This window comes from Lynx canadensis, chromosome D1 (genome assembly GCF_007474595.2).
Source record: "Lynx canadensis isolate LIC74 chromosome D1, mLynCan4.pri.v2, whole genome shotgun sequence".
NCBI classification, from domain to species: domain Eukaryota; kingdom Metazoa; phylum Chordata; class Mammalia; order Carnivora; family Felidae; genus Lynx; species Lynx canadensis.
This window is the reverse complement of record NC_044312.2, coordinates 8,276,499-8,399,903: the sequence shown is the minus strand read 5'-3', so window position 1 is coordinate 8,399,903 and position 123,405 is coordinate 8,276,499. Positions and strand designations below refer to the sequence as shown.

Here is a 123,405-nt window from a genome sequence, read left to right as displayed (position 1 = left end):
TGTTGCATGGGTCTTGCCGCCTTCCTCTTTCCCCTCCCGCATGACCACTGCCACCTGGTGAGCTCAGTGTCACCAGGCAACCTCTGGCTGGGGAGGGGGGCAGGGCAGAGCTGAGAATCTGGACCTTGATGGATGTCTGGGAACCGGGGAGAGATGGGGCAAGGGTGGGGGTGGGGAGGGTGTCCGTGAGGTCAAGGGCCCGATGAGGCAGGGAGGTTTTTTAAGACCCTGGAGCTGGTGGAGCCTGGCTAAGCTGCCCTGGGGCCGCTGGTGGCCTCCAGTCGCACTCTGGCCCCCTCCCACGGCTGTCCACCTCCACTTGTGCAATATCGGCCGTGAATTGAGCTGAGACTAGAACGTGCATGTGCTCTGGTCCTCCCCTGACAGATTCAGAATTCATGGCATTTGAACGTTCACTGCATTCGCCACTTGCAGCGTGCTTTGTCGAGTCTTGTTAGTTGGGTAACAGAGCTAGCAAACCCATAGATCTCTGGACTGTACAGAATCGCTTTTCATGTAGTGAAAACTGTCCTTCCCTGAACCTTTTCATTTGCACGTTTGAAACCATTATTCAAGTGGAATGATAAGTCCGTCTTTGGAAAGTGAATTGGGGAGAGAGTTCTGAAGGCTGGGGACGGAAAAGCCTGTGCCCCGGGACTCCAGTGTTGCAGCATTCGGTGCTGGCGGGTCCCGAGCAGTTAAAGGGTGGCTGGGACACGCTGACGCTCGCCAGGGCAGGCTTCTGGAAAAGAGCGGGGAGGGCAGGGCGTTCGGCGAATGGGAAATGCACTTAATCCTTGTATTTCCTGTGAAGCTTTGAGTGTTGGGTCCCTCCCTGAGCTCTCCAGGGGAACGGAAGGGAATGTGTTGGACCACCTAATTAAACTTGTCTGGCTCTAATCTCGTGCTGAATTTGTGCAAATACAAGGCCTGGGAACTGCAAATGGCAGCTGCTTCGCGTGCAAGGTGTTGTTTGCAGTGGACAGGGTGAGAGTCCTAGAGCTAAGTGGGGGCTTCGCGCAGCACACCCGAGAAGGGCTCTGTGCGTGACTGGAAACATTAGCAGTGAAGGTACTGCCTCTTACTAAGACCACAAGGGGTGCTGCGGAGGGAGTCGGGAGTCCAGCCTCCAATCTTGGTGGCACAGAACCAGCCAGTCTTGCTTATCAGAGAGGCTGGGGGTCCGTGGGTTTCCCAAGGCCCTGAGTAGGGAGCTCTGCTCCGGCGGCTTGGGTCTTGAGCCGAGCACAGCTTCGGGCAATCAGCACGGGCTTCAGGACAGGCGGATCTCTGGGTGTTCTCTCCCTCCAAAAGGAGTGACGTCCTAGTTATGCCTAGTTGCGCCTACAAGCAGAGTGGTGAATGTGTGTGGGTCTACTGGAGTACAAAAGCCAGAGTTCTAATTTCTGTTTTTGCTAGTCTTTCCCTGCCCCTGGTGAAGTCAGAGCACGGGGTTCATTCCTAAACGTTCAGACAGGAACCCACACTAAGGACAAGCACGGGCGCCTTTCTGAGCACTGTCTTGCAGCATAGTAAACGGAAACAAGCATTTTGGAAGCAGCAGAAGGACTTGCCTTTGAGCAAGTGCTTGAACCTTTCTGATGCCTCATTCTCTCGTTTCTAAAAAGGGATAATGCCCGTTGCACAGGATTGCGGTTTAAGTACAGTCCCGAACCCTCAGATGTGAATGGTCTGCCGGTCAGCGCTCTGCGGATTTGAGAGGAGCAGTTATAAACAGGAAGGAAGTGCTCAAAGAGAAAAAAGCAATCACCCGATTTCATCTGGCATCTTTCCACAAATGCGCATGGTCTACCTGAGCACATGCTGCTGTGTCCAGACCGGCTCTGGAGTTTCCCGTTGCCGGGAAGTGACATCCCCTTTGACTCAGGCCCCGGGGCCAGGGTGTGGCTTGGTTTGCTGAGTGGCACCTCCAGGAGTGAAAGCGGAACTGGGGGTTGGGGGGCAGTAATGCCATCCTTGAACCTACTGAGCTGCGAGCTTCTGGAAGGTGTACCTGGTTTTTATCATTTTTGTTACTCCATTTACGTCTCTATTCTGATATATAGGAAACTCTTGAGCCACGAAGGGCCTGAACGTGGGGTTGCATGGATATGGGGTGCCAAGACCTCTTGAAACAGGTTGAAAGGTCATTCCTGAAATAGACCCCGCCAGTCAAAACATCACACCACGGGCGCTTATTGGAATCAAAACTCTGGAATATTTTTAGCTCTGTGAATCAGAAGGCTCTGGGGGGAACATCTGGAGAGGACTGTGTCTTTATTTATTTATTGTTAAAAATTTTTTTTGTTTTTAAATGTTTGTTTATTCTAGAGAGAGAGAGGGGCAGAGCACGAGCGTGGGAGGGGCAGAAAGAGAGGGCGACACAGAATCTGAAGCAGGCTCCAGGCTCTGAGCTGTCAGCACAGAGCCCGATGCGGGGCTCGAACTCACTAGCTGTGAGACCATGACCTGAGCTGAAGTCAGACGCTTAACCCACAGAGCCACCCAGGTGCCCAGGACTGTGTATTTAAATACCTGACATTTACATAACAATGACAGGGTGGGCTGAGGCCTGGCTGTGCCTTGCAGAGGGTCTAACTCAGTCCTCACAACCCTCTTTTATGGGGGGTTAAGAGGTGGGGACTCCTCCATTCAGTAACATGCGTCCCTGCCCGTAGGGCGTGTGTGGGACTTGGCCGCCAGGGGCTGTCTTCTTAATGGCCAGAATGACAGTTGCACAGAGGAATGGATTTTTAAAAAGGTTACTTTAAAAACCCGAAAGCCTTTAAAATGTCAAAAGATTTTTTAAAAAGCTTTGAAAAATCTTTAAAAACACCGAAGGAACGTCACTGACTCGAAGCCAGCATCAGATGCTGATAAATACACGTTTAACTAATGAGAGACCCAGGGAGACTCATTTGTTCTGCGTAAACACGATTCTAGTTGCCGTTTCCAACTGCCCTTGACTTGACTTGATTCGGCAAGGTGTGTGAATCCTCTGGGGACCAAGGGACGAGGTGGGGGAGGAATAAACTAGCACTGGCCCACGGGGTAGGCTACTCGGATACCCCCGAGATCCTGCCTGACCTCTCCTACTACCGACAGAACGTGTTGTGTTCTCCACCGACTGTAGCTGAGTGAAGTCTGCTGACAGAGATGAAATGAAGGACCTAAATCCACACCCCAGGTAGAGAGCTTAAGGGGAGGGGTAAGGGGTAAAGAAAATACCGGACAAATGGCAATTAAACACACACACACACACACACACGCGCGCACGCACACACACACACGCAAACATTGGACAAGAGGAAACAAAAAACAACCCATCTGATGTGGAAAGAAAAGTTTCTTCGACTCTGACAGAGAACGTGAATACGCTAAAGTCATGAAGATCATGACACCAGTTTGGGTTTGTGACCACATGATGAAATAAGAGTATTTTCAACTCCCAGCAGGTCACAAGGGAAGGGAACCTACTGCGAGCAGGCCCGGGTAGGGTACTAAGGCTGGTCCTTGCAAGGAGAGAGGCAGCAGACATCTATACAGCGAAGAGGTCTTCGGGTCACAAGAGGTGAGGCCCAAAGCCAGAGACAGTTGAGGCTGGGAATAGCCTACACAGGCAATTGCTAAAATGGTAGGGAAGGGCCACTGGGTCTCTGTGGCCTTGAATTGCAATTTTCACAGGCATTAATTTGGCTCCACTGCATCGATAAGGGGCTGGTGGGTGTCCTGTGGAACACCCCCGTTACCGCCGCCGAATGTCGGCAGGCCAAGGGACAAGAGAAAGATGCTCTGATTTCTTTAGCATCTGTGCCTCTGCAGGAGGTCCGTTTCCTTGTGAAACAAAAACAAACCACCATAAAAAAATGAACTTTTTAATTTTTTTTTTTTTTCTCAGTGGCAGAATCACATAGCTGTTTTGATAGGGATTTCCAGTAGGTCTAAAATACTGCTTTTTGGAGTTGTAAAAATTCCAATACAGAAACACACAGAGCAGACATAGGATAAATAGAATCACATCACTTTGTCCAATGGTGGTTCTAAACATTCTTGACTTTATTTTCCTAGAAGAAAAGTCTGAAGGGCTGAATTGGAAATTCTATCGGCACGCGTCTAGGGTTCAGGAAGAACACCACCTCACAGGAGATGAGATCAGTCTCTGGTCACGTACAGCACTACGTTTACATCTCTGAGGAGGTTCGCATGTCTGTGGGTATTTTGTGTTGGCTAGGAAACATAAGTTAAAAAAAAAAAAAAAACGAAGAAAATCTAAAACCTAAACCGTTTAAAAAAACAAGCCACTGCTTTTCAAGGTCTTTTTCCCTAAAGACATAAGCTGCTTTACGAGAGGGGTCAAAAGCTTTAATGGACAGCAACAATTGGTTTATTCTTTTGAAATACCTAGACAGACGACTGGCAGATTGGATATGTGGTTGAAAAGTGGAACTTTAAAATTTTCTAAAACTAAATGAAGACGTGCACCAAATTCTCCAAAAATTTTTAACTGCCAAATGGTCAAAACCTTAAATTGTTTTTAAATCTTAGAGGCTACGGACCTTAGGGAAAAAGCTACTCCTAGCACATAACCGTGTTATTGTAAGGGAAGCAAAAAGCAGGGGAGCGGATGACCTTAAAGGGCCGGGGGAAGTGACCGTTTTAAACAGTGGATGCGGTCAAGAGCTAGAGGTGTGTTGCAATTTTAAAATAAAGTAACTAAACTGGAAGGTGGTGTTCCACCCCATTTACTGTTGCCGGCGAAACGGTGTGAAAATGTGACCACCACCGATGACAGTGCTGTGAGCGAACGTGCCCGACCGTGTGTGGTGCCGATGGACTTAAAATCACACGTGACCGTGTTCAGAATATTCACCAGGGACAGTCCTAAGGTGTCTCAAGAAGCTACACTAAAGATCTGGACAGAGAGAGCAGGGATACACTTGGATTCTTGTAAAGAGAGCCACAATACAGCAAATGCACTCACATTATCGCTACAGTTACACTGGTCACAATTTAAATCTTACAGAATAAAGCTATATAGTATGTGAAATTACAGTATGTTTATCTTCTTTAAAACCACTTTTAAAGAAGGGCACATCTGTCGTCTTTTTTTTTTTTTTTTAGAAGTCAAAAAACCAGCAGAAAAACAACGGATAAATGCAGTCTTTAAAATATTTTGTGGCTAATTACATGCTGACTTTCAAAATACAACAGAATTTTTGGTCCGTGAGGCCCTTAAAACACAAAATGTAGGTAAGGTGTTCCCATTTATCAATAGAAATACAAAGTTCGTGAAAAAAATTCGATACTTAGTAAAATATCTGTTGACCAAATGCTTTCTTTGTGTGCGGTTCAACGTTAAGAAATGTCGCTAATATAGAATGGGTGTGACTGGATAAGAAAGATGCTTTAATAGGACAGGCTCAAAATGTTCTTTTGAAAGCCATCAACAGCATCAACTGAGATGCGGTTCTCACTTCTACGTTAACAGGGATCAGAACTTACTGCTTCATAGGCCCGTTTTTCTCCCTCTGGGACAGAGATGAACAGACTGGCCTAAGTCAGGTTCCGTTGCTACACAGCCACGCGGCTCGTTGACGTTCCTGTCTGTGGCTGCTTTCATGCTCTAAGTGCAGAGGTGAGTAGTTTATACAGAGTGTAAGATTCTCGAACTCTGACTTAGTTACTGTCTGATCCTTTACAGAAAACGCCTGTCAACCTCTGCCCGAGGGAGTTGCCCAGACCAATCAAAAATAATGCAGTTTCTCTACTTTTCTTAACTCTGCTTTCTCTTATTCTCATGCACGTGTGCAGTTCATGTATTTTACGCTTCATTTGACTGGCTGGTGTATACCTAGGAAGCTCATCTTATATAAGGAAGTCGGACAGCAAAAATGAGAACGACAACCAAATATACCTTAGGGTCAGTGCCATCAAATTGGGGGAAAAACAGCTCGAGAGTTTTCAAAACACACACACCTCTGTACCCAGAGGCACCCTCTAACCTATCACAAACTAACAGCTACGACATAATCAAAGTATATTTGCTTTATAAATATATTACTGTCCATATACATAGATACATCCATAAAAGACATGTTAAATAATTATCTGTATAATCAATACTACTTTGTGTGTGTGTGTGTGTGTGTGTTTTAAAATTACACACTCTATTAGAATTATCAAAATAACTCTTTAAAAATACCAGGAATAAAACCATTGAAGAGTTGCTTTCCACTCAAGTGGTTCTAAATCTTATCATTGGTCATCCAGACTCCAGGCTTGGTCGTCCGCAACTCAGAAACACACATAGTTCAACGAAGGGAAAGTTAGCCGAAAGCCTACCACCCTCCTGTTTTTAATACTTGATAACAAATATGTATGCATGTGTGTATATATACATAGAAAACCGCGCTTATTAGTTATATTACATATTCTCGTAAAGGAAATTTCATAAAAGCACAAAGTTCAAGTTTCTACCAGTATCAAACATTTTATACTGGTGTGCGTTTCATTCAATGTTGAGGTCAATGACAAACTCTATCAGGATACAGAGATCATCAACAGACTGAAAACTGACATTATCACGTGCAAGAAAGGAGGAAACACTGACGGCCAGTAACTGGCCAGCTGGGTGGTACTCCCTCTGTACTAAGACACAGAGACAAGGAACCGGCTAATGACTGTGCAAAGTACCGTCAACTGTCAGTTACTCGGGGCAGAAGATTCCAATCTGAATTCGTTCTCTTCTCTCAGCTGACCCCTTGGGGCAGTTTTCCTACTACCTCCCTCCCTTTCCAGTTATTTATTAGCAAGTCTGGTGAAAGACAGGATTAAGGTGAAAGTTTTGGCGACAGTGAAGGTTTGGGATCAGCTACGGATTTAACTGAATGATGGATCCTTTTACTTATTGCTTTAGATCATCAAGAATTCGCTGTATCTAAAGTCTGCCAACCATCTCATTCTTAAGCTCTGAAAGCCACATGGGTGTCAAAACAAAACCAAAACAAAAAGGAGGGGGGGACAAATTGTCCTCTTAAGAAAACTGCTATTTCTTAACTCACAGTGAATTACACTGAAGGATTTCAGTGTGAGTCGCTCAGAGCTAGTCACTTCAGGACAAGTGCTCACAAGCTACAACTACTTTTCCTTAATCTAGAAGCCAGGAAGCAATGACAGACGGCTACAAACGGTGAGCAGGCCACGTGAAAAGTAGGACCTACATTTCACCGAAGACCTCATTTCAATAAATGCAGTAAAGTGTGGCAGAATCTTCAGCTGACGGAAATGCTAAGACTAAGAAAATGGAAGCAAAACCTAGAATTTACAAACGCTTGCACGCTTACGAGAAACAAAACACAACAAAAAAGGCTTAGAACAGGACTACAGTAAAAGGTACTCCACACTCGTAACCCTATTTTTGGCACTCATTTAGCCTCTACACTGAAACTTGTTCTACAGATAGTTGACCGACGGAATCGAGGAGAACGGAGTCACGAGTGAGCAGGGTCGCGCTCAGACACCCCTCGGAATGGCAGGTGTGGCACCGTCCGCACGGTTTCCGGGCACAGACGAGGGCCACCCTCACCTCAAAAACAACAGCAATAATTATGTAGAACGCCACTTTCCTGAATTAAGTTTGCTGAACACGGTTCAGATTATTGGATATGTCAATATGCACAATGCCTTTTAGAAGCATTTACTGTGTACCCGATTCCTACTCGATGTGACACACAGTGTCACACAAGTAGTGAAAATGTTATCCTAGTCAAAGGTGCTCGGACGTTATTTTCAGGCAGCATTTTACCTTTATTTTTTTAAGTTCTCACTAGGTAAGTTTTAGGAGAAAGAAAATGCCAATAAGTGTATTTAATAGATTTTAATGTATTATATAAAACTAACACAGACACTTTTATTTACCTAAATTGTTACTTTTTATGCTCTACCCTAGTCTAGACCTCAATTTTACTTTAAAATTTTGTATTGAAATAAGGGATAAAATGTTGCCCAAAAGTCTAATCATAGTTACACATTGGTGTGTTCACTAGATCTACAAATCAAAATAGTTCTTAGAGTTAAAAAGATACAATTTGTATCAACAGTAAAAGGTACTTTCTGGCTTTTCAGGGCTTTACTTCAAACTGTGGCATGTAGGGTAATCAGAAGGACCAGGGCCTCGAGGCAGAGATCAGAGGAGTCTGTCACACGAAGAAAATTTCAGAGCCTGGAGGCAACAGTGGAGGTCGTGACAACCCCCCCCCCCACCCCCCGCCGTCCGCCCCCGCGTGCGAGGTCCGCCCTTTAAAGACAAACATGAATTCGCATCTAGCAAAACCCATGACTTGGAAACCAGAAATATCCCTTACTAATACTAGAACAGACTTTAGTCTGTAGCTAAAACTACACTATTTGTGGCAAGAATCTGGCCTTAATAATATAACAGGCCCCCCCCCCAAAAAAAAAACCTACCTCCAGGAAAATGGGAAATATACACTATCTTACAAACGTTTTAAGTTACCATTTACAAGTCCACCACCACCACCTTCCCTCTAGTGCAGTACCAGTCAGCTTTGCATATGCTCAACACACAACCCCCCCCTCAGGCCAGCCTTGATAAATAGCGGGAAAGCTAAAGAGTATCTTAAATATAAAAGTTGCATTGAGAATAATTAGATTCATTAAAAACAGGCAAGTATTGTGAAAGGGTGATTTTATCCAGTCTTGTTGTGCCCCCAAAAGAAAAAGACAAACACATTAAAAATACAGGTTAAGGAGGATCTGGGAATTCAATTCCGTTTCTACCGTCTAGAAGCACATCATAGCTGGGTCACACAGCTCTACGCTGGAGCACACGCGGCTTTTGCCTTATTGGGTAAGAAAAATAGTAATAAAATGGAAACCATTTTTTTCCATTGATTGCATCTGCTTTCCTTTAAATCAACCATATTAAATTAACTCATTACTTAACAGAAAAAAAAAAAAATCCGAACAAAACTAGAACAATGAAAAGTGCCATATTGTAAATCATTCTAATATATAGACGGTTACCCATTTCAACATAAACTGGTAACTTCCGTTTTGTTTCAAATATAAAGTCAGTGCGGTAGTATATCTTTGTTTCTATAAATAATGATTCTAGCACAAAGAAGCCCACTTTCCCCAAATAAAAATAACTTAAAAAGCTGTAAAAGATTCCAATGAAGCTTGGCTTGAAAAAATAGTTGGCTAGGGTCTAGTCAAATGTTCAACGTTCTGAAGGTATCGTAATTGCTCGCGATCGATAGACAAACACCAAGTTAAGAAAACACGAAACAAGGATAAAAAGTGCTGCATATAAACCCCTGATGCACCAAAGAGGAATATCAAAGATCACAGAGACATCTAAGAAATCAAACTGGAAAAATCTCCAGCCGCGGAGAGAGCTTTAAAAAGGAAATGTTAAAAAAAAAAGTTTCCATGTAAAGCAATCCCGTGATATTTCCACTAGGTGGGGCGATACATACAGATTCCATGATACAGTACTTCACAGAAATGGATACTATAGAACCTCCTTGCCGAGAAGGAGATCACATGTGCTATTGTAGCAAACCTCCCTCAGCGTTTGAGCTGAACAAAAAACTACTAAACACCACAAAGATGCATCGTCTCTCAATAACCCAGCTGGGACTTCTCCACCAAAATGGCTGCGGCGAGCTGCTGGGCGTCTGTCATGTGAGGGTTCCGTTTCATGACCGTCCTCACGAGGTCGGGCGGGAAGATGTTGCACAGGTTGACGTAGACCTTCTCCCGGCTGTCCTGGTACCTGGGGGGCTCCGCGGGCGGCCCGCAGTAGGGGACGCGCCAGGCGGGCTCCTGCTGCTCGGGGAGGCTCTGGAAGGTGAACTGCTCGTAGCAGGGCTGCGTGGAGCTGTCCGGCAAGGAGTAAGTCTGCCGGTAGCCGTACGCGTCCACCCCGTAGCCGGGCCGCTCCCAGCCCCCCGGCCCCTCCGGGTGCGAGTAAGGCTTCCGCTGGCGGGAGGGAGAGCCGTCGTAGAGCCGGGAGTCGGAGATGCTGTCGATCCGGGTGGCCACCAGGGCGCGCCCCAGGTGCGGCGCCTTGGAGTGGGCGGAGCCGGGCGGCGAGGGGTAGTCGCCGGGACAGCTGGCCCGGGCCCCCACGGCGGGGTGCTGCAGGTGCACGGCCAGGTGCGGGAGAGGCGCCTTGGGGTGGTACTTTGGTTCTTCGTGACTGTAACTCTGCACTCGGGTCACGGGGTCGTGGAAGTTCTGCAGGAAGGGCTGGGAATTAAGGCGGCTGTGCGGGTGCACGTGCTGACACTTGAGGCTCTCTTCCAGCTGGGGGTCGGGAGAGCTGACGTACGGGCGGTCGCCGTAGCCCACGTACGAGTCGCCGCTCCCGCAGCTCACGCTCCCTTCGCTGCTGCAGTCGGAAGCCACGGAGCTCACCCTGTAGTCCGTGTCCAAGGAGAAACGGCGCTCGGGGCTGCGCGGGCCGGACACGCTCAGGTTCGAGTAGGCGTTCAGCATGGAGTAATACCCGATGTCCACAGGCGAGTCGCATTTGGGGTACTGTTCGTAAGGCATGGGCGTGCCGTGATTTTTGGTTGCCATCAACATCGGAGGATACTGCCCCTGGGGTCTTTGATCCTGAGGTGGGAAGTGAACTCCGGATGGAAGGCCGTTGCTTAAAGACGTAGCGCTTTGGGGTTTTGCAGTGGCAGTCGCCGGGATACTAACTAAAGAGGGGACGGACCTGGTTTCCAGTTTGTTTTTGGTGGGCAGCTTTTCCTCGAGGTCCTGGTAGACTTGAGTCCTGATGCTGGGGTCCGACTGCCTCTTGGGAGCGCCTCGTTTGACATCCGAGGCGCTGTCCGCTTTAGTGCTGCAGGGGACGCTGTTGCTTTTCACCAGCCCGCCTTCGTTCGCCGTTTTGGCCGCCGTGTTTCTGGACATGGCCCGGAGTTCGTCAGCCACCGACCGCTGCGGCTGGCTGCCCCTCTCGGGATGGTAGTATTTGCACTTGTGGCCATAGGTGCACTTCTTCCCTGTGGACAGGAGAGCTAGTCAGGCAAAGGAGCACGCCGCCTGCCCCCGGCCCCTCAGCGTGGCGCTGCTGCTGGACCCCGGGTAGGAAACACAGGCGGCGCGGCGGTTCGCGGGGCGGCCCCTCTGCTCCTTTCTTGGGAGAAGGGCCGCCTTTCAGTGGTTCCCGCCTCGGTCCTAGCGAGTGGCTTCCAGAGTCCCCAACCCCCTCCCTCCCTGCCCATTCTCCTCGGGACGGGACGGCTTCCCCATCAGGCAGGACGTGGTTTCCAAGAGCAAACCACACCGCGGGCAGGCGAGAAACCCAGGCCGATCTGACGCGCACGTGTATGGAAGAAACCCCACGTTTTGAGCCGCCTGACGACTAACTTCACGTAGCACTGGCTGAGTTTTTGGAACCGTGTTTAAACTCTGGGAAGGGCATCTGCACTGAATCCAAACAGGTCAAAATGATGAATTTTTCAGCGCTAACGCGTTTCCTTAAATTTAATCACAATCACAAGAACCGCACACTATGCCGTCTGAAATTTAAAATATTAAAAAAAAATTTTTTAACGTTTATTTATTTTTGAGACAGAGAGAGACAGAGCATGAACGGGGGAGGGTCAGAGAGAGAGGGAGACACAGAATCCGAAACAGACTCCAGGCTCCGAGCTGTCAGCACAGAGCCCGACGCGGGGCTCGAACTCACGGACCGCGAGATCGTGACCTGAGCCGAAGTCGGACGCCCAACCGCCTGAGCCAGCCAGGCGCCCCTGAAATTTAAAATATTTTTATTAACAGGAGTTTAGCAACATATTGTGCACTAAAGGTGTATATTAGGGCACCTGAGCGGCTCAGTCGGTTAGATGACCGACTCTTGATTTTGGTCCAGGTCACGATCTCGCGGTTGGTGAGACTGAGCCCCGCGTTGGGCTCTGCACTGACAGCACGGAGCCTGCTTGAGATTCTCTCCCCGTCCCTCTCCCTCTCATGCCCGGTCTGTCTCTCTGTCTCTCTTTCTCTCTCTTTCTCTCTCTCTCTCTCAAAAAAAACAAAACAAAAAAACCACACACACACAAAACCCCCCCAAAAAGGCATAAATACTTATAAAGAAAATTACCATATGGACAAGGCTGCTTTTTGTGCTCAGGAACAATAGGTTTCTTCCTCAGAAAATTATCGAGGCTTGGGCCGTGTCTGCCAAGGGGGTCGTCTGGAGGCATGAACCTGTCAAGGACAGAACAGAAAAGATACCTAATTAGAAGGCTGATCACTTAATTCTAAAGACAGAAGGTCGACATTGATTCACTCTAAGGTATGTGTAAAATTTTAATTTTAATTTATCGTCAAATTGGCTAACATACAGAGTATGCAGTGTGCTCTTGGTTTTGGGGGTAGATTCCCGTGATTTGTCATTTACAATCCAATATTTTGATTCCACGTGTATGGGATAAAAAAAATCAGTACACGAAACTTTTTTAATGAAAACAAAATGTGTCAAGCCAAATTTGTATTTGCTGTAATTCAAGTAAGTTTTGAGCCTTGCGTGTCCTCGTTAATTCTTTCTTCCTGTCAGTCTTGGGATTTTGTAAGGGCTTCAGAAAACGACACCCTGAAGTTTTAGGAGGGCTTCATGACCCTCGACCTGGTGCGGTAGTAAGAGGGGAAGGTGGGGGGGATGATGGGAAGATGTGATACCCACCACACCCCGGTCCGTGTACCACGCCCGATGCTGGGCGTACCCCCCTTCCTCTTCTTCCTGATCGCGAGACCTTGAAGTATGAGCTCCATTTTGCAGATTAATACACTTTCCTAAGGGAGGTTTTTGACCTGAGTTCACATGGCACAGTCAGGGTTCCATGTTTAACCCCCCAGTCCATTCTCTTTGCCTCTTAGCGGAGACAGAAAAAATCTCATGGATGCAAGATTTCAGGGCACACACAGCACCACAAAAGGAAGTTATACCACGAGAGTTGTGCTAATTATGTCACTGAAGTTCAAATGAGCCAAGCAGTTACCCATAATATGTGAATAATGTCGTATGAACTCTTAAGAGAGTGTCCACGTAGCCGGGTAAGAACACTCAGCGGATAAGTGTTTACTATTATACAAACCAATATGGCAAAATTATTAAAAATAGAAGAGGTGCTCAATCCTGTAACCTTAATACAATTATTTTCCCCTTATGTGTTGCATTTTAGTTGTTTCTGTATGCAAACACATCTCACAAACACAAATATAATTTTGTGCTTTGTCTTCTTAACAAATATATTTCCGTTCCTTAAGAGTCTCCGTAATCACAATGCTGAAGGGCTGAAGAATATTCCACGAGATAGAATATTCCAGCGACTGAACTGGTTGCTCTGTTGTACCTTTAGCTGCCTCTGAATTCTTGAGTTTATAAATACAGAAATGAGCATCTCTGGTCTTTTCCCCTCAGTATGTAAATTCCAAGAAATGAGATGGTTGAGTTGACAGGGTGTACGTATTTTCAAGGCTTCTGCTAACCAAACCGAATTGCCTATCAGTTTCACTACATGTTTAACAGCATAAAGCACGTGCAAAAATATTTTTGTGAATTAAATGGGCAAAAAATATGTTCTTGATAGATTTGGTTTGCATTTTTGATTATCAACAGGTGAACTTTCCCCACATATTTGTAAATATTTCTCAGGAGACCTGCTTTTATGTCATCTGTCCGTTTCTCAACTTAATCATGCATTTAACAAATGTATTTGAAAAATATTTAAGCTATGAATGCTTTAAGTAGATTTTGGAAGGCAGTGTTTTGGAGGTCAATATGTTCGAGATCTGCTTTCTCTGAAGATGGACACTGTCCCTGTCAGTGATGACAGACTTGCTCTGTGCGTGTTTTATAGGGCACGACCTGTTGCTCACACACGGCCTCCAGAGGCAGGACTCCGTGGTTTTCCTGACTCCCACTGAGGATTAGAGGGGAAATTGGGGGGGGGGGGTGGGGTGGGGGGGGCGCTCCAGGAGCGGCCGCCAGGGCGGTGTGTTTTCAGGGAATTTCAGGGAAGCAGGGAAGTAAGGGAAGGGTCTTGCTTACTTGTCATTGACAAACGAGTACATTAACAACCGCTCATCGATGAATTTCTTCCACTCTGGTTTTTCATTGGCCAGGTCCCTGTAGTTGTCATTGGACACGATGACCCCGTCCGACTCGAAAGCCAGCTTCACGATGAACCTGTCATCATAGCACACCACTCGCCTCCCCTGCACTCGCCTGGAGGGCGTGAACACCAGGATCTTCTCCTTCTCTAATTTGCGCAGGATTTCTTGATCTGCAGGAACAATCAGGGTGAGATTTCAGGAATGAGCACGTACCTAACACACAGGGCTATTTTTGTGCAACGTGAGCTTTTAAAATAGGAAATGGGTTTATGTAATCATTAAAAAAATTTTTTAACGTTTATTTTTGGGACCGAGACAGAGTATGAGTGGGGGAGGGACAGAGAGACGGAGACACAGAATCCAAAGCAGGCTCCAGGCTCCGAGCTGTCAGCACAGAGCCCGATGCAGGGCTTGAACCCAAGAATTGTGAGACCATGACCTGAGGTCGGACACTCAGCTGACTGAGCCATCCGGGTGCCCCGTAAGTCGTCACTTAATTAGGATAATCTGCACTGTGTGGACAGAACTTACTTGTATCTCCCTGTATTTGTCCCTCAGGGTTGCAAGGCTTGAAAAAGAGCCCAAAAAAGTGAGCTTAAAACGGTTTAAAACTTGGAAGGAATAAAGCTTAATGAGAATGTGCTGGGCTGTCTGCTACTACAGAAGGTTTTGCTGGAGAGCTGGGGCCCCGGGCTGTGGCAGGCACTTGGCTTCTCTCACACTCGTGCTGCCCGCTATTCTGACAAAGCAGCTCTGCAACCGAGTCCCCCCCCAGCCTAGCCCTGCCCCCCACAAGTCTGTTGGTTTGTAGTTTTGTCTTCTAAGCAGTGGGACTAAGTGGGACAGTCTGAGAAGCTTTAGAAGTAGCAGAGGCAGCAAGGGGGAGGGTCTCAGGCAGAAGGCTCACAGAGGAGGCAGGAGTCAGAGCTGTGGTTACAGACGTGGCCACTACATGTCTCGCGTCTTTTCCTGTGAAATGTGTGGCAACAAATGACGACAGCCTGACAGGGGCTGGACAGAATGAGAAGAGATCAGAAGTGATTCCAGGGGAGGGGTGCTCAGTCAGTTAAGTGACGGACTTCGGCTCAGGTCATGATCTCACGGTTCGTGAGTTTGAGCTCCATGTCAGGCTCTGAGCTGGAGCCTGCTTCAGATTCTGTGTCTCCCTCTTTCTCTCTCTGCCCCTCCCCAGCTGGCACTGTTTCTCTCTCTCTCCTCTCAAAAATAAACATAAAAAAAAAAAAGGATTTTAGGGGAGAGCTGCCATAGAAAAAGAACAGGTAGAGGAAAGCTCCCAACGTCTTGTGTTGGAACATTCTTACGGCCCTTTGTAATGGACCCGTATAGTGGTTTTTTTTTTTTAAAAGGTGCCAGAGTTCATATTGTGATTCGTGATAAAGATTCTCCCCCAACCATCCCTTCTTTCTACTTTTGCTCTCACACTTCGTGCCTTCCCACCATTGTTTGTACTGGCACAGAGTCATGAGGTCATGACTTTTTTTTTTTTAAGGCTACTTCTCCATGTTTATTAACTGGAATGGCTAATTTAAAAAAAAAATCGCTCTCTCCAGCGACTGATGACGGCTGTGCTATGATACCATGCTATGTATGTGAAGCGTCAACCGCCACCAGCATTAAGAAGGACCTCTCTTCGGGAAGCCATCAGTCACTGGAGGAACATGCAAACCAAGTAAGCAAAGGCTGGAATTGCCACAACAGAAGGATGAGCAGGGGACCCGGGAGGAGGGAACACAAGAGCCATTAGGGGTCTGCTGGCTCTGACGCTGGCATACGGATTTCAATGACGTTCCTGACATGAGATCACCGAGACCAGAACGTTGGTGTAGAAAAGCGGCAGAACAGAAGTGGTGGAAACGGGGGTGTTCTCATCAGCGAATCATGGGTAAATCTCAGGTTCTGGCACCTTCTGTATCCGGCAGTCATATCTTATTGAGCCGGAGAGGCAGTCGGTCGGGTGGGAGAAGTCAGTGAGTCAGTGAGTTGTCATGTGGCAAAGCACTCAGCACAGTGCCTGGCGAGTTCTCAATAAACACCGTTCTTCAACTTAATTTGAGATAAAAATCGCAGAAAACCAATACAAAATCAGAAGCCTGGTCTCAACTATAGGATTTATCCTACTCCAATTATTTGTGCTTCCCTGATACAAGAGACGTGGTGCCTGCCCTCAGAACGTTTATGGCCACGGCCTTCGGCACGGTAGCAGATACTCCGTAAGTGTCTGCAGAATGAAGACATGAATCACTCTAGAGATGCATATTCTGGGGTCCTCCAGGTTCCTGTGTTCATGAATAACCCATGGTACTTGATCTGTGGGAGTGTTTCCTCATACGTGGTATGCCACGAAGCGACTGAAGAAACCAGTGTGGTGGCCTAACGGTCATCTTGCTTAATCTCCTTTTTCTGTAATAGCTAATGAGGTAACAAGGACACTGATTAGGAAAAGAAATCCGACCTTAAATAAATACGGGTGCAGTATGGTTAGTAGGTTTAAGTGGCTCTCAGATTCCTCACACAGTCCCTGATACATAGCTTGGTGCCTGGGAAGTAAGTGTTAACTTGCCGGAAGGCTGGCAGACACACTAGTCTGAATCTTTAGGTGACAACTTGCAAGATTTGTCATGTTTTTAAGACAGTGAAAAAATAACGGACTGTTGACCAGGTATGACCTGGTTACAGGTTTTAGAACGATGTCCCTGAGGGAGAAAACCCCTAACGACCTTTAAGCGACCCCTGAACAGCACAGGACTTAGGGTACTTGCTGACCCCAGACGCGGTCGACAATCCACGTAACCTCGGACTCCCTCAAACATGACTACTGTAGGCCGGTCGACACGCATTTTCTTTGTTGTGTGTATCATACACTGTATTCTTCAAGTAAGCCACAGTGAAGACGGTCCCGTGAGAATTACAAGACCGTACTGTAAAAGGTCGGCTTCGGAGTGGACCGGCGCAGCTCAAACCGTGCCGGTCAAGGGTCCGCTGTAGTTGCGTGCGTTTTACAACGTCAGCCGCGGCCTGAGGTGTTCCGGAGGCTTGGCAGGCTGGCCTCCTCAACCCAGCCACTCTCCGCCCCCCTGTGGTCGTTCCCCCTTCTTCTTGGGCTCATGTTCCTTTCGTGCTCAAGCTTTCCAGGCATTGACATGTTTCAATATGCTTTCTTTTTCCATTTAGCTTTCCCCCAATCACTGAAGTGTTACAAGTTCCTTGAGCAAAATGAGGAAGGGTAAAGGGAAATCCTAAGAAGCGGGGAGAAACAAAACCTCACGAAGTCATGACGCAGAGTCAATTACCGTGAACACTTCGGCTAGTCGTTTTCTGCGTATTGTGTCCTCTCCATCGGTGATCTACGTACACACGTGCATGTGTATACGTGCATATGTACACGCACACAGTAATAAATCCTTTCACGTAAAAGACCATTTCCTCGGAGCGTTAGAAGTTCTGCCCAAATACTCGCATACTCTGACTCCCTGAACCGTTCTAACGAAGGTAGGGTTTATTTCTATTTTTTTTCTACTACAAGTAACTTTGTGGTTGTAAATCTTTGCCTGGAACTCTGCTTATCTTCTGTGGACTTATTCCTGGAAGGGGAAATAGTACATCCGAGAGTATTAATATTTGAAGACCAAACTGCTCTTTAGAAAAGTTGTCACAAATTCCGTTTCCACAGCAGTGAGGGAACAGCTCCGGTCGGGCACTGAGTCTGACCAGCGTTTCAATCTCTGCCAATTGGCTGGCTGAAAAATAAGAGTCGTTTGAGGTTGCACTTCTTTTTTTTTTATTTTTTATTATTTTTTTTAACGTTTATTTATTTTTGAGACAGAGACAGAGCATGAATGGGGGAGGGGCAGAGAGAGAGGGAGACACAGAATCCGAAGCAGGCTCCAGACTCTGGGCTGTCAGCCCGGAGCCCAACGCGGGGCTCGAACTCCCGGACGGAGAGATCGTGACCTGAGCTGAAGTTGGACGCTGAACCGACTGAGCCACCCAGGCGCCCCGAGGTTGCACTTCTTTAACGACGAATGTGGTTGAACTTTTTCCTCTTACGGGGCACTTGAATTCTTTTGTGAGCAGACTGTTCCCACCACATTACCATTTCTGGGAGGGCTCTGCATTGATTTTACCAATGTGTGTGAGCTCTTGATGTGTTAAGGACAGAAGTTCTTTATTTGTTGTACTTTTTCCCCCTTAAACACGGTGACTTTTCTTATTTGCCTCAGAAGATTTCCCAAAACACGCAAGTTTAAATTTTAATGCAAGTACGTGTCATTTCCTTCCTAATGTCTTCTAAAAATGTTACATTTAGAAAGGTCTTCCCAGCCACTGGGAGACGATTGTGTTGTGAAAATTCTTCAACTGTCTGGAGTTTACTGTCACATGTTATAAGAGAAGGATCTAAATATGTGTATTTTCCCCAAGAGTTATCCAGTGTCTTGGTGCCCCTGGTTGAATTTATGCCACCTTCTCCCCGTGACAGTTTATACAGAGCAGGGTCTAATTCCACAGCTCTGGACTCCTCCATATCTTGTCTATCTGTTCTTAGGCTAGCTTAATAATGGTTTCATGATTACAGATAAAATTAGAGTCTTTAATCTTCCCTTCAGGTATGTGGTCTCTCCGTTTGTTTTTGATTTGAAAACGTCGTTTTCTTCACACAGGCTCTTTAGATTTTGTTCATGTTGGAGGTGAAGAGAGGGGCAAGAAGGGTTGTACGTGGACAGAGAATCATTGACAGTTTTTGCCTGAAACTCACACATTTACAAATTACAAAACAGTGCGAAATAACAGATACTTGATTGAGATCAAGTCGTTTCCTTCTACTTGACCCCAGAGAGCATACCTCCAGGGTGTTACGGGTCTGTTTCGACCAGGCACTCATTTCATACAGCAGGTGAGAAAACGGAGGTCCAAAGATGTTCGTTCAGCTTGATGCTCCCGGTCAATGGCTGGAAGTTTGTGGCAAAGCCAGAATTTTGAAGGTCAAAATTTCACAAAATTTGAAGTAAAAGGCTTCCAAGTTAAAAACGAAACGCCAAGCCCAGATAACTGGCTATGGAGCAAGGATTGCTGTTTTCTTAACATAATCAGATAGCTTGCAAACTCACCAGCGACTCTGAGGCGTCACCCAAGAGAGAGTGGCCGTCACACGCGCTGACTAAACAGAAACAGATGAGCGTCTCAGTGAAACACCTGATAGTGCCCGACACCTGCACAGGTGTGTATGGAAGCTGCAAGCCAACAGCTGACGGGGCTTACCTGTGATAAGAGCATCAGGTCGGGATTGCTCTTTCCTCCAAGCGGGAACAAAAACTGTAATATCTTTGTGGCCTCTTTCCAAAAACCAATCCACTGCCAATTTTATTCCCCGGCAGGAAAAGACTTCTTTGTTTCCATGGCTGAAACATTATTTGAGAACACGTTAAGACAAAACAAAATCTAAAGTTACAACTTCATTCAAATTTGTAAACAGAAATGATCCCCTAATGACAAGAGTAATGCATTTCGAATTTAAGATGGAGTTGTATAGCTCAGAGAAACATTCAGGTAAACTGAAAAGCTGAAAATCTGTGAGAAAGAAATTGGAAAATTGAGATTAATTGGTGGAGAATAAAAAAAAAGTTTTTAAATGTCAGTTGTAAAGGTCAACTAGTCTGAAAGTTACAAGCTCTTTTAAATCAGGACAGGAAAAAGGGAAGACTTCACCACCACAGCAAGAATTTCAGTCAAATGTAAAAAGAAGCCACACAGAATAATATCTATAAACGGAAAATCACGCTTACAATGCTTAATCTCCTACAAGAGACACTTCCCGTGTTCTTCAATGAAAAGACACCTGGTTTCTGTTTAACACTATTGTGCCCGACAAGGCTTAATGATGACAAAAGGGCATTCAAAATTGGATTAAGCAGTCTTAGTGCCTAAAAGAAAATGCTCAAATAAAAGTGCAGTCACTCAATAAATATTTATCTAGCACCAGGCTCTGCCTGTGCATTTTAATCTAATAATTCAAAAATAACATTGATACAGTTTTTAAAACTTTGAATGTAATGATTGTTTTGTTTTTTTGTTTTTTTTGCAGCTTGAGCTCCATAATGGAGACAAATATTCTTTACTTCTCGGTGCTAAGGAGGGGGTGAATCAAGTAAGGTAAGTAAATGCTCTGTTCATTTTTAGCACAAACTGAACATTAGGTGTATTAATATATTCTCGTAGACTCCTCCGAGGAAGTACTAGAACCATCTATATCATCCTTTTAAGGATAAAACAGAGATAGACCGACCTGCTCTGTAGATACCGAAGGCTGGAGATGCAAACTGCAGTGTTAACATTCCATGTTCCAAAAACCGGGCTGTGGCAAGGTTAGGGGCAGAATCAGAGGCAGTAAAGTTTCAGAGAAAGGGATACAGGAAGGGGGAGTCTGAGGTCCTATTTCCTAGGTAAGAAGGGCTACGCGACGGTCCTGCCGATGCCCCAGCAAAGGACAAAGTGATGTTGAGTTTCATAGAAAATACTCAAATCAGTCTTTTGAAAAGCTATAGGAAAGAATGGGATCATCTCTTAAGAGACTATATATACCGTTCCTAAATGCAAACACTCGCTAAAAACTGACCGTATTTTTATTTTGTATTAATGCTTTGAAATCTAAGTGTGTTGTACTTTGCTAGTCCCGAATGACACCTGGTTTAGTGAAGCTTGTGCATTTTACTGCTTCTGCCTCTACATGAGCACTTGCTCCCTGGTGACTTCACTTGGGAAGGGAAATGGTCACATTTTACTGCAGAAATAGAAGATTCTATCTCCTAATTAAAGAATGTTCACAAAATGTGTGGCAACAACAAATCATTTACAGTCACAGAACAGAGATTCTCCAGATGCTTCAAGGGGTATCAGGCCCCGCAATCCTGATGGTAAAGGTTGTTGTCCTCTCCTTGTCCCACAACCCCCGTTGCCATCCGACCGGCCCAAGGCGGGAGGGGACCACACTGTGAATGATGCATAAGGACATAAAGAAAGCCTGGTTTCTGAGCAGAAAGACATGCACCTATCTCTCGGACCTTGTTATTTCACAAAAAATACTTCCGCCATTTTAAGAAACTGTAGTCAAGTTTTCTGTTAGTTGTAGCTAAGGACATCCTTGTCTGCTTTTTTAGTTGTACCATAAACTAAAGAAAACTTGGAAAGCTCTTTTAATGTATGAAAACAGAGGGATAAAAAAGTTATTAAACAATAGTAAAAATGAATTCACAAAAACGAATAGTAAAAACGAATTTAGGATAGGAAGCTATCCTAATTGTGAACTGAGTAATGGAAATGATGAACGGATTACTAGAAGAAAAAACAGTAATTGAACGATGAAGCAGAAAACATTTAGTAAGAATATAGATGACTGGATCCATGACAAGCTTGATCTCATGGACATGCACAAGACCCTGCAGAGAATAAGAGAAAAATCTTTTCAAGACCATGTGGAAGATTTATAAAATTGGCTATGTACTATGCCACCGAACAGATTTCCACAGACAGGGCTGTATCCTACAGACAATATTCTTTTACAACATGTTATTACACTGAAGATACAAGATACAAGGTTGTAGTTAAAAAATTTGTACTGTTATACAGTAGCAAGCCAATTTAAAGTTTTAATTAACAAAAATCCCATTTGTAAAAGTAACAAAAACTAAAGTCTAAGGAGGAAAAAGAGAGGCAAGAGTTTTCTAGAGAAAACAAAAAGAGAAAGCCTATAATGAAGGCATAAGACAAGACCTGGGGGCGCCAGGGTGGCTCGGTCGGTTAAGTGTCGGACATGGGCTCAGGGGATGATCTCAAGTTTCTTGAGTTCAAGCCCCGTGTCAGGCTCTGTGCTGACAGCTAGGAGCCTGCTTCAGATTCTGTGTCTCCCTCTCTCTCTGCCCCTCCCCTGCTCAAGCTCTGTCTCTCTCAAAAATAAATGTTAAAAACAAAGGGAAGACATGAATGAAAGGAACAATATACCATTTTCATGGATGGCAAGACTCACTTTATGTAGACAACAATTCTCAAATGAATCTGCAAGCTCACTGAAATTCCAATAAAAGCCCTCCATAGGATTTTTAGGGAACTTGAGAAGCTCATCCTAAAATTGCTATGGGAGAAGAAAAAGGCCAAGAATATAACGATCAATATGTAGCATAAAACTAGTGATATCCAATCAAGGTTATATTGATATGGGCAAAGATTAAAAAAACATGTAACAGAAAAGCAAGCTGAAGGTGAGACTTGTGTATAAGTGACATTAGAAATTAATTTGAAGGGGCGCCTGGGTGGCGCAGTCGGTTAAGCGTCCGACTTCAGCCAGGTCACGATCTCGCGGTCCGTGAGTTCGAGCCCCGCGTCAGGCTCTGGGCTGATGGCTCAGAGCCTGGAGCCTGTTTCCGATTCTGTGTCTCCCTCTCTCTCTGCCCCTCCCCCGTTCATGCTCTGTCTCTCTCTGTCCCAAAAATAAATAAACGTTGAAAAAAAAAAAATTTAAAAAAAGAAATTAATTTGAAGATGGACCATTTAACAAATGGCACTAGAACTGGGAGTTTATATGGAAACCATAAAATTGTATTTTTTAGCTCTTACCATAGACAAAAATAAGCTGTAGATCAAAGATTCAAATATGAAAAATACTATAAAACTTTGAAAGAAATTACAGGATACACTGACATTAGGATGGGGAAATACTTCTTAAAGATGACATACAACTGTGTGTTATCAAGGAAAAGACGGATGAACTTGAGTACATAAGACTTTTTATGTAAAAGCATGAACAAAAATGCATATGCATAAACAGGCCATAGATTAGAACAAGATATGTGCAACATACAGAGCCAAAAAAAAAAGCTAGGACTCAGATTATGTAAAGTATTCCTATACGTTGAGAATAACCATTTTTTTAGGGCAAAAGATATGAACAGTGAATTCACAGAAGAGGAAACCCAAATGACCAACGAACATATGAAAAGATGCTCAATAGTGAAGAAATGCAAATTAAAGCCCAAAATGAGACACCACTTCACACCCATCAGATTGGAAAAAATAAAGTCTGCAAACACCAGATGTTGCCAAGGATGTGTGAAAGTAGGAACTCATACATTACAGGTGGGAGTGTAAATTGGTACAACTATTCAGGAGAACAATTTGGCAATACTTGGTAAAGTTGAAGGCGTGCTTTTCCTAAAACATAGTAGTTCCATCTCCAGGTATAGTAACACCCCACACTAATGTGAAATCATATTTAATGCAATTAGCAATTGGCTCTCATGCTTGACCCAGATCAGAGCTCACGTGGGGGCAGCGAGAGGCAGTCCAAGTGCCGATGTGAACAGTGGGTCTCCCAGCCTCTGGCCCTTTTCTCAGCCGGTCGTCTCCTGACTGGATCAAAGAAATGAACGCTAACCATGAAATCCCTGGAATGGTGGCTGTTGTCTTGGAAGTGCCTTCCAGCCCCCAAGGCCCAGAATCATCCCCAGAATTATTAAAAGCCCAAGCAGAGAACTACTCGGTGGTTCCCAAGTGCAGATGGGACTTGTACAGACTAGGAGAGCTTCTGGAGACTGAACTTAAGGTAACCTTCCTGAGACATGTTGAAGGATGTGACTAATCATAGGTGCTGGATACAATAGAAAGGGCAACTGTAGGAGGTTCTGATAAGGAATTAGAAAAACAGAGTAAGCCTGATTAAAAAATATATGCAAAACAGGACGTCAGAGCAAGCACAATGTAGCTACTAGGGCAAATGAACTATCTGTTGAATGTTTACCAAAAGAAAGTAGGATGATGTTTAAGAACTGAAGCTTTAATTCCATATAAATAGAGAAGACTCATTACAGTCTGTAGTCATTTATGGGCTATGTCTGCATGCATTTTCTCTGTAATAAAAATAGCTAATTCTATATTTATGAATTGGCATATTCCATTGGGCCTTGATTTTTTTTTTTGTTTGTTTCAACAATTTGGCAATAAAGACGGTACACCTCAAGTGAGTCTTTGTGATGCTGAATTTGTTGGAACATTTGTGGCCACCTGTGATTACATAAGAGAGCCTGAATGTCTGGCAGAATGTGTCCTTTTGACTCAGTTCGACTGGGTTCCCAGGGAGAATTTGAAACTCTTACTGCAAATTCTGAATTACTACTGAGCAAAACGTGTAATACAGGCTCAGAGTTCACAGGTGATTCACCAACACCCGGGGCCGACCAGCAGGTGTCTTTCTTGAAAGGCTTCTTTTACTCTGTCATGTTTGGAATCAGCATGCTTATAAAAATCCTGCTTTGCAGTGGCCACAGAAAGGCTCAGATGAAGTAGAGAAATTGGTATGTTTATAAGGATTTTTAGAAAAACCTTACTGAAAATAATAAAAGGAGTACTGGTATCTCTGAACATCAGGAAATTAATGAAAAGATGAACTGGGACAGCCATAAAGAATGAATAAGAAACCCAAGGCTCCTTTCTCCTAGTTCTCAAAGCCTTCTCTGCTGTTACTCCTTTCCCCCTTTCCCCTCTTTGTCTGGAACTGAGAAGAAGGAGACAACTTTTTGGATGGATACTTCCCAGTGGCTTCAGGGTCTGAGGATAACTTCCCTCTGGAAGAAGGAAAATTGCTGGCCTTACCCAAATGTTCTGATGTGAACTCTACCTCCAAGATCCCCTACATTCATCATGCAAAACACAGGGCAGCAGAAATGATGACGAGGAAGGAACAAGGAGTCTTGCGAACTGGGGTAAGATAAAGTATCCGGCTGGCAAACGGTTGCCCTGATAACTAGAAAGAAAGGGGAGACAGGAGTCAGGCTACCAAACAGTAAGATGAAACTGGCCGGAGAGCCATACAAAGCAACTTTTCATCTCAACGTGGGGAAGATCAGCCTTCTCCCTTCGGAGCTGCAAGGACTCGAGGGCGTTGAGAAGTTACCAGGTGCCCTTTTCATGGCTGACAATCTCCGTCTTCACTTACTTTCCCCTGCTCTGCAGATACGTGCAGACATGTACCAAAGTCCTCTACAGCAGGTCTTCAGTCCTACAGCCCTCCGCGGGAAGGCGGATACTGGCTGCCTGCCTGGGGTGGTGACCCTGCACGGCTCTGCTTGATGCATGGAACAGGAATGACGGGGGCTAAACGTGAGCCCCCCCTCCCCCCCACAACCGAATGCCTTGGCCTCGGGCATCTCCGACAACGCAGGCTGTTCCTGAAGCCTCACACACCTGCTGGGAGGCACTGCTGGTGGCAGTCTTTGAAATCTTTCTGAAAAGGTGACCTGGGGGAAGCCATGGGGCTGCGGCTGGGTGAGTCTTCCACCCGTTTTCATCTGTGATTCACAGATGCATTTTCCAGACCCATGGGCATGGATTCAGGGGCAGATCAGAAGAGACCCTTAACCCTCTTCGCTTTTTTTTGGTTACCTTGTTACTGAAATGCAGGCACAGGTAAGAGACAAAGTTCTTGGGTGATAAGGATATATACACTTCCTCACATACTGGCGTTGGGAAATGATGGAGAAAGGTGGAGGCAGAAAATCAGACACATAGGTCAGTGGAACAGAACAGAGAACCCAGAAACGGACCCACAACCGTATGGCCAACTAATCTTTGACAAAGCAGGAAAGAATATCCAATGGAATAAAGACAGTCTCTTCAGCAAGTGGTGCTGGGAACACTGGACAGAGACATGCAGAAGAATGAGCCTGGACCACTTTCTTACACCATACACAAAAAAAACCTCAAAATGGATGAAAGACCTCAATATAAGACAGGAAGCCATCAAGATCCTCGAGGGGAAAGCAGGCAAAAACCTCTTTGATCTTGGCCACAGCAACTTCTTACTCAGCATGTCTCCAGAGGCAAGGGAAATAAAGCAAAAATGAACTACTGGGACCTCATCAAAATAAAAAGCTTCTGCACAGCAAAGGAAACAATCAGCCAAACGAAAAGGCAACTGAATGAAATGGGAGAAGATATTTGCAACTGACATATCAGATAAAGGGTTAGTATCTGAAATCTATAAAGAACTTATCAAACTCAACACCCAGAAAACAATCCAGTGAAGAAATGGGTGAAAGACACGAATAGACACTTCTCCAAAGACATCCAGATGGCCAACTGACACATGAAAAAATGCTCCACATCACTCATCATCAGGGTTATACAGATCAAAACCATGATGAAATACCACCTCACACCTCTCAGAATGGCTAACATGAACAACTCAGGCAACAACAGATATTGGCGAGGATCTCTTTTGCACTGCTGGTGGGAATGCAAGCTGGTGCAGCCACTCTGGAAAACAGTATGGAGGTTCCTCAAAAGAAATTGAAAAGAAAACTACCCTATGACCCAGCAACTGAACTACTAGGCATTTATCCAAGGGATACAGGTATGCTGTTTGAAAGGGGAACATGCGCCCCAATGTTTACAGCAGCACTATCAACAACAGCCAAAGTATGGAAAGAGCCCAAATGTTCATCGATGGATGAATGGATAAAGATGATGTGGTGTATGTATATGTATATACACATATACATACCTACATGTATATATACATACATATATACATATACATACACACACAATGGAGTATTACTCAGCAATCAAAAAGAATGAAATCTTGCCATTTGCAAGAATGTGGATGGACCCAGGGGATATTATGCTAAGCCAAATTAGAGAAAGACAAATATCATATGACTTCACTCATATGAGGACTTTAAGACACAGAACAGGTGAACATAAGGGAAGCAAAAATAATATAAAAACAGGGAGGGGGACAAAGCATAAGAGACAAATATGGAGAACACACAGAGGGTTACTGGAGGGGGGATGGGCTAAATGGGTAAGGGGCATTAAGGAATCTACTCCTGAAATCATTGTTGGACTGTAGGCTAACTAATGATGTAAATTAAAAAAAAAATTAAAAAATAAAAATAGAAAAGAAACATGTCTTCATCCAACCTTAACCTTTCCCTGTCCTTGCTTGTGTCTGCAATTTGTATGGACTTTTCCTGTTTCACCCAGGCCCAGAAACACACACGATGGTGGGTATACCTAGACACCTGTCCACTTGCTCTTTGGCCTGTGAGGATCCTGAGCAGCACGTGTCCCTCTGGTGTCCCCCAATGCCATTAATCTGTGGGGAAGAGACCTGCTGTATAGTATTAAGGGCTGCCATGTTCTGTACTACAGGCAGAGTATTTTGGACGTTGGAAGCCCCCGAGAGACCAGGCACCTGACTTAGTAGATACTTGTGGAGTGTCTGCCAGGCCGTGGGCAGAGTTTGAAGAAGACAGGCTTTGTAACATCAGTGGCAACTACGAAGCCTCAATTCAATAAGCCACAAGCTGCAGATTTCTTAGTCACTGCAACTTCCCCAACACCTTTGTGTAATTCACTGTAGAGATCACTTTGCAGACCCAACAGCAGAGAAGGATACTAAGTTCGGGCCCAGGTGACGGAGGCCCAGAGACTTCTGTGGAGGGACTCTGACTCACAGACACGAGCAACCCCCTGTGAACTGGACCCTGGAACCCAAGGGGAGCTAAAATAGATGCAGATCATCTTGGCGTATTCTTCCTAAGACTGGCACTGTCCTAACTTTTCACTCGTAAATTCATGGTCTCCATATCTAACAGAACTATCTTTATTCATATGTACCTCTGTAACAAATTGGAAAAGTACACAGTTTGGTCTTCAACAGGACAATTGCATAAACACTCAAAATAACATGCCTTGCTATGTAACACCACCACATACGCTTCCCAATGGAGAATTAAAGTATACTTCTTGATGTGTCTTTAGATTAGTCACCTCTGATGATTAAAGGGCTATAAAGGCATACTTTGTAATAGAAAAATTCAGGGCACTACGTATTGTAATGTAGTTTGCCACAAAACAAGACTGAGAAGAGGGGGCTAATGGGCCAACCATTCCATCAGCAATATGCAGGAAATAGAATGTCCTATATTATTTCTCAAGTTATATATGCACATATCATTAACTGGGTTAACCAAAGGATAGGAAGGGTTACTTTAGAATTCTAACTTCTAGGGGTGCCTGGGTGGCTCAGTCGGTTAAGTGTCTGACTCTTGATTTCAGCTCAGGTCATGATCTCACGGTTTTTGACTTTTAGCCCTGCACTGGGCTCTGCGCTGACAGTGTGGAGCCTGCTTGAGATTCTCTCTCTCCCTCTCTGCCACTCCCCTGCTCATGCTCTCTCTCAAAATAAACAAACATTAAAAAATAAAAGTTTAGGATTCTGACTTGTCATCAGTGGTAGACAGGAGGATTAACTGAAAAACAGAAATCTAAAAGTGGAATGAGGGATCTATTAAAAGGGACTGCTTTTCAATTCTTTTGATGGCACTGAAAGGAAAACAGATGAGTCCCTTTTTCATTATCTTATCTCTTCCACATTGATTCTGCTATAGTTTGAGTGTTTGTTTTGCATTAACATGTTATTTGTGTTGCCTGTAAAGAAGGCTGCAGGGAGGAGGACGAGGAAGGCACAACACGACGATCCTGAGCACGCTCCCCTCCCGGGAGGCACTGGCACAACCCCTCCACTTCGTGGAGACCAACACAGCAGGCAGGCATGGGGAAAGACACCCTAGTGTGGCGGCAACCCCCCAGTGGGAGGGGACCACAGGAGCAGTTATTCCCTGAGGAGGGAGGCGACCAAGGAGGGCATACCTGGCCCTGGGACCCTGCACTGAGAAGTCAGGCCACCAGAACGTCAGGCTTTGAAAACTGGTGGGGCTTCACTCTGGTGGGGGGGGGGGGGGCGCTCGAGGGCTGTAGTAAATCGTGTCTCCTCCCTTAAAATGTCAGCATGCTGTATTTCTTAGCCCAGGACACAGCAGAGAAGCAGCAGGTTGCAAAGTGCCTGGGATACATGCGAAGGGTTACTAATTTGGGAGGTGTACGTAAGGGGCAGGGATCTGAAGGTGCTCTGGACACCGGTCTCCTTGCTCTCCTTCACTCTAGCTGGCCCAGTGCTTGCAGGAACCAAGTCGGACACCGCACCTACCTTGCCAGCCCTACTCTTCCTGCCCAGACATTCCCCTGAGGACTCACCCCACCCAATGGATAGCCCTGGTCAGGACCGGCACCTCTCCATAGCAGTTTTTCCCCCGGGGATGGGGCACTTAGCCCCACCAACCAGTGCACCTACACTGCAGCCAGACCTCTCAGTCAGAGGCACCAAGGACAAGCCCTACTGATCATGTGCCCACAGCAGTGGCGCTGGTAGTCTTTGCAGACAGCTGGGCTGAAAGGCAGTTCCGCTCACCGTAGCATCCAGAGGAGTTGTGCCCAGCCACAGCAGGAGGGTGCACTGTGCTTCTGGATGCCACAGAACGCCTCGTACACGAGGCCAGGAGATGTAGCTGACCTAACACATAGTAACACACACGGTCAAAGTGAGGAGATGGAGGAATGTGATCCAAAAGCAAGAAAAAGACAAACCCCAGGTAAGGAGTTAGACAAAATGGAGATAACCTATCTACCTGATAAAGAGTTCAAAGTAATGGTCCTAAAGACGCTCAATGGATGACAGTCCTAAAAATACATGAACTCAGTGAGAACTTCCACAAAGGGAAAATACAAAAAAAGAACCAGTCAAAGCTGACAAATACAGTGGCTTAATGAAAAACATACTAAAGGGAATCAACAGCAGATTAGAGGATGCACAAGAACAGATCGGCGAGCTGGTAGACAAGGCAATGCAAAGCACCCAAGCTGAAGAGTAAACATTTGAAAAAATGAGGAGAGGTTAAGGAATCTCTGGGACGTCAAATACACTAATGTTTGCATTATAGGGGTCCCAGAAGATGAGAAAGGGGTAGAAAATTTACAAGAAAGAAGACGTGAAAACTTCCCTAACCTGGGAAAGGAAACAGACCTCCGGGTTCCAGGAAGCATAAAGAGCCCTAAACAAGATGAACCCAAGGAGATCAGAATTGAAGGAAAAAGAGTTGCCCTGCACAAAGAAAAGTTAGAGGAGTGCATCACCACTAAACCAGTCTGAAAAGAAATATTAAAGGGACTCCTTAAGTGAAAAGAAAAGGCCCTAACTAGAAGCAAATTAAGAAAAAACTTCACTGGTAAAAGGAAACTTAATGGTAGCAGATCAATCACTTACAAAGCTAGTACAAAGATTAAAAGTAGTAAAATTATATCTACAAAAATTAGACAAGGCACTTGAAGTAAAATAGGACATAAACATAACATGGAGTAAAAATGTAGTGTTTTAGAATGTGTTAGAACTTAAGTGACCATCAGCTTCATATATAGCATCCTAAGTATATAGCAATCTCATGATAGTCACAAACCAAAAACCTGTAATAAATACACACAAAGAGAAATCCAAGCATAAGGAAACCGAAGCATAAAGAAAATCATCAATCACAAGGAAAGAGCAAGAAAGCAGAGAAGTACTATAAAAACAACCAGAGGGGCACCTGGCTGGCTTAGTTGGTACAGCACGTGACTGCTGAACTCAGCATTGTGAGTCTGAGCCCGATCCTGGGAATAATGATTACTTAAAAATAAAATTTTAAAAAATAAAGAGAAAATTAAAAAAAAAATAACTGGAGACAAATGAAAATGCAAACACTGCCGTTCAAAATCTTTCAGATACAGTAAAAGTAGTTGTAAGAGTCAACTTTTTAGCAATATAGGCCTATCTCAAAAATGAGAAAGGTCTTAAATAAAAAATCTAAACGTATACCTAAAGAAATTAGAACAAACAGGAATACCTGGGTGGCTCAGCTGGTTAAATGTCTGACTTCAGCTCAGGTCATGCTCTCACAGCTCATGGGTTCGAGCCCCACAGCTGTTAGCTCAGAGCCTGGAGCCTGCTTTGGATTCTGTGTCTGTCTGTCTCTCTCTCTCTCTCAAAAATAAACATTAAAAAAAAAAAAACAAAAAAAAACCCCAAAGCTAGAAGAAGGAAGGAAACAGTACGGATCAGAAATACAGACTAAAACAGAATAGGAAAGATCAATGAAGCTAAGAGCTGGTTCTCTGAAAAAGATAAGATTGGTAAAACCTTAGCTAGGCTAACCAAGAAATAAGAGAGGACTCATGAATGAAATCAGAAAAGAGAGTTTACAACTGACATCACCAGAATACAAAGGATTATGGGAAATTACTCTGGAAAATTACATGCCAAGAAAATGGGTAACCTAGAAGAAATGGATCAATTCTTAGAAACATACAATCTTCTAAGAGTGAATCAGGAAGACACTTAAAATCTGAACACACTGATTACTGTAATGAAACTTAGTGATCAAAAAACCATCAAAAAACACAAGTCCTGGAACATATGGCTTCACAGATAAATGCTAACAAACACATAAAGAACAGTAAATCCCTCTTACAAAAAACTGATAAGGAATGCTTCCAAATACATTCTATGAGGTCAGCATTACCCTAATCTTAAACTAGATCAGGACACTGCAAAAGAAAAGAAAAATAGACCAGTATCCCTAATGAAAATAGATGTAAAGATCATCATCCAAATATAAACAGAATTCAAATCTAAGTTAAAAGGATCATCCATCATGATCGAGTGGGAATTATTCTATGGATGCAAGGATGGTTCAATACCCACAAATCCATCAGTGTCACACACCACATTAACAAAAAGAGGAAGACAAACCACATGATCATCTCAACAGATGCATAAAAAGCATTTGCCAAAATTCAGTATCCCCGTTTGTGATAAAAACTCTCAATAAAATAGGTATAGTGGGAACATACCTCAATGTAGTGAAGGCCACATATGGCAAACCCACAGCTAACATCATACTCAATGGTGAAAAGCTAAAAGCTTTTCCTCTAAGATCAGAACAAGACAAGCACATCTGCTTTTACCCCCACCCCCATTTTTTTTACATTTGTATATGGTCTCACTAATTGTTAAATACCACAGTACTACTGAAACAAGAGAGCTGAGAAAACCTGTTTTTCATTCACATTAAACATCAAGTAAAATTGTTAGTAAGATACAGTTTCGCTATTTTTAATACCCAGTAAATGAGGTACATCCAGGTGTTGGCTTGTTATTCCTGACTGGCTAATGGTCTTTTCATTTAAGGATGGGCTTCTAGCCACTCTTACCTGACCCAATTCCTGCACCCTTCTCTCCCTCTCCCTACCCGGGACGAAGGCCCAAGACAGAAGCTCCCCAAGTTGAGGACCAGTGTTTGCTGTCACACTGACGGATTTAGGAATAGACCCAGGACACAAGTTAGGCCAGTGAGAATTTTCACTATTTTCTCTGGAGCTCTGAGGAAAAGACCATCACCTATTTCTTCTTTTAAGGATGAGGACAGGACAAGTAGCTTGTGGGGCTGTTACAGAAAGAGTCTGAGAATGACGGCTACACGGGAGAAAGCAGAACCAAAGGATCATGGGAAAGACAGAGTCACCTGACAAACTGTGGGCTCCTGAATCCCACCTGGACAACTGGGACCCGATCCCTTATCATTCCCAGTTACTGAAACAATAATACTGTTTTAAACAAGCTAGCATAATTTATTCTACCAAGGCCAGCATGACCCTGATGCCAAAGCCAGAAAAAAAAAAAAAAAAAAGACAATTACAGAACAATATCCTTGCTGAACAGAGATGCAAAAATCCTCAATTAATTATCAACAAACAATTCAATAATACATTAAAAGGATCATTCACCTCAATTTATTCCAGGGATGCAAGGCTGGATGATTTGCCCCATTAGCAAAACGAAGGATAAAAAAAACCACACAATCATCTCAATAGATGCAGAAAAAGCGTTTGGCAAAATACACAGCTGTTCATGATAACTCTTAACAAAGCGGGTGCAGAGGGAACATACCTCAATATAATAAAGGCCATCTGTGACAGACCCACAGCTAACATCATACTCAATGGTAAAGAAAAAAAACAAAAAACTTTCCCTCTAAGATCAGGAATAAGGCAAGGATGTCCACTCCCTCACCACTTTAATTCAACATAGTATTAGGAGTCCTAGCTAAAGCAATTAGACAAAAACAAAAAAATCAAAAACAAAAAAACAAAAACAAAAGAAAACAAAAACAAAAAACATCCAAATTGGTAAGGAAGAAGTAACAGTCACTATTTATAGATGATAAGATATTACATACAGAAAATCCTAAAGACTTCATCAAAAACCCATCAGACTAATAAATGAGTTCAGTAAAGTAGCATGATATAAAATAGCTGCATTTCTATACATTAATGAGCTAGCAGAAAGAGAAATTAAGAAAACAGTCCCACTTGGGGCACCTGGGGGGCTCAGTCGGTTGAGTGTCCAACTCTGGCTCAGGTCATGACCTCATGGTTTGTGAATTCGAGCCCTGGGTTGGGCTCTGTGCTGACAGCTCAAAGCCTGGATCCCACTTCGGATTCTATGCCTCCCTCTCTCTCTGTTTCTCCCCCACTTGCACTCTGTCTCAAGGTCTCTCTCAAAAATAAAGAATAAAAAAACAATCCCATTTACGACCGCATCAAAAGGAATTAAATACTTAAGAAGAAATCTTCTTTTACATGTTTATTTTTGACAAAGAGGGGGAAAGACAATCCAAAGCAGGCTCCATGCTGTCAGCACAGAGCCCGATGCGGGGCTTGAACCCACAAACCGTGAGGTCGTGATCTGAGGTGAAATCAAGAGTTGGAAGCTTAACCACCTGAGCCACCCAGGTGCCCCAATACCTAGGGAGAAATTTAATCACAGAGGTAGAATATCTGTACTTTGAAAACTGTGAGACACGGATAAAGGAATAAATATCGTTAACATGTCTATATTACCCAAAGCAGTCTTGAGGTTCAATGCAATCCCTATCAAAATACCAACAGTATTTTTTTTATAGAACTAGAAAAATCATCCTCAAATTTGTCTACAACTATAAATGATCCCGAATAACTGAAGCAATGTTGAGAAAGAATAGCAAAGCTGCAGGTGTCCCAATGCCAGATTTGAAGATGTATTACAAAGCGATAGTACTCAAAATAGCATGGTAGTGCCACAAAAAAAGACACGCAGATCATTGGAACGAAGTTCAGAGCCCAGAAACAAACCCACATTTCTACGGTCAATTGATCTACAACAAAGGGGGCAAGAATATACAAGGAGGAAAAGACAGAGTTTTCAGTAAATGGTGCTGGGAAAACTGGACCACTTTCTAACACCGTACACAAAAAAAATTCAAAATGGATTAAAGACCTAAATTTAAATCCCCAAATCATAAAACTACTAGAAGAAAACATAGGCAGTAATCTCTTGGATATCGGCCTCAGCAATATTTTTCTGGATTTGTCTCCAAGGCACGGGAAACAAACCCAAAACAAACAGCTGGGACTACATCAAACTAAAAACCTTTTGCAAGGGGTGCCTGGGTGAGTCAGTTGGTTAAGCATCTGATTTTGGCTCAGGTCATGATCTCGCAGCTTGTGGGTTCGAGCCCCATGTCGGGCTCTGTGCTGACAACTCAGAGCCTGGATCCTGCTTCGGATTCTCTGTCTCTCTTGCTCTCTGTCTCTCTCCCACTCGTGCTCTCTCTCTCTCTCTCAAAAATAAACATTAAAAAAAATCCTTTTCAAAGAGAAAGAAACCATCAACAAAATAAAAAGGCAACCTACCTAATGGGAGAAGTTATGTGTACAAGAATATATCTTATATCTATCTAAAATATATAAAGAACTTGTACAACTCAAAAACAAAAACTCTACAAATAATCCAATTAAAAAAATTGGCAGAGGAGCTAAGCAGACATTTTTCCAAATAAGACATAAAGATGGCCAAGAGATACATGAAAAGATGCTGAACACATCACTAACCCTCAGGGAAATCAAAACCACAATCAGGGATTACCGCAAGCCGGTCACAATGGCTAGTTTCAAAAATGTTAGTATCAAAAATGCAAGAAAGAACAAGTGTTAGTGAGGAAGCAGAGAACAATGAACCCTCGAGCACTGTTGGTGGAATTATAAATTGCCATAATCTGGCCACTATGGGTAACAGTATAGACGTTCCTCAAAAAATTACAAAAGAAGTACTATACAGTCTACTGATTCCACTCCTGGGTATTTACTCAAAGAAAAAGAAAACACCAATGCGAAAAGATACATGAACCCCTGTGTTTATTGCAGCACTATTTACAATAGGGAAGCAACCTAAATGTCCATCAGAAGAATGGATAAAGAAGATGTGGGGTAGATAATACAATGGAACATTCCTCAGCCTTAAAACGTATAAGACCTTGCCATTCATGAAAACACGGATGGACCTAGAAGGTATTATGCTAAGTGAAATAAGTCAGACAGACACGTTCTTTGTGCGCAAAGAACACACTGGCCATCACCGGAGGGAAGAGATTTACGGGAAAAGGCAAAAGAGGTGAAGGGGACCGAGACAGACACACTTCCAGCTATAAAATAAGTCACAGGGAAAAAAGTACACCACAGGCAATAGAGTTGATAATATCTCAATAACTTTGTATGGTGACAGATGATAAGTACACTGAGTGTGGGGAGCCTTTTCTAATGTATAGAATTGTGGGGGGTCACTATGTTGTACACCCGAAACAAATACAGCATATGGCAACTATATTTCAATAAAAAAAAATAAGTGATTTTTATTCTCTTGTTTTGGTATTGATGTAGCAAGCACAGGACTTACAGGATCAAAGGAAAGCTCTTCCTGCTTAAACAAGTCTTTCCATAACTGATCTAATTATAAAAATAATACCTAGAAGGTCGTACTAGTAATAAAGTAGCATAGCTAATTATTGTAAGAGAAACAACAGCAGTTATAATACCAGGACTGCTCAACAGGGATGGCTCTCAGGGAGTGGGCCAATATGGTGAAAATGACCGACCTTTGGGATGAGACAGGTGATCAGGTATCTTTACCACTTTTCTGTGTGACCGCGGTGAGTCACCCTGAACCTCAATTTTCTAATGTTTAAAACGGAGGTCAACCTGTGTACCCTGCGGGTGGGAGACGAACAAGGCGGCGTCCGTCAGGCACCCAGGAGGGCGCCAGGCGCATAGAGAGCCCTCGTCACCTCACTGGTGGCGACAAACCAGTGCCTCTACTCTCTCGTGCCCCTGTAGTCCTAATTTGTAGAAAATGGAAAACACTTACTTTGGAATGAAAATGCAACTCATAAAATAATCTCTCCAGTAACAGTAAATTGTGATTTTGAGGGAAATGTATTTGATGTACAGAGATCACCACACTGAGTTTTCAAAAGAAACCAAAAAGTAATCAAGCTCATCAATCAGAGGACTGAAAAAAGGACACTTGCCTTTTTTTATAACCTTCTGTATATCATTTTTTATTTAAGTATAATATATGACCTAGAAGTATGCGCTCCCCTCCACTGTTAGGTCCAGGGAGGATTATAAAACTCCTACGGCTTTAATGGGTCATTATATCAAGCTACCTGCAAGGATACAAGTTAGCAGGGTTTGTCAGTCAAGTGCCTACAGTGAAATATGTAAGAGCCAAAGGCATCCCTTTAAACTAGAAAACCATATTTGAATCTTTTGTACTAAGTCCTTGGAGTTTAGACTTAGTTATGTGGCAAGAAGTCAGGGTGCACAGGACGTTAATGACAGAATAATCGTAATATGATAAAACTAATAAAAATATCGAGCACTAAATTATTAATATAGTCAGGGACTCTTCAAATATTTGACTACTTGATTTTTTTTTTCTCAATTTTTAGGCCCTGATCATACATAGGCCATACTGGACATATGAAAACAGATTTTTTTTTTTTTAATTTTTTTTTTAACGTTTATTTATTTTTGAGACAGAGAGAGATAGAGCATGAACGGAGGAGGGTCAGAGAGAGGGAGACACAGAATCTGAAACAGGCTCCGGGCTCTGAGCTGTCAGCACAGAGCCCGACGCGGGGCTCGAACCCACGGACCGCGAGATCGTGACCTGAGCCGAAGTCGGCGCTCAACCGACTGAGCCACCCAGGCGCCCCTATGAAAACAGATTTTAATTTTAAAGAACTCTTTAAAAAATGGCTTTAAGACCTTCTTCACTAACATATTTTTTTCATCGTTTTCTGATTATGGAAAAGAATGTCTCACGTCTATCCTATGTTCCTTAAGCAGGCAGGAAAGAGTGCAGCTGGATAGAACCTTGAATGTGGAAAGAAGAGAAAGTTGTGCTTTCTATCACTCTGGAGTCTAAATTTTATGTTGTATGAGAATGTCTAATTAATTCCAGGTGCCGCCTCACAGGAATCCAAAATTTTCTTCTATCCTGAAGGTTCATACGACTGACTGACCGATGCCAATTCTGGCACTCGTACAGCTGCTCAAGTTTATGATCTCTCATCTTTTCTCCGACAGGCCAAGATCACTCGGAAGCTAAACCTGGTCTTGAGGATACTGCACGTACCACCGGAAACTACATTGTTAGAGACTGTTAGTAATCTCTAACCATCTCTCCCTTGTTAGAGAGTACTTGATCGGTTTTCACCAGACTGAATGCCCAACTTCCACACTGTGGCTCAGAGACCCTTCGAGGCAGCAGGGGAGAGGATTTTTAAGTGGGGAACAAAGCTCTGCCTATACCACTCAATTCAAACGGAACTCCGATTTTGTTGGTTTTGAAAATGGGCTTCCTGGGGCGCCTGGGTGGCTCAGTCAGTTGAGCGTCCGACTTCGGCTCAGGTCACGATCTTGCGGTCCGTGAGTTCGAGCCCCGCATCGGGCTCTGTGCTGACTGCTCAGAGCCTGGAGCCTGTTTCCGATTCTGCGTCTCCCTCTCTCTCTGACCCTCCCCCGTTCATGCTCTATCTCTGTCTGTCTCAAAAATAAATAAACGTTAAAAAAAAAAATTAAAAAAAAAAAGAAAAAGAAAAAGAAAATGGGCTTCCAGCAAGATTTGCAGGGTTATACTGCTTTTAAGAAAATGCAAGTCTGAAAAATCACTGATGGAATAAGGAAAATATTCAACGCCCAAATTACGATGAAATATATGAAATGTAAAACAGTTTATCATTACCCTCCACTTGGTTACAGATTTAACGGCAGGGGGGCCAACAGAGTTTTGAGAAAGGAGAAGTGTAAGGAAAAAGGGAAGGAGAAAGACTGTGTTGACTTTATGAGGTCCATTATTTGAAGCCAAAATTAGTAACAGGAAGCACACCTAGTTAATCTCGATCCAAGTGCTGAAGAGAACGTATCTATTAAGTACATGTAAAGAGGTCTTCAATTTCAGCAAAAGTAGGGAACATAGACCCTAATCACTTTTTCCTTTTTCATATAATTGGGTAACATTTCCCATGTCTTATCATTGGGAACACTGCTTAGGTGATCTTTAATTAACTTCATTCACAGGTAATAGGATTACTAAGGTTGCTGATTGCTAGGTTACGGTTTAAACACATCTCAGATAACAGGAAAGTTTATGGACCACTGGCCTATTAAAACTCATGACTGATGACCACCACATCTGTGGATTTAAGATTATAAAGAGATGCAGTGGAATATAACTAGTACTTGTCTCTGTCGTATTCCACAGTGATAGAATTAAAAACAGAAAACTAGTCATGATTCTTCGATTCTTTTTGTAGTCTCTAAGGATGTTCTTTACAACAGTAAGAGAAATGGGACACGGCCAGCTAGCCTGTAAGTAATACCCAGGATACTCACTTAGGGGGAAATTAAGCTGTCCTTTAATTAAAGGTAAGCCCCAATTAAGCTGGGGCATAAAAAGCATTCCGCTGAGAGGCTATTTAGTAGAGATACAATGTGAGCCATATACATCATTTTAAAAGGCATGATATAGCACATTTTAAAAGGAGAAGGCGGCTGAGACAATTTTAGCAACATTTAACTCGACTTATCAAAAATGATCATTTTAACACAACCAACACAGAAGTTAATAAATTTCGCATACTTTTCCAAAATGTGGTATGTATTGTACATTTACAGAATATCTCAATTTGGACTAGGTACCTTACAAGTGCTCAAAGCCACACGGGTCCATTGCACAGAATTTTGATTTGTGTTGAGAACCAAAACCAAATACAAATGAACTCTGGCATTTCGCAGTCTCTCTGTTAGTGCAAACCGAACACCTGCACTAGGCGTCCAGGAGGATTTTACTTTATTAATCGGGGGATGTACTTCAATGGCAAACAGGCCCAAGGACAAGGACTCCACCAGATAAGTGGAGGCAAATTTTAGAGCCTGGGTAAAATGACCTTCAGTATTCAAACTGACAACTGAAACCAGTTCTCAAGTTCACAAAACCTCACAAACCAGATTAGATACGTGAAAGCCTTTGTGGTTTGAAAAGATCAGAAGCTAAATCACATGTATCAAGAATACTAAACTCTGCTTGTAGGTTATAAATATCTGGGTTTACCCCATTAGTCTTGATGTAAAGAAAAGTTATCACAACTTACACATATTCTCTGCTCACACTCCGACTCTAAAATCTGTATCTGATTTCCGTTCACTCTTTAAGGAAACGACTTCAGTGTTTCACCTGGAGAGCTTGTCTACATCCCTGTTAACTAACACCAGCCGGTTCCGATCACAAGCCTTATTTGGGGGTGGAGGCAGAAATGGTTAACGTCTCCAATCTCTGCCCTTTGATTAGTGTACGAGAGCAATGAATATTCTTAGTTCATCCTTTTTTCCAGTTGTCCATAATTTAACCTTTGCATATATTTTCAAATATAATTCTGTCCCCTTCTCTGCAGTCTCAGTGCTGAAATCCTTCTCTAAACTTCTCTACAGAGTGAACTTGTTCAAGGCAAATTTCATATACCACTCTTCCCTTATGTAATTTTTTTTTGGTGGCTCCTTATCATTATCAGTGAGGCAATACAAGCATGGACCCTACTGGCCAAAAGTGGTCTACCTGAGATTAGCAGCAAAGAAACTATTTATCTTAATACTCTGCACAAAAATACACCAATAAAGGCTACCTACCAGTCAGGAGATTTGATCTAAACCCAGAAATCCTGGTTCCCTGACCAAGAGAGAGGACTTGCCATGATGCGGGGGAAGGGACAGGGAGGATTTTCAATAATTCGTTCGTATCAGAAAGAAAAGGCTGGTATGCCTCGTTTTCATTCCATTCAACAGGAGAATCTGTACTACATCATCATGTGGGGGGCTGATGACGCTCTGGTTTTTTTCCTGTTGTTCACTACTCACATCATGGATAGAAACTAAAGCAAAATGTGGAGATATAGTTAATTTTAACGAAGTCATCAGGTGACCAGGTCACGGAAGCCTGCTGAAGAACTCAAGGACTGGGGGGGTGGGGAGAGCGAGAGTGGGGGGGGGGCGGGAATCTCTCTCCCCTCTCTCGCTCGCTGTCCCTCTCCCTCTCCTCTCTCTCTCTCTCCCTCTGAGGGTCGGGAAGACGGTTCGGAGGACCCCGAGCTCACCTTGTCCCATGGATACACCAACGGCTACACCCATATAACTAATTCTGAAAATGACCCCCAGACTGGCAGAACAGACCTTTTACAAGTAGTCATAAGAAGGGGGCTACATTGAAAAGGGTGGGAGGGGTGGAGCCCCGGCTGGGAACCTAACCTCTGGTGGGAACACCCACAAGTGGGAGGGAATCGTAAGCGGGGAGAAGACGACGGCGTGGCCCCATGCCAGGTGCCCATGGCCCCAGGGGACCTGTCCTGGGAAGATGAGGCCACCCACATCTGGCTTTGAAAACCAGTGGGGCGTAACTTCAGGCTTTAAAAATCAGCAGGGCTCAACTCGGGGAACCACAAACATCAGTGGGCTTAATGCCAGTAGAGCCAGAGGGCAAGAGGAAAGCGAGTCCCCGCCCATCAACAGCCAGAGGAGCAAAATCACCACCCCCCCCCCCCAGGCACAGCACGGTAGCAGCAGTTTGAAAAGTGCTTATGGTATACACGTAAGAGATTTATTGGCTAATCTGAGAACGTGTGATGGAGGGGGAGAGAACTGTGGATTTCTCCGGGGGCCAACGTGTGACAGGTGCCATCTCTGATGCCCAGTCCAGACGGCCAGAGGCTTGCAGGAGCCAGCCCTAGCCACTCTACACCCACCTCGCTACCACCACAAACCCTGCCCCGGCATCCCTTGCGGACCTGCACCGTCTCATCCACCCACCTGGCGGGCAGGCCTCCAAAGCAGCTTGTGTCCCACCACACCCTGCAGGCAATCCCAGAGGGCCCGGCACCACTGCAAAGTGACTCCTGTCCCCGGGAGGGAGGTAACCCCACACGCCGGTGCGCCCACAGCTCCAGCAGGCCAGCCTCTTAGCTGGCGGCATAGGGGGGTAAGCCCTGCTCTTCAGTGCACCTGTAGATGTGGCAGAGAGGCCAACGGCACGCGCCTTGTCTGACCGCCAGCTCCGCTCACCAACAAGAGCCCCTCTGACACACGGGGAGCACGCCCTGTGGCTGTGGCAGAGAAGCTAACTGCAGATACCGAGTCTGACCGCTGGCTTGCCCACCAAGCAACCACGGCAGTGGCCTCAGGCCTCTCAACAGTATGGGGACCAAACCCGCCCAGTATGCCCAAACTAGACGAAGCGGGTCAATGCCACTTGCTGGGTCAAAAGCAATCCAGATGAGCCACGACAGCAAGGAACATGCAGTCCACACGGGGAACACAAGACACAGAACCTCTTCTACACGAGACCACTGCAAGACGAGAAGACCCAGAGAACCTACCTAACACAGGAAAACAAATACGGAGTCCGACAGAATGAGGAGACAGAGAAATATCTGCTAAAGAACAAGACAAGTAACAAGACAGTAAAAGAGCGAAATGAAATGGAGATAAGCAATATGCCTAAGAAAGAATTCAAAGTAATGGTACTCACTAACTTGAGAAAAGAGTGGATGATCTGTGAGAACTTATAGAAATAGAGATAGGGATAGAAATAGAGATAGAAAATATGAAACAGGAACCTGTCAGAACTGAAGAATTCAATAACAGAACTAAGAAAAACACACACTACAGAAAATAAATAGCAGATGTGAGGACACTGAAGAACAGATCAGTGATCTGAAAGACAGGGTAATGGACAGCAACCAAGCTGAATAGCAAAAAAAAAAAAAAAAATAATAATAAATAAATAAATAATAAAAAATGAGAGTAGGTTAAGGGAATTCAACAACATCATCAAGAGTAATATCATTCACATTAGAGGAGTCCCAGAAGGAGAAGAGAGAGAGCAGAAGGCAGAAAGCTTATAAGAAGAAATAACAGCTGAAAACTTCCCTAATCTGGGGAAGGAAACAGATATCCAGGTCAGGAAGCAGAAACGGCCCCCAAGAAGGTCCTTACCAAGACCCATAATAATTAAAATGGCAAAAAGTAGTGTTAAAGAGGAATTTAAAAAGCAGCAAGAAGAAAGAAAATAGCTACGTACAAGGGAAATCCCTTATGGCTGTCGTCTGCTGATTTGGGGGCAGAAACTTTACAGGCGAGATAAAGTTTTGGATAAAATTCGGCAGGAGTGGCATGGTATGTTTCAAAGTGCTGAAAGAAAGAAAAAAACCGCCACAACCATGAATACTCTACCCAGCAAGATCATCCAGAGTAAGAAGAGAAATAGTTTCCCAGATGAACAAAAATTAAAGACCATTACCACTGAACCAGCCTTACAGGAAATATTAGAGGGAATCCTTTAAAAGTGAAAAGAAAAGGCCATAACTAGAAGAAAATTATGGAAGGAAACTTCACCGGTAAAAGCAAATATAAAGTACAGTAAAATCACTTATATCCACATAAATTAGTCAAGGGATATACAAAAAAAGTTGGAAAATATGAAATCTATATATAAAACATGGTGGGGGGGAATAAAAATTTAGTGCTTTTAGAATATGTTCCAACTGAAGTAACCATCAACTTACATGGTCTGTTATACACATAAGATGTTATATATCAACCCAATGATAACCACAAATCAAAAATGTATAAGAGATATGCAAATAATAAAGAGAAAGGAATCTAAGCACACTAAAGAAAGCTATCAAACCACAAGGGAAGAGAGAAAAAGAACAGAGAAGAACTAAAACAAACAAACAATCAAAAAACAAAAAAACCGAACACCCAGAAAACAACAACGAAAATGGCAATAAGTACACAGCTGTCAATAATTACTTTAAATATAAATGGACCAAATGCTCCAATCAAAAGACATAGGGTGACTGAATGATAAACAAGACCATTCTCTAAGCCGCCTATAAGAGACTCATTTTAGACCTAGAGACACATACAAACTGAAAGTGAAGGGGTAGAAAAACATACCATGCAAATGGGAGCCCCCAAAAAAGCAGGGGTAGCAATACTTCCATCAGACACAGTAAGACTTTAAAACAAAGACTATAGCTAGAGACAAAGGACACTACATGATGATAAAGGGATCAACCCAATAAGAGGATATAACAATTATAAATATCTATGTTCTCAACATAGGAGAACCTAAATACATAAAGCAAATATTAACAGACATAAACGGAGAAAATGACAGTAACACACTAATAACAGACTTTAACACTCCACTTACATGAATGGACAAATTACCCAGACAGAAAATCAACAAGGAAGTAGTGACTTTGAATGACACATCAGACCAGATGGACCTAACAGACAGAAAACATTTCCTCCCAAAAGAGCAGAATACACAATTTTTAAAAGTGTACATGTAACACTGTCCAGAACAGATACCATGATAGGCCACAAAGCAAGTTTCAATAAATCTGAGACTGAAATCATATCAAGCATCTTTTTTGACCACAACTGCATAAAACTAGAAATCCATTATAGAAAAAATCTGGAAAGAACAAGAATGCATGGAGACTAAAAAACGTGCTACTAAACAATGAATGGGTCAACTGAAATATCAAAGAGGAAATTAAAAAATATATGGAAACAAATAAAAATGAAGACAAATGGTCCAAAATCTTTGGGACACAGCAACAGCAGTTGTAAGAGGCAAGTTTGTAATGGTACAGGCCTCTATCAAGAAACAAGAAAAATATCAAATAACCTAACTTTACACCTAAAAAACTAGAAAAAGAAGAATAAAACCCACAGCTAGAAGAAGAAAAGGAAGAAGAAAGATTATAGCAGATATAAATGAAATAGAGACCAAAAAAACAAGAGAAAAATCAATGGAACTAAGAGATAGTTCTTTGACAAGATAAACAAAACTGATAAATCTTTAGGGACACTGATCAAGAAAAAAAGAGGACAGATTCTGGGAAGATGGCGGCGTAGGAGGACGCTGGGCTCACCGCGCGTCCTGCTGATCACTTAGATTCCACCTACACCTGCCTAAATAACCCAGAAAACCGCCAGAGGATTAGCAGAACGGAGTCACCGGACCCAAGTGCCGACGAGAGGCCCACGGAAGAGGGTAGGAAGGGCGGCGAGGCGGTGCGCGCTCCACGGACTGGCGGGAGGGAGCCGGGGCGGAGGGGCGGCTCGCCGGCCAAGCAGAGCCCCCGAGTCCGGCTGGCAAAAGCGGAGGGGCCTGACGGACTGTGTTCCGACAGCAAGCGCGACTTAGCGTCTGGGAGGTCATAAGTTAACAGCTCTGCTCGGAAAGCGGGAAGGCCGGAGGACAAAGGGAGGGTGAGCTGCGGAGCCCCCGGACGACAGAGCTCAGTTTGGCGGGGAACAAAGGCGCTCGCCAGCGCCATCTCCCCCGCCCATCCCCCAGCCAAAATCCCAAAGGGAACCGGTTCCGGCCAGGGAAATTGCTCGCTCCGCGCAAACACCCAACTCTGTGCTTCTGCGGAGCCAAACCTCCGGCAGCGGATCTGACTCCCTCCGGCTGCCACAGGGCCCCTCCTGAAGCGGATCACCTAAGGAGAAGCGAGCTAAGCCTGCCCCCCCTGCCGCCGTGCACCTTGCCTTCCCACCCCAGCTAATACGCCAGATCCCCAGCATCACAAGCCTGGCAGTGTGCAAGTAGCCCAGACGGGCCACGCCACCCCACATTGAATCCCGCCCCTAGGAGAGGGGAAGAGAAGGCACACACCAGTCTGACTGTGACCCCAGCGGTAGGCTGGGGGCAGACATCAGGACTGACTGCGGCCCCGCCCACCAACTCCAGTTATACACCACAGCACAGGGGAAGTGCCCTGCAGGTCCTCACCACTCCAGGGACTATCCAAAATGACCAAGCGGAAGAATTCCCCTCAGAAGAATCTCCAGGAAATAACAACAGCTAATGAGCTGATCAAAAAGGATTTAAATAATATAACAGAAAGTGAATTTAGAATAATAGTCATAAAATTAATCGCTGGGCTGGAAAACAGCATACAGGACAGCAGAGAATCTCTTGCTACAGAGATCAAGGGACTAAGGAACAGTCACGAGGAGCTGAAAAACGCTTTAAAGGAAATGCAAAACAAAATGCAAACCACCACGGCTCGGATGGAAGAGGCAGAGGAGAGAATAGGTGAACTAGAAGATAAAGTTATGGAAAAAGAGGAAGCTGAGAAAAAGAGAGATAAAAAAATCCAGGAGTATGAGGGGAAAATTAGAGAACTAAGTGATACACTAAAAAGAAATAATATACGCATAATTGGTATCCCAGAGGAGGAAGAGAGAGGGAAAGGTGCTGAAGGGGTACTTGAAGAAATAATAGCTGAGAACTTCCCTGAACTGGGGAAGGAAAAAGGCATTGAAATCCAAGAGGCACAGAGAACTCCCTTCAGACGTAACTTGAATCGATCTTCTGCACGACATATCATAGTGAAACTGGCAAAATACAAGGATAAAGAGAAAATTCTGAAAGCAGCAAGGGGTAAACGTGCCCTCACATATAAAGGGAGACCTATAAGACTCGTGACTGATCTCTCTTTTGAAACTTGGCAGGCCAGAAAGAATTGGCACGAGATTTTCAGGGTGCTAGACAGCAAAAATATGCAGCCGAGAATCCTTTATCCAGCAAGTCTGTCATTTAGAATAGAAGGAGAGATAAAGGTCTTCCCAAACAAACAAAAACTGAAGGAATTTGTCACCACTAAACCAGCCCTACAAGAGATCCTAAGGGGGACCCTGTGAGACAAAGTACCAGAGACATCACTACAAGCATAAAACATACAGACATCACAATGACTCTAAACCCGTATCTTTCTATAATAACACTGAATGTAAATGGATTAAATGCGCCAACCAAAAGACATAGGGTATCAGAATGGATAAAAAAACAAGACCCATCTATTTGCTGTCTACAAGAGACTCATTTTAGACCTGAGGACACCTTTAGATTCAGAGTGAGGGGATGGAGAACTATTTATCATGCTACTGGAAGCCAAAAGAAAGCTGGAGTAGCCATACTTATATCAGACAAACTAGACTTTAAATTAAAGGCTGTAACAAGAGATGAAGAAGGACATTATATAATAGTTACAGGGTCTATCCATCAGGAAGAGCTAACAATTATAAATGTCTATGCGCCGAATACCGGAGCCCCCAAATATATAAAACAATTACTCATAAACAGAAGCAACCTTATTGATAAGAATGTGGTAATTGCTGGGGACTTTAACACCCCACTTACAGAAATGGATAGATCATCTAGACACACGGTCAATAAAGAAACAAGGGCCCTGAATGAGACACTAGATCAGATGGACTTGACAGATATATTTAGAACTCTGCATCCCAAAGCAACAGAATATACTTTCTTCTCGAGTGCACATGGAACATTCTCCAAGATAGATCATATACTGGGTCACAAAACAGCCCTTCATAAGTTTACAAGAATTGAAATTATACCATGCATACTTTCAGACCACAATGCTATGAAGCTTGAAATCAACCACAGGAAAAAGTCTGGAAAACCTCCAAAAGCATGGAGGTTAAAGAACACCCTACTAACGAATGAGTGGGTCAACCAGGCAATTAGAGAAGAAATCAAAAAATATATGGAAACAAACGAAAATGAAAATACAACAATCCAAACGCTTTGGGACGCAGCGAAGGCAGTCCTGAGAGGAAAATACATTGCAATCCAGGCCTATCTCAAGAAACAAGAAAAATCCCAAATACAAAATCTAACAGCACACCTAAAGGAACTAGAAGCAGAACAGCAAAGACACCCCAAACCCAGCAGAAGAAGAGAAATAATAAAGATCAGAGCAGAAATAAACAATATAGAATCTAAAAAAACTGTAGAGCAGATCAACGAAACCAAGAGTTGGTTTTTTGAAAAAATAAACAAAATTGACAAACCTCTAGCCAGGCTTCTCAAAAAGAAAAGGGAGATGACCCAAATAGATAAAATCATGAATGAAAATGGAATTATTACAACCAATCCCTCAGAGATACAAACAATTATCAGGGAATACTATGAAAAATTATATGCCAACAAATTGGACAACCTGGAAGAAATGGACAAATTCCTGAACACCCACACTCTTCCAAAACTCAATCAGGAGGAAATAGAAAGCTTGAACAGACCCATAACCAGCGAAGAAATTGAATCGGTTATCAAAAATCTCCCAACAAATAAGAGTCCAGGACCAGATGGCTTCCCAGGGGAGTTCTACCAGACGTTTAAAGCAGAGATAATACCTATCCTTCTCAAGCTATTCCAAGAAATAGAAAGGGAAGGAAAACTTCCAGACTCATTCTATGAAGCCAGTATTACTTTGATTCCTAAACCAGACAGAGACCCAGTAAAAAAAGAGAACTACAGGCCAATATCCCTGATGAATATGGATGCCAAAATTCTCAATAAGATACTAGCAAATCGAATTCAACAGCATATAAAAAGAATTATTCACCATGATCAAGTGGGATTCATTCCTGGGATGCAGGGCTGGTTCAACATTCGCAAATCAATCAACGTGATACATCACATTAACAAAAAAAAAGAGAAGAACCATATGATCCTGTCAATCGATGCAGAAAAGGCCTTTTACAAAATCCAGCACCCTTTCTTAATAAAAACCCTTGAGAAAGTCGGGATAGAAGGAACATACTTAAAGATCATAAAAGCCATTTATGAAAAGCCCACAGCTAACATCATCCTCAACGGGGAAAACTGAGAGCTTTTTCCCTGAGATCAGGAACACGACAGGGATGCCCACTCTCACCGTTGTTGTTTAACATAGTGCTGGAAGTTCTAGCATCAGCAATCAGACAACAAAAGGAAATCAAAGGCATCAAAATTGGCAAAGATGAAGTCAAGCTTTCGCTTTTTGCAGATGACATGATATTATACATGGAAAATCCGATAGACTCCACCAAAAGTCTGCTAGAACTGATACATGAATTCAGCAAAGTTGCAGGATACAAAATCAATGTACAGAAATCAGTTGCATTCTTATACACTAACAATGAAGCAACAGAAAGACAAATAAAGAAACTGATCCCATTCACAATTGCACCAAGAAGCATAAAATACCTAGGAATAAATCTAACCAAAGATGTAAAGGATCTGTATGCTGAAAACTATAGAAAGCTTATGAAGGTAATTGAAGAAGATTTAAAGAAATGGAAAGACATTCCCTGCTCATGGATTGGAAAAATAAATATTGTCAAAATGTCAATACTACCCAAAGCTATCTACACATTCAATGCAATCCCAATCAAAATTGCACCAGCATTCTTCTCGAAACTAGAACAAGCAATCCTAAAATTCATATAGAACCACAAAAGGCCCCGAATAGCCAAAGGAATTTTGAAGAAGAAGACCAAAGCAGGAGGCATCACAATCCCAGACTTTAGCCTCTACTACAAAGCTGTCATCATCAAGACAGCATGGTATTGGCACAAAAACAGACACACAGACCAATGGAATAGAATAGAAACCCCAGAACTAGACCCACAAACGTATGGCCAACTCATCTTTGACAAAGCAGGAAAGAACATCCAATGGAAAAAAGACAGCCTCTTTAACAAATGGTGCTGGGAGAACTGGACAGCAACATGCAGAAGGTTGAAACTAGACCACTTTCTCACACCATTTACAAAAATAAACTCAAAATGGATAAAGGACCTAAATGTGAGACAGGAAACCATCAAAACCTTAGAGGAGAAAGCAGGAAAAGACCTCTCTGACCTCAGCCGTAGCAATCTCTTCCTCGACACATCCCCAAAGGCAAGGGAATTAAAAGCAAAAGTGAATTACTGGGACCTTATGAAGATAAAAAGCTTCTGCACAGCAAAGGAAACAACCAACAAAACTAAAAGGCAACCAACGGAATGGGAAAAGATATTTGCAAATGACATATCGGACAAAGGGCTAGTATCTAAAATCTATAAAGAGCTCACCAAACTCCACACCCGAAAAACAAATAACCCAGTGAAGAAATGGGCAGAAAACATGAATAGACACTTCTCTAAAGAAGACATCCAGATGGCCAACAGGCACATGAAAAGATGTTCAGCGTCGCTCCTTATCAGGGAAATACAAATCAAAACCACACTCAGGTATCACCTCACGCCAGTCAGAGTGGCCAAAATGAACAAATCAGGAGACTATAGATGCCGGAGAGGATGTGGAGAAACGGGAACCCTCTTGCACTGTTGGTGGGAATGCAAATTGGTGCAGCCGCTCTGGAAAGCAGTGTGGAGGTTCCTCAGAAAATTAAAAATAGACCTACCCTATGACCCAGCAATAGCACTGCTAGGAATTTACCCAAGGGATACAGGAGTACTGATGCATAGGGGCACTTGTACCCCAATGTTCATAGCAGCACTCTCAACAAATAGCCAAATTATGGAAAGAGCCTAAATGTCCATCAACTGATGAATGGATAAAGAAATTGTGGTTTATATACACAATGGAATACTACGTGGCAATGAGAAAAAATGAAATATGGCCTTTTGTAGCAACGTGGATGGAACTGGAGAGTGTGATGCTAAGTGAAATAAGCCATACAGAGAAAGACAGATACCATATGGTTTCACTCTTATGTGGATCCTGAGAAACTTAACAGGAACCCATGGGGGAGGGGAAGGAAAAAAAAAAAAAAAAAAAAAGGACGTTAGAGTGGGAGAGAGCCAAAGCATAAGAGACTGTTAAAAACTGAGAACAAACTGAGGGTTGATGGGGGGTGGGAGGGAGGGGAGGGTGGGTGATGGGTATTGAGTAGGGCACCTTTTGGGATGAGCACTGGGTGTTGAATGGAAACCAATTTGTCAATAAATTTCATATATAAAAAAAAAAAAAGAAAAGAAAAAAAGAGGACATAAATAAATAAAATAAGAAATGAAAAGAAGTAACAATGAACACCACAGAAATAGAAAGGTTTATAAAAAAATATCATAAAATATTACACACCGACAAACTGGATAACCAAGAAAAATGGATAAATTCCTGGAAACATACAATCTTCCAAGACTGAATCAGGAAGGAAAAGAAACAATGAACAGACTGATTACTATTAATGAAATTGAATCAGTAATCAAAAAACTCCCAACAAACAAATGTCTAGGATCAGATAGTTTCACAGGTGAGTTTTACTAAACATTAAAGAAGAGTCAATACTTACTCTTTTCAACTATTCCAAAAAAATAGAAGGGAAGGTAAACTTCCAAATTTGTTCTATGAAGCCAGCATTACCCCGATACCAAAACTAGACAAAGACTCTACAAAATAAGAAAACTATAAGCCAATACCTCTCGCGAACACAGATGTAAAAATTGTCAACAAAACATAATCAAACCGAATTAACAAATACATTAAAAAAATCATTCATCCTAATCAAGTGGGGTTTATTCCAGGGATGCCAATGTGGTCCAATATTTGCAATCAATCAGCATGATATATCATATCAACAAGAGGAAGAATAAAAATCACGATATTCTCAATAAATGCAGAAAAAGCAATTTGATAAAATACAATATCCATTCATGATAAAAATTCTCAACAAAGTGGGTACAGAGGGAACATACCTCAACATAGTAAAGGCTGCATATGACAAACCCAAAGCTAACATCATATTCAATGGTGAAAAACTGAAATCTTTTCCTTTAAAATCAGGAAGAAGAGAGTGATGTCCACTCTCATCAACTTTTATTTAACATAGTACTGAAAGTTCTAGACACAGTAATCAGACAAATACAAGAAATAAAAGGCATTCAAACTGGTAAGGAAGAAATAACACTATCACTTTTTGCAGATGACTTAGTACTCTACATAGAAAATCCTAAAGACTGCACCAAAAACTACTAGAACTGCTAATTTTAGTAATGTTGCAGGATACAAAATTAATACACAGAAATATGTTGCATTTCTATGCACTAAAAACAAAGGGGAAGAAAGAGAATTTAAGAAAACTATTCCATGTACAACTGCACCAAAAAGAGTAAAATGCCTTGGAACAAATTTCACCAAGAAGGTGAAAGACCTATGCTCACAAAACTAGAAGAGGTTGATTAAAAAAAAAAAAAAAAAATTAAGGATGACTCAAATGGAAAGCTACACCAAGTTCATGGATTTGAAGAATATTGCTAACATGTCCATTCTATCCAAAGCAATCCATAGATTCCATGCAAGGCCTATCAAACACCAGTAGCATTTTTCACAAAAGTAGAATAATACTAAAATTCGTAAAGAACCACCAAAGAATCTGAGTAGCCAAAGCAATCTTGAGAAAGAAGAACAGCTGGAAATATCACAAGCCCAGATTTCAAGATATACTGCAAGGCTCTATGAATCAAAACAGTATAATACTGGCCCATAAACAGATCAATTTAATAGGCTAGAGATCCCAGAAACAAACCTACATCTACATGGTCAGTTAATTTATAACAAAGGAGAGAATATACAATGGAGAAAAGACAGTCCATTCAATAAATGGTGCTGGGAAAACTGGATGGCTACATGCAAAAGAAGGAAATTGGACCACTTTCTTACTCCAAAATTCGTACTTCTAAATAAAATATTTCCAAAGTAAATATTTCTTTACACAAAAAATAAACTCAAAATGGATTAAGGACCTAAATTTAAGACCTGAAACCATAAAACTCCTAGAAGAAAACAAAGGCAGTAAGTTTTTTGACGTCAGCTGTAGAAACATTTTTCTAGATACGTCTTCTTAGGCAAGGGAAACAAAAGCAAAAATAAGCTATTGCAAGTACATCCAAGTAAGTTTTGGCACAAAAGAAACGAACAAAATGAAAGGCAACCTATTGAATGGGAGAAGATATTTGTAAATGATATGTCTGATAAGGGTTAATATCCAAAATATCTCACGAATTCATACAATTCAACACCAAAAAAACCAACTAGCAAGGATGTTGAGAAAAGGGAACCCTTGTGCACTGTTGGTGGGAATGCAAACTGATGCACCCACCGAGGAAAAGAGAGGTTCCTCAATAAATTAAAAATAGAAACACTACACGATGCAGTAATTGCACTACTGGGTATTTACCCAAAGAAAGGGAAAACACTAATTCAAAAAGAAACATGCACCCCTATGTTTATGGCAGCATTATGTACAATAGCCAAGATAAGGAAGCCATCTCAGTGTTCGTCTATAGTTAAATGGATAAAGAAGATATAGTTACACACACACACACACACACACGTACACGCACATGCACATGCACAAGCATATCACTTAGTCATAAAGAGTGAGATCTTGCCATTTGTGACAACAGGGATGGACTTAGAGAGTATTAGGCTAAGTGACATAAGTTACTCTGAGAAAGACAAATACCCTATGGTTTCCCTTATATGTGGAATCTAAGAACAAAACAAACGACTAAACAAAAGAAAAAAAACACACTTAAATACAGAGAACAAACTGGTGGTTGCCACTGGGGAAGTTGGTGGTGGACGGGTGAAACAGATAAGGGGGATTCAGAGGTACAAACTTACAGACATAAAATAAATAAGTCATGGAAATGAAAAATACACCATAGGGAATACAGTCAATATTACTGTAATAACGGTGCACAGTGACTACACTTATCCTGGTGAATGCTGAGCAACGTACAGAATTGTCAAGTCGGTATGTTGTACACCTGAAACTAATATAACATGGTCTGTGAATTATACTTCAAGAAAAAGGAAATAAAAAAAAATTTTTAAAAAGAAAAAGGAAATCAAGGAATCTCAGTCATCAAAGTGCACTGACCCGAAGTTATCATACTCCCATCCATGACAGCTCTCAGAACTGTACTTCGTTAATGACAGGACAAGTCACCTGGTAACTTAAGCCACACGTAAAAGAAAAGAGCACTGGATTTCTTTAAGGAAAAACATGAATTTAAACTACTGGACACAGGGGCGCCTGCATGGCTCAGTCGGTTGAGCATCCGACTTCGGCTCAGGTCATGATCTCACAGTTCGTGGGTTCAAGCCTTGCGTCGGGCTCTGTGCTGAACGCTTGCTCAAAGCGTGGAACTTGCGCTTCAGATTCTGTGTCTCCTTGTCTCTCTGCCCCTCCCCCGCTCACGCTTTGTCTGTTTCTCAAAAATAACTAAATGTAAAAAAAAAAAACTTAAACTACTGGATACATGTGGGCTGAGACGAATTCAACTCCACTGATGAACTACCTTCAGTTTAACGGAATCATAGGGTTTGAAAAGTTGTAAAGCTACTTGGAGGAAATGAAAATCACAGTATCCTAAGAATTTAATTTCAGAAATATGATAAATAATAATCATGCTTTATTTCTGAGGCATACATTTCATGGAATATCTACATTATCAAGTATCTGTCCCATTAACGAAAGAGGCCTATTGACTGAATGACCAATTTGCTAAATTACTAAAGAGGGATTTTCTTTTTTTAAGGAATTAAAACCAACCGCACTTTTTGTCAGGATTTGTTACTCCAGCTCCACTCAGTATAACTTTCATTCTGTTTCATATTTCAGAAACCCAACAGGTTTTGAATTCTTACTATTTTATATGCGAAAGTTTAGGGCTTTCTCTAAACTTAGCTCACCTTTCTATTTTAACACACTGACGTCCTCCATACTTAGCAGTGAAATAGTATCACAAATTATGCTACAGTAAGTTCTGGGTAACTGCCAATTTTTGGTGAATTGTTTATTCAACAGACTTACCCAGAACTTTTATCCATGTGGCGCATTTTAAAAAGCATATTAATCAGGGGCGCCTGGGTGGCTCAGTTGGTTCAGTGTCTTGATTTCGGCTCAGGTCATGATCTCACGGTTCATGAATTTGAGCCCCGAGCTGGGTTTCACACTGATAGCATAGAGCCTGCTTGGGACTCTCTCCCACTCTCTCTGCCCCTCCCCTGCTCATGCACACGTGTGCTCTCGCTCTCTCTCTCTCAAAATAAATAAACATAAAGGAAAATAAAGCATGTTGGTCAACGGGAAGTAGAAGCATGCTCCCTCCAAGGCAACACAGTAGGACCCCTGCAACCCTGGGACCTCTGGGGTCTATCTTGGTTATGCGGCTTGTCTCTGTGCAACTTTGAAGGCACCCAGATCTAAGATCCAAGGCTCCTTTATGAAACTGTAGAAATCATCACAGAAAACCACCGATATAAAATTAAGGCAAAAATTAAAATATTCCTATAAATCATAGGAACAAAATGGACTGCTAAATTGCTATGCTTATTAAACCCTTAAATAAAACCCTGGGATAACAAAGTATTCATTACATGAGTTACTATATTCTGGATTGAAATCTAGAAGCTAGAGCTAATGCAGTAAGCGTAATTACTGAACACCTATTACATCCCAGGCACTTGGTATTAATTACCTTTAAGTCTAATAACAAGCCCGTAAGACTTCCCCCTTTTTCAGTTCTGAAAAGTGGGGCTGGAAAGTTTTAACAATTCAGAATCACAAAAGTGGTATGTAAAGAACTAATTTAAACAAATTTTTAAATTTTTATTTATTATTGAGAGACAGAGCGAGAGAGAGACAGAATGCGAGCGGGGGAGGGGCAGAGAAAGAGGGAGACACAGATTCCGAAGCAGGCTCCAGGCTCTGAGCTGTCAACACAGAGCCCGACGCGGGGCTCGAACCCCCCAACCGTGAGATCATGACCTGAGCTAAGTCGGACGCTCAACCGACTGAGCCACCCACCCAGGCGCCCCAAGAACTATTTTTTTAAAAGTCTCCTTTGGCAATTTCAATAAAAATGCCCTGGCTTTTCTACCTTTAACTTCTATCTAATCATTTTCTATCACTTCTATAGCTAGCATTTAAATGAAACTAAAATATACTCATCTTATATATGGAATCATTCTGCCTGAGAGATCAGAAAGAAAATAAAATAGTACTCTATTCTTAACTCATGCTTGTATTTACTTATTTTGTGTCTGAGTTTATTATATAATAGGTTTGCTTAACTTATCATGAGTGGGAAATTAATCTGAAAAGTAAAACCATGTTATATTTTATGAGACATGACATGGATGAAATCTATCTACATTTCTGTTAAAATAAGATTATGAATCTGAAGTAGATATGTATTTTTAAATGACTTTTTTTACTTTATGTAGATCTTATAAATGGCAGAATATGAAAGTTTACTATGAATTTTCATGAGTTCTGGCACTTTCAAAGTTATGGACGTGGTACAACATTTTATTGTGACTGACAGTATAATTCTGCTATAATAAAAATTTCCTGTCAACCTGTTCTGTCCTGAAATGCCTGAAGCACTTTCGTTTAAGTGTCAGATTAAAATATATGACGGAGAGGAGAACAGAATCCGTACTGTCCCGTCTTTACAGCAAGCGATACAGGGGGTTGCCAAAAGGGTGTGGGGGTAGACGTTTGTTTTCATAATTATGTAAGAATAGATTGTTCAAATGCCTTCATTATGCCATCTATTTTTGAATCAGTTTTCCTGTGGATAATTTGCACCATGTGGGAGAAGTAAAGTTTAGAGTCTTACGTAAATTTTCCATCATCCAAATACCTTTCATTTCCATTGGGAGCCGGTTTGGGTCATATGAGTTGATGTGAGGCTGACCCAACTGTGACATCATTTATCTAAAGGACACCCATCTCAGAAATTCATTTCTGCGGGCTCCAGGTTTTATAAATCTCATGCCCTTTGCACCTCTCTAAAAGTGCGTTCCCCTCTAACGCCAAATACTCCACTTGTGCCTTTCTTGTTTCCTCCGTCAGAATTGGCAGTTGGTTCGGTCTGAAGCCAGACCGTCCTAGTCTTACTGTCTTCGTCTCCTGTGGAGACTCTCTTTCCCACCCCCTCCTTATCTAGGTTCACTCTTAAACTGAAAACGAAACAAAATCCTGCCCCAACAGTCCTTCATCCTGTTTTTCCCCTTCCTCTGTCAACTTTCTACAATACTGATCTAGCTGTAGTTCTTCATTGCTTGCTTTCTTTCCTTTTTCTTTTTCCAAGTAGGCTCTATGCCCACTGTTGGGCTTGGAGTCACAACCCTGAGACCAAGAGTCACGTGCTGTACTGACTGAGCCAGCCAGACACCCCCATTGCTTCTTTTCTTGGCATCCCTGTAAGCGGGCTTCAATCTTTAATGCCACGTGGCATTCCTGAAGACAGTGACTTCCTGGCTGTCGTGTCCTCTAATCTCTCTCCTTAAAGCCTGCTCTTCTTCGAGTTTGACTGCATTTGTACATCCTTGGTTTTTCTAGCATTTTGCTTTTTTCTAACATTTGTGCTTTTCACACCACTCTTTCCCTGAACTATCACTTTCCTCTGCTTCCTGATCTGTAAATATGCACATTTCATGCTAAGTGATTTTTGACACTGGCTCTACATCCGAAATACCTTCACCCTTCAAAAATATATGATGATGTGGGCTCTACCACAGCCCCGTTCATTCAGATTCTCCAAGCGTAGAGCCCAAGACTTGCCCTGGTGATTGTCATATCTGGCTATAGTTACAGGTGACCCTCCAGAACCTTCCTTTGTTAGGCTCTCCCCTGGAGACCCTAAGCCCCTAGCTTGGCACTCAAGGCCTTAGAAGGTCTGACTTGAACCTTTTCAACTTGTTTTTATCTCTCATTATCCGATAAAAAGAGTACAGACTTCGAAGTCAGGTATACATGGGTTTGAATTATGCTTTACCTGGGAGGAGCAATTCAAATCCTGCAAGTCTCATTGGCTTATAACTGAAAGAAAGATAATGTTGGTCCTACCTGAGAAGGTTACCTTGAGGCTTACAAATTGGTCCTTCTCATACCCTGTGTGTAAGTCCTCACCCTCACCCGCTAAAAACAGTGCTTCTCAAATGTCAGCACACATTCTTGGTAGCTGGCATACTCGTTACACAAGGAGATGTGTGAGTTGCACCTGGGTCTGGACTTGGGCAGTCCGCGTGGAGAGCTGGCAGGTCTCTAGAGTTACATAGCCCAGTACGGTGGCCACCAGCTCCAGGTGGCCCTTGAGGACTTGAAGTAAGGCTCGTCTGAACGGCGACGTGCTGTGAGTGTAAGATAGCCGACTTTACGACTTAGTATCAAACGAGTAAGGCGAAACACCTAATTAATAACGTTATCAATGACATGTTGAAAGGATATTTGGGGTCTATAAGCCTAGATAAAATATACCATCCATGTTAATTTTACCTGTTTAACTGTTTAATGTAGGTACCAGAAAATTTTAAATGATGCACATGCCTCACAGTGCATTTCCAATGAACAGCACTGCTCTAGTATGTGCATTTCTAATAAGTTCTGCGACGATTCTGTGGTATCCTCAGATCACTTTTTAAGAAACCATGTGTGAAATACTAAGCTCTGTGAAAGAATCAATGCCTTTACACATCTTTATAAGCCTCATAGTGTTCTGAACATTGGGGGTTATTTACTTCATACTAATTGAATTTAGATGCACTTAAAATTTTGAGTTCTTAAAATTCATAGAAAGAATTTCATTAGAAGTTTCGCTTTGGCTTTTTTATCCCCAGCTTGTAAGGAATTATTTTTGAATTTACATTTCTTAAGTGAAACAAAAAAATTTGAAACTCTAACTTTGATTTGTTCCCAAATCAATATAAACAGTTTTCTAAAGGAATTGGTGTTTTCCCCTAGGATTATTTGACTTCACCTAGAAATAGACTGTTTACCTGACTAGATTCCAAAATTGTTGAATATTATCACAGTCAAGTTCTTCGTTTAAAACTAGTGGCCAACACTCAACCAGGAATATGCATGGATTTCTACGCCATAGTAATTTAGCCGGATGAGGAACAAAAAGACATGTATCTGGGGAAAGAGGGTCTGTATCTAAGGATGAACGGGAGGAGAACTGGCAGAGCCCCCTGGCAGCTGGGAGGAAGAAAAGTGAAAGAGATGCAATTCCAAATATGTAAGCTAGGGGAACCTGGGTGGCTCAGCCGCTTGAGCGGCCGACCTTAGCCTAGGTCGTGATCTCCTGGTTCACAAGTTCAAGCCCCACGTCAGTCTCTGTGCTGACAGCTCAGAGCCTGGAGCCTGCTTTGGATTCTGTGTCCCCCACTCTCTGCCCCTCCCCTGCTCTCTCTGTCTCTCTCTCAAAAATAAATAAAAACATTAAACATTTTTCAAAAAATACATAAGCTAATGTGGGGATGCAGAATAACCTTGACTTCAGTGACTATTAGAAGAGAAATTGGTCACGACACTAGGAACACCTCTCAAAGATGGTTCAGTAGTACCCAGTGAAGACTTTGGCACTTACCTCATGGCCACATTGCTGCCATCGATGACTACGGGTCTCAGGTTCTCCCCGTCATCCGCCACGAGCTCTTGCATCGGAGAGTCCGACCGCTGAGACTCCAGGGAAGGCGCTTCCCGCGTTAGACTGTTGACCGTACTAACCGTCTGTTCGGCCTCACTTTTGTTTCCAAGCTTGACGAGCTCTCCCAAGATGTCATTGATTAAAGCATCGGTACCGAGTTTATTGAGCACAAGCTGAACCTGTTCTTCAGAATAGCCTAACTTCAGTGCAAACTCTAGTTTCGTTTGGTATTCTCGCACCACATCGGGGGGTTTCTTCACTTCCTTGGAGGTAGTCTGGGACTCCTCAGGTTTAAAGTCTTGCAAAATGTCACTGCGTTTGAGTATGTGAGGCTCTAAGCAGGGAGACCTACACAGTTGTCTGTGAGTCTTGGTTAATAAGCATGGCTCTGCTGAAATGCTTCTCAACTGGTCTGACTCGTTATCGGAATTTGTGCTTTCTTCAGAGTCACCAGAGCTCACATTCTCTTCAGACACCTCTTTCTCTTCCTTCCCGGAATTAACCTTATCCATTGTTGGCTTTTCCACCATTGACCAAGGTACAGATGTACTTAAATGTGGGTCAGTGCTCTCCACATAAAGGTGGCCTAGGTCATGCCCCAGATGATCCTTCAAGCCCATGAAGCTGTTATGTGTACTTGACTCCACTTTGCTATTTTTTCTGTATTCCTGAATGCAAAGCACCCCGTATTCCTAGAGAAAAAATGTAAAATATTTAGAATCTCTTATGTACAGTTTCATTCCTGTTTCAGTGAAGAAGTTGAAAGATTATTTATTACCAAACTATACCGAATACCTACTTTGCAGTTACCTACGTCTTCTCATCCCGCGGAACACCTTTGCCCCAAGATGGCATCATGCCCCGTTTTTCAGATGAAGAAGTTAGGAATTAGAATGCCATGCGATCCCTCTGAGGCGACAAAGAAAATAACCAGTGGAACTGGATTTTTTTTCACCCAGTTTTGCCCGACTCCCAAACCCATGCTTCGCCCACTCTGTCATGATGCTTCTCGACCATTACGGAAGAGACCTTTCCACTGTCAGAAAGGCCAATGTTTCCAGAGCGACACCTAGAACATTACCCAAAAGCATGTTTTAGATATACCAGGATAGGTTGTGTACAAGTTCTCTAAAAGAGTTCATAAACATTTGTAAAGATTAAAGAGAAAGCCATACGGAGAGAAAGGAAAACATTAACTTTACTGTAATTGAAAAATTGACGTTAATGTGGATCAAGCTTAACAACAACCTAAAGACATTTCAAAAAAAATTTTAGGGGTGTGCTGTAAAAGCACAATTGTACAACGGCCAACAAAGAATGAAATAATTACAGAGTGAATTCTACTCCGTTTAGGAGATGAACAGTTTTGTCCTAACAATCTTTATTTTGTGACTGCTGAACATAGTAACGAATACAAATCTTAATGATACGCCACCCTTACTGTCAAGGACACTACCATCTACTTCACTCCAGGGGAAAAGAGCTCTTTTTTATTCTGTGCACATTGCTAGAAAGTGCAGAAATGAAATCGTTCTCATAAAATTAGCAGCATACAGTTAAGTACACTGACCGTTATCTTAATTTCCTGCATTTTACAGAAGAAAATATCTCTCTGTATTATATCAGATAATTAGTTCACCATTATCTACGTTTCTCGAAAAAGTCATCCTTTCTGCTACTCCCTCCCCTGCCACCCCCAGGAATGCCTTGCTGTTTAAAATGCTTTTGCTGTTTTACTAGTTTTCCTTAAAGTCTATTGGGAATCATTGTTATTTCTCTACCAGGAACAGGTTAGCAAAATAAAATTATCTGTTCTTGTGCTTCAGTGCAAGGGCTGTAAATTTACTTATTAAGGCAATTCCAGTGTTCCATCTGGGGAGATTAGTAAGGCAGGGGTAGCTGAATTTGAGACTGTCATAAAACACCTATTTAAGTAATCTAAAAAAGAAAATTGTAAAAAACATTTTATTCTAAAGCTCTTCAACATCTTATTTACACTAGAAAGGAGCTATTATATAAATGTTAAGAGAAAAATGCTAAGTGTTCTTCTAAGAAGTCAAACATCTGAATGCATACTTGGTGAACTTATTAGAGAGTGAAGTATTTCCACATAATGAAATAAATTCTATTAAGTATGGTAAATACTAGAGAACAGAACATGGAATCTTTAGCTTGATAACCACACACTTAACATTTCTTCCGTGTGGAACTCCTACACACTTCTACAGGAGTTTCTTCGGGTTTTATCCCTGGAGAAGACAGATAACGCTGTTCTATTAATAGAGCGTTCATTAGTCTTAAAGGAACATCAAGTTCTCCTGGCCTGGGACGGCACAACTGATAAAAAGAGACACTCTTTAGGAGAGCTCTGAGCCGTATCTATTTCATTTTTTTCCTATTAATATGGATATGCACGAGCCCAATTATTTAGAATTAAAGGAAGGGATTCTGAAAGCACATCTTTACACCCAGTGATTTATTAACTACTGTAATATACTGACACCATAATGCAAGTAACAAATCACAACAGAATCCTAATGAAGGGATACAGTTAAAAGAAAAATCTGCACCGTGGCCTTCGCAGAGCTCCCACCAAAAGTATCTCGAACAAGGAAAACCCTATTGGAAGCTGGGCTGCCTGGCAACCAGAAGCTGGTTGCTAAGCTGCACTCTTTTAACATGCCATCATGAATGCTAGCACAGTCAAAGAATAATTTGGTATGAACAAAAGCCTATAAAAGAGACTGGGACTTAAGTGCGTCTGGTTTACCCTCCGAAACAATGCAGCTGCCAGGCCAATCTGGAAGCTCCCACATCATTGTTCCGTAAACCCCGCAATCTGTTCTGACTGCAGGAAGTGTATTTAATGGGCCACGCTGCTGATCGCCCCCGAAAAGTTTGGGTTCTGCACAAGCGCTGTTGTGGGATAATTCTTCATGGTAATGACTCACTGACCCGATCCCCTACTTGAAGTAGGAGATATTATTTTAATATTGAGCAGTAGTGTCCTCCTTTGGGACAGTTTCAGAAAAGATGAATACTTTATCAAAAACACAGCCACTGGGGAACAGGGAAATGAAATGTTATGTTTAAGGAGTAAGTGAAATTATTCTGAATTTTCCCATTTTCCAAAGAAATGAAACCCAATACTGTAAAGATTTTTAAACCATAAATGATCCACCCTAAACAAATATTTAGGTCTTTCTATATCACTTCAGTCTAATCTAAAAAAGTGTTCATGACACAACGTAAAACTGCTCTACTATTAAATTTTATTCTACAGCTATGATGATAAAATAGGGAGAAAAAATGAGATTGCCAATAGTTTACTTTTTATAATATTAAACCACAGAAAACGCAACTGTATACAAATGTAGTGAATATCACACACCTTTAACTTATAATCACTCATGTGATTTATATATCCTATTTAAATAAAAAGTTTACGATAACCGGGCTAACACGATTTTTAACACTAAGGATAAAAGTAAGCTTGATCTACCCTACTTTTAAAAAAAAACTAACATTTTATTTTGTTAGGCAAAACAGCTTTTTCTTTTCAAATAGTCTCACTGAACCTTTTTTTCCACAGTGACAGGCCTCTCTCTTCATGTTCCATATTTCAACTGGTTACTTCAGAATTTTCCAACGTCATCTTCCCTAAACAAGCAGTTAAATAATTTTTAGTTCCTGTCAATCAACAGACTAAATATGAAACAGTAAGAATAAGGGCAAAGGAGTTGTTACCAGGCCTATAAGCCACACAGATTTTCTTCACTACATAATCCAAATCTGAAGCAGCCTTATTTGTACCGATCAAATGGCAAACATTTGGTTTTTAAAACTTTCATCTCTGAAATGCTTCCTGACCCATTCGTAATTAGTAAAAGACTGCCCTGACTTAATATGGCAGTTAAAATTTTTTTCACAAATGATCTTGAAATCATTCAATAAAATATTAAAGGCTAGTCTTAAGATTTAAAAGCTGAAAAAATATTTTCATAGGCTGCAGTACTTGTTCATGTCATGTGCAAAACTTAAAGGAATTATTACAAGAAATCTTAGGACAAAGAACAGTAAAGGGTCTTTACTCTTGTTCAGGGCCTTCAAAATTATCAACGTAATGTCGAAAAAGACAGCAAAGACTTCAATACCGTCACATTTCTTATTACATGTAAGACAGAAAATACTTTTCTCCTTAATTGTAAATTGCTTACTAGACTTTTAAGGTTTGCATGTACTCAAATGCAAACATATGTAAACCACCTTTAATCAACTATTAACCAATAAGGCTAATTTCGCCCAGTTCATGAAGAAGCAACGTAGACAAAATTTCACACATAAAACAGGTCAGCGTTTATACTCCCATCATTATCAAAAAACTACAAAAAATATGGCTTAACTTTTAAGCTTTATATCAGGAATCTGTTGTAATTGGCCTTTACACACTATATTCATGAATACAAAAAGCACTGGGCAAAAATATCATGGTCTGAACACAGATTTCTACACTTACAAAGCTATAGCTTCCGTCTAGATACTATCCTGGACACAGAAATAATTTTCTTTGCCAAAGGCCTAATAGATTAAAAATCAAATAATATTATTTGTTGAAAAATAACCAAATTTTCATGCTAATTTTGTAGATGATGAAGTGTAACTATTTTAATTGTCAAAAAGAAACTTTCTATTAGCTGAAAGTAGGTTTATAATAGAACGGTTATTTACTAGAAATGTGTTGTATACACACGAATTCCCCCGTTTGGTGAGATCTTTGAAAGTTCTCATTAGATGACTTGGATAATCCTTCACCTCAAATCCAGTAAAAAAGTTTTTGTTTTTGTTTTTATTCTAAAGAGCCTCACAGATCCGGAATATTAGACCACAAAGTTGTTAAATCAATTTATTTGTTTGTAATGTAAAGTTACAATGCCATAAAGTGGGTTCTGGTTGTTATCCAAATGGTAATACTATGAGAACAATGAAAATAAAATAATGAATATGTAATAAATACCTACTGCTGTAGTCTCTGTGTATTTAATTACCATTGTATTTCAGTGAGTGCTGTTGTCCGCATCCCTCTAGCTAACAAAGGAAGGATGTCCCTTTGAACAGATTGGTTAATGCTCTGGGGCAGCAGATGTCTACTAGAACTGCAGGAGACCAGCAACTGGTGGCCTGCCCATCTTCTGAAAACTTTCAATAGACTCCTGCATATGTTCACACAATAGGGCATGTGGTAGAAAGGAAAACCTCTTTTTAACCCTTTATGCTCTCTCTTTCCCTCCCAACTGATAGATGAAAGTCTTTGTCTCCTCCTCTTTTCCCCATTACACAACTCGTGAAAGCAATAGTTATGGGAACGACATCTTCAGCCTAATGTTTGAAACCACTGCAGGGAAAAAGAGATGGGAGAAATCAGGACTCTATGTTACTATCAAAAACCGCTGACAGAGCAGGTGAACACTTAGTCCTTGTATTTACAGCAAGCTGTCTGAAACATCTACCTGTGCATCGGTCCATCTCCCCAAGCTAGATTTTTACGACAGTAGGAAAATCGATCATATCTTACTATCAGCTTAGAGCACCTAAGTCTGACAGTGACACTTTAAGGAACCTAAGAATGTGACAAGATAAACTCCTAATTCGTTGTTTGTCAAAATATCAGAACATGTGATCATCACTTATCTTTAAGTACCAAATGATCACGTGCCGTGCGCAGCGCCTTGCAAACGTTCACGAGGCTGTAATGACTGATCGGACTCCAGAAGATAAACCTGTAAAAGATCTGCTGCACGTATTTTACGGAGAGAATGATCTTGTATTTTGGCACTCCGTAATAATTTGTAGGCTTTCGTTTGAGGCGTATCCTCTCTTCTACAAAGTTCAAGTCAATACTCTCGGTATTTAGCCAAGTTGAACTTGGGAGGCAGGCATTAAGCAGCGCAGATACTCACGGCGGCAGGAAAATACAAAGACGTTTCTGCAGCAGCTTCAGCGGGAACTCCTTAACACAGTGGTAGCCGCAGACGTGCAGGCAGCCAGGAAGAACAATGAATGGTTGGACAGATGCAATGGCAATGTCTTGGCTGAACCGATTACCGAGTGGAGGGACAGCCAATCACGGCGCGGGAGCTCACAATTAGTTGGGCAGATGCGGGCCAAGCTCGGCTCCCTGCCTCAGGTTCGCAGGTTCCTACGATAAGCGAGTTGATGTCATTCCCGGGGCCTGCCCCGGGCAGCGTGTGTATTAACGAGGGGTGTGCGGGCAACAATAGGCCAGACAAAGGCCACTCGCCGGCAGCTGCTCTTTGGGAGCCGAGTCATTAGGCAGCAGGCTGCCAACAAGAAACACCTGGCTTGGGCGGCCTTCGGCTTTTCCTCCTTGCTTTTCATGCACCAAACAAAGAAACCAATTCTATTTTCAAGTAGTCAGAGTTGCATGTTTCCAAAAAGTTGAGGCTCCACTCCAGTCTATTAGCTTTGGGGTTTTGAGAAATAAAGAAAATGAAGTGTGTCAAAGCAGCGATTCCCTACTGCAGTAATCCCTTTCTTTAATAAATGAGTGACTAGTGAAATGAGACAGAAGGCTACAGTCAAACGATTTCCCTGGAAACACTGGGAAATCCAAAATATTTTTAGGTATTGGTTCGTTTGTTGCAAGGCAATAAAAAGACAAAAAAGGGAGGGGGAGCGATAAGAGCTTACAAACAGAATTTTAAAAAGTGAGTTCACTAGTCCTGTAGTGTGGGAAGACGAAACGAGTGTGGTCCAACTGTGTGCCAAATGTGTCATCCAAACTGTACATTTAGACAAAACTGCTTACGTTCAGCCTAAAATCGCCAGCACGGCTCACCTTACACATGTGCAACGCCACGTAAAACTCTTTTATTACGGATTCCACTCACCCGTCTCATTAAATAAAAGCTTTCGTTATGTTCTAATATACAACATTATTATACCTGTTAAAGGGATTTGTATTTCAGCTCAAATTCCAGCTCAGGAACAAGTTAACTTTATGAAGAAGAAATATGGGGGGAAGAATGACCAAAATGGACCTCCTCAGGGAGGAAGCTTGTTACCCCAGATTTATTTCCAACTTCCAGAATGCAGTACTTACAATGCTACCACTACTTGCTTTTGAGGGCTGCAGTTTCATCCTGAGTGGCCTCAATTAAAGAAGTTCGACCAAAATTTACAACCCCTCAGGTGTTGTGAAAATACTCCCCCCGCTAAAGGAAACCTACCTCCGACGCACCACCTACTTTTGTGAGCTCGCGCACACAAGCACGCACCCACTTTTCACTCTCCTCCAGGTAAAGCAGGAGCTGCTACTAAAATTCGACTTTCTGATACAGGCTGAATTATGCACAGCCTAGGATTTATCATTGTGTCATTATGAGAGCCAAGATGTAAAATTTGGCTAAAGCACCCCTAATGATAGAAACCAATCACAAATACTGGAGCTACTCTCCGTTAGGGTCATTTGTAAATACTTGGGGGAAAAGTGCCAGTTGGGACTCCTGGCCATGCCCTTACTGTGTCCACTCAAGTGTCAATGAGATTTTCTCTATTTACAACCCAAGAGGAAGGCCTACTCCATACAGTTACAAATTTTCAGTTATCTCACTGAAGAAAACATTTCTTATGCCTACCAGAAGCCTGAAAAAGTCCTGTTATCAGAAATAAAATAAAAACACAGAGTATACTTTAGATCACTGTCTATATTTTTTCTCCAAAGAGTTTACTATTTTATTAAGGTATATCATTCCCAAATGTTAGAAAAGTTCAAAATCTGTGGAAATATTTTCTAACTAAATGTAATTATTAGGTCTAAAGCAGAAACCATTCTTTTTCCGCCAAGGGTTATTTACGGTAATGTTTCTGCAGTTAGGTGAGCCTGTGGTCTAATGCTGTAAGCGCATTAAAGATAAAGCATCTCTAACATAGTTTACTGCAAGTTATAAGGTAAATTACACAGAGTTTAGACTTTATGTCTTGGGTAAGCATATGAATGTCACAGAAGCGAAGAAAGTTAAAAAAATTTTTTAAAGTGACATGGTGGTATTTCTCTTTAAAATTTCATGAGCAAAAGGAGTAAGAAACATAAATCAAGGCCACTAGGATGGTTAGCAAATGTACTTCTTTTGGTAAAATGGAGTTTGATTTAGCAAGATAAGAAATAAAAAATATAACACACACGAAAGCAAAGTAGTTACAACTAAACCCTAATAAAACCTAAGCTATGCACTCAGAGAGACAGGTCAATATTTATGAATTCATATTAAAACTTTTTTGTGTGTATAAAAAGGAAACTCTTTAGTATGAATAGAAAGTCCTCTCTTTTCCCCTGGGTTTCCTTTCTTCTCTTTATCCCCTGCTACTATAGTTACTACTTTATAGCTTTAATTCAGGAGGAGGAGGAGGAATCTTCTCACTAATTCCTGCCACTGTGAACACAAAGAATGAGAGAAAACTACCCAAGGGCTCAGCAGGGAGCCTGATCTCTAGCACTGGATTAAGCTTTTTTGCAAACAGCAAATAAAGGCAGTGATCTGAAAAAGCTAATCAGATCCTGCTGGGGTATTTAGACTATCTTGGTTGCTAGTATTGGATAATGTTAAGCACATTAAAACATCTGTAGGTGAAAAGCCCGTCTGGCTTTCTTAGTCATAGGCCCTGCCTGGTCCACTTGCCCCCCCCCCCCCAAAGCCAATACAAACAGCTGCACTGGGCTCTCTCCGGGGCGTCGCAAACCAGGGCTGAGCAGGCCTGCGGCTAAGACAGGAAAAAACAAGGCAGGTGTCATTTGTAATTTGGGGAGCACGCTGAAATCTGTCAATGCCAAGGGGGTGTCTAATGTTAGGACCTTGTTTGCTCAAGTCTGAATGTGAACACGTGGGCTCTGATGCTGATGTCTGGAAATCAATTCTCTTTATCACTGGTGATACAAGCCCGCTTCCCAGTACCTTCCCCCTAATGTGGATTTGTTTCCCAAAGTACACGATCTTCCTTGATCCTAACAGTAACACCATGGAAGTGAAATTACCATGTCACATTTTCCCAACTGTCTCCCAAAGGTTCAAAGGTTCAAATTTCAGCCAAAACTCTTCTCTAATTTTTGAGAATTAAACGAACAAACAAAATAACCAACCTACAAAAACCTAATCTACACACACAGGGTAAGAGAATGAAGCAAAATCAATCAGGTACCAGCATGCGAACGAAAGTGCTCGTGGGCGAGTTTTATTTCTCTTTCATGACAGGGTGAGCTTCTCCCAGAGCCCTCAGCTCTTTGCAGTGTTCCTGTAGCCCTGGTTCTGCCACTGAGGCTGCTGTCAACATCCAAGGCAGCGGTGGCTTGAGGGCACATCAGCCTCTCTGTGATGAGAGGTCTTTTCCTGGCGTCTCCTGCTCTGGCTTCAACTTCCCAACTACAGTGGCCTCCTTGGGTACACCACTCCATCTGGCCTCTGCCTCCTCACTGGAGGAGGACTGATCTGGTGGGGGAGGCTGGGAAGAAGAATTTTGTAAGCAAAGCCCCGGCCCTTTCCTCTGCCCTCTTCCTTGGGCATCTGCCCACGGACACAGCACACGGCTGCCTTGCTCCCCAGCACTGCCCCAGACTGGGTGGTTAAAGCTTTCTAGTCTGGACGTTCAAGGTTATCAAGCCCTCCAAGCTGGGCTCTGCCATGGTTCCACCAAAAAAAAGGCTATTTTGATGTCCATCTGTCTGGCTCCTTTGTCTATTTCTCACTTGGTTCAGAACTAAGGCAGGAAAAACCGCCCCTCAAACAACATTCAACAGAAGCTTTTGCTATCAAGAGCTATTAAGGGGAACAAAAAATGGTATGAAGACTTAGGTAAATTAACTCTGGTCAGACTACAGTTAAAACACATATAATGGGAAAGTTTTTTTAAAAAAGAAAAAATTCTGCGACACCTGGGTGGCTCAGTTGGTTAAGCATCTGACTCTTGATTTCGGCACAGGTCATGATCTCACGGTTTATGAGACTGAGCCCTGTACTGGGCTCCACACTGTCAGTGTGGATTCTTGGGATTCTCTCTCTGCCTCTCCCTCCCATATGCACAGGCATGCTCGCTCTCAGAATAAACTTAAAAAAAAAGTTCTACAGAAGAAAAAGTCCTGTAATAAGAGGGAAGATAAGGGGCGCCTGAGCGGCTCAGTCAGTTAACCTTCCAACTTCGGCTCAGGTCGTGATCTTGCAGTTTGTGGGTCCGAGCCCCTTGTCAGGCTCTGTGCTGACAGCTAGGAGCCTGAAGCCTGCTTTGGATTCTGTGTCTCCTGCTCTCTGCCCCTCCCTCCCTCCCTCATGCTCTGTCTCTCTCTCTCTCTCTCTCTCAAAAATGAGTGTTAAAATTTTTTTAAAAGAGGGAAGATAATGTCCCTCAATATCAAAATTCTAAGGGTCTGACAATCTTTCAGTGCTACATCACTAGAGGGTTCAGAGACAAATAGCAAATACACAAAAAAACAGTTATTCTTCCCAGTAGACTAAAAGCAAAATTTTCTGCAGTCATTTTAAGTGACAACATACTCCACAGTGTAAGGCTTCAATTATTTCCCAGTATTAACTTCTTATTCAGTATTTTCGAAAATTCATTAAGCAGTAAGTCTTTAAAAAGATGCTCTTCGGGGTGCCTGGGTGCCTTACTCGGTTAGGTGTCCGACTTCGGCTCAGGTCATGATCTCACGGTTTGTGAGTTTGAGCCCTGTATAGGGCTCTGTACTGACAGCTGAGAGCCTGAAGCCTGCTTCGGATTCTGTGTCTCCCTCTCTCTCTGCCCCTCCCCCACTCGCACGCTCTCTCGCTCTCTCTCAAAGATGAATAGAAAAAAAAACTTTAAGATGATCTTCAATTCTTATCAAACTTGTAAATAATCAAGGAACAAGGAATTTTAGAAAAGCTCAGTGAATACAAATGACATCCTGAATGCTCACATCACAGGTTCCTAAAGCGGCTAATGTAAAAGGGAGTAAAGGGAGAGAAAATTCATGGGCATAAAAGGCCATAAATGATTTTAAAAGAGGTAGAAATCACCTGATATCATCCATATTAAAATACACAATTACACTAAATATAACTGAAACTCTCAAGAAAAGCTGACCCAAAGTGTGTAATTTTATATAAAATACAGGTAAGACATTCTCCGAATTAGGACAACCTGATGACACCTTACCTCTTACAGTAGTGACAATATTTGCAACCTCATTATCAAAGCCTAGTCAGAACTGTTCTCTCCTGATGCTGTGGGGGCCCCTATCGGCCACTGTCTCTGCCGTTACACCCGCTCCACCCACTGTGTACTCGTTCATGTACACCACGGTCCCTGCAGCCTGTGCATCCCAGTGGAGGACGGACATGGGTCTGGTTCTTTAGGTGTTAAATAATTCCATGCAGCAAACTAATTCAAACACTGCTTGGTCAAGAGCATTGTTGAAAAGTGAGACTGACAGAGTCAGGCTATAAAGAATAACTATCAGACAGAATTAAAAGAAAGCTCTGTCATGAGGTTTGATCTTACGAATGGCCCAGAAGAGTGTGTAAGAGTGAACGGAGTAGAAAGGAACTGGGGAGAGAAAAGCATGGGATGCAGAAAATGACACAAAAGTAACTACAAACCAACTATGGCCCAACCAAAGTTCTTTATTAAGAATTCCATTGAAATTCTCATTAATAGTCATGATAGAAATAGTTCCTGACATGCCAATTCTTCTAAGACGGGAACATGAAATGCTGGAGCTAGTGCCCTGTAAGGCCCTCACGCCAGTGATTTCAAGTACTGCACTACTCACTTTAGCCAACTGTCCTGGTATTCAAGAAACTGAACAAGACGGAGAGGCTAGCCAACCGAACGGTTGTGTTAGACGCTGCCGAGCGAAATCGGCACAGGAGTTCATAACATTTTTCTCTACAGAGTTCTATTCCATAAGAGAGAGATGTAATCATTTAGATACTAAATTTAGATTTCTGAGCCTCCCTGACAAGACTCCTCCATACCAATCACCATATACTATAAGAAGTTAAATTTAGAATGTGAATCACCCTCAACAGCTGCCAACAGCGTCTGTCAACTCTAGCACGGCAGGGACTCCTGGGGTCTTGCTGATGGATCCCCCGTACCCCGCCAAGTGCTCCACATACAATAGGCACTCAAGACATATGCGATAAAGAACTGATAGCATTTCAATACCTGGGTCAAAATCCCTTTTCCAGATTGATTTGATCTTCCCGTCACATAACCTATATTCTTCCCAAACACGAGTTTAAGTGCTTTAAATAAAGCAATGATTCTTTCAATTTGGTTGCACACTAGAACCATCTGGGGAGTTTTAAAAGATATGGATGCCAGAATCTCATGCCTAGAGAGGTTAGTTGTTTATTTATTTTGAACTGGCGATAGCCCAGGTGCATCTAATGGGTACCCAAGTTTAAAATGGCTAGTGACTTACAGGTTTTTTCTTCTAAAACACCTTTTCTTTACAGCTTCACGTGTTAAAATCCTACCCATTACTACTGAAGATTCAGCTAAGCCCCAAATCTGCAGAAACCTTCCTGGAACACAGTTAAATTTATCTTTGGAGGACTTGAGTTTTGCACAGGGCCTGGCCTATGGCCAGGACTTGATAAATGTTTGAGCGGTAGATCATTCCAGGAGCAGAGCACAGAGAAACACAATACATATTTATTGAAAGACTGATGTACAGGTGGTCCTCGTTACTGGCAGATTCTGTGTTTGCAAATCTGCCTCGTGGTAAAGAAATATTGTTCCCTCCAAATTCATACTCGTTCAAAGCCGTTGGCGGGCCTGTGTGAGGAGAGGTGGAAAATCGGAGTTGCCTGAGGCACATTCCAGCTGAGGCTGAACTTAGTGAGGCTGTGCCTCTTCCTTCAAGCTCTCTACTGTCAACATGGCTGCTGAAAAGTACTATTTACTGCTGGGTCTTCTGCATCTTGTGCTTTTGTTGGATTTGCAGTTTAAATGGCTCTCCAGCCCGGCGCTCAAGCGCTGTCCAGTGTCCTGAAGCGCAGGAAGGCCTTGCATATAAAGCACGCGCCCCAGGTAGGCCCGACCTCAAGCGCTGCTGGCCGTGGGGTTGGTGTGGGTGAACGAACCAACACTATATATGAAATAACAAGTCTTTACGGGGCGCCTGGTGCCTCAGTTGGTTGAGCATCTGACTTCAGCTCAGGTCATGATCTCGTGCTCTGGGACTATGAGCCCCACGTCAGGCTCTGTGCTGACAGCTCAGAGCCTGGATGGAGCGGCTTCTGATTCTGGGTCTCCCTCTCTCTCTGCCCCTCTCTCACTCTACTGTGTCTCTCAAAAGTGAATGTTAAAACATTTTTTAAAAAGTCTTTAGGGGCGCCTGGGTGGCGCAGTTGGTTAAGCGTCTGACTTCAGCCAGGTCACGATCTCGCGGTCCGGGAGTTCGAGCCCTGCGTCAGGCTCTGGGCTGATGGCTCAGAGCCTGGAGCTTGTTTCCGATTTTGTGTCTCCCTCTCTCTCTGCCCTTCCCCCGTTCATGCTCTGTCTCTTTCTGTCCCAAAAATAAATAAACGTTGAAAAAAAAAATTTAAAAAGTCTTTAAACAGCAACACACTGGCAACAGGTTTATGTGTTGATTGGTCCATGGAAGTGTTTTGACTGGAGGCTCACAGGAACTTACTCCTCTATTTCCTCTAGGAGCAATGGTTCAGGACTTGCAGCAACTTTACAAAAGTACAATGAAAAACAAGAGCTGAGTGTAACTTCTCCCTCTCCTCAGAAGCTTTAGGACTGGTATTTTTAATGCCAGTTTCACTCAGTAATTGAGCACCTCTGAGGTGCAGGTGCTGGGGATATAGTAGGAATGAAGGAAGCCCCTTTCTCTCCCCGGCTTACTGTGTAGGCCTGGCTGGGGGACAGGGAGAGAATATATACAATACATAAATGTCAGGCGATGGAAAAGGCTATAAAGAAACTTTCAGTCAGGGAAGGCTTCTCTGCTAAGGTGATATTTGCACAGACAGCAAAGAATATGTGCACAGGAAGAGGGAAGGTTTAGTACAAAAGCCTGACAGGAGTGTGTGTTTATGGAACAGCAACATGGCCAGCAGGACGGGTGGCAAGTGAGCAGGGGGAGGACTGAGAAGATGAGGACGGAAAGGGACCCACATAAGAAGCCAGGTCAAGTGGAGCTCTAAAAGGCAGTACCTCACAGACTTTACACAGCATTTGCACCATGACATCTTCAAGATTGTGACTGAGGAAGTCCTGGGCTGGGGTCTGAGATACTGCATCCTAACAAGCTCACAGCTGAGGCCATGGCTGTTGGCCCACTGACCCTACGGTGAGAAGCAAGACTGGAGGTCACACTAAGGCCCTTGGCTTTTAATCTGAGATGGGAGTGATAGGACCCTATTTTTATACTAATGTCCTGTAAACTTGGGCTTACTTACTATCAGTTCTGTTCCACTGATTTTTTCTATTTTCTGTGCCTATACCATATATTAAGACTGTAGACTGCTAGTATATTGGGGACCCTGAATGTGCAAGTCTTCTATCATTACATTTTTAAGCAGGCTTCACGCCCAGCACAGAGCCCAATGGTGGGGCTTGAACTCACGACCCTGAGATCAAGACCTGAGCTGAGATCAAGAGTCAGGGGCTTAACCAACTGAGCCACCAGGTGCCCCAATTACATTTTTTTCTCATTTTCTTATTCTCTTCTTGGCTATTTTTACATGTACATGCAGATACTTTAGAACTGTTTTGACAGATTTAATCAAAAGCTGTTGGTAATTGGAGGGAGAGTGTGCTATAGTAGGACTTGCTTAAAAAGTACTGCTGATTTGTTGAACTGTTGAATCAAGAATGATCTGGTACACACACATATCACTCAGCCATCAAAAGAAATGTGATCTTGCCATTTGCAACAACATGGATGGACCTAGAGAGATTAAGTGAAATAATTCAGAAAAGAAATATACCATAGAATTTCACTTATATATGAAATCTAAAAAACAAAACAATGAACAAAACAGAAATAAACGCGAGATACAGGAAACAAACCGGTGGTTACGAGGGGCAGGGGCAGCGGCGGGGGGGGGGGGGGGGGGAGGGGCAAAAAAAAAAGGGATTAAGCGGTACAAACTTCCAATTACAAAATAAATGAGCCACGGGGATGTAATCCACAGCCTAGGGAGTGGAGTCAAGAATACTGTAATAACTTGTATGGCGACAGTTGGTAATACACTTTTCATGGAATCATCTTGTAATGTATGAACATACTATGATGTACACCTAATATTCATATGATATTGACTGTAAATTATACCTCAGCAAAAAAAAAAATTGATTTCTTCACAAAAGACAAACTTCTACTAACTTGTCTTAAAATGTTTTTGCTTTTGTTCTTGCGCTGGAATGAAGTTTTTTTTCTTCTGTCATTATATTTACTGACTAGTTATTGTTGGCGTCTAAAATATTATTTATTCACATAAAACTTCAGTGAACTAGGTACCTCCGGAACTCCGCAGTTTCCATCAGTGTCTCTCTGAGGCTCTGGGGATTCCAGATACATACAATAACGTAAAATCATCACATGGCCTCTTTCTTACCAATGTTTAGATCTCTTACTCCATCCTTTGTCTAATTACACTGTATTATTAGATAACACTGGCTATTTTGTGTTTTTTCCCAATACTGATGGGAATGCCTCTGGGAGTTTATTATTAAGCATATATGGACTGCCAGCTAGGTGGTGTTCACACATACAGATATCCAACACATACATCCCTCACCTTGAGCTTATTACCACGCCAGGCCCCATTTTTCTCAATAGAAAAAAAAAAAAAGATGTGATATGGTTGCTCTGAAATTTAAATGAGCTAATATAGAACACTTGGAATGGTGTCAGGCACACAGTAAGCATTCAGCAAGTGTGAGCTATATGCAATTCTTTGTTTATATACAACTATACATATACACATCACACTATATAGAGCCTTTGAAAATCACTTATAGAAATACATTTTCCTCCTACATGAAAGATACGGAGAAAAAATCAGGAATGTGGATTGCATTAATATGTTAAAGTGATCATACTGTTTTCTTTGGCTTACTAACATATGAATTATATTAATAGATTGTCTAATATAGAAACACAATTACATTTTGTGGATTATATATGCTTACATTTCCCCAAGAATTTTGAATCAAATATAAGATTGTGTTGTCACTTGCCTTAATGTATTTGCTTTGCCATATTTGGGCACAATTTTGCTGTTAGCAAAGGGATACGGTCAGTGTACCAGAGAGTGCCTGACTAGACTGGGTGGGCCATGCTTTCCGATAGAGGAACCACTATTTCTACAGGTCTGGTTTAGTGCTATTCTGAACCACGTCCCTGAACCTTGACAATAAATTCCAGGGCAGAGTTTGTTCCACCATAGGGTCCAAAGAAAAAGAGGCTGACCTCCTAATTTATGAATATAAAAACCAACACCATACCATGCCCTCTTCCAACAACTGAGTAACCTGGACAAGTTATTTAATTGCTCTCAGTTTCACTAACCAGAAAATGGGGACAATACCACCAACAGCACAGGGTTGTTCACAGATTAAATGAGTTAATACACTTAGTTTAGTTTAGTTCCAAACATTTAGTTTGGAAAAGCCAACATACCAAGCTTTTTGTAAGAAAAGCTGAAGATTGAAAGGGTCATGATATCTCGGCCAGTGAAATAATTACAAGATGCTGAGGGAAAGCCAAAGGGAACATGATGATAAAGGTGGTTGGGAGCCAGTGATTCAGAAGAAAAACACTGGCATGAAGGTGGGCAGGAGTAAACGGAAAGAGGGAGAAAATGGAAGCATAATTAGAAGAAAGTAATGAGAGGCACCTGAAAGGAAACAAGGATTTTTTTTTTTTTTCTTGTAGAAAATAAGAAAACATTTCCTTCAGTTTAACAATTTAGATGGTGGGCTGTGAAATAAATGGCTCTAGACAAGGCGATCCCCTCCCACCTCTCTCATAATTTCATTAACATTTTAATTTCCTAAAAGTTCCACAGAACTTTCCTAAAGTAATAAATTGCTTCACTTTTCAGAGTTAGCTTTCTCCTAAGACCTAGAAGTTATAACTATTGAACAATTAAAGCTGTGATAATTTTTCCCTTAAATAATTGCTATTGAACAAAATCTTTATGAAAAGAAAGAATTCCTATGACTGAGGGATTTTATCGATAGTAACATCATTAATTATGGAGCACCTCGGTTCTTAGGGCATTGTTTATGGAAGTTAGGTGACTGATCACATTTCATTTATACATTTAAAGAAGTAAATGCTCCTGATGAAAGGCGGGGAACTAGCATCGTCCGTGAGCACCCCAACCACACTGCCTGAGAGCTTAAATCTGGGTTCCAGGAGTCCACGTGCTCACTCAGCAAGTGTGTATTTAAAACCCGCTGTGACAAAGGGATAATGCTGAGCGAAGATGAGAGACGATATAAACACGGATACAAGTGCTCCCTAAGGGATATAAAGGTGTACTAGGGAAACCCGATAAATGACCATCTGTGTAGTAGAGGGTATGTCAAAATTAATGCTATTCACATAAGGGTACAAGAGACAAGGACATTGGCTATGATTTGAGAAGGTTCTGAGAGGTGAGTACAGACAGATGGTGATGTCAGTCCCACCCAGACTATGGTGTATGTGTCTGTGGCTGGGGGGAAGGTGGTGAGCGAGGTAAGGTGGGAGGAGAAAGGATTTTTGCCCAGAGAACAGGATCGAAGGCCCAGAGATGTGACAGATAATAAATATGCAGAACACCGTGTGATTAATACTGCTGTTTGATTAATTCTACTGCCGTAGAAGAGGCTAGAAGGAGGCCATACTAGAGTTTCAACTTTGTACTGGGAAACCATTGAAGGTTTTTTTTTAAACAGTGTGATGGTAGGGAATACAGGCAGTAATGTCTATGACATGGGCCACAGCACATTTTCCTACATGTATCTCCTCAGTCAGGGAAATAAAAGTAAAAGCAAACTATAGGTACAAGATTAAAATAAAAAGCTTCTGCACAGTGAAGGAAGCAAAACTAAAAGACAACCTAGTGAATGGGAGAAGATATTTGCAAATGACATATCATGATAAAGGGTTAGTATCCAAAATATGTGAAGAACTATACAACTCAATACCAGAAACCAAATAATCCAATTTAAAAAGTGGGCAGAAGACCTGAATAGGTATTTCTCCAAATCAAATAGACATCCAGATGGCCAACGGACATATGAAAAGATGCTCAACATCACTCATCGACGAGGGAGATACAAATCAAAACCACAGTGTAGATACGACCTCACACCTGTCAGAATGGCTAAAATGAAAAAAACTACGAAACAGCAATGTTGACGACGATGTGGAGAAAAGGAAACCCTCATGTACTGATGGTGGGAATGTAAGCTGGTACAGCCACCATGGAAACAAATGGAGGTTCCCCAAAAAGTTAAAGCAGAGCTACCTATGACCCACTAATTCATTAGTGGTATTTCCCACCCCCCCAAAAATGGAAGAGCCCAAGTGTCCACTTACTGATGAATAAATATGTCTCTCTCTCTCTCTCTCTCCTCTCTCTCTCTCTCTCTCTCTTCTCACACACACACACAACACACACACACACACACACACCACACAATGGAGTATCAGTCATGAAAAAGAATATCTAGCATTTGCAACAACATGGATGGAGCTGGAGAGTAAAATACTAAGCAAAATAAGTTAGTCAGAGAAAGACCAATACCATGTGACGTCACTCATATGTGGAATTTAAGAAGCGAAAACAAATGGGGTGTCTGGGTGGGTCAGTTGCCCGAATGTCTGACTTCAGCTCAGGTCATGATCTCATAGCCAACTGGGTTTGAGCCCCGCATTGGGCTCTGTGCTGACAGCTCGAGTCTGGAGCCTGCTTCAGATTCTGTGGTCTCCCTCTCTCTCTGCCCCTCCCCTGCTCATTCTCTCTCTCTGTCAAAAAAATAAACATTAAAAAATTTTTTTAATTAAAAAAAAACAAACAAATGAACAAAGGAAAAATAGAGACAAACTAAGCAAAAGACTCTTAACTACAGAACAAACGGATGATTACCAGATTGGAGGTAGATGGGGGTGTATGTGGGAGGGGGGATATGTGAAGGGGATTAAGGGAGGCACTTTGTGACAAGCACTGGTGATGTATGGAAGTGTTGAATTCATCCACTATATTCTACACCTGAAATGAATACTACATGGCATGTAACTATATGGGAATTAAAAATTTTTTAAAGGGACTGGTCTATTTTCTTCCACATTTTAGAAAGGTAATGGGGAGCCCCTAAAGGTTTCTGACAACCTTCAGGAATGATGTGTTTCTAACTACATTTTAGGATCACTCCAGCTGCATTGGTTTTGAGGGGGGTAAAAGAAACTCAAAGACGTGTCAGGAAGGTATTATAATGGGCCAAGCAAATGGTGACAGGTATCTAAAGCTACACAGGAAAAAAGAAAAGAAACAAACAGGATATATTATCTCAATTAGAGCCAATGGGTCTAGACCAAGAAGAAGTAAAATATTAAAAAATCGAGGGCAGCGAATGACACACATCCCCTGCAAAAAGGCTGAGGACACTGGGTTAAGGCGGTCAGCGGCCTCACAGGGAGCTACTCCAGGGCGACGGAGAGAGGGGTGGACGGCAGATGCCTTTTCCGAGTGTGCCAGACCTCCCCTTCGCGGGCTAATGAAGTCTACAGATCGCTTTTCAAAGAAGTGCTGGTAAATACGTAAAATAAAAACATACATCCCAAAGAACAAGATGCAGCAGCAGACCTGACACGGACCGAGATTTTGCAGCTAACAGTGAAAAAGGCATTTCAGAGAATCTACCTCAACTGAAACAGAGAGGGACACGTTTGCAATTCTACAGGTGACAAAGTCAGGTAGGCTGTTCTTGATATCGGGTTTATTGCTTACATTCACCATCGGGGGAAACGCTGAATATCAGGAATATAGGAGATCCAGGAACACAAAGACGTAAACTTCCTCCCGCCCAACATGACAAAAGGCGCGTGTTCTGCCCATGGGTCCCCCGGGGAACCGCAGGCCACAGGTTACAACTCCCAGCCACAGAGTGTGTGAAGAGGAAAGGACAGCACATGTATCCTTTTGAGAAGTTTGGCGGCAGGCAAGGAATAAGACGCAGAAAGAGACTGTGGGGGGTGTTGGAGAAGGATGAGGTTTCTCCTCTTTAAGAAGCGCAAGGCAGGAGAATGAAGTCAGTGGGGAAGAGAGAAAGGGTGCACACATCTGTGTATGAGTGAATGAGAACTACAAGCCTGTTAATGTTACCCCAACTCTCAGGCTGTCCCTGCTTCTGTGCGACCAAGGGGGCCAGGACTGCCAGGGGGCGAGAGAGAAAAACCCTCTCCCGGCAAGAAACTCAGGAGCAGGGCTTGTTTTTTGTTGCTCTCCTGCCTCCTTTTCTAACACATCTTCCACCTTCTTGAGCAGCCCTCACCATACCTGGGGCTTAATGCTGCGCCTACAGACTCCCTATGTTGCTGCTTCAGTCCCTCCCCCCCAAAAACCCCAAACTCGCAAAGACAGATCACTGGGGGCGCTGGGAGGCTTGTGTAATTCAAGAAGTCATCACACATCTAAGTGAGAAGGATTCTGGAGGACGGGGTGAAAGGACAGCTCATTAGAGCAAATGACTACTTAGATGGGGAAGCTGATGAAAGCCGGTGAAACGTGACAGCATGAGCACACTGTGGGTCCTCGGCCCCCCTACCCTGCCCCCGCACCTCACCTCCTCCCTGCTCACGTGTGCACGCATGTGCACAGAGAACGGAGGGTGCAGGGAGGGCAGGGTCAGCTCATCCCGTTCCTCACTCTTCCAAGAGACTCCTAACCCATTTGGTTCGGTAAACAAAAAGCTACATTACTGGGAAGCAAAGATTTGGCAAGTGTACAAATTAATCAGTCTTCTGAACTAGTATTTCTAAAATAAGTAACTCATCTTTTTATCTTATCTTCCAGTTTGGATTATTTCTGTAGAGATAATACACACAAAATCGAGTCCGAGGCTAGCACACGGTGACAAGAAAAATTATTTCGATCAAACGTGAATCCACGTTGAACTGTCCTGCTTGGATTAGGTGCTGATCATCGAAGAGGTACCCAATCTACTGAAATGCACAAAGAATCTAAGCGCTCATTTGCTACCAAGGTGGGTAATAAACACTGCTGATCTACCTGTTATTCGCAGGAGCGTTCGGGCCCAACACTCAGCACCCAGCAGCACACTTGCCAAACGGGCATTCTGGCTGCTGGCTGTCACCCAGGAGCTCCAAAGTGCTTTCTCCACCTGCCCTGGCTTCCCTCAGGTGCTCTCGCGCGGCACGGGGTGGCCTCCAGGCCGAGCTGCAGCTGCCAGCCTGGCACGTGCTTGCCCACCGCCCAGGCCAGCAGGAAAACTGCCTCCCTCGACCAAAGTCGCAGCATCAATTCTGCGAGATTTCTCCCAACAAGCGGATTCCTGGTGTTCCTCCAAAATCATACTTTAAAACGGCTACCTGCACTCTGAGTCTAGGGTCTGTCTCGGTACAGAAAATCTGTGTCATCTGTGACGGGTAGGACATTAGCAGGCTCTGGTTTCCCAGCTCGCGATCTTCTCTGAAAGGGGAAGAGCGCGGACGTGTGGGGACCAATCAGCAGCTCTCCCCCGAATGCAAGCAGACGACTCAGAGCAACACTGGACAGCAGGGGGCTTACTGGGAAAATAAAAAGGCAGTAATTTGAAGCCCTTGGTTCTCTTCAGAAAAAGAGTAATTTGTTAATTTTTCTCACAGGAGCCACTAGAATTGCCACCACTCCCCACCTTCAAGAATGGGAAAAAATTCTGCCATTCCTCTTGGCCAGTTTATCCAGCCATCCATACACAGGTCAGGAAAGAACAGTTCATTTTTATTTCCAAAGCTTCCCAGTCTTTAGGGGGGCAGTCGGGAGGATTCGGAAGACGCTCCCTGTCATACCGTTAAACCAGGAAGAGCACAGGGAGGACCATGGAGAAGCCACAGGTGCTCACTCAGCTCCCACCCCCAGAACATCCTAGAGAGCACAAAGGAAGGGTCGGTACCAGGGCCAAGAAGTGTGGAGATCTAGGAGGAGAGGAGCTCCGCTTAGCAACTCAAACACTTTTAAAACCAACTGTGAAAACAGCTCATTTTGGAAGTTAAGACACACAGATGACAGAAAGCCCCCCAAATGCAAAGGTTAGATTTACTTCTCTTATCCACAGGCCTTAAATGATGATGAGGGTGGTTAACCTCCCAGGTGTATCGTATTTAAGCCATAACAACGATGGTAACAATGACCCTTATCTCAAGTACTCACAGAGTAATTCGCCACAGGCCGCCTGACTTCAAAGTTAAGATACAGACGGCCATGGACACTAGCCTACCTTCTTCAAGGCACTTAGTAAAAACCCAAGCCTAGACAATGGAAGTACACTCTGACCATGATACACAGACAGGAGTTAGCAGCAGAGTGCCAAAAACAGATTTAAAAACCACCGATCTATAAATTAGAAGTCTCTTCCAAATAACTCTGTAGTTAAGAAATAAAAAAAAAAAAAAATTACAACCTATGGGATGTGGCCAGAATGAAACTCAAAGAAAAATTAATTGTTTTTAATAGAAGACAAGAAATAAAGGAATTAAAAATTTAAACTGGAAAGGTTAAAATGAGCAAGCGAACCAAATAAAGTTGAACAAACGAATAAATTAAAAGCACAAAGAAATTAGGAAGCAAAAAGGAAAAAGCAGAACCAGTTAAGGAGGAGTGGTTCTGAATGCACGAATGAATGACAACCCCCCTGAAACTGTGACCAAGAGGTGGGGAGTTCTGCAGATAGGGAATGTTACACACGTCATGTTCACGGAGATGGAAAGGATTCTTCCCGAAATCTTCACGCCAATCAATTAAGAATCCATCATTAAAGCTGACTTAGAAAGGTTACAAGTGTCAATAACCATGGAAGTAATACAACCTTGTGAAAGATTATACCCTCGACTCCATTCCTGGTGAAGGCTGCTGAGCCTACAGGTTCCATGGGTGTGTTCCAGCAAAACCTCAAACATCCAGCTTCACTTAGATTATTTGAGGGCACTGGACACCATGGAGAGCATGTGACTGGTTTAAAAGTCTAATAAAATGCTGGTGACAAAACCTAACAAAAATAGCACAGAAACTAACCAAATATGCATAATCTTACTTCTATCCATAGAAGTTCTACATATAAGTGAATTGCATAGCATACTCAAACTGTCACAACACACATTACCCGGGTAGACTTTATTCTATGATATAGATATTCTAATATTGAACAACCTTGTTAACCTCAATTCCTTACGTGTATGGATTAAAGGCGCATGCGCCGGCTTGGTTGTGGAAGAGGAAGGAGGGACCTGGGCAATCAAGGGCTTGGTAGACTTTTGGTTTGAGCAGCTGAGAAGAAGGTAATGAAGGACTACTCAAGCAGGGAAGGCTTGGAAAGAGACAGATTTGGAAGGATAGAAATTGTTGTAGATGATTTCATTTCAGATACCATAGCTATCCAAAGGGAGCTGTGTCAAGGCAGCTGCATAAGAGAGAGATAAAGTTGGTCATCCTGGCATATTGACGGGGTTTTAAAACCGTAATGATGGATACATGGAAGAATGTAGAAAAAAGAAGAGACTCAAGGACCAAAAACTTCAGTAACCTCATGATAGAAAGATACTACCTAGATTTGTGAATACCGTATTTTCATTGTAGCACATATTGCCATACTTAATCATCTCTGTAAACATGCTAAGTTAGGACTTCAGTATAAAATCTAATAAAACCTCATGAGATCACGAGGTAGTTCTCCTGCTAACTTCTGAAAATGTCAGTTCAGTGGCACTGTCAGTTGGGGGGATTTAGAAATTACTTGAATCTTTCCGGAGGGGAAGAAGTTTTTCAAGTAGTGTTCTAAAGAGGCCTCAGAGGCTCAATAACGAGGACGCTGGGACCCTGATCCTGAGACTTCATTTGAATAAAAGGTTCTATTCCAGGGGCAAAACTGTTTCATTTACTCAAATATGATTTCATTTCATTCAAATATGATACAACAATGGACAATAGTGAAAACAAGAGTAGGTCTTGAAGGGTGTATCAATGAGACACGGATCGAATCATTAAGTACGTTGAAAGCAGTGATATTTCAAACTTATTGAAATTGAAGATATATTTAAATTGATTGATTGCATGTTCAATAAAAAAAGAAGAGAATATGAATTAAACACTGAAAATATATTTTTGAAGATGTGCCTAGTAGATACTTAAGGATTAAGTAACTTAGGGAATCCTCCCATACATATAAATCTATTTTCAAGTTTCTCACATTTGACTTTTATGTTTATTTGCAGGAATATGTGTATATAGTCCTACCTATCTATGAAAGCAACAGCCACTGACATTTAGTAAGTGAAATACCAGAGAAGACGTCACATTAAAATCAGAATAAGCCCAAGTCATCAACAAATGCCTACTATTCATCAACACTGTTGTCTAAATTCAACCAACACAATACAAGAAGTAGAATTGAAGTACTGAAAAAAATTGTTATTATTGTTATCACCATTACCTATTCTGAAAAATCAAGAGACTCAGACTGAAAAGGTGTTGGAACTAAGTCCTACATTTAAGAGTACACATGAAAGAGTTCAGTAAGGTAGCTAGATGGTTATTTAAAAATACAGTAACTTTTCCTTTATACCAGCTACGACTAGGTATAAAATATAGGCATACAAATTATAAAAGATAATGATGGGAAATCTCATTTATAATAAATAACGACAGCTAAAATCTCTCAAGGACATACGCTTCAATACACATCATCTGTTAATCTCCACAACCACACTATTATAGGACAGTACCATGAGTGTAGGTACTACTATCACAAATTTACAGAGGGGAAAAAAAAACCCAAAAACTGAGGCTTTGGGAAATAAAAAAATTGTTCAAGATCACATAGCCAGTAAGTGTCAGAAAAGGAATTCAAACTCAGTCCCTCTGCCTCCAAAGAATGAGCTGCTTAACACCATCATGCCCATTCTTCTCTCTCAAATGAGCAAAGCGAGCCTATGTGGGGAAATAGTAACAGGTACAAAGAATGGACAGACACACCGCCAGTAAGAATATAAAATGGTGCAATTTTCACGACACATCTAGGAATTTGTAAGGAACAGAATCAGGGGCGTCTGGGTGGCTCAGTTGGTTCAGCACCTGACTATGGCTCAGGTCTTGATCTCTTAGTTCACAAGCTTGAGCCCCGCGTCGGGCTCTGTGCTGACAGCTTAGAGCCTGGAGCCTGCTTCGGATTCTGCGTCTCCCTCACTCTCCGCCCCTACCCCGCTAGCTCTCTCTCTTTCTCTGTCTCTCTCAACACAAGCAATGTGTTTATATGGGCTAAAAGTTTAAAAATGGCAACACTGATACAAAATGATCTCTGGGTGAGAATCACAGATGATTTTCAGCATCATTTAGATCTTTTTCTGTATTCTAAAAATGTGATAAAGTGAAGGTGTTAAGGAAACTCAAAATTTAATTTTAAAAGATAAAGTGAAGTATCAAAATAATAGAAATGCAGTTTAGAAAATATTTCCGCTACCTCAGAGTGTTTCTTCCTATGCACTATATTGCCAATTTTAACATACTTTTATGCCCATGACTTTTATGCTACTTAGGTACTTTTCTCTCTTAGCAAAAACAGGAATACTTGCTTTATCAACATAGATAATTTACTGCACGTTTTAAGCCTTTTAAGTCTGTACTAATCATTTAAAATTATAGCAAAATTCCAGAAGTTATCTAATATAGAAGATCGCCACATCAGTGAGGCAATTAACAAAAATGACAATTCAAAGGTAGAACAAAAATGTCTAAGTCAACAACAAGCAGAAAGCCTCAATTACATGGGAACTTGTTCCCTGTAAGCACACAATAAAAATGAGCTAGAAAGTAAAAGCCAAGATGTGAAACAGACTAAGTCACAGAATAAGGATAAAATAAACCCACATAATTTGAATAGTAAATGAGGACAGATGACGAAGAACAAAGAACAAAAACTAATTTAGCTTCACCCTAAAAAACATGAAGTAATAGATTTGAAAGCCCTTCGGAAAATCTATAATACAAACTGACATATTAAAAGCAGTAACGGCAAACTCAATTTTATAGGCTTTTCCTACCTGGGAATCCCAACCACTCAGGACATGATTAAGAGCCTGTGAATAAGGAGACAGAAAAACAAAACAACCAAATCTCTGTCCAATCAAATCAACGGATACAGCTAAAGCATTTTCTAATAATCCTGAGTGCCTGGCACGCTTCTGTGCTCATGATCTTGATTCAGTAAAAACAACTCTGCGAAGTACACAGTGTCTGATAGCTGAGAAAAGTCAAAGTGAAACTGAGGCTTGCCTAAGGTCATGGTCTGGGAAGGGCAGAGCTGAGATGCAATTCTGAGGTCCCACCTGCTTTCTCTGTGCAGCATAAGCCTTCAGTTGTCCAACCCGGCTTAGTGGGAGGGAGGGAGGGGCAGTGTCAGCAAGGAACAGATAACATCAAGAAGACCAAAGAATTCGCTGATATAAATCAGTATACATCATGAGGTCCTGCTGCCCCCGCCATTTAAAAAACAAACAAACAAAAAGGCATGAACAAGTATTGCCATTTACTTTAGGATAAACCAGAAATCTCGATAACCTTGGCCAAGTTATAAGCATCTCTGGACATCAGTTCCATCACCTAGCAGATAGGCAAAACAACCACAGTATAAACCTAACAGAACTGTGTGAAACTAAATCAGATAATGTAAATAAAGTGCTTAATACCGGTGCCTGGCACAGAGTTAGTGCCCTATAAATGTTAGCTATTATTAGGTTTCACAGTAAGTGAAATTATAAGCTGCATATTATTTGAAGGTAGAAAACTATCATGTCTGCATACAAAATCTTCCACTTAAAACAGTTTAAACATTTCGCTCTTCGAAGACTTTAAGAATAAACGTTTTACACAAGTCAGTTTTATAATATCCTTCCCCTGCTAAGTGGGGTAGATAAGGTTAATTATATTCTTAGAAGGCAAACCTGTATGGCCCCTCAAGAAATCTCATCATTCATTCTAAGTTAATTTTTACAGTTTGGGCACCAATTCTCTTATTTGCTCTGAATCAATTATTGTGACCATCTCTTCACCATCCACAGGCTTTTGTTCATCCCACCCACATTAGCAGGTTCATTTTAAGTGCTATGTGGCCCTTCAATAACAACACATTCATGAAATATCTACTAGGTGCCAAGCGTTGTATCAGAGTTGGGTTAGAACAATGTAGACCACAGAGTCCTAGCCCTCAGGGAACCTAAAACAAGATAAAAAATCATATGCACATATAAGGTACTGTTATCAACATTTTGTATTATCAGTATATCGTTATGACAAATCTATGCTCTAGGTAGTACTTTCTGTCTGCAGATGAAGAGTAGAGGTGCAAAAAGCAGAAAAGAAAGAAGTAAACAGTTAAACATAGACAAATATTCAAAGATTAAGGAGGAATATGTAATATTTTGAAAACACAGGGGAGCAAGCAAATAATTTTGCCCAAAACTGGGAGATTATGGAACGCTTGTGTTTCTACTTAAAAACCCAAGTAAAAACTCTGTAAAGTATATCTATGGGAATAAAAAATAGAGGATTCATCCAAATATTTACATTAGTTATTTCTGGGTAAGGAGATTCCAGGTGGCTTTCATTCTCTCTTTGCTTTTTCTTAACCAACTTGTAGTACTTAAACAATTTAAAAATATAAGGTGAAAAAAAAACCAGCATTAAAATTAGGTATCAATGCTCATCTAGCAAACTGTCAAAAATTTTATTAAAAAATTTTTTTTAATGTTTATTTATTTTTGAGAGACAAGGGCGTGTACACACACACACACACACACACACACACACACACACACAGTGTGAGCGGGGGAGGGGTAGAGAGAGAGGGAGACAGAATCCGAAGCAGGCTCCAGGCTCTGAGCTGTCAGCAGAGACTCTGATGCAGGGCTCGAACTCACCAACAGTGAGATCATGACCTGAGCCGAAGATGGACGCTGGAGCCACCCAGGTGCCCCAAAAAGTCCATAGTGCATTCAAACATGATGAAATCCAATCTCTCTCTCTCTCTCTCTCTCTCTCTCTCTCTCTCTCTCTCTTTCTCTCTCTCTCTCTCTCTCTCTCTCTGCTAACAGGTATACGTATCCATTCAACTTTTCTGGAAAGCTTTCTGGCAATCAAAAACCTTAAAGCTTGTTGTTTTGAGCATTACTTCTATGACTCCAAAGGACCCAGGTGCAGAAAACATTTCATTGGGATGTTCAGCTAAAGCATAATGATATTAAAATATTGGGGGAAAAACGTGTGTAACTCACACAGAATAAGGATTAAATGACATGTTCTTAGCAAGAAAATGTTTGAAATACTTTGAATATCCTGAGAAAATCCTTAGTGTATGCTACCTGGGGATGGGAAGGTGGGAGGCAAAGCTCTATCATTCTACCTGCACAAGAAAAAGACCTCTAGAACCAAACTTTTTAGAAACCAAGCTTTTTAGAACCAAACTTCTAAGAAAGAGGATTCCATCACATTGTTTAAATCTCACGTTACCAAATTTATTAACACACATTAGGTTACAGAGCCCTAAATATTTGTTTAAAGGAGGGGGTTGTAAACCTGACCAACCTGGAACCCTGGCTCTGCCATTATTAACTGTGAGACCTCTGTAAGTTATTTTACCACATTGTGGTTTGTTTTCTTCATCAGGGGAGGAAAGAAAAAGAGGCATTCAAGGGCAGTGGCAGTATAACATACACGGACAGCACCTGGAACGATGATTGCACAATTAAGTGTTACCTATTCTCATCAGCCTTAAAAATACAACAAAGCAAACCAAATGAGATCTAAGCAGAGGCCTCGACAGTGAGCCAGGGCCGAAGAAAAGGTAATGTTCCAGGCAAACAGGACAATGTTCCAGGCAAACAGGACAACCTTGGGATTTTCTGCTTATTCCCTATCCACCCTTAAGGAGTGGGTAATTACCTTGAAGGCAGAACACTTTGACTTTTCAGACATCTGCTTGTGGGCTAGTTCACTGAGCCTAAGAATCACTGTCAGTGTTGTGATGTAAAACCACATACACTAGGCTTTACGGGGGGATTATTTTTCCATTTTCATTTTAACGAAGTAAAACAATCCTTTGCTGGTACACAGCAAAGTTAAAGAGAGAAATGCATCGTAGTGTTTTTAGCAAGCTCTGGGTCATAGAGGTTTAAAAAACTGTTTACGTTTGTCTACGTTTTCTGAGTCTTTTACCAGGAAGCATGTGACGTTACTCTAGCCAGAAAAAAGTGTTGTAAACGTCAGTAAAAATCACTACTCATAAAAACCTTTGTGGTTTCTGCCAAAAGATGCTCCTTCTGGTGGGACTACATTTCTGTTGAAGTGTTCCCCATGTCAGACTAAAACTGTCTTCAGGTTTGTCTTCTTAGGGACCCTAAGCAATCTGCTGAAAAGACACGGTCCTTGCCTCCAAACTATTTCGGCCAGACGGGATTTCATATTGTCCAGACCCGGGAGTACTTGGCAAAGAGTAAGTTAGTGTATGTCTTCTCATCTTCCAGACCCATCAGTGCTAATGATCATGCATCTCTTAATTTTCAAACGATGTGTGTCTACATATGTACACACGATGACACGTCTTAGGCAACAAAGTAAAAACAGAATCACAGGGAGACAGAACTGCCCAAGGGGTAAGGTTATGGGTTTCAGAGTCAGGCAGCAAAGGTTCCGGCTCCCTTCTGCAACTTTCTACCCGTGTGACTCGAAGCTATTTGAAACGCTGTGTCTGGTTTCCTCATCTATAGAATGAGGACCAGAAGAGCAGTGTGTAAGCATGGGGTCGGGCACATCGGCACACAATACATTACAGCTGTTATGTCAGCTACAAAAACCACAGCAAGGATGGAGAACTGGTGTCTCCAGATCACAGATCTGAAAGCTACCTTTATGCCATAAAGCACCAGATGTGACAGACACGGCGCACATTTCCCAGGCCACCTCATTTAAATAGCTCAATTGCCCTATAAAGTCTCTTCCCCAAGACATTGGAGATATATTCTGGGATGAAATACATAAAAAAAAAAAAAAATTCAATTGTCCACCATTTCTCCAAACTACGAACAGCAGCAAATATTATAACAGGTCTTCTGGTCGACCTTAAAATTCAAGTTTTGTAAAAGTCAGGGTGTTTCAGACGTTGTAAGTCCACGAGGCATGTGGGCACCTCCGAGACACAAGATTTCTTATGACGTTTGGTAGACTGGAGATCAAACCCCAGCATCTCAGGATTCTAAATTTGGTTTCACTTTGGTTTGCATTTGGAAACCTGACTTAATACATTTTTTGTTATTCACTGACCTTATTTACTATTTCTCTGTCCAGTAAAAGCTATACCCGGAAACCGTGTTTGCCACTCACTGCTCCTATTGGCCCATCCACGCCCCGCCTTCCTTGCCTCACAGTATTCGCTTGGAAGGGACTCTTATCCCGCTCTACCAGCTTGAATCTTAACTTTGGAGACCTGGCCAACAGCCTTTCCCACTACAATACCTGCATTTCCTATTCTTCGTTTGACCCCTTAGTCCATTTCATCCAGCACCATGTTTTAGCTGTTCCTAATGTCTCTTCTTCTAGAGGTCAGGGGCCTTATACAGCACCTAGATCAACACTAAATTAATTATCTGCTGAGGGAATAAAAGTTTACTGGTGCCCAGGGAGCAATAACTGGAGACTGGTTTACAATCCTACATTCTAACACTAACAGGATTAAAAAAAAAAAAATCTACTTATTATCTTATGTTTGTTTCTTTAAAATCGCTCTCCCATCAGAATGAGAGAATTCTTCTAAATTTACACACAAAAACAGTGAAAAGCCCAGAAAGAGTATAAAAACTTACAAGAGGGTACAGAAAAGGAATTGAAAGCTATAAAATGATAGCAACACTTTTACGTCTGTTACGGTAATTAAAATTAATGTAAAAGCCATTGTGGTCTGCTAGAATGAAGACAAGGTAACTCAGATGCAGAATGAGGAAAATACTTCAAAAATAGAATGTCCATGAAGCACCTGGGGCCCAATTTGGCAGATATAACCCGTGAAACCTAGCTCCCGGAGAAGCCAGTAATATAAAATAGGTTATTTTTATTCGTCTGATAATTACAACAAATACTTAATAAAAGGAAGTGACTAATAAAACTCCCATCAACAATACAAACATTCCACGCTTCTGTTTCCTATTCTTTAATATTTTCCACTGTTAATCAACTAGTTTCATTAGATGTTCATTATCAAAGGGAGATTTAAATTCAACGGCCTTTTTGTTGTCGTTTGGTTAAAAAGTTTACTTTGTTTGTAATGTTCCAGTACTTTAGTGATGGCCAGATGCCCGAGGTTGAATTTTACAGTACTTGGAAAGTAAAACCCACTCTTTAAGTAAAAATACTCAAACTCAAAACGTTTTGGATTCTAGATTTCAAAACGTTTCAAATTCTAGATTTCAGTTACTAGATCATTCCGATATTTAAGGGTATCTTCAGAGAGACAGGTATAGATAACGTAAAATAAGAACGCCAAATTGGAAGCAAACAGGTGAACAGAGAGGTAAGACAGTAAGATAATTTTACAAATATTTGGCGAAGCTATGTTCATAGTCCGGTAACACCAAGATGAAGAAACTGCCATTAAAATTAACTTAAATGGGAGTGTTTAAATACATGTAAGTCATACCTTCTACAACCTAAACAAACTTCTGCAACCTAAACATATGTAGACTTAAATACATATCTATCTCTATAGATACCTCCTATCTATCTCTATAGATACCTCTATCTATCTATAGAGATAGATACGGATAGAACGCTGTATTGCTGACTTCTTGTGGTTCTTGGAAAGCCCAAAAAGTGTTTGAGGCATATCCACTGTTTCCCGTTTAGAAGATGCAATGGAAAAACTCAACGAGGAAATGAGTCAAGAATTGATGAATTTACCAAATTTCTAAATATACTAGCCCAAGTGTCTCTGTAACTATTCCAAGATGGTTAAAAAAGGAAAGAAAAAGAAAGAACGAAAAGAAAAAAGAAATCTGAATCAATAAGCGTCTCACCGGCCTGGGGGATACTCCAACCCAGCCTTGCAACCAATAGGAAAACTTTGACTAAATCTGGATTCAGATTTCATCTCTTTATCACAAAGCACGGAGCACAACCAGTATTGTTAACGGTTACCCAAATGGCAAGACTCCCAGTTAGAGTAATCGGTACTTGGAAGCTCAGGCTGCTTCTGAACGGGTTGAAGGGGTGAAAGGGGAGGCAGTGTAGGGAAGGAAAGCGGGGATCCTTTCTCCGAGTTCGGCGTGGAACAGGGCTGTGTCGGGGGTTGAAGGTGGGAAGCAGCGGCCCGTCTAAAATGAACGCGAGGTGAAAACCGGGTGCGCCCCGGGGCCGAGGGGGTGAGGGGCGCGGGGCGCAGGAGGGACGGGGACGCCGGAGGGGTTTCCGCCGGGGCCGCGTCACGAACGCTAAGGGCTGGGGCTGGATCCGAGGTGCCGGGGGATGCCTCACCCCGCGAGCGCGCGGCGCCCAGAGCCGCAGGGGCAGCGCCGTGGGTCCGTTTCCGTCCGGAGCGCCCGGGCTCGCCTCCATCTTCGGCGGCCGAGCCCCGCGGCGGCGGGCGGGCGGGAGTGGACCGCTGCCCTAGGCCGCGGGGCCCGGGTCTCCGGCCTCACCCGGCCCGAGGTGCCGGCGGAGGACGGCTCCGGCCGGCGGGGACGGCGGCCCGGGCTCTCCGCTCGGCCCCACCCGAGCTTGCGGGAGCCGCGGGCGCTCAGTCCGGTCCCCCCCCACCCCCTCCCCGCCGCACTCCCCGTCCTCCGGGGGGTGGGGGGGACAGACCCGCCGGGCCTGGAGCTCGCCCGGCGCCGCCGCTCCGGCCTCTCCGCCCGGCGCCCGGGCGCGGCCTCCGGCGCGCCGCCCTCCCCTCGCGCGGCTCCCGCAGGGCCCCTCCGGCCGCTGTCCGCCCCCTCCCCCCGCCGCCGGGGGGACAAACCTGGCGGCCGCAGCCCGGCATGGCCGACGCCGCGAGGAAGCGGCGCGCCGGCGGCGGGGCCCGCAAGCGACGGCGGCCGGCCCCGGCCCTCCCCGCGCCGAGCCCGCGCCCGCCCGCGCGCCCTCGCTCTCTCCCTCCCCGCGGACCGCGGCCCCGGCGCCCCCTCCCCCGGCTTGCACAACTCGCGCCCCGGCCGCGCGCGCACGCGGAATTGTTGCTCAACCTACTTGCGGTCTCTTCTCCGCGGCCATCACGACATGCCCTGGAAGCCGGGGCGGCCCCGGGGCCCTCCGGCGGCCGGCCGCCTCTCGCCTCCGCCTGGGCCGCCGCGGCCGCCGCTAGGGCGCGGGGCGAGCGGGAGGCTCCCCACATGCCGCCCGCCCGGCCGGCCGGCCGCGCGCCGGGGCCTCGGCTCGCCCGCCGCCCGCCGCCCGCGCCGCTGCTCCGCGGGCGAGAGCGAAGCCGGCTCTCCCGCCTGCCGCCTCGCTCCTCGGCCGCCCGCCCGCCCGCAGCCGCAGCCGCAGCCGCCGCCGCCGCCGCGCCGCTTCCTCCTCCCCTTCCCTCTTTTCCTTCTCCTTCGCCTCCTCTGGAGCCGAGGTTGGCAAACCAGCACCTGCTGCTGGAGATCACCGAGAACTGAAACAGGAAACCCCGAGCCAAGGGGAAAACCCGGGAGGCGTGGAGAGGGGTGAGGGGAGCCACGGGAACCTGTCGGGCTCCACCGAGCCCGCCTGGCCTCCTCCCCTCGCACCCCTGCCCTCCCCCGGCCCGGCCCGGGGGTCCTTGGCCATCCTCTCCCGGCCCGCCCCCCAGCCCCGTCCGGGAGGGCGCCTCTCTGCTCGGCGACACCTCGTCCTCGCAGCAATAAGGCGGCCCCATTCATTCCTGGGCGGGCAGGGAAACCGACAGGCTGCCTACTTAGGGCGAGTTGCCCGTGCTCCTCTGCTTATTATCAATATTCTGTAACGAGGAAAAAACCACACCCGCGTTAGCAAGACCAATAGGGGAACTTACACAAATGAAGCTGTTGGGATTTCACCCAGGGGAAGGACTTCTTTCGGCAAGGGAAACTGGCCTTATTGGAAATGGCAGTGTGTCAAAATCGAGGTTAAACCCGGGATAAATCCAGATCTCCCGCTGGAGGTTGGGAGGAGACGGACAGCCCTGTGCGCTGAGTTGCAAGAGTGAAGAGCGCTGAGAGCAGAGAGCCTTTTTTCTCTCCTGTCAGTAGTCCAACCGCCGGCACAATTTAGGTCAACATTTCAGTAATGTTCAAATAATCGTATTCGCCTGCCTGTGGAATTCTCAGCGGCTGCCCCACTCCTAGCCTTGGGCCGGATGAATCCGCCTTGGGAGTGAAAGGGAAGGGAAATTTATGTGGCTTGTGTCCCTACCATGCGCCACAGACTGGGTAGCCCGCTTTAAGTGCATTGTCTCATGTGTGTGTCACCACAGCCACGTGAGCTAGGTGTTATTATCCCCTTTATCCCTCAGAAAATTGAGGTTAGAAAAATTGCTGAAACGACACGGTTTGAACAGGAAGGATATACAGGCCTGTCTGCGGCCGAAGCACATCCTTGTTTCACTGGACCATCATGCCTTTGATGATGAGACTTTTCACCTTTAATGAAATTCTCTCTGGCTCTCTGAATTGTTTTCAATAGAGCATATGTGATTTAAGCCGGGATCTGCTGAATTTGCTTGGGTTACTTAATGGTAGTGACATCCATACCGCTTATTGGGGCTACAACTTGATAGTTCCCAGTTCTTAAAAAAAAAAAAAATCTGCCTCTATGGCTCCGTCGAGCAGTACAGGTGTCCCCACTTTTTTGGCCAACATTTGTAGCCCTTTAGCTATGGATGACGGGGTCCCAGCTGACAGCATCCTGCTGGCTGGTGCCCATGGACATCCTGGTAACTGTAAGACGGAAAAGGTACACCCTGCTGAGCCTGCTTTCCGCTCCAGGCAGGCCGGGCTTGGGGCCTATTAAGGAAATAGCAGACGGGTAGGCTTCTTCTGGGACACAAGAGCTCTCCGGTCCACGTTTCTAGTATCACCTTAAGACCCTCAGGCTGTCTGGCGCCCTGATCTCTGCAGCCCGGTCCGTTTTGATTGGCAAGCAGGGAGGGATGCTCTGGGAAATCATCCCCTGTTCGCTGAGCCAAAACCCTCAGAAGTCTCTTGTGCAGTATCGGGGAGCGGCTGGGGACCTAAAGAGAGGCTGGCTGGCTGACAATAAGTGACAGCATCTGTGGCATGATTTTAGTGATGCCAGGAGTTCCCCTACTCCACAATATATCACCCACACAGTCTTAGTTTCCCTCATTGACTCAACTGAATTCCATTCAGTATTGATTAGCATAGTTACAGACCAGGGCACTATATTAGGTAGTCTGGAGCTAAGAGACATGAATAATTATTGCAACTGCCCACATTTGTGAATGCTTACCATTCTAGGGACTTGGCATGTGTGTGTTTCCTATTAGGCACACAAAACCCCTGTGAGGAAGTAAGTATCATTATTTCCATTTCACAGATGAGAAAACTGAGACCAAGATCACAGTCAGTAACAGTGCACGGGTGGGAGCACAGTCTCCCTCTGGAATCAGGACCCACTGCGAGAACACGATATGGTAACTGCCCTTAGTTACCTCACGACGCAGCTGGGGAAATAAAAACACATGAAAGTTCAAAGAAAACAAGAGAATTTATAAGTGTTTAGTGTGTGTCATGGGTCATAAATCCAATGACATTTCAGACCAAAGAAGGGTTGCCTTCAGTTGGAGCAGTTGAGAAGACTGGCATAGAAGAAGAGCCTGGGCTTCAAAACGACAAGAAAATGAAGCTGGATAATGATGAGGAATAGTATTTTGATAAACAGAGCGGATGGGGAAAGGCGTATCAATGAATTGGAAGGTCTTTGTGGAATTGTGAAGAGTTTTGAAGGCAGGGTGACGTGGAGAACATCCTATTTAGGGAAATAAATATTGTGATGGTTACTGGATGGTTTGGAAAGGGGAGGGGACTGGGTATGAGCAGGGAGACACGTTTGACAGCCACTATGGCAGAACAGACATGACATACTGAAGTAAATAGTGAAGGAGAGGAAGGGACAGTTTAGTGACGCACTGGGACTTGAAAAGTACTGAGGCTTGTGAATGATTGCATACACTTGACCAAGACAGACGTGAGAAACGGGAGAAGTCCAAAGTAACTCTGTGAGTGTAAATGTAAAACCTTTAGTATTGCAGACTGGGCAAAAGAGGAAGCTTAGGGGTAGGGAAACTACTTTCTTGAACAAATGTTGAGAATACTTTGGTTTTAGGCATGTATTTGTGGTAATAGTGGAATATGTATGTGGCAATGTTTTATGGCCTTATCTAGAAGAGACAAATAGTTACATAAATGAGACTTTTATGTTACAGAGAGGGTATGAAAACTTTGAATGCTCACTATTATAAGAATAACCAGGCGTGGTTATTCGTCTTAAGTCAACAAGTGTTGAAAGAAAATCTCTAACAAAAATAAAATGCTTCTGTGCCCTGAGACAAATAAGTATTAGGGAATGTCTCTCTTTTGACTCCAGATTATCTAACTTAGAAGCAAAAGAATATACAGGAAAGAAAATCCATGAGTTCAGAGAATATAAGACTGATGAGAGAAAATTAAGAGCTCATTTGGCCTGATCCGACTTTTCGTTTTGCAGACGGTGGAATTGAGGATCAAACTTTGAATGTCTTGACAATAAAATTCAAAATAAGCATTTGGCAACTATGGCACATTGCCATGACCAATTCTGGAGAGACAACCAATCTGTATTTTAGTTATAAAATCAAGCTTGGACCTCGAGCTGTGACTTGAATTGCACATAATGAAAAGGATTTGAGTGGCCGCAGCTCCACAGAAGTTACAGCCTTGGGACAGCCTCACTAGTTAAAAGCAAATGCTTTGGAAAGAACAGATTAGGGACAGGGGGTTGGTCAGGGTGGAGAGAAGGGTACAAGAGCAGCACTTAGTGGGGGCACCTGGGTGGTTCAGTCGGTAAGTGTCTGCTTTTGGCTCAGGTCATGATCTCGTGGCTCCTGAGTTCGAGCCCCGCATCGGGCTCTGTGCTGACAGCATGGAACCTGCTTGGGATTCTCCCTCTCCTCTCTCTCTCACTGCCCCTACTGTGTTTGTGCTCTCTCTCTCCTTCTCAAATAAATAAATAAACTTAAAAAAAAAAAAGAGCAGCGCTTCTTTCTAAACTATAGCTCCCAGGTAGACTGCTGCACACCTATATTCACATTTGAACTTCAAAAGACAGTTTGAGATGGCCATCACCTCCCACCTGACTACCCTCAGCCTGGAACTTCCAATTGCCAGCCGCCTTTTCTAAGACCTCCAGGGACTTAAAAAGTGAGGGCCCATAAGCCACTCTCAGATTGAAAAGTGTCACACACCCTCAGCAACTGCTTCTACTCTATCCAGACTTTCCTAGCAATGTCCTTCGAAGTTTCCTCTTTGAAAATGTGTGTATACAATGGATGTGCTTGAGGATGCAAGAGAACTCTCTCTCCTGCCTCCACCTTTTCCACCAAAGCAATCACCTTACTCAGCTGAGACAATGTCAGTGGTCCCTTCCATGCGCTTCATTCAGCCCCAGCCCTTTGGCCAGCACTCGACTTCCTCTGGTTGAAGAGCTTTGCGCCCAGAGCCAGACGACCGCTGTGACTTTTCATTCGGTTCGTGTCTTCCAGACAATTCTGGTTAATTCCAACCATCCACAAAATGTAAAGTTTTCTTAATCATATCATTCCCCTAAACAGCATGATCTGTAGAAGACAGACACAGAGGGAAAAAACACATCCTTGCCCAGGTCCTTCAGGGACTGCTTAGAGTTGCTTTTTAATGCTGAGTTCGTAGGGAAAGGAAACTAGAGGGCACGAGATACGTGCTGGTGACCAATCCCAGGACTTCTTTCTCTTGATGGAGTTACCACAAGATTCTATATCAGCAGCATGACTCCTGTTTTTTTTCTTTTTTTTCTCCAGCATTTGTGGGAGGCCCCCGGAGAGCAGAACACAAGGTTTTTCAATATGCTGTGTCATACAGTCATGTGCTTGGTTTTCTACCTGAACCAGACGCGTGGCTGCCCTAATTTACCACATTTGGTCAACATAGGAATTTTGAGAATCACGAACGTTTACTATTGAATTTAAAACTGCTCCTAAGGTGGCACGTTGCCATTTTGACAAGACCAACATGTGTCATGACAGTTCACCTGCCAGAAGTTGAAAGACTTTTTGTTGTAAAAATTGCACCAAATCTTTTTTGTGCAATTTTAAGTGTACCAGAAACATCCTCGTCACCTCTGCAAGCTCCCTTGTTTTAAAAGGAACTCGTATACAGAATTACAAACGCACATAACTGAGCCAGTTGGAAAGAGAACGATGGAATTTTCGGGTTAAAGTATACCCGGTGTTAAAGGCTGTATCACGAGAATATTAATTGTAGCATTATTGGCAGAGGCCAAAAAAAAAAAAAAAAAAAAAAAAAAAAAAAAATAAACTGGAATAAACCTAAATATCTATTCATAGGAGACTATTTATATAAATTGTGGTATCTGCATACATTAGACTGTCATTCACCTATTAAAGAGAATGAAGTGGCTTAATGCATTTGGAATTGTTTTTGAAAAAGTGATGTCAATACCAGTGTATATAATATGCTACCATTGTGTGAAAAACAGAATATTTCTACATGTGCTTACACGTGCCTGCATTATCTCTGGAAGGACACACAAGAAGCTGGTCATGGTGGTTGTCCTGGGCAGGGGGACTGGATGATTATTCAAAGGACGCGTGGAAAAGAGATTCCCTTTTTATTCTATAACCATTTATAGCTTTTGAATTTTAAATGGGTGCTTGATTTAGCTCTCCCCCCCAAATTTTTAAGTCTACCTTTATTGGTGATATGTGCTACTGTCTGCCCTTTTCTATGGATTTTATAGATAGGCAGATATTATTTTTGCAAAGAGTACCCCAGCCACGAGGAAGAGGAAGTTGAGAGTCCTGTGAGTTGCATGTGTGGGTTCTGGGGCTTCCCAGTGAAGGGAAAGATTCCTATGGTCATGTGGAAGGGGAGGTCCCATAATTGCTAAAGGATTCCCAGCCAGCATTAGTGGGATTAGTCGCTGTTTTCACAACTTAATTGTCAAAAGCTTCAAACTCAGATTTTATGAGGATTTTTGATGGGAACTGCTTTACCTTAAAGGAGCCTTCAGGGAAGTTCTCACGAGCAGATACAGGACCAGTTCACGTAAGCGGCTGCATCACAGAAAATCAGCGTGAGGCCTGGCGCCCACGAGCATGTTTCTTTTCTCTCCACAGTATTCACTCCTAGAATTATATTTGCTTATCTGTTTTATTGTGTTCTCCTCACATCAGCAGGTAAGCTCCTGGAAGGTGGGAGCTCTGTCTGTCCTGCTCTCTGCAGTGTCCTCAGTTCTTCTGTGCCCAACGTGTAGAAAGCACTCAAGCTGGCTCCGTTCTGGGACCACAGCACCCCGTGACTCTCTAGCCCGTGGCTGCCTCTTTAGGCATTAATCTGCCAGAAGGCAGTACAGACATGGCCAGGGGAGCCAGGCCTCAGGCTTCCAGCATCTGGGAGCATGGGCAAAGCAGAATTCAAATCTCAGAAGAACTGGGAGGTAGAAAACTATTTACGCATAGAGGAATAGGGCAAGGAGCCAACTACTGAATAGCAGAACCAGGTAGGGGCTTGGTAAAGATAGAAGGAAAGAAAAAGGAAGGAAGGAAGGAAGGAAGGAAGGAAGGAAGGAAGGAAGGAAGGAAGGAAGGAAGGAAAAAAGAAAGATAACCAATCACAAACGAATTAGAACAAGACAGCTTCCCCAAACACATACGAGTAGCACAACAATAAAATGGAAGTGAGAGCCCTATAATTAGGGCTGCAGTTCACAGGAAGCAGAGGGGATTGCTGCTGAGTCACTGTGCCGCTGGAGAGTTGGGTGGTTAGGTTGGGAAAGTCACCTTGATGTAGGGTCTAGGCTGGCTTCAGAGTCTAGGATGGGGGACAGGTGAGTGAGCCTAGTGGCTGAGGTCAGAGGGAGACAGGGAAGACAGCCAACCTACAGGCTTCTGGGTATTTACTTGTAACCTTAAGAGCGGAAGTCACAGGGAAATTTCCACTCTCGGCTCTTTGGGTCTGAATGTAGACATTCCAGGGGATATTCGGTCAAAGAGCATCCAGGAGTCCGAAATGAGGATTCGAGGAGTCCCGCCAGGCAGGAAGCATTAAGCACATCTCTACGGGTCCCCTAAGCGAGTGCCACAAGCCTAGGTAGGTGACCGAGGCTCAAGAGAGAAATATGATACAAATATCTGACGGCTTTTCGTGGTTTTGGGAAGTCACTGATCACAGTCAGGAGTTTGGTGGAGGTGAGCTCTGACCATAGAGGATCGATTTGTGTTCTGTCTTGCTAATCCTGTGGTCAGTCCAGAGCATACAGGTTTACACTTGACAAGCAGAGGCAGAGTCTTAGCCTAAGGCAGTACCTTAGCCTAGGGTTCAGCCGTGTATCGATTCCTATCCCTCATGGTCCTTCATTTTGGTCACAACAGTTACCTTATTTGAAACAACATCAGTATTCCCCTGAAATGTTTCTCTAGCTCTTTAGTTATCATGTGACCTCCTCCAGTTTTTTTATTTTTTTAAAGTTTATTTATTTATTTTGAGAGAGACAGAGACAGCATGAATGGCGGAAGGGCGGAGAGAGGCGGGGAGGGAGAGAGAATCTCCAGCAGGCTCCATGCTGTCAGTGCAGAGCCCGATGTGGGGCCTGAACTCATGAGCTGTGAGATCATGACCTGAGTGGAAACCAAGAGTCAGACTCTTAACCGACTGAGCCACACAGGCGCCCCCACATTTTTTTAAATTGTAAGGGTGGCTGTTTATCTCTGGGTGATGGGATGAGGGATAATTTGTTATTTCTGAAAACTTGTGTTTTTATGTGTCTTAAAAACTTTCTGCCATGAGCATGTATTCTCGTGATAATTTAAAATAATACATGGGAATACTACCCGGTACTAGAAAAGCCAGTGAAAACCACTTCCGTGGTTAACCGTGTTCAAGATCCATGAGGCAGGAGTACTTGACCCTCAGTTTCACTATCGGCCAGCTGCATATATAAAAGAGCCTTGGTAAATCCTAGCTATTGCTTTTTTTTTTTAATTTTTTTTTTATTCAACGTTTATTTATTTTGGGACAGAGAGAGACAGAGCATGAACGGGGGAGGGGCAGAGAGAGAGGGAGACACAGAATCGGAAACAGGCTCCAGGCTCTGAGCCATCAGCCCAGAGCCTGACGTGGGGCTCGAACTCCCGGAGCGTGAGATCGTGACCTGGCTGAAGTCGGACGCTTAACTGACTGCGCCACCCAGGCGCCCCAGCTATTGCTTTTGTATATAAAGAATTGACCACCCAAGACAATACAAGTTATTGTATAGACTCAATCCTACCAACACTCTAAAATGTTGTTACAAACACGTAGTTTAGCAAAGTAAACACAGAAAGTGATGACAATATATTTTATCTGGACATGCCTTCTAGTAAACAAGTTGTCCTTGCCAAAACTTACTGAACATTTAACTGCCTCTTGGAGCTATCCAAAATAAAATAAGTTCCTGAATTTCTTTAGAAAGGTTTCCAGTAAAAAGTAGGAACTGCTGAGGATGCCTGGGTGGCTCAGTCTGTGAAGCGTCTGACTCTTTATTTTGGGCCAGGTCATGACCTTGCGGTTTGTGGGTTTGAGCCCCCCCCCCGATAAGTAAATAAACACTAAATTTTTTTTTTTTTTTTAATTCTGTATCTATATTCCACTACCTTTCTTGATTTAATTAAGCCAAGCAAGTGTTGAATTCCAGCACTGGACTTTCCATCATAAAATAAAAGACATGGTCTATGTCCTAAATCAACTAAATTTTTGTTTTTTGTTATTTATTTTTAAAAGTTTATTTATTTATTTTGAAAGGGGGGGTGGAGGGAAGGAGGAAACATATGGGGGGGGGGGGGCAGAGAGAGTGAGAATCCCAAGTACACTCCATGCTGACAGTGCAGAGCCCAGCATGGGGACCTGAGCTGAAACCAAGATTCAGACTTTCAACCAACTGAGCCACCCAGGTGCCCCTAAACCAATTTTTTAAATAAAGTGTTTTTTTAACGTTTATTTATTTTTGAGAGACGGAGAGAGCACAAGTGAGGAAGGGCAGAGAGAGAGGGGGATGAAGAATCTGAAGCAGGCTCTGGGCTGCCTGTGTAAAGCCTGACCAGGGCTCAAACCCATGAACTGTGCAATCATGACCTGAGCCAGAGCCAGATACTCAACCGACTGAGCCATCCAGGCGCCCAGACCCTACACCAAATTTTTAAAGGAAACATTAAGACATACACTGGGGGGGAAATCCAGGGAAAACACTAAATTCGATATAATCAAATGCTAAACTTGCCTGAGTTAGGGACTCACTCAGTTAGCGGCGAACCCCAGGATGCAGATCTCAAAATAATTCTCTGTCCGCCTTAGGGATTCATTCATTTAACAAGTGCTTTTTGGGCACCTGCTGTATTCCGGGCACCACTGGGATGTCCCCCTATTTCCTAAAGCAGCCTTGGAGAATTCCTAAGCTGAAGGCCAAGGCTGCTGCCTTCATTCCACCCTGTACATGGCCAACCCCCTGTCTCTCCTACTCTCCCCTGCTCATTCTCCACCTGCCACAGTGGCCTTCTTGCTATTCTGCCCATTCCTTCTCTCTGGAACATTCTTCCCCAAATATCCACAAGGCTTGCTCCTTAATTCCTTCAGGCTTCTGCTCAAATGTCACCTTATCGGCAAAGTCATCCCTCAACACTCTTATCTGGAATATCACACATAGCCTCCCTTCATGTATATTCTGGTCACTCTCCATCCCCTAACCCTGCCTTTTTTTTTTTTTTTAAGCCCTTATAATCACCTGAGAGAGGTACAAATCCATATCCGATCCAGACCCAGATCCAGATTTAGATAGACAGATACCTGGGGCGCCTGGGTGGCGCAGTCAGTTAAGCGTCCGACTTCAGCCAGGTCACGATCTCGCGGTCCGTGAGTTCGAGCCCCGCGTTGGGCTCTGGGCTGATGGCTCAGAGCCTGGAGCCTGTTTCCGATTCTGTGTCTCCCTCTCTCTCTGCCCCTCCCCCGTTCATGCTCTGTTTCTCTCTGTCCCAAAAATAAATAAACGTTGAAAAAAAAAACTAGATAGATACCAGAGATATATAGATACAGATATCTATTTCCAGCTAGGATGCCTACATAAATGGAGATTTGTTTATCCGAAGAGGAGAATTCTGGAAAGTTTACTTGAATTAAGGTGAAAGGAGAACAGATATGACATCACTAGTGAGCTATATCCCAGGAAACCCAGACAGAAAGTAGATAGGTAGATAAGGCTTTCTTCAGAAGTCCCCAATGGGCACACAACACAAATACTACACAGTCAACACGTCTCAGCCACATCCCAAGAAGCTACTGCACAGAATCATCAGCCAGAAGCAGATTATCTAATCAAGTGGTAATTTATATCATGGGCTCTGTTCTCCCTTGGTTTCTGTGATACCACATCTCTCCAGCTTCCCTTTCACCTCCCCAGATCCGTCTCTTTGGGGTTTTGTTCTGTCTACTCCTACATAGAATTCCTCTCTGACCCATTATATTTTGGCTCCACATGCCTGTCCCGGGTTTTCTCACCCATTCCTGTGGCATGAAGTGCCACCTATATTCTGGTGATTACCAAATCCATCTCTGCAGCCCAGAGTATCTGGCAGTGAGTAGGTGCACAGTAAACGCACCTTCTGTTTACTCAAAATGAATAGATGGCCTTTTGGGGGCTCCCACTATGTCAACCATTGTTGTAGGTGCTGGAAAACTTTCCCGCTCTGGTAGAACTTGTATTTAAAAATATACAATTAAATCAACAGATGAAAGGCACAAATAAATGGAAAATAATTTCACATACTAGCAAATGCTCTGAAGGAATCAGAGCGGAGTACTAGCATAGCAGGTCAGTGGTGGCTGTGGGCAGTGATCAGGGAAGGATTCCTTTAATCCCATCTAGCTAGGGCACCTGGGTGGCTCAGTCAGTTAAGCGTCTGATTTTCAACTTAGGCTCAGGTCGTGATCCCACAGCTCGTGGGTTCGAGCCCCACCTTGGGCTCTGCACTGACAGTGTGGGTCCTATTTGGAATTCTCTCCTTCTCTTTGTGCCCCTGCCCCACCTGTGCTCGCTCAATCTCTCTCTCTCTCTCTCTCTCTCTCTCTCAAAATAAATAAACTAAAAAAATTTTTTAAAAACTCCCATCTGAGCTGAAATGATGCAAAGGAGCCAGCCTACGCAAAGCACATTCCAGATAGAGGCCATAGCAAGTGCAGGAGCCCCAAGGCAGTGTAAGCCAGGTGGGTCAGGGAAGAGAATGAAGCCTGTATTGGGAGTAGAAGCTGGCGCCAGTGGATGGTCCCTTGCTCTCCAGTTTGCCCCGACCTCACACCTTCCCATTATCGTATCCCTGGCCAGCCCCTCTCACTTACCTTACCTGCCTGGCTCTTGTAGGCACTTGAGTTTGTCCCCCTTCCTTGCTCTTGGTAAAGTGCCTTGGCAGTTCTCAGAAGGTTCCATGCTCTGGTTTATTCCTGGGCCTCCACCTGGTGTGCTCTTTCTGCTGGCAACACCTTTCCCCTAATACTTTGTGAACAAAGCAATTCATTCCATTCTAGAAAGCCTTCTTTGATCTTGTCTCTCTGAGTTAGAGGTCCCCCCTCTATTCTACCAGGGTCCCGTATGATAACCAAAGCACAGAAAAGTTGAGTAACTTCCCCCAGAGCATGCTCCAGAGGCAGGATTTGAACCCGGGCTCTTAACCATGGTGCCCTGGGCCCTGCCCCCCAAGGCCGTTGGGAGAACTACATGGGATGATGCCTGCAAAGTGCTTAACATAAGCCCTGACCTTTGGCAAATATTCAGTAACTGTTAGCTCTAATTATACACACAATCTCTGCCCCTGAGAAGCGTATGGTCAAACAATGAAGCTAAAAGTCTAGTAAACAGATGGGTAAGTTGGAGAAAACTTTGACTATCTAGAAGGATCTGGACTGTAGTCTTAAACGGCTTCTCTCATTTGCAATCCTTTCTGCAAAGTACCTGCCACTTAATAATCGGGGTGGTGATGCTCTTTGGAAAAGAAAATATTAAAAGCAAGAGCAGGTCTTATGGAAAAATGATACACTTCGGTTTTAGACATGGTGAACTTATCTTCTGGAAGGGCTTCTGGGACATCCAATTAGAGATGACCAGTCGGTTGGGCAAATGGCTGCATAATTCCCTCTGTTACTTAAGCATCATCCCTGATTCTTCTCCTCCCTGGCTTCCACGTCTAATTCAGCAGTCAGGCTTTGTTGGTTCCGCTTTCGAAATGTATCTGTTGATCTGCCCCCTTTTCTCCTCTATCTCCACCTGGACCCAGACCACCACCACCCCTCTGTGTTTTCATCCGTAAAATGGAGACACGAATAGTATTTACTTTATGGGGTTGCTGTGAGCCTTAAAAGAAGATAATTTATGTAAAGCACTCAAAGTGCTGCCTATCATGCAGAGAAAGGATCGAGACTGTGTGGGACTGAGGAGCCCACAGAACAGAATCTCTAAAAGGAAAGTAGTTATCGGAGATGAAGAAGACTGGGAGGTTTCAAACATGTGAGGTCCTGCAGGACATGTTTATGTAAAAGTGGTAAAATAGAAAGTTGAACAAGTTTGTTCTACACAATCTGTTTATCAGAATAGCATTTACAGCAACTATCTACAGAAAGGTTGAGTCAATTATGGTCTCCCGGTTAGAAGCAATAAGAATCAGCTAGAATCTGGTTGACTCAGGTCACCTCTGTTGAGTCAAAACTTCTCGTGTCAGGCCACCTCAGAGACTGCTGACCAGTCTGTGGATTGCCTTTCTTTGGGGTCAGCTGTCCGCCCCTGTTCAATCAATAGAAGCCAGAGAGGGGTGTGAATAGCCATCCTGTCAGCAGGGGCTCAGCACGGAGCAGTTTCCCTTGGAAATGACTCTGGGCTCTGAGTGTGAGGGCCACCATGAACGACACAGCTGAGAGATACAGTCACATAGAGGAAAAAGTATGAAGTTTGAAGCCTGGGTTTTGAGTCTCCGAAATCTAGTCCCACTTTCAACCAGTTCTGTGCGTTGGGCGAGTTAGTATATTTTTCTAATGCTTACCATCTCCTTTATCAAGTGGACATGTTTATAATTTCATAGATGTTTGCTTTGGAAAGCTCTATGTGAACTGTAACCACCTCGAATCACTTAGGTCCCAAGCAGCCTGGTGGCTTAGTAGGAGACCACTTAGGTTTTAATCGAAGGGTTAAGCTAATTGCTGAAAACTTTCTTAAGTAGCAGTACCCTCTGGGAGTAGGATAAAGATATAATTCCCACAAAAGACTGTCTATTCTTTCAGAGGTGTAGGAAGAAGAAATTCCTTAAAGCTGATGAGAGATAGTATGGCAAGAGCAGTCTACACATGCACAATTTCCTGCCATGCTGACGAGCAAGTAGAAAGACAATGAAGAAAATGAGGGAAAGTCCCATGGAGCAAGAAAGCTGACCTAGAAGCCACGTCTCTGGTGACAGGTGCAGACACCACAGCTTTCCTATCACCACCCATGCTGGTACCAGAAGGGGCCACGAGGATTGCTGCACCTCTGGAAAACAAGTGTAGCTTCTGGCCCTGTTATGATTCTTGCCAGAAGGTAGCCCATGAGGGCTCTCTTTCTTCGGTCACTAGCTCCTGGTTCAAATTCTGATGTGAGTGCATCCAATCAGTTTAGACCATGTGCCAGTGCTATAGCTGCAAGGGCGGCTGGGCAAACTGGCACCTGGAATGTTCAGCTTCTGCAGTGAGGGGCGGGCTCTGCCTCATTAGGTTTCTCAAGCCAAGCAAAGAGTTTTAGATGCTGGGGAACCAAAACCATTAAAAATATACATGAAGTGTGTCTTCTAAGAATGCTTGATGTTGGTTACCAAACACTTGATTTAGTTAATACAAGATTCTAGACATTGGGGTGCCTGGGTGACTCAGTTGGATAAGCTTCCGACTTCAGCTCAGGTCATGATCTCACGGTCTGTGAGTTCAAGCCCCAGGTTGGGCTCTGTGCTGACAGCTCAGAGCCTGGAGCCTGCTTCAGATTTGTGTCTCCCTCTCTCTCTGCCCCTCCCACTCATGCTCTGTCTCTCAAAATAAATAAATAAACATTAAAAAATAAGGGAAAAAAAAGATTCTAGACATCTCCTTTAGCTCCCAATCCTTGCTGGTAACTCCCGAGAAGGCCCCAAGAAAGGTGAAGGGCAACAGTGATTCATGAGACCCTTTTCCCTAGGTAATTTTTTTCCCTGTGGGATGGTATGTAGATAGTTTTTTTTACTTCGAAATTGTGAACATTTACTAGCATTAAAAATCAAGATGTGTTTTCTTGTTGTTGTTGCACAAAGATAATTATTAATATAGCGAATAAGTGATCACCTATAAAAATAATGAATAGGTTGAAAGAAAAGCTTACGTGTTATAAGACGCTTTTGTGCCTAAGATATGCATTACAAGGTGATGATAATGACAGTAATAATAATGAACAAGGAAAGGGTCACACATTAAATGTTTGATTTATGCTTAGATTTTTTTCTTTTTCTCCCCTGACCTCTGACAGTATATACTTACAGAAAGAAACGTCAATCTCTCTTTGTCACCAGTGGAATGTTTTTGTGGTCCAACATCTCGACTGTAAATAATAAGCTTGCTTTTTAAAGCTATCTAATAGTCATTTCACAATTGATTAGCAATGCCAGTCCTGATGCAGATGCATGCCACATGCAAACATTTGTATATCCGTGACCCCTGTATATCCTCTGTCAACTCCTAGTGTAGCTCCTTTGGAAGTCAGGCAGTTGACAAGCCAGATGGGAATGAGACTGTCCTCAAAAGCCTGGGAGATTTTTGTCCATATGCTTCTGGTTGTTCCATAGCAAGACCATATCGTCCCATGTGATGCTAATGAAGGGATGAGTGGCCTTTCGTTAGTGCTTACTCAGTCTTTGTCTTTCCTGTGAGTCATTATTGTTTTCCAGCGAGATGCTGTGGCCAGCCTCGCTTTCAATGTGTCATTTTCATTCATTTGGAAACTAAAGAGCTGAGCTTTGCACCACGTCCTTAATGTCAGCAAAGCCCGCTCTCTTGGATTAAAATGCAAGATGTATTTGCAGCTAGTGCAAAGTGCTGAAGGCTGTCTGAGCCCAGCAGCCACAGTGGGCATGCCAGAGGTCCCCTTCAGAAGGGCTCAAGGGCTGGGTGCCTGGGGCTAGCAACATCTCAAGGCCAGTCGCGGCAGGAAAGCTGCCTTTATTTTGTGCCCGGGGAAGTACAGAATGTGGCATGTAAGGGAGGTGTGGGCTGGCAGAAATCGCTATAAAATGGTGACATGATATTTACCCCTAAGTTCCCTATGGGATGAGCTCCTTGTAAAAGACAAATGGGTTCATACAATAAAGCACTTAGAACAATGATTAGTTAAACTTTTTATATGTTATCTCATTTAATCTTTACAACAACTCTATTCAGATGAGAAAGCTGGGTCCCGACACGTTAAGTAACTTACCCAAAAGCACACAGTGACTTTACTGGTTGGGAGCCAGCAGCACTCAAACCCAGCTCTGCCTGACGCCAGAACCCTTAACCTTTACCAGTGAACTCAAATTCAACATGTAGAATTATATTCTGTTGCTAATAGGAGAGGGGGAGTGCTGTACTTGACACGGGGAGAGAAAAGTGTGAATTAAAGAGGACTGCTCCACGGTGATGCTCAGATAAAGGAAGGCACTCCCTGCTAACCAGACTGGAAGTCCCAGAATGCAGTCCCTCTAGCTAAGGCCAGAAGCCACTCAAAACTCGATGAGGGATTCTGTTGACTTTCATGTCTCCCGTGTATTTACACTTCCCTCAACTTACTGCATTGTATCAACGAACCCACAGGTGTGGGGAAACGGAGTGTGAGATCATGGAGAAAGGAAATGAAGAATTTAAAAAGTCAAGAGATGCCGGCCCTTGGGGGTAGCGGTAATACGCACGGTGCCCCAGTAGATGTCCAATAAATGTTTCACTAATGCAAGAACTTAGAGATTGTCTCCGAATGTCTTAGATGTGGAGCACACGTTACATGCAAAGAGAATCAAGGTCTTTCTGACCATAATAAAAATCATTGATGCCTGTATAATTTTAACTGGTGCTTTGAAAACACCTGGATCCTTCCAAGAAGAGACGTAGGTGCATAAAGCAGGAAGATTTATTGCAGCGAATTCTAGGAGAGCTAGGATATGGCCCCAGGCATCTCACAACATATTGTGCCTTCAACTCTACCCACTTCTAAGGGTGGCGTCTTCTTTAGGAAGTAATGTTGCGAGGGAGCTAGGGTTGCTCCGGGCTGCCGTTAATAACACGAGAAGGGTGCCCCTGGGCAGCTGGTTGGTCAGTTATTAACTCAGTGGGTGAAGACTATACCTCCCGAAGACTCCACTCTCCTACCTTCAGCCAGATTTCACTCCTCTGACATCAAAAATCAGATGGTTGCTTTTCCTCAGATTTTCCCTTGGCATTTGTGTGCTAGTTCATTGTGACTCTCACAGGACCTGGTTCCTACGCTCGTTTACTTGTCTGTGTCTTTCTAGAGGCTTAGGACTGCCTTCTGTTCACTAAGAAATCTTAACTGTCTTAGCACAGTGCTTGGCCCAAAGCAGGCACTTGATGGATGAACAGCTCAGGTGAAGTCATAAAGGAAAGGGCAGTTATAAAGAGAGCATAGGGAAGGAGGATCTCTCACTGCGGTTAGTACAGCGTGAGCCACTTAAAATCCCTTGCATTTGAATTGCATTGAATTGCAAGGAGTTCTGACATTCATATTTTACACCACTATTAGGTTCAGCTAAAAGCCCACTTGTTGTGTGTTTTTTTTGTTTTTTTTTAATTTTTTTAATTTTTTTTTTTTTTTGTCAACGTTTATTTATTTTTGGGACAGAGAGAGACAGAGCATGAACGGGGGAGGGGCAGAGAGAGAGGGAGACACAGAATCGGAAACAGGCTCCAGGCTCCGAGCCGTCAGCCCAGAGCCCGACGCCGGGCTCGAACTCCCGGACCGCGAGATCGTGACCTGGCTGAAGTCGGACGCTCAACCGACTGCGCCACCCAGGCGCCCCACCACTTGTTGTGTGTTTACCATATGCTGGGCCCGGTGATAAATTAGACATGATTCTTGCTCTTAGGAAGCTGCCAGTCCAGCGGGGTGAAGTGAAACCGAATGTGTAGCCACCCCAATGTGATATGATCAATGGTAGAAGGGTTCACTATGCGTCAGAACCTGCTCCAAGCACTTGTATTTCTTTACATTGTTTAGCTCTAACAGCTCTACGAGGTGGATAGTATTATTGCCCCCTTCTGCAGGTCAGGAAATGGAGACCCGGAAAGGTTAAGTAAATTGTCCAAGATTGCCATTGCTAAGCGGTAGGGCCAGGAGATGAACTCAGATTGACTAGGATTCAGAGAGTCAGCCAGAAACCTTTGCATCATCCATCTCCAGTACAGAAGAGGGAGGGATTACTTTGGGAAAGGAGAAGGGGAAGGGAGAAGGGAAGCCAGCAGGCATTAGGGAGGGGGTCTTCCTTAAGCAATGACTTGAACGACAGGAGTATGGTAGATGAACAGGTTGGCAAAGGAAGGACGAGAGGCAGAGTTTGCAAAGATGCGGAGAATTGAAAGACACAGTGGGTTCAGGGAACTGGAGTAGTTTACTGTCAATCAAGCGTAGTGTGCAAGGGAGGGAGGGGGTGTAAGGGGCAGACAGGGATTGTATCATGGGAATCAGAACAGTCTCAAAAGTCAGTAGCCTCTGGCAGAATCTGCACTTTGGTGGGCTAGTATCCAAAATATATGAAGAACTCATCGGGGTGCCTGGGTGGCTCGGTCGGTTGAGCAACCGACTTCAACTCAGGTCATGATCTCGAGGTCTGTGAGTTCGAGCTCCGTGTCGGGCTCTGTGCTGACAGCTCAGAGCCTGGAGCCTGCTTCTGATTCTGTGTCTCCCTCTCTCTCTGCCCCTCCCCCGCTCATGCTTTGTCTCTCTCTGTCTGAGAAATAAATAAACTTAAAAAAAAAAAATTAAAGAACTCACCAAACTCCACACCTGAAAAACAAATAATCCAGAGAAGAAATGGGCAGAGGACACGAATAGACACTTCTCTAAAGAAGACATCCGGATGGCCAACAGGCACATGAAAAGATGCTCAACGTTACTCCTCATCAGGGAAATATAAATCAAAACCACACTGAGATACCACCTCACGCTGTCACCAGCGTGGCTGGTGGCTAAAATGAACAAATCAGGAGACTATAGATGCTGGAGAGGATGTGGAGAAACGGGAACCCTCTTGCACTGTTGGTGGAACTGCAAACTGGGGCAGCCACTCTGGAAAACAGTGTGGAGGTCCCTCAAAAAATTAAAAAATAGACCTATCCTATGACCCAGGAGTAGCACTGCTAGGAATTTACCCAAGGGATACAGGAGTGCTGATGCGTAGGGGCACTTGTACCCCAACGTTTATAGCAGCACTTTCAACAATAGCCAAATTATGGAAAGAGCCCAAATGTCCATCAACTGACGAATGGATAAAGAAATTGTGGTTTATATACACAATGGAATACTACTTGGCAATGAGAAAGAACGAAATCTGGCCTTTTGGAGTAACGTGGATGGAAGTGGAGAGTGTTACGTTAAGTGAAATAAGTCACACAGAGAAAGACAGATACCGTATGTTTTCACTCTTCTGTGGATCCTGAGAAACTTAACAGAAGACCATGGGGGAGGGGAAGGGAAAAAAAAGTTAGAGGGGAGGGAGGCAAACCATAAGAGGCTCTATAAAACTGAGAACAAACTGTGGGTTGATGGGGGGTAGGAGGGAGGGAAAAGTGGGTGATGGGCACTGAGGAGGGCAGCTGTTGGGATGAGCACTGGGTGTTGTATGGAAACCAATTTGGCAATAAATTCCATTAAAAAAAAAAAAGAATCTGCACCTTTGTTAAACTGCATCTCCCTCCAAAGTCCTTATGAACGTGGGGCCTGGGTTGCAAATGGAACGTTTCATCGCCTGGTGCTTCTTGATGTGACGTGTCTGGTGATGTCTGCAGAGTCCTCCAGCCCACAGAGACCACCGCTGGCATCCGACAGCTGAGAAAGTAGCCAAGAGCTTGCGCTTTTTGCCAGAGGAATCGTGGGGTTGTCAAAGAGCTAAGGATAACTTAGCCTGAGTTGATTCCTACCTTAGCTTATCAACTCCATGACTGGTTCTGTCTCATCCATAACCTCCAATATATGACATGGTATTTGGCAAATAGTGGGCTCTCACTATATCAATACATTTTGTTGAATGAATAAATAAGAGAATAGGTCTGGGAATTTACCACTAGAAAAGGCTTACTCTTAAAGAGAATAGAGGAAAAACAGAGGAGATAGAGAAGGCGGCTTGTAAGCTCAAGAGATAGCAAGGAAGGGCTGGGACGGCCATGTTACTTGGTGTGGTTCAATCTAGCTTTTCCTGCGAACTGGGCTCAGAGCACCCAAAGAAGTCAGCTACTGCATTGCGATTTTGACTTGAAAAAGGAGGAAGCAGAGTAGCTAAAACTGTCTGAGTCCTGTTTTGTTTCTTTTTCCTTTATTTTATTTATTTTTAAAGATTTTATTTTTTTAGTCATCCCTCCTCCAAAGTGGGGCTCGGACTGAAAACCCTGAGATCAAGAGTCACATGCTCTACCTACAGAGTCAGCCAGGCACCCCTCTTTTCTCTGTATTTTAAAGAAATATTACACATGAAACTTTCTTTTTTTTAATTTATTTTTTTTTTTTTTTTTTTTTTTTTTTTTTTTTTTTTTTAAATTTTTTTTCAACGTTTATTTATTTTTGGGACAGAGAGAGACAGAGCATGAACGGGGGAGGGGCAGAGAGAGAGGGAGACACAGAATCGGAAACAGGTTCCAGGCTCCGAGCCATCAGCCCAGAGCCCGACGCGGGGCTCGAACTCACGGACCGCGAGATCGTGACCTGGCTGAAGTCGGACGCTTAACCGACTGCGCCACCCAGGCGCCCCATTATTTATTTTTTTAATGTTTATTTATTTTTGAGAGAGACAGAGACAGAATGCGAGTGGGTTAGGGGCGACAGAGAGGGAGACACAGAATCCGAAGCAGGCTCCAGGCTCCGAGCTGTCAGCACAGAGCCCAATGTGGGGCTCGAACTCACGAGCTGTGAGATCATGACCTGAGCTGAAGTCGGTCGTTCAACCGACTGAGCCACCCAGGCACCCCTATGACACATGAAACTTTCTGTTAAGGGATGGTCATTAATAATCCCAGTGACTTTTTAAAATAGGAAATGGTATGACTGTTTCTTGCAGGCTTTCTTGATGAACATCTCATTTGATTCTATTCAACAATTTTATATAGTACCTAAAAGAGCAGAGAGATTGTGTATCATAAGAGATACTACCTAAGTAATTATTATTCATATAATTATATACATTTATATAAATACATAAAATAGATTATATATTAATATATATTATTTATTTACATAAATTTATATATTTATATAAAATACCATTCTCCCAGAGGCTCTTGATGGGAGTTGGCTAAGAGATAGACAAAGCAGAGATTGTCTTCTCTGTCCAGGGCCTGATAAGTCAATGGTCTCTGTGGCTGGTGAGATCGATATGTGCTTTGAAAGTAAAAACAGCAGAGAGGCCAGATTGCCATCCTTATTAATATATAAGCTCGTTCACTACACTCTTGGATGATCATTTCTGCCTCTACGTGGAAATGAATCAGAGAATCATGAGCACAGCATCTATGAGACATGGGACAGGGAAGAATTTGTTCTTCCTCCCCACCCAACTGTTCAGAATTTAAAAAAAAATTAAATATTTAATAGAACCACCAAAGCATATATAATCAGCTATGTCAGTTTAGACAGATCTCAGGGTTCTATTTATTCTCTGATGCCACAACGTACCAAAATCTTATTTTTCTTTCATTACCATAGACAGCAATAACAAAAATTTAAACTACTAGGAACAATCCTACGGTTCCATCTCTTCTGAGCAGATGTCCTGTCTGCCCACCGGCACGCTTCCTCACAGAATTGATTACAGACTCACATCTCTGGGTGCAAATTTTCCTTCTCTCTCAACTTGTCCAAAATTGGTTTGTTCTGGTGTCTTACCTGGTAGCTCATATATTTGAAAATGGTATCAAAGCAAAAGCTCCTATTTTCCCATTTTTAACCTGGCAGAACCATTAGCTGCTCTCTTTTTAAATTTCTTCCTTCTACTTCCTTCCTTTCTCAACACAACTTCTTCCTTGTCAGAATTCCTGGCGAATGGTCAGGAATCACCAGGGTCACAGAGAAACTGTCACAACATATGGCTCAAGCTATAAAGGACAGGCGTTTCCTTCTTCTCTTTCACCATAATATAATAATAAAAAAATCAGTGATATATCCAACTCTGGTAGAGATTGACATCCAAAAGTCATGTTAAAATTCTCAAGAACGTGCTTTGGAGGCACTCTAACATTTCTTAATTCATTTGTTTGTTCTTTCACTCAAGAGTAAATATGGGTCAGATATTACACAAGGGACTAGGACTTCAAAGACAGTTAAGTGGGCAGACAAACATTAAAAACAAATGATAACAGGGGTGCCTGGGTGGCTCAGTTGGTTGAGCATCCGACTTCAGCTCAGGTCATGATCTCATGGTACGTGAGTTCCAGCCCCACGTTGGGCTCCACACGACAGTGAGGAGCCTACTTGGGATTCTCTCTCTCCCTCTCTCTCTCTGCCCCGTCCCATTCCGCTCTTGCTCTCTCACATCAAAATAAATAAAATAAACTTCAAAAAACAAACAAACAGAAAACCCCAAATGATTACCAGTGATATATAACAATTTTAGTAAAGAGCATTATAGGACCTCCAAGAATGACATGTTAAGCTCTTTTCTGAGAATTAAAAAAAAAAGCTTTCCGAAAAAGAAAGCATTATATTTGAAGACTGAGTGAGAGTTCACTTGATAAACAGCGTAGGAAAGAACATTCTAGAAAGGGGGGGATATCAGAGGCAGGAAATCATGGTGTACTGGGGGGAGCTGCAAGTGTATTATGATGGTTAAGATGAAAAACTGGGGTAGAGAAGAGAGTTGAGAGTAAGAGTCTGGAAAGAGTGGGTTGAGGAGTTGAGCGTAAGAATATCTAGAAAGAGTGGCTGGAGCAATGTCAAGCAGGATTTGCCCGCCATGTTTGCCATGGGGAGTTTGGACTTCATCTTGAAGGCCACAGGGAACCATTGAAGAATTATAAGCAGGGGAGAAACAGTATAAAAAATTTTATTTTAGAGCGATGAATTTGGCTTCAGTTGAGGATAGATTAGAAGGAAGATAAAGCTGGAAACTTTCCAGGTTCCCTTGGCATAGCTGCTGAAAGACTGGTGTGGGGAGGGTTAGGAGTATCTCTTATCCAAATACTCGGTGGCGAATGTGGAAGGCAAGTATCAGGATTCTGTCTGACAGAGATGCTGGGTTTGAGTTGGAGTGGAAAGTCCAATGGGAACCATCAAGGTTTGGGGTCAGAGGTGCAGAAAGAGACAGGAGTAGAGAGTACCAGATTGGGATCCGTGGAACAGGAGATAGCATGTGCAATTCCAAGGATGGAAGCCAGTACTGCAGAGGCCCTGTTATATGGTGGGACTTTTATATTTCCACACATTTCTGTGGCACAGCTACATATTTTCACACATTTCTGTGGGCAGAATGGGTTCATTGGAAGTACCCAGGATGAAACAGACCAGAAGCATAGAGACTCGTTAGAACTCGGTAGAGTTGTCCAGTCAAACATTAAAGGACAAGAGAGTGGCACAGCTGATGAAGAGGAAGGTGGATGTTAGAGCTTTTCAGTTGCCTTCCTGGGGTATTTTCCAGGGTAGATTGATGGCAAAATGTATCTCCAGATAGCAATCACATTAGTTTATGGTAAGTGTTTTTTCTATTTCTGTGTCAAATTTTGGAGTTTAATCTTGGAGACTATCAAAGACAATATTTTTAGCTTTTGCATAATTAATACTGAGCCTCTCTTTCTGGCAATAGATTCAAGGCCCAGTTGTTTGTGAATCCACCCCCTGGCTCATCATAAAACACTATTAATTGCAAGAAGGAGGATACTTGTCTTCATGTTATATATGAGCGAGGACACCCTCCCCATCATCTAAAGTAATTCTGAATTATGAATGTGGGGCCAGAATGCATATGGCTAGTGGTTATCGTCTGACTTATCATGAGATCTCTTGTGCCTACCCTCATTTTGTGTGAATGTGGGTAAGCAGAGTTCCTGCAGCTAGGCCCAGGGCCACTTCCTGACTCCACAGGAAGAGGGCTGAGACAGGCCACTAAAAGTTGTGGGCGGTAGCAGTGAAGGTGCCCCCTCTTGCCTCTCCTGGCCGGAGAGAGTTGTTCAAGCGAACCACTGTCGGGTTCCCAAATCCAGATGTGACAGCCTCTCCTTTCCTGCCCCACCGGGTATCCAGTGGTTCCTATGTGTCCTGGAGTGAGGTGTGGGGTTGCCTGAATGTGACCAGATCGTCTTGGTGTGTGTGGACTCAAAACACATCCTGGTGATGGCTGGGGGAGGTCTAATATTGCTTCTTTCACAGGGAACAGCCTGCCGCAGCATTAGAGCTCACCCACGGTGCCCCACACCATAGTTCTCCTGGGCTAATTCAGGTGGAATTAGGACCTTGCTGGGAATGAGGTCCAGCCATCCAATCCCCAGACACGACTGTTTCGTCCTCCACTTCTAGTTCCGGTGACCTCACCTCCTTCCTCCCACCCTCTTTTCCAGATCACAGTGCTCTGTCCTCCCTTCTAAAGGCGGCCACCCTAACTACCCATGTCCTCCCCCGGAGGAGTAGTTCCCTAAATCCTCACATATTCCTTTCAAGGTGGCCCAATCTAAACCCTGCAGTCCTGCGCTGGGTCTGAGGATGGCCGCACTAAATCTCTATCCTGTCCCTTCCCAGGGGGCGTCTTCAGGGAGAACGAGAAGGGAAACGATAACAAACGTGTCTCAAGCAGACATTCAGTCCACAATCTTAAATTTTTCTTTTCTGATTTTCTTTTCTTTTTTTTTTTTTTTTTTTTATGAGATGAGGGTGTAACATAGTCAGTGGTGGAGTAGGAACTAAGTAAATGGCTCTGTGACAAAGGATAGTCACCCTAGACTTTAATTCAGAAGCTGTGTTCAGATGAGTCGTAAGATCGGTGACCAGGTTCAGTCCGAGAACAGCGTAACGTATATGAAACCTTAGGAACTGAAAACAAAGTCACTTTAGATTTACAGAGCTTGAAGAAACAGGCCTTTCAGACATTCATTTTGATATGTGCTTCCAATTCTTTTTTTTTTTTTCTTTTTCTGAAAGCTGTACATTGGAAGACTGTCAATAAATAGATCTTTATAATTAGTTATGCAAACCAAGCATAGGGTCTCCTGTCTTGATTTATTACATTTATTTTATATATATTTATGGTATATATTTCTTGTAAAAAATGTTTATTTTTGAGAGAGAGAGAGAGAGAGAGAGACAAAGACAGAGACAGAGTGTGAGTGGGGGAGGGGCAGAGGAAAGGAGACACAGAACCAGAAGCAGGCTCCAGACTCTGAACTGTCAGCGCAGAGCCCGACGCGGGACTCGAACTCACGAACCAAGGAAATCATCACCTGAGCCAAAGTTGGATACAAAACTGACTGAGCCATCCAGGCACCCCTATTTTATGTATTTCTGCATTATTTTATATGTGCATATTTTTAATATTTTTTAATGAAATAGAATGTATTTCTTGAGTGCCCACATGTGATAGTTGGACTCTTTCAGGTTGCAAAGAAATGATACATTCTAGTGTGGCCCCAGTTGATTTAAGGAGCCAGTAGCAGTCCCACTCTGGGGCTTGGCTCTCTTGTCTGTTAACTCCTTTGCCTCAGCCTCCCCCCATGTGGGGTGTTTTACACCTTTAACTTCCCCAGTGAGAGGACCAGAGGCAACTGACTGGGATAGTTGATCATGGTGCTTCTAGACCAGCTCGGCACATGGGCACACGATGCCGTGTTCCCCTTTACCCTGCTAACCAAGCCAGGCTGGTGCTCACGACTAACAGTCCTCACAAACTCCCATGGAGAGAGTGATACAGTTAACAAGCCAGCAGCGGGAAGTTGGCAGGGCAATTGCAACAGAGATTTAGAAGCTCTTCTAAGTTACAAGGAAAAGATTCCTACAGAAATAGGAACATTCTTCCATTGCAGTTTAACAAACTCCTGTTTTAAAAGGTGCAACAATGTGTACAAACAGGTTTAGGAACCACTACCATGACAGGTCTGAGAAGACAGGACCTGTTTTCTCTTACATCATTCATTAGCCTCCTTAATTAAAAAAAATTTTGTTCTGTTTTTCACAGTTAAATAGCTTTATATTTACATAAAATGGAAATTTGGCATTAAAAAATATTTTTTAATGTTTTTGTTTTGTTTTGTTTGAGACAGAGAGAGACAGCATGAGCAGGGGAGGGGCAGAGAGAGGGGGAGACACAGAATCTGAAGCAGGCTCCAGGCTCCGAGCTGTCAGCACAGAGCCCGACGCCGGGCCGAACCCTCGGACTGTGAGATCATGACCTGGGCCAAAGTCAGATGCTCAACTGACTGAGCCACCCAGGCGCCCCGGAAATTTGGCATTTAATACAAAATACAAATTAGGTAATATAAAATATATTTGTCAATACATAAAATATATTTACTTATAAATATAATAAAATAGTGGAGACTGAATATACAAACGGACAATGCCCAGACCATCTATAAAACCAGAACTCTGACGCACAACCTGAAGCAACCTTTCCAGAGAAGCAGCCCATTTACCTACGAAATCAGCCCGGGAAGCCAGCCTGCTGTAAGTCACACTTTCAGGAGGCCAGATGGCTCTCTCTAGAAACGATCGGGGAAGCTAAACAATAACATGCAACAATCACTCCAAAATGGGCAGAATTTGATTAGGAAGTAACAGCTTCCCTGATTGTCTCCGCTTCCAACTTAGGACCAATCAGAGAAAGACAAATGTGCACTCCTAACCAATCACATAGGATGCACCCCTCTGGTTAGCCCGCCTACTGTCCCCGCCCCGCCCCCAGGCCAACAGCCTTCAATCAGGGCACGCCTGATGACTGCTTTTGTCTACTACGAAGCTTTCCCATTCCTCTGCCTGCCTTTGACTCTGCCAGAATTCTCTGGATAGTGGCTGTCTCCCTTGCTGTGGCAAGCTCTGAACATGTAGGCTTTGCTTTTCTTTTTTGGTTGGTCTTTATTTCCACAGATATAATATATAAATACATTTATATAAACTATAAGTAGCACGTGCTCTTTCTTTTTAAATTTTTTAATGTTTACTTATTTTTGAGAGATAGAGAGAGAGGGAGAGGGCGAACACAAGGTGTGGAGGGACAGGGAGGGAGGGAGACATAGGATCCAAAGCAGGCTCCAGGCTCCATGCTGTCAGCAAAGAGCCTGATGTAGGGCTTGAACTCACGAACCATGAGATCAGGCCCTGAGCTGAAGTCAAATGCTTAACCGACTGAGTCACCCAGGTGCCCCAAGTAGCACATGCTCTTTTTAAAGAGTTCAAACGACATATAAAAACAAACAAAAAAAAGGGGGTGCCTGGTTGGAGTCCATGGAGCGTGTGACTCTTGATCTCTGGGTTGTAAGTTCAAGCCCCACATTGGGTGTAAAGATTACTTAAAAATCTTCAAAAAAAAAAAAAAAAAAGGAAGTCAAGTTCATCTAAGATTCTACTACTCTGAGGTAACCATCATTAACCTTTGATGATCATTGTTTTATGTCTTATTTTAGGATTATATATAAAAATAAAAATTAAAAAATATATGTATGACTTTACACGAACAGTAATTGCTCTTCTCATGGACACTTATCATCCCACCCTGTCTAGACTTTCATATCCCACTTCTGATCACTGTCCATCCCAAGTGACCCATGTTAATCCTTAGCGATTGTCTCTCTCTGTCTCTCTCTCTCTCTATATATATACATATACACATATGCATATGTATATATATAACGTTTACTTATTATTTTTGCGGGAGAGAACAAGTGTGTGTGCCAAGCAGGGGAGGGGCAAGAGAGAGAGGGAGACAGAGGATCTGAAGTGCACTCTGTGCTGAGAGCAGCGAGCCCCATGTGGGGTCAAACTCATGAACCGCGAGATCATGATCTGAGCCGAGGTTGGACGCGCAATCAACTGAGCCACCGAGGCGCCCCGTCTTTTTATATTTTTATCAACTTTTATATAATTCTATATGGGTGTATTAGATCTATCTATATCTATCTATCGCATACAGATTATTTGAGTAATTTTTTTTTAATGGGAACAAATTATATCGTACACATTTTTTTTTTCCTGTCTTTGTTTTTTGTGGTTCTGGCTTTTCTCCTTCAAAAGTTGCTTATGGGACCCTCCCAGATCATCTTGTATTGCCCTACTTCCTTCGTTTCCGTGGCTGTGTGGTATTCCACGAGCGCCACGCTTATTCAGTCACCCTACGGGATTTCCTCTTTGTTTTCAGTTCTTGGCTCTCACATAAGCATCCTTTTATACAGGCACTTTTGTGTCCAATGGGTAGATTCCTGGCAATGGAACTGATGAATTGAAGAGTATATATGATTTTAATTTTTAAAGATATTGCCAGATGGCTTTCCAGAAAAGTCTGTGGTGCTTCAAATTTCACCTGCCATTGATTTTAGTACTTTGCCCTTCTTCCTCCCCAAAGCAAGAGAATTGAGAATAAAGTGAGATTTATACTAAACTCATTACCAGAGACTGCCCTTCAGTAGTATTTGGTGGAATTTACACACTTTCTAGGGGATTTTTTTTTTTTTCATTTAGGTTAAAATAACTCTCTCCATGCCATGTGGAAACAATCCTTTTGGTCCAAGCCATCTTCTGGAAAGATTTTGCCACGCGTGGAGGAAATCTTGACGTTGCAGCCTTTGGAGATAAATTCCCATCTCTCAGAGGCCATATACCTGAGCGATCAGTGTGCATCGTGGCAGGAGAGCAAACCCGAAGGCCTATCACACTCATCTTACTGAAAAGCAGGAGCAGGTGTGGATAAACGGGTCGCTATCATGTAATCCTGGGACATGAGTGACAGACCCTTTAACATGGCTTTACATTGCAGAGACTCTTCTCTCTGTCATTTTCTTCTGTAAGAAAATTTTAAAAACTTTAATTCTTGCAAAGGAGAGGATTATTTTTACTGGAATCTGGATCGGTCAATGGCATAAGGTATTAAAACACACAAAGCCTCCCATTGTACTGTAGGAGACAGATCTCTGTCATTTGCAGGAAAGCTCCTGGGGATCTCCTGAGCCTGGCAGGAGATGACCATGAGAGTCACAGAGCATAGGGCCGGGGGCGCCTGGTTGGCTCAGGTCATGATCTCGCAGTTTGTAAGTTCGAGCCCCGCATTGGGCTCTGTGCTGACAGCATGAAGCCTGCTTGGGATTCTGTCTCCCTCTCTCTCTTCCCCTCCCCCACTTGCTCTCTCTCTCTCAAAATAAATAAAAATAAACTTAAAAAATAAAAACAAAGCAAAGGGCTGAACAGACCTTTTATTGCTGGCTAAGATGGGAACCAGAACTGGCTAGACTTGGCTTTATCTCTCCGGAGGTTCATAAAGCAGAGCATCAATGAACAGCTCACTGAGGTGAAGACCAGGGACCAGTGGAAATTTAGCAGGCACGCAGGGGTCCCTCTGCCCTGAACCAGCCCGTGGAGAAGAATCACAGCAGTACAAACCATGGCAGTAGAGGGGACTGAGGCTCTAAGAAGGCTGAGCCGTAAGCCCAAAAATGAAATTTTGCAAGGAAAGGAAATACAATGACAGCACGAATGGTTGGATTCACGATAGAGGGACTCTTGCTTAAACATATTCTTCGGGCAATGTAAGGAGAAAATTAACAGGTGACATTTCCCTTAGTTTACGGCAATCGCGGACATGGGCTAGGCCCATGGGCTAGGCCCATCTAAATCAGGTGGTGTTTAGAAAGTCGAGTCCCATCAAGATGGCATCCTGCTTTCTTTCAGGGAACTAAGCCCTGGTACATAAGCATCTTGCCTTAGTCCCTCCTTTGTTGAAGAATGACTCATTTTTCATCAAGGAAAGGAGCAGATTATACATTCTTGTGGGGCTCTGGGATTCACAGGGCCCCAGGCTGCTTCCTAAGATTCTGGGCTTGAAGTGATTCAGAGTCAAAGAAAAGAGCGGCTGAGTCGGATATACGTACACACACACATAGATTTATATACTTATGAAATACCAAACCGAAACCGAAACCAAAACCCAAAGCCAAACCCTGTTCAGGATAATTCCTGCCAGAGCTCATTTCTCCTGGAAACTTAAATATGGGGGAGGAGGGTGGAAGATCTACCCCAGAGCAGAGGTTTTGACGGCAAGATTTGAAAAACAGCAAACTTTGAAATGAAACTCCCTATTAATTAGGGAGTTTATATTTTGAAGGTTTTGTTGGTCTTGATGCGGCTCCTTCTCTGGAGAGATGTTACAAGGTTGGAGACCCAACCCCCTCGTTAAAATAGGCCCCCCCCGCCCCCCCTCCCCCGGGGACAGCCTGTCCCGGTTCCTCTAGGAAAGAAGGCTGGCGCCTCCCTCCCCCTGCGGCCGCGTGGGGATTCTCTACAGGTCCTGTTCCTGTTGTCTGTCAATCTGCACAGGTAAGACAGCAGGCTCTAGAAGGACATCACAACAAACCCCATTCCCAACGTGCGAGTATGTGCGGCTCTAAGGGGAAATTTGTTTTCCAGGGAAGGAGTGGTGGTGGGATCTCCTGAACTGTGAAAGGCTTTAGCTGGGAGTTTGGGAGAGTGGCGGGGGGATGGGGAGCGGCTGTTAAAACTGAAAGAAATAGGGAGCCACTGAGCAATGATATGAAATCAGAAGCAACATTGCAACTAAAGAAAAAAGAGAACAAATCAATATAGCTATTATTATTTATTTGAGAGAGAGAGAGAGGGTGTGTGTGCAAGTGGGGAAGGGGCCGATGGAGAGAGAGAGAGAGAGAGAGAGAGAGAAAGAGAGAATCCCAAGCAGGTTCCATGCTTGGCACAAAGCCAGACGTGGGGCTCAATCCCCTGACCCTGGGATCATGACCTGAGCCGAAATCAAGAGCCGAGGCTTAACTGACTGAGCCGCTCAGGCACCCCAAGTATAGCTATCATAAAAAGTGGTCAGAGAGTTGAAAGTGGCTAGAAAATTAGATAAAATATAGGCTTTTGAATATTGTGAAAAACATTCAAACGTAAACATTAAACAGTAAGGAAGACCAAATGGGCTAAATATGACTAAGGTACAAGAAAGCCATTATAGGCAAAGAAGATGTTTAAAAGATAAAAATAATCCTATGTTAGAAGAATGCAACGAAGCCAAGAGATTGCAAAATTAAAAAGCTAAAATCCACGGAGTTAACAATGAAAGTAAAAATGGGTCAGAGATACCAGCTCCAGGGCTCACATCTCCACAAGCGGACGTACCTCCAAAGTTTCCAAGATGAGGACACTTGCTTCCACGGTGGGGCCCCAGACTGCCGAAGACTAAGCCCGAGGTCGTACAGCCTCCTGCCTGCCCCTGGCACTGCTCCTACCGCCCCCCCCCCCCCCGCCGTGCCCACTTGTCTGCTTGGTTAAATGTCCTCTGTGCTGTGGGACGGCTGTGCCCGTCTACCCTAGACTGAGGCTGTGTGAAGTCCAGCCCGGAGCACCAAAAACCAGCCTTGGGTGCCGAGCCACGTCGTCAGCGTTTGAGCTGGAGGACAGCCTCCCGAGGTACCAAGAAAGCGCATATAATGCTTTAACATGTTCCCGGTTTAACAAGGGGTAGTAGCTGTGTTTGGGTTTTTTCAATTCGCCTGAACTCTTTGTGTGTTGCACTGTGAGGCCGTCGGGCCCCGTTGCCGAAATCTAGTAGTCGCACCGTGTGTGTTCTAGC

The 123,405-nt window shown here is 43.3% G+C and overlaps 1 protein-coding gene across 2 annotated transcripts; it reads right to left on the bottom strand.

Moving 5' to 3' along the window:
- Positions 1–4,034: 4,034 nt before the first annotated feature.
- On the bottom strand, positions 4,035–96,985 carry ZC3H12C (zinc finger CCCH-type containing 12C). 2 transcript variants are annotated; one of them, XM_030331865.1, is made up of 6 exons: positions 96,718–96,985; positions 58,792–59,543; positions 19,435–19,574; positions 14,093–14,327; positions 12,143–12,249; positions 4,035–11,042 (listed from the first exon to the last, which is right to left on the bottom strand). In XM_030331865.1, the coding sequence occupies exons 2-6, from the start codon at positions 59,469–59,471 to the stop codon at positions 9,646–9,648; spliced, it is 2,559 nt and encodes an 852-aa protein (XP_030187725.1). In that variant the 5' UTR covers positions 59,472–59,543; positions 96,718–96,985; the 3' UTR covers positions 4,035–9,645. The 2 variants fall into 2 exon arrangements, with proteins under 2 accessions (XP_030187725.1, XP_030187723.1); XM_030331863.1 differs by lacking the exon at positions 96,718–96,985 and adding an exon at positions 92,355–92,429.
- Positions 96,986–123,405: the final 26,420 nt, after the last annotated feature.

Bases quoted from the DNA above. Each gene is read 5' to 3' on its own strand.
- ZC3H12C (XM_030331863.1), bottom strand. From the start codon at position 92,378: ATGGCCGCGGAGAAGAGACCGCAA. The intron at 59,544-92,354 runs GTAGGTTGAGCA...TTTTTTCTCTAG, and splicing joins CCGCGGAGAAGAGACCGCAA to GAATACGGGGTGCTTTGCAT. The intron at 14,328-19,434 runs GTAAGCCCCGTC...TTGTTCCTGCAG, and splicing joins ACCTGATGCTCTTATCACAG to ATCAAGAAATCCTGCGCAAA.